This window comes from Lampetra fluviatilis, chromosome 2 (assembly GCF_964198595.1).
Source record: "Lampetra fluviatilis chromosome 2, kcLamFluv1.1, whole genome shotgun sequence".
Taxonomy (NCBI): Eukaryota; Metazoa; Chordata; class Hyperoartia; order Petromyzontiformes; family Petromyzontidae; genus Lampetra; species Lampetra fluviatilis.
Window position 1 is genome coordinate 11,883,727 of NC_136276.1, and position 133,743 is coordinate 12,017,469.

The 133,743-nt window shown below is 41.5% G+C and overlaps 2 protein-coding genes across 8 annotated transcripts; both read right to left on the bottom strand.

Moving 5' to 3' along the window:
- Nucleotides 1-6,086: 6,086 nt before the first annotated feature.
- Nucleotides 6,087-20,313, bottom strand: ARL6IP6 (ARF like GTPase 6 interacting protein 6). Its single transcript, XM_078869396.1, has 5 exons — nt 20,171-20,313; nt 17,864-18,104; nt 17,418-17,474; nt 16,707-16,839; nt 6,087-8,851 (listed from the first exon to the last, which is right to left on the bottom strand). The coding sequence occupies exons 2-5, from the start codon at nt 18,090-18,092 to the stop codon at nt 8,758-8,760; spliced, it is 513 nt and encodes a 170-aa protein (XP_078725522.1). The 5' UTR covers nt 18,093-18,104; nt 20,171-20,313; the 3' UTR covers nt 6,087-8,757.
- Nucleotides 20,314-22,641: 2,328 nt separating this feature from the next.
- Nucleotides 22,642-110,265, bottom strand: FMNL2 (formin like 2). 7 transcript variants are annotated; one of them, XM_078869413.1, is made up of 29 exons: nt 109,586-110,265; nt 69,346-69,429; nt 60,958-61,038; nt 58,370-58,482; nt 55,196-55,279; nt 54,151-54,309; nt 52,048-52,074; nt 50,234-50,342; nt 49,214-49,290; nt 48,496-48,589; nt 45,150-45,224; nt 44,925-45,035; nt 44,020-44,169; nt 42,772-42,873; nt 41,750-42,119; nt 41,279-41,416; nt 41,003-41,026; nt 40,313-40,437; nt 38,799-39,001; nt 37,899-38,133; nt 37,204-37,272; nt 36,821-36,901; nt 36,513-36,642; nt 35,077-35,240; nt 33,612-33,713; nt 33,129-33,224; nt 32,671-32,794; nt 31,659-31,790; nt 22,642-25,649 (listed from the first exon to the last, which is right to left on the bottom strand). In XM_078869413.1, exons 1-28 carry the CDS (start codon nt 109,754-109,756, stop codon nt 31,696-31,698), a joined length of 3,393 nt encoding a protein of 1,130 aa, XP_078725539.1. In that variant the 5' UTR covers nt 109,757-110,265; the 3' UTR covers nt 22,642-25,649; nt 31,659-31,695. The 7 variants fall into 7 exon arrangements, with proteins under 7 accessions (XP_078725539.1, XP_078725560.1, XP_078725556.1 ...); XM_078869434.1 differs by lacking the exon at nt 41,003-41,026 and having other exon boundaries at nt 58,370-58,446; XM_078869430.1 differs by lacking the exon at nt 31,659-31,790 and having other exon boundaries at nt 58,370-58,446.
- Nucleotides 110,266-133,743: the final 23,478 nt, after the last annotated feature.

A 133,743-nucleotide genomic window follows, 5' to 3' on the forward strand; every position in this document is an offset into this window, starting at 1 on the left:
CTGCCTACTTTGGTGAGGAGTTATAAAATATCACTTGGATGACACAGGAATGATAAAAATTTCAATTAGCTCATTTGAATCACTTTCATTCATATTTTGTGCCTATATATTTTAAGATAAAATCTCACTGTAGTACTCTCCTTTTAAAAATTCACAATTCATTACATTGTGTAGTACTTGTTATAAACTTCAATAGTTTTCCAGGTATTACAATAATGTTTTGTTTTTTAAACCAAGTGCATATGAAATTGTAAACATCTAAAATTACAAATTTCTGTGCTCATATAACAATTGCAACACAGGTGGCTGCGTACAGTGCAAAACAAGTTCAATATACACACATACAAACAATTGCATGATGTCCTAATGATGACTAATGTTTCGTGATTAATGTTCCAGCTAATGGAAATAGAATATCATTGTTCAAGGAAGCTCACAATTTTGCATGTCAAATTGTACCAGCAAATTCTAATTTATATTAATTATTCCTTTCCACTGTTGCAGCACAGATTTTGCAATTCCATGTGCTCCTAAATAAAACAGCGCCTATTACTCATCGCAGGAGAGAGGGTGGAGAGACCCGTAATTGTATCTTAACATTTAAATAGGAAAAAAAGCCGGGCAAAATGAGAGGTATATTAAATACGCGAGCGAGGTAACCTAAATGGCCTCGCTGTCAGCATGTATGCCCGCCTGTCACATGTGCACACAGAGATAAGCATTGCCAAAAGGTAAACCCGCCCACCTACACTGCCTGACCTTCATTCCAGCAGCCAGTAACCCCGCGCAAATACCCCCGTACGAGTCGTTTATAATTGGCACTTTCCAAAGCGTGAACTCGACTAGAGTGCAGTGCGGCTACCAACAAATTTCATCGTTTCGTAAAATATATATGCGTTACAGGTAGGCGAGTTGGTCCGTTACATTGGGAGTTATTTGAACTCTGATGCTTATTTTATGTTGGTCATGATCAAGGGTTGTCAAAATCGTTCTATTGTTTCATATCTGGTAACCGCATGAAAAACCGGTATAAGTGTGGGTATGCGCAGCCCTTCTTAGGCCTTCCGTCAGCGTGGAAGAGGCCAAATACCACCGATAGCTCTCGAGTGGAGGCCCTTTCTCCAGCAATGAGCAATCAATTGCAGGAATGCACCTTTACCTTTAAACTATCCACGTATTGTTTACCTTTATTGCCTACCGCCGTGCTGTTTGTTCGCGAGTGGCAATCACTGTATTCATTACTTATATTTCACTGGAATTAATCACCGGTTCCTCGTTTCGTAACTGTTAATCAATTCTTAAAAGTTACTGGTTATTATTTGACAACCCTATCAGGAACCCATGTGACTCTGAGCATGTTGTCCAAAGAAAATGTATGAAGCTTAATGAAATGGCTTTTCATTTGCAGAGGTGTGGACTCGAGTCATGTGACTTGGACTCGAGTCAGACTCGAGTCATGAATTTGATGACTTGCGACTCGACTTGGACTTGCATAACAATGACTTTGTCCCACCTCTGTTCATTTGTATCAATAACTCGCCTTTTGCCCGTCCAAGACGGGTGTATTGCAGTAAATCTGAAAATTGCAAGCAAAAAGCAGACCGCGACGTGATATTCATTGCATCAATGCGTGTGCAATTTTTAAGGCCGCGGTGACACAGACCTATTTCATTTAAAGGTTATAATCCCATGTTCATCATGACGTCCTTTTTACTTCTATGTCTCAACAGCGTTACGGAGATCGCGTGACGTGAGGGTTCTGCCTTTGTAGCGAGGGTTGTAAGTTGACGATGAGGAGGGGGGAGGAGGCGACTCGCCCCCCCCCCCCAACAATGTGGAGTGACGTCAGCCGCTAATTATTATCAATGGGGGGGGGGGGGGGGTCCATTTGGAGGACGTCACCTTATAATGATTATTAATGAGGGGGCTGGTCGATGTGGAGTGACGTCACGAGCGTTAAAGACAGACATTCTTGGGTGATTATCAATAATAATAAAGCAAACTTCACTGTATTTATTGTACAATTACATTGAAAATAGTTACCACATTTATTGCGTCAATTCAATCCATGTGTAGTGACATCGCTGGATGTCACCATGCTGTGGGTGCAGTACCGGCCCTAGAGGGCACGCTGTGTGTGTATGCCGACCTAAGGGGAAGGTCGTGTGAGGCCATGTCACTCTGGTTGACCCGGGAGGACACGTAACCGAGTTGAATGACGGGGGGGGGGCGAAGAGGGGGCTAGGAGGACCACGTGGGTAGAACCCAGGTTCTTCCTGACGGTTCTGGAAGGGGGGCGTGGCCAAGGGCGGAGCCGGCCCCGCCGTAGGGAATATAAGCCTAGTCCCGAGAGGGATCGGGGTTGTTCATCCTGGGAAAGAAACGCTTCGTCTACGATCCCCGTTCTACGAGTCTTCCAGCACGTGGACCCGGGCAATATGCTGTTGGTCCCGGGTCCGTAGTTAAAAGTTACGTGGTAACTAATGTAGTTAGCCGGGTGGTCACCACCCTAGGTTGTTATCGTGTTAAGGGGAAAGTTTACCCCGTGTGTTGGAAATAAATGCGCTTCCTCCAAGTTTAAGTGTGCGACTCAGTTGAACCCACTACACATGGAATAAAACTAGAAAAAAAAAATCCTGCCAGGAATACATTTTGTATTTGATCATCAGCCCTGATCTATCCACTGCTGGATAAAATCCTCCGCAAGCCGTCGCAGTCCCTCATGGCCTCACGATGCCACAATCCATTAAGCTTCTGCACGCGAGCCAATCTCATCCCGGCATCTCCATGGGGAAGTTGTTATCTCGAGATATTCTCTCGTTAGTCTCGGTCATTGGCTATCATCCCTTATTACAATATTTCCTGCCCAAGCCAACTTGCTTTTCTCTAATTTACAAGCGCTTTCATCCATGCGTTCCTTTTTGTCTCAGTGTAATTACAGGCATTGACCTCTCCATGCTCGTTTGCACACCGTTTGCAAAATGTTGTATATTCTTTGTTATTGTTCAGGTTTGATCGATAGGTTATAAACATAAATGTAAAAATAGTAACAATTCTAGTTTTTCCTATGACATAACCAATACAACTGAATGACAGATGATTAAACAATAAAAACGTTTGCATAGTTGGGCTTGACATGAATATGTGCAAAACAAGTAATATCTAAAACCGCCAAATGAAGATATTTGCTGGAGGGAAACAACATCAGAATATGCAAGCTCATGGAAATTACTGAGGGTGAACTTGGGACAAAATGTGGTGAAATATGGTGAGCAAGAGCAGGTTTGGAGTGCTTTTGAAACACTTAACTTGGAAATGAAGATCAACAAACCAATGTTACCTGTCATGGCATATTGGATATGGAAAACGATTTAAATAATGATACAACTATTACCCTAAAGTCTGGACATGTTTTGAGCACAGCAGAGAACAACCAAAATGGAAAGAATGAAATACATTTTTTTTAAATTTTACTAGGACGGGCCAACTGAGCTACATACTAATTTTTCAGAAGCGACCTGGCCACAAATGATAGCTCAACGAAGTGGCTGTGATGTGGAAATTTATAGCAGCCAAAACCCCGAAACGTGTATTTATAAATGTGGAGGGAAAAACCGGAGAACCTGGAGAAAAATCCACCCGACCACAAGGAGAACATGCAAACTCCAAAAATACAACAGGCGTCAGGGTCGGGATCGAACCCACGACCTTCTGTATACCAGACGAGGTCGTTAACATCTCGCCACCGTGGCCCTCGTAAAGTTTTAACAATATTTGATGGGGAAAAAACAATTCCATATTTGCAATTCAATTTTCTATTAAAAGCTAAGTATTGCTCGAGGACAAGGAGTGTGTGGAAAAAGGTTTACATATATTTATTATCGGACAGTGGTGACTGATTACTCGTGACCTTTTCTTTTCGTGAATTAAAAGCACAGCATGACACCACAGGGTTGGTTGCTTGCTTAAAATTGGCTATAATCCTGAATGGACAAGTCAGTGGAAAAAGATTGTGAGAGTTTGTGACAATATCGTAATAAACAGGGCACGTTTTAATTTAATGTAATTTTGAACTCAAAATAATCCACAAAATGTGTTGAAAATGTTGAATACAATTTGATAACGTAGTAGTCTCAATGCCGTGTCCACTACAGCAGATGTGATGCATGACAGGGTTAATGCAGCAAATTGCACATGCGTACCGGAAAAATGCAAACAAAAATATGTACAAATAAATCAAGTGAGGCTGTAAAGAAAAATATATATATTCAGCCCTCTGTCCATTTACTGCTGTAAAAAATAGATTATCCATGCGTGCTGCACATGGGGATTGTCCGACCATTCTTCATCACGCTGGTCAGTCTCCATGCCATGCTGGACATGGAGATTGTCCGACCATACTTCATCACGCTGGTCATTGTCGGTCGGTGAAGCCCAGGGTGTGAGGGGTGTTCCAGGACTGCTTCAGATATTGCTCTCATTGTGATGTTGGCATTAGCCAGCTCATGTGCACATGGATTGTGGCATCGCAGGACTGACGGGCATGGTGGTGACGCCTTCATGCAGCAGCAGGTAAATCATGGCTGATGATGACTAATATTCAAAGAAAAACCTCTGGAACATTATACTCTGGATATTAGAGATGCGCGGGATTAACATTGCATGCATATTTGGAAGATAACTACCAACAATGTGCAACACAACATGGTGATCAAGATTGAAATGTTATATATTACACAAAGTGAATGCATCATTTGCCTGTATGAGAAATATCATACACGTGCGACATCGGACGTGTATGATTCGGACCGAAGACAAGATCCAAAGCATAGGGGGTATTAAAATGTACAGTACATAGAATAAAAAAACATCAACCGTTGCAACAAAATGTATGCATTTAATACAGAAGACATGAAAAACAATTTTAAAAAATTCCCCGAATAAATAAGAGAGGGATACATGGGTTGACATTTGCCGCAAGCAAAAATGTATTGCACAAGAATGCATCTTGAAAAAATGCTGCCACGCCACCACACCTTACCAAAATGAACTCATGTCAGAATCACAATCTTCATTTATATTGCCGGAGGAATCCGATGAGCTATGAAGTTATTTTTTCACAAATGTCCAGTAGGGGCAGGTCAAATTCACAACGTAACACACATCAGCCCATGTGGGTGTGTGCAAACACGCAATACACAACTATGGAAGAAAATAGTACTGCATGACGAACCGCAATGGTATGGGTTACGAACAGCTAAAAACACATTCCTGCGGAGGGAGCTGGTAGGAACGTTGGGTTGCTCGGTCAATGGCCAGGGTCAACGACGGCGTGGTGTATTCCGCAAATTTGCCCGACTGTGAGGGCGGGCACAAGCCGGCGTGAGTAGGTTAAACGTTGCGTTTTATAAGGGCACCACGGGGTGAGCAGCCCCTCCCCACCCAGCCCACCCCTCCCACCCCCACCCAGCCCCTCCCATTTTTGGATGCACGACGGACACAATAATCCCGTGGGCTGGTGTAACCATGAGGTTCCTACCAGTATAACTTATCACAGCTGAGGCTATATAATTTTAGAACAAATCACACATGAAGAAATGTTATTAGATTAACATATAAAATAGTTAAAACCATGGAATCATGTAATGTATCTTTACATGCTTCTTTGCAATTTAAAGTATACACATTTTTTGTTGGTATTCTGCAAGACAGTACAAGCTAAAGCACTGTTTTCAATTCCATTTTGACTGTTTATTCCTATTGATGTAGCATTTTTAATTATTTACAATTTAACGTTAATATTTAAACATGTTTTACATATTTAGTGTGATTAAATACTTAATGTATGACTGCATGTTGTTTCTATGATTTGCACTATTTCCCTGTGCATAAAAATCAATGATATACGTCAAACAATCCGATGCAGAATTTGAATCCAGTTTTCATTCCCATCATTTGCCATTGCGGCAATGTTAAGCCAATCTCTCAAAGTGGCAGACTGGATCAGTCGGAAAAATGTACAATTATGATCAGATACGATGGCAACACCCCAAGTGGACATTAAGTTAGGAACAATGTACCATGAGTGTTCCGGGAAGAAGCGGTGGTAAAAAATATCACGAACGAGAGAGTAATCAGAGCGTATCGGTATTTAAAAAAACTTTTATTTGACGTTAACAATGTTAAGAATGATTTAGAATTCCAACGTACATTATATTACTGACCATTATAGCAAGTTTCTCAAAGGAGACCTGAGAAAAAGTATGCTTAAATGTGTCTTGAAAAACCTCTTAACACCTTTCAACTGTCTAATGTAAGTGTATGTCATGTATTGTGTATGAATATAAAATACATGGGGGACACAATGAAAAATACTTATTTAGTTTCACCCACACATTTTATTTACATAAAGTCCTTATATAAAATTGGGGGAACATACAAAAATATATCTTAAAAAGTAATAGAGGAACACAGGCAGTATTTCTTCCGAATGCATGATAAACTATACCAGTATGTATACCAGTACAGAAGAATTACGGGTTCATATAAAATTTCCAGAGTTATAACATTGCTGTTTTTCAAATTGACCTTGCATTGTGCTTCATACACTTTAAAAACCAGCCTTGTTTAATTTTACAAATCTATATAATTTAGGATGAGGGGATTGAAGAGGCTGACCATGAGAATTGAGATAATCGTAGAGGGATGAATGAAAGTCTCGGCAAGTGGCTGAGTTTAGAGTAAATTGGAGGTATTGAGCAGGTGGAGGAGGTATGACGACCTGCAGAGTTGATGTCGGTGACAAGCAAACGAGAGCTCGGATCAATGACAACGAACAGGTTTTGCAAATGAAAAACAACCGTTGTCGGGAAACCAAGACAGAGTGGCTCGATAGGTAAGAGTGGAAGTGTGAGTGATCTGTGGTGTCAAAAGCAGCAGAATTATCTAGAAGTGGTAGTTAACCAGTGAATCAAAATGTATTTATAGTTGCATTGCCAGAAAAGAAGAGAAACGCAGCGCTGGCCACGTGCAAATAATACACAGCGTGCCACAACAACACCCCGAAATGTAAAATACTGTATAAAAAATACAAGTCCCACTGCGTAGAATTAAATGTAATATGAGCGTAATACAATTATGGGATTGCATGGGTATTCACAAATAACACAATGAGGCCATCTTCTTGGTTCTTTCGGTAAAGTCACGTAGAAGGGAAATAATAAAAATAAAACATAATAAAATAAAAATTCTCACGTTTCGGCCATAACACAAGCAGCCGTCCTCAGGTGAAGAAACAGAACTGTCGGAAAGACAGCGTCCCAATGAACACTGTCAAGCTTGGCAGCGTATATTTAAGCTGGGTTGGGGGAGGAGAACGCCTTGACAAAGGAGTTTACATATCAACAGCGAAATTAAGCATATTGATGGAAAATGCAGATATGGGATTAGTCACTCCTTGTGTAATGTGTAGGTGGTGAGGCCATTTGCCAGCTATGGCTGCGACGTTTGGTCGTACATGTTGTGTATATCGTTTATTGTTAAATTTGAATCACAGTTCCTATGATCACTGTTACATTGTTTTTATAGCTTTATTTGGAGGATTTTGAAAACGTTTTGGTTTAGCCATGTTTGTTTGTTGTAGTACAGAGTTAGCCTGATAACTTTAATGTAAATTGTCTTATGGTTGTTATTGTTTGACTTGCATCCCACTGGGATTTTTGCACACAGCGTTGAAATACGGTGTTTTTTCTGGAAGACTTTGCTGTTTTTTCCTGGATTTTATTGTTGCGTGTAGTCACTTTAAGATGTTTCTTGTTCATGTTTTTGTTTGTTGCGGTTGCACCCGAGTCAAGAGCCGCATGGGCTCACAGGGCTATACCTAATACATGAAACTGAAACAATTAATGTGGGTCAATCATCAGCACAAATGACTCCTATGGAGTGCACATATGGAATTTGTGCTTTTAAACAGCACATTTCTCACCTCTGGATAATCACGTATGTAAAATGTTTTAAAAAGTGCATGCAATAACTGAACATCAAACATGGAATATGCATAAAAACTCAATCAGAATATGTATTTATACTGGAGGAATCTGATGAGATGTAAATATCTTTTTCATACAAACATTTTTGGAGAAATTATTATTCACCACCGGACTGCAACCAAGACAATATAAGATAATAGCATTCCTTTAAAAATTTGAATATTCTCAAATTGATTTAACAGAAATGTTGAAACAGACTAGAGTATTTTAGTCTCTGCAAAAAGTACAGTTAATCTGTAGAAGCCAATGAAACCATGGCATTTGTGCTTCAGGGATCTTACGGGCATTAAATCATTCATGCATATTCTTCTTATGCATTAATGTCACCATATAATTAACTTTAGCTGTGCCTTGACTTTTGAAGGTAATACGTTATTCCCATACAAGTGCAGCAAACAGGTCCACTGCGTAGGGTTTTCTCGGCCATGCCGTACAGCTCTCCCGATGTGCTGTTTGTGTTGATCCACGTGTGGTTTCCGCGTAACGTTCAACATTTCGCTCTATGTGCTGGGAGTTCAGTTCCTGAAATAAGTGGAGTGAAGCGTCAGACATCACAACCCGAACACGCATCAGAGAGCGAAAAGGGGATACTTTCCGAAAGCTGTAAAAAATCCCGGCAGTGGGATACAGAGGAAGACAAACACCGACACATTCTGCGCTCACTTCCCAGGGCATCAAGCGCCAAGACATTGGGAGTCGACTCGAGCTCCTAAATAAGCCACCATATAGTCATCAGGAACATGGCGACTCCATTGAGAATGGCCATGCTGTAGGCCATGTGAAATGAATGACCCGTCATCTTGCTGCAAGACAAGAAACACACGACACAGGTTAGGGCATGCTGAAATGTCACACGCCAATCAGGCAACTTTAAATTACAATTTTACATTGTCTACTAGGCACATATATATTCATTTATCAATTAAAATCGTTATTTGCACTCGTGTTACATGCATTCAATCATGTGTGTCAGAATAGATGATTTATGATTCATGTGTTGGATATGACTGGTTGTCGAAAATCGTGCAGCAGCTATAGATTATACGTGCACAACAGGGCAAAATAAAACATTCAACATCGAGCTTAAGCACAACCCTGAACAATGACAATTTACGGAGTTGTGGAAATGAAACATCACATTCCTAGCTGATGAGGTGTATTTTATTTTAACAAAAATAAATTTAGCTTAAAAAAATAATTATCATGCCCAGTATTCATGGGTGAGAACAAGTAGACACCAAGAACCCTATTCCTGTAACCCAGGTGATCCTGATGAGCACTGACGCACATCATGTTCGTAACACAGCAGAAAATACACACACACACATTCTCACTAACTACCACCTGCCACCGATCAGTGACTAAGCGGCCAGAATGTAATTGCTTTCAATGTTGCTGGGGCATATCATGAGCCAAGACTGAAACATGCAGGAAGGAAAAAAAAAAGCAATTCCCTGCCTGTGGGTTGCAAAAAATGAAATTTGTGGAAGGAGTGACAAAACTGCCACCAGTTTTAATAAAGCATTTCATTAAATTAATTAGATGGGTAGATTGGTTGTTCATTAACCCTCCAATTTTGCACCAAGCCAAATGAAATGTTATTAAAGTGCTTCTCTATAATTTAATTGGTTCCGCACATTGCTATGGCAATGTATTTTCAAAAGCAAGGGATGGTTAAATGACATCGCAATAGCAAACTCCCATTGCATCCCTTGTTGTCTATGGCAGCAATTTCCGACTAGAATCACCCAGAAATGTCTGTCCGTCTGGCGTGTGACGTCACTCCACATGAGGCCCACCCCCCTCATTTATATTCACGAGTAGGTGGATTTTTACACAAACGCAGAGGAAGGTCGAGCCGAACTAAATAATTTATTACGCAAAGTCGCTTCAAATATGACGTTTCTTTACAGAAAGTGACGGTGAAAAATAAATCTACGCAGCACAGTGCTACATCCGTGTGTGACGTCACTGCAAAAGAGGGCCCCCCCTTCATTAATATTCATGCCCGCGTGGAAATTTACACGAACGCACAAGGTTGCGTGCTCCACATGCTGCACCCCTCCCCTCATTAATAATCATGAGCAGGTGACGTCACTCCACATGCTGCACCCCTCCACAATAACCATGAGGGGGTGACGTCACTCCACATGCCGCACCCCTCCACAATAATCATGTGGGGGTGACGTCACTCCACATGCCGCACCCCTCCACAATAACCATGAGGGGGTGACGTCACTCCACATGCCGCACCCCTCCACAATAACCATGAGGGGGTGACGTCACTCCACATGGGGCAACCCCGCCCCCTCATTAATAATCATGAGCTGAACAATCTTTCTATTGAATATTTCAGATTTACTGCAATATACACCCGTCCTTGGACGGGCAAAAAAGCTAGTTGTTAGACAAGACCCAACCTTGGTTTAACATGGGTTACAAGGCCTCCCCTTTGGAATTCTTACACGACACGTTGCTAGAATGGTAAATATATTTCTTGATCGTTATCGTTACAACAGTTTAGCCCAGATATAACAACCTCTACAACAACACGCACGCATCTTGTCATGGAAAAAACCTGGAAGAGATAAGCTGGTAATTTGCCAATTTGCTTTTGTTTTGGAAATGAATCCATGACACAGCACACGTGTCTTAGAAGGTAATATAATTGCATCTTACAAAGCTACACATGCTCACAGACAGCTCAGTGTAATCAAGCGTTTGTACCCAGAGAGCAAGCCCACTGTCCTAGTCACCGATATCCCTTAAATTATTAATTTACGGAAATAAATTTGGCTGTCCACTATCTAATTTTAATTGCATCTACAGGCTAACACGCAATTTAAAGCGAGTTAGAATGTGTTAATTAAAAGAAACAATCAAACATTGTCACAAAATAATGACTTCCTGGAACTATAAATATTGTAGCCAATGGCAAGCTCATTCATCTAAAATTAATTAAAATAGTTATCCTATGAGCATGGCTATGATATAAATTGCTATGCAATGTTATGGTTTCTCCAAGGAGGGTTATGTCCCATACATCTTGCTTATTATTTGTGATTTCAAAAGTAAAGCGAAGATTTAAAAAAAAATTGATTGTTCCAGGCGCACTGGAAGTAATACACTTTTAAGTAGATGACTGTAATCAAAATAGGCAGGAAGAGAATAAATAATATCCACAGAAAAACACCATTCGTAGATGCCCATGCAAATAAATACACACCAATGTTAAACTACAAGACTAACTTAAAGATAAATTTTAGGTTCAACATACAGTATTACACTGTTACATTTTACAGCATACTCGATTAGAAAACGGCAAGTGCATGTATCCCGCACATGTGTTCGGCCAGTGCAATGCTATCTTATTACATTAGAAAAAGTTAAACCACGCTCGAATGCGACATGGGAGATGTGTGTACACCTTCCATGAATGGACGATCACAGAATAACCGTTCTGTGACTGAGGGGATGAAGCACGGATATTCCAAAAGACGTGTGGCCTGCTAGTCAAGTTGAAAATACCGTGCAGTGTACTATAGTTATGAAAGTGATGAGGTTTTTAACACGCATTTAAAAACATACTTTTGTTGATGTTACTAACCAACAGTGTCATTGCATTCATTCACTGGTAGCTTTAATAAAACAGGCCACATTTTATTCCGTTTCCTATCTCATAAACTAACAACTCATTGTGTACACATAAGGGCAAATCAAGCATCCGCAAGAGTGGCGTTAATTTTGTTGAACCTGATGGGAACTCCAGCAATGCAGATGGTCTCATTTGTTAGAGTGACCTGGGCCACCAAGATGACAAGAGCAATACAATAACAGACACCAATAGAGCAAATATAATATCAGAGAAAAGACAATCGAATTAAAGGAAAAATTGAAAATACTGCACAACCAGAAATGAGTATTAAAGGAAAATAAATGTCCTGTAATGTAAGGTGACTCGGTCAAATTACTTTTAAACTGTTTGCAGTGATTAAATAACAGAAATATAGAACAGCTTCAAGGCGATTATTGCACTAATATTCTTTGGTTCTTTCGGTAAAGTCACATAGGTAGGAAAATAATAATAAAATAATAAAAATAAATCACATTTCGATCGCAACACAAGCGGTCGTCCTCAGGCGGAAAAAAAATTATAATCCAGCAGTGGAACTGCTGAACCAGCGAGAGAGATGTTACAACAAGGAGGTTATTTATGTGGCGATGGGCAAGCAGCGGGGTCTGAGCTGGAAAGGAATTCCATCCCCGGACGCAAGCACGTCTGTTGTGTTAATGGGGGAGATTAGGGAGAAAAATTTGCATGAAATTAGCTTCCGTCGCCGCATAACAGTATCGTGCCCGCATATGCGCACAACAGCAGTGTTAATGGGAGGTTAGCACGATGTTGATGGGAGAGATTAGGCAGGGAGATTAGGGCAAGGATATCTGTCAAATAAAATCGTTAGTGTGCCTACAGTACAATACATATAGAACGTGGATGATTTGCGCTCAAATAATCTACAAATTCTAAAATTGTCAGTGACACTGCAGTTTGCAGATACTCTCGTCATCTATCGGGGGGGGGAAGGATGAATCCTGAAATCTGTTTTTCTCGCGGATGAACGGAGTCACGGGGATAAACACTCCGAAAATGTGTGACACACTGGGCTTGCGCGATTTTTACTTATTTATTTCTGCCGCGGTTTGTGAATTAACCACCGCGGGCATCCCGTGCATTACAGTAACAGAGTTTGACTGAATTGTAGGTGGCACCATCTAGGGGCTATCACCTGCAACGAGATAAACTCAGGGGATGAGCAAAGAGACTTTAGTTCCTAAAGACTAAACTTGATACAGTATATGAAAATAACAGCAAAAGTTGTAACCATAAGCTAATACTTCTTACTGATAAATACAATCTACACTGCATAAAAAGTACAAGGTCAGCCCTGTAATTGCTGGCTCGAGCCATTGCCTCAGCTAGAGGGATCCCCAGAGAACGCCTCGAGGAAATTTGGCCTACTCTTCCACGCTGGGCCAGACATCTTGGAAGGGGTGGGAGTACCCACAATTCACCCCACCATCTGCGACCTGCCGATACACGAACCGTGGTGTACCCACTTATAGTGCCGAGTGGACAGAGGCAGGCAAGCAGAGGGATGTATAAGAAATCATTGTTTCAATTTCCAAGCTGGGAGAGATCAACCATTTCATCACGTCAGCATTCTACACTGTATATGACATTCAACCATGTAATGAACTAAAGATTATTATAGGAAGAAAATGACATGGCTCAGTGGATAGACGCGATGGCTAAGGAGGTAGGAATTCTAACCAGGGCTTGGTGTTGAATTGGGCCGCCTCGTCGCTTCTTACCCTTTTCAGCGACAGCACCTCCACGATTTTTATATACACATAATTATTTTCCAAATTAACAACACCTAAGCCTTGCTCCCCACCCCTCTCCCCCTCGGTGCCTTACCAACCTGCTGCAATGCCAATTATCTGCTCCACTTGCAAAACAGTGGCGCCTCCCGTGTCTATATTAAAATATAAATCACCTTTGTGAGAGGTGCTCTTCTGTCAAACTAGGGGTCGATAAAATCCTTGACCCATGTGAGCTTAACGTGAGCTAATCTTCGTGTGGTTTGTTCCGCTGTGCGGTACTCATTTGTGTCCTGGCTACACAAGCAGCTTGGTGCACGTTTTAGGGAAAGTCAGTCACAGATGATTTGTTGCGAGTGGTTAATTTTCCTTTCACACCAAATCCTCATCTCTGGCAGCCTGTTCATTAAGCAAAAAAGTGGTTATGGGCTCCCAGACAAAATGGCCTAATTATGTTACAAAGCAGTTTCATTATCACGATCATTATGCAGGGCTCTATATAATAGCAGATTCATATTTAATTTCCATACCATGTTCTTTTTTCTGAGAGTTCAATGCCTACGTTGAAGCGGTATCAAAGCCAAGATTTTTTTTCTAAAAATACTTGCCGAAAATTACTTTAGATGCTGACATTTTAATCATAAGTCAAAAGTAAAACACATGTACTTTCTCATGTGCACATTTGAAGTAGATAACATTCTAAACAAGATCATCGTTTTATATACCAATCACATAATTTATATTATTGGACAGAGGTGTAATTTTAATCAAGCTGCATTGACATTCAGGTGTGTCTTTGACAAAATCACCATGCTGCAACCCGTTCCATTTAACCATATTTTCCTCTCAAGTGGCTTCACGCGTTCATATAAAATGCCTGGTCTCTATAATCAGCAAGGCAGATGTTGCACCTGTTTGCTGAAATCCGACTCAACGGGGTGATTGAGTAATTGCTTCCATATTGCAGTTATTAATAATTTAACATTGTTTTACCCTCTCGACACATGAGAATCCGACTGTCTTTGTGCCACAGATTCTCATAATTCAGTCCACGTGGCTCTCCATGATCTAGCTGGTCATTATAACCAAGTCAAATTGTTGCTACCGCCAGTTCACAAGGTAGCCTCATTCTCTAAATGAAGGCATCACCGCACTTACAATGGTTAATGGATAAAATAATTTATATTTTTATTAACTCAAACCAGCATCAGTGTTGTTTTACATATTATTACAGTATTATTAACAAATAATAATTTAGAGTGCTTTGTTAATCAACTGATGGGCAGAGGCCTTACCAGACCGTGTCAGTCGTGGGGGTTGTTTGACCAAGCTTCACAGCGCTGGTCAATGCAGTTTTGTAAAGTGGGGGTCCAGGGACTGGTTAAAAAAAAATCACTCGCCACTGATGTTCGCTCTGGAAGGCAATCTACCTTAACTACCACCAGTTGACACCATTATTATTGATAACACCAATTCTGTTAATTTACTCTTTTGATTAACATATAATTCCCACACTGCTTTTGCAGCCAATAATTACATTTAAAGACCATTAAAATACACGTTAATAAAGTAGCACATTCACGTTAAATACAGATTCATCATCAATAGACCACTAACAATACAAACATGAAACACTTATAATGTCGTGCCTCCTTACACTTTAATTTACAGTTGATGCACACAAAGTCTTTCCGAGAAAAAGTAGAAATACGCAAAGTTTTGGACCTAATGGCGCTCATTCATAGCACATGAAGATGGGCAATTTGCGTGGAATGTTGCCGATCATATATTTATCTTTTAAAACAGCGTTGTTAACAAATGTGTCAAGTATTTATTACTTGTGCACCAATGAGAATACAGCATCACTAAATAATTTAAGTCCTTTCATGGACGTTTAAGAAAAAAAAAATTGGTGACTGCAATCCACAAAGGCCCAAAGTAAGACCAGCCATCACGATAAGCACCTGTAATATGTCGATAGCCTCGATAACGTACCTCCCGCGGGGTTCAGTGCAGGTTCATGAATGCTATTTACAATGCACTTGATGTTAAGGTTTATATTCTGTAACCTTTGAAAATATCTATCAGCTGGAAACTCCAAAGATGTTCTGAGCACTTTCCTTATCACTGTTTTTCCTATTTAACTGATTGGAACCAAAGACCAGGAGTATACTTTACAAAGGAAGTGTTGCTACATCATTACTTAAGTGAAAAGGTGCCCTAGAAGATTGTTTTCAAGTAATTTCAAGACATGCAGTTAAAACAGGCCGCCGTTAACAGAATCATGAGTGTTTCGTGTAAAGAGAGCATTTATAGGACAGACTAATTGTTAATTTCCATCATTTCAATTAGGTGAGAGCACAGCGAAACTACTAGCCTCTGTTTGAACGGAGACTTTGGTTCCAAAAGCAAAAAAATAATTAAAAGGCACAACACTTAAAGTTAAACATAAAGTGTGAAACACAATTCACACTTGAAAACGTCAGAGGCGACGAAGTGAAGTGATAGCGCTTAATGAGATGCGGCATGCTCCACGGTGACGTGAGGCACATGGAACGTGGAACGTGCGAGAAATCGCAGGGGCCTTCAAGAACACTCAACATTATTCTACAGCGGTTTCTAATGATCTACCTACGAAACACGTACCCCAATATCCCAAATATAACAAAAAGCACTTGATAAAGAGTTTAGTCAAATAAACTGTACAACATATTATTGTTTTACGTAAAAAAATAATTGCACTTTAAGCATAATAAACTGAAAGAACATCTTGAATTTTAAGATCAAGCAGAAGCTACATCTTCCAGATTATTAAATGAAGGCCCACTGGTGAGGCTCTGCCACGAGGGGTATAATCACAGTCATGAAATGTATTTACCCCTAATTCCTCCTCACCCCGAGCTATTCAGATAAGTCTAAGATTCAATAGTTTCCTTTGGTTTTACTGCATGTTTTGTACTTCTCATTTTTCCGTCTCATATTGTACAGCTTTGTCCACTCAATTTGCCATCATGAAACATTTTACATGCAATGAAGAAAGGTCATTGCCCAAAACGTAACCAAATGTTTTTCTTTTATGGAAGTGTTGTTTGACAAGTGTGTTGAGGTTTTTAAATGTACCGTTAGTGTCTCAAATGCATTTTGTCAGCATAAATTGTAATTAATTCTTATAAATTACCATTTGCATAATTATTGGTTTTAATCAACAATTTTACGCACCAATACATGATCAATCAATAACAACTAAATCCGACATACTGCAGCAGGGGTCCTTACCGCAACCGAGCTGGGGATAGTGGTGTTGGAGGGAACATTCCTGGCTGAAAGGAGTCAAAGTAAGCCAGAGACCAGGAGAAACAGCAGCAGGACAATCCAGTCACCAGTGGCAGGAGGAAAGGACAACATAGACCTGTAACACAAAGTGTCATCAAATATAGGTGCAGGGCCAAAGGGCATCTGAGACCTCAAGACACTTCTCAGCTTTGTCACACTGAAAAACACCTGCTGCTTAAGTAGGTCTTATATACAATTAAATGCGGTGTTCTCACCCTGCTCTGCATGAGTTTTCTCCAGGATATCCAGTTTCCTCCCATAGCTAAAACACAATATAACTGATATTGCTGAAAACTCACCTGCAAATTACTCGATTGGAATGACAAAATGCAATATAGCTCCCTACTGAAAAAATACTTGGCAGGACCCTCCTGAAAGAGTCCTGAGACTCCAATGAAGCTTTACTGGGTAGACAACTGTGATAACAAGAAATAATTAATGCTCATACAACTGCAGTAAGACTCTTGAAGGGACCCATTTACCTTTGCCAACACACCTATACAAATGAGGTACATATGATTCCATCAATTAAATATTCAAAGGTAAAATTATTAATTATTAGCTGTACATTCACAAGAATAATATTATATGCTGTAGTGCAGAAGCAGGTGGTGAAACTATAATTGACACATTACAACCAAATAAAAAACTTACCCAAGATGCTTAGAATTACTGAAGAGCCCTTGTTGTCTGTGTCTCCCGGATCAGCATCTATAAATAGATATAACTTAGTACCTGGAAGCAATGCAATACACATTTACAAACAAATACCTAAGGCACTGAAGATGCTTTGGGAATCAAAATGATGAAATAAAGATAATACGAGCGGTATGAAGTGCCTTTGGAAAGTTGAACATGATCATGAAAAGGAACATAGCAGTGCGTCTGAAGAAAGCATTCAATCAGCATGTGACAGATGGATTAGAAACATGGATACTGACAAATAAAATGGAACAAAAACTTTAAAGTGAACAAAGATGAATTCCGTGATAAGAACACAGATCAGGGGGGTATATCGATAAGTGCCTAGAATAAATCATTACGATCGCTTATAAACGTCAAATTTACTCGCGATATTGAAGCTCACATCAGCATCTTACCTGCACTGGCAGAAACGAGCAATGCCCTGATCATGAGGGCGATGAGAGAGATGGTCACCAGGCAGGAGAAAATTGCGCTGTAGCGAGGAGCGCCGTACGAAGGATGTTGCTCCGGAGAAATCTCCGGTTGCTCCTCGCCTTGCCCAGAAGACTCGTCTGACACCTCCATCATCTCTCTCTCCAGCCTACGAGCGACCTTTTCCGAATCGATGCCTCCTGGGTTCTCCATCGCAATGAAAAACTGCACAATGCACAAACAGTCCATTCTCGATTACGTGAGGAAATGGGGGGGGGGGTGAAAATTGATTTATTTGGGAATATAAATGGCAACATTTCCCCCTTCTGTGAAGGCTTAGTAGGACCCTCACGAAAAGAGTCCTGAGACTCAGTGAGCCTTTTGCTGGGTACTGTAAAAGAAGCGTATTGTTTTACATGAGCCATTGACAGCTGTAGGTTCAAAAGAACATTATTCTAAGTTTACAATTTAGCTGTGAATAATTAAACATTCAATGCTCAAGGAGATTGATAATTGGCGACCTGAAATACATCAAGATCCATTTAAGACCACAATATTTTTAAGCTTTGACATAATAAATGTTGACTAGATTTAACAATACATTAATACAGTATGAAGTGAATAAGGCTAAGTAAAAAAAGTTAATTGCACTTAAAATAAAACTTCACGAAAGGAAAGTGATGACATTAAGTGGGGGTAACTGAGAAATAAGACGAAACATATTGCACTTTAGTAACAAATGGCTGTAATTAAGGTCTTTCATTGCCAGTGATCATTAAGTGTTTCAGTCTTAACTCACCTGACTATGTACTTTAATGTCTCATAATTAAGAAAAAATTGCGTAAACATTTTACAACTCTTAATGTGTTCATGGGATCATATGCAAGTGAACAAAAGCTAGAAATGCACAAAAAAGGTTGAAATTACACAACGCACAGATCGGAGCACAAATAGTAAGTTGGAAGGCGATGGGCTTGGAGGCTGATCACGTTGATGGACCACCTCACCGTATTGATAAGCATCGCCTACCATTTGGATCACAACAGGCAGAGGGGTGGTCTGCTTGAGAAGATGTGGGCCAATTAACTCTCACGCACGATTCTATTTCTTTCACGCGTTATTTTTGGAAATCGGGCCCTTTTGATCCGCACCAACACCTCGTACATTATAGCGGTTATGCAACCACTGCTCACAAAAGCTGTCAAAATTACAAATCAGCAGCACCACGTGCAACAACTCATTACAGTGCAGTGCTAATTGTGTAACAATTAGAACCCCCTGCGGATTGTTAACGGACGGTGGCAATTTGAGAATAGATGTTCGCACCCCGTGGTGATCTTCGCGACTCTCAGTGGCCGTCGGGGTCACCGTGAACCCATCAAATGCCACGCGTGTGCCAGATGACACTCAATCCACTGCTGGATGAGGGCCTCCCCGCGCATTGTGCCGTCTTTTCTTGGATTTTCTGTTTGCACTTAGTCACATATTCATTTAAGATGTTTTCTTGTTCATGTTTTTTGTTTGTTGCGGTTGCACCCGATTCAAGAGCCGAATGGCTCACAGGGATATACCTAATAAATTAACTTGTGCGTCTCTTCGGGGTTATTCGACCACACTTGCTGGTCCCCCCAACCACCCACCGCAACCTCCGATAAGCACGTGCGAAAGACATTCAACGTACATACTTCACCACATTGGTCAGTGGGGGGGGTGATAGAAGTACCGTACAACATTGAATTGCACTGCCCACAAAAGTTAGCCCCGCAGTCTGTCGTGCATGGTGATGGTAGCCCATCCAATCGATATCCAGGCATTCGGTTTGCTCGGCTTGTCCTGTGACATTGACGAGTCGACTATTCCACTGCTGGATGATGTCCGCCCACCACACCAAGTGTATACAGACAAAGATCCCCCGTGTAGCCTTAACAGACTGTAGGGGCAAGTGCTGTTAGCGAGCACCTATTAAAGCCGGAACGGCACACGAGTGGGTGGCCAACACCAGGCCCGGGCCGCCTTTGTCTCCCCAGTGGCGATGTTTACACCCAGTTAACCAAAGTTCGATTTCCGGACCCCGGTTAACATCAGTGGCAACCCCCCCCAACCCACCCCCCTCACGTCGTTGACCACCAACCCCCAGTGAAGCGACCAGCGTGGTGAAGTATGGTCAAACAAGCACCGCGTACGACGCAAGCTTCGCGAGGCCTTGTGGATTATCTCGCCAAAACCCTCGACGCAATCGACTACAATCCAACACAACACACTCCTCAAACGACGGCGACCACCAAGCACACCTGTTAAAGATGACTCGCGTTAACACACGACGAGTTGCGTGCGGGGTTATCGCAAACGTAGCGCGAGAGAAGAAGCCTCCCCAGGCACGCGAGGCCACAGGCGGAGATGGCGCCGCCTTTTTATACTCGCGGCACCGAGAACGTCCCCCACCACCACGTCACTACCCCCCACGTCACTACCCCCCCCCACGTCATCCACTACCCCACCCCCCACGTCACCCCCCCCACTACCCCACCACTACCCCACGTCACCCCCGCCCCACGACCCCACTCCCCCATCCACAACCGCCCCCACCCAATCACTCACCACTAATGCCCCCATTACCACCACAACTACTATACCCACCCCACCCCCACTACCCCAACACCGCCCCACCAATACCCACCCACCGTCTACCGCACCCACCCTCCACTACCCCACCCCACCCACCCACCCAACCCACCACCACCCCACCCCACCCACCCAACCCACCACCACCCCACCTCACCCACCCACCACTACCCCACCCAACCCACCACCACCCCACCTACCCCACTAACACTACCCCACCCACCACTACCGCCCCCACCCCACCCACCACTACCCCACCTCACCCATCCACCACTACCGCCCCCACCACACCCACCACGACCCCACCCACCACCACCCCTTCCCACCCACCACCGCCCTCACAGGACCAACCCACCACCCCACCCTGGAGTTTTGAAATTTCGCACAACTCCTCTAATCCGCGGTGAGATGCGGCGACCCAACATTGCGAATTTGTCATTTGGAGACTCCAGTTATCCATGAACAAAAATCGCTAGTGTTAGGAAGCACTATGGGCAAAATCGCGGCTAATGCACAATGTCGTGTTCTTGCTTTTGCTGATAAGCCATGGCAATCATCACTTCACGATGCAAGCCGTGTTGTCTGTTTCTTGGAGATTTGTTGACAGATGATGTTCAGAAAAGGTTTGCTGGAGGCACTGGGTTATTGTTCGCACGACAGTATAACCAATTTCGCACAAACATGGCCCATGCGTCATCTGCTGGGAGGCTTTTGTGTTTTTAAGGTGCATGTGGATTGGGTTATTGGATCGATTCATGCTAGAGTTTCTTTCTTTTGGAAAGCAGTGGGCAGTAAATGTGAGTCCTGGCGAAATTACTAAAGCAGCAATTTTCTTCACGTCTACCCAGAGTGTAGTCATGAAGATGTTCGAAAAGAAACACATTTGACCCGCAATGCACTCATACCTTCATTAAAATTGTAGTGATTTTTCATGCAGGCAAATTATGCACAAAGCAAAAAATGAAGACATTTTGCCAACTCACTACTCGATGAGGGCCTCCGCACACCACGTAGGTTATTTCGCCATGCAGTAACTTAATTTACGATGGTCAGTGTGGGTTTAAGGTGGGGAACGTAGCATAGAAGTACAGGACAACACGGGATTTCGCTGCACTGCCCTCTTGATGCCCATAATGTAGCCCCGCAGCTGCCCGACGACCACGTTTGTGCAATGGTGGGCACCAAACCAAACTCTCTAGCCTCAACCCTGCTCATCTTCGGATATCTGATGGGATAGGATGCATACTGGGTGATTTGATCTCAGGCATTATGTTAATTTAAAGGGAAGTCAAAATGTGACGTGAAAAACTTTCAAGAAAAATGTGATATTTCGTTATAACATTACTGTAGCTGGATACAGTAGTGTATTGGCAGAAGTAATAGTAGTTAAGCTAGTTAATCATGTACTATGAATAAGGGCCATTTGCCTGAAACGTCACCTACTATATATTTTTAAGGCAGTTTTATTGACAGACGTGTTTATAAAACAAAGGTACGCTTAGTGGACATCTGTCTAATTCTAAACTCGTGCTGCCATATTTAAGCAATCGTGGTAAAGGTCTAAACCAGGGGACCTGCGGCTTCGGAACCGCATGCGGCTCTTTAAATACTGTAGAGTATTTTTACTGAATTAGGATAACAAAAATGCTCTTGTTATTTTGTTTGCCGACCCCTGGTCTAAACCAGTGATTAATAATCCGGAGAATACAGTAGCTGCAGATTTTTTAACTACTCAAATGCAGAATATGAGAATAGGTTTTCCCCTTTTTTCATGCAAAAAAAACACAGCGTCCTCTGGTCTAACACCGTTAGAGATGAGGCTCCAAAGAAAGCTGTCTCTGGTGTAGACCAATCAGTTTCAAAGACAATGCATATATTATCAGAGTATGTTTTTTGTTTGAATTCTGACCACAAGTATTGTGGTTAATGCAGACATGATTCCTTGTAAAAGGTTTCAGTTTGGTGTTTTAACATCTTAGCACCTGTTTTGTTGCCAGAAAAAAGGGGAAACCCTATTCTCATATTTTGGTACTGGCAAAGGAGGTCCCATGATGATACTCAAATGTAATGTGGTTATAAAAGATGCAAGCACAACTGAAGAAAGTTATATCCAAACAAGACATAGCATGAAATAGGGCACAAAAGAGCTGTTTATTTCATGGCGACAGCAGAAACGCAAGGGGAACCCAGGCCAGCTCGTCACAAGTTTGAGTTACTGCATCACACATAACTTTCCAAACTGGTCAAAAACTACAGCAATTTTATGACTTTTTAGTTAGTTCCGCTAGAACGACGCGCTGCAATGGCCTGGGCACCGTAACTCAGGAGCAACCTTGAAAATAATAGTCATAAAATACACATGCAGATGTATCTGCGTTTTTGCCGTTTCACTAAAAGCTCCAACTAGAGAGAAAGATAGGTGTTGCAAAAGTGCAAGGACAAGCAGTCGTTCGGAATGGTACGCAAAGTGGCAAGTCCGTTTTTTTTTCTATCACTCACTGTTAGCGCTAGAATCTCCTGTGAGTTACACGCACAACTTCCCCGTGTACAGGAAAAAGCCAGCCTCACCTAATCGCACGAGTGACAAAAGGAAAAGGGATACAAATTTCCAAACTTAGCCTTCGTCACTCACCTACTGCATTTTTCATAAGTAAATAAGGTTTAGATATTTTTTACATTTAAAACATTAATTTTACGTATTTTTTGCCGCAACTGCGTTGATTTACAAATTCGCCATATTTTCAATAGCTGGCTTTTTACTGTAAATAAAATGGTACAGAGGCCAACGTCTATGACCACTACTGATGGGAGTGTCTGTACTTAAATAATTTTTAGAAGTTAAACATCAAACAGAATACTCAAAAATGTATGTAACAGTCTTAACTTTTTTGTTGTTGCTACACTTAAAAAACAAAATATGACGAAAGCAAAAAGTAAGAGCATTTACAAAGCCTTATTATACAGTTCATATTCGTAGTTTTTGTTTTACTTAAGAGAGGTTGTTGGCTATCACTTTAGCATCCTAACTACAGCGTGTAAGCCAACGTAGCGCAACACTGCCAATACAGTATTTACAGCAACGGCTGCTCTGCGAACAGAAAATGTTCACAACACGGTGCCAAATCGCGAGACGGGTACAGGGCGAGCCAAAGCAAAGCAATGGTCAAGTTGCGAAATGAGGGCCCCCCCCCCCCCCTTTAGCTCCACCCAGGCCCATGGTTCAATGATGTTGGGTCCTTTTATTAAGCACATCCTGACAAAGCGAACCCACTTGTGCGTGGACATGCTCTCCAAACACACTTTTACCCCTTGAGCTCTGTTGGGGATTACGGGCCGGAATATGAAACGAAGAAGAAAAGTTTTGTCGGTTAAAAATAGAGGAACTGAAATAAGCGATAACTTTGAAAATTTAATTAAATGCCAGAGCCAGTAACATGTGGCCTCGGAAAGGTTAATCACAGATGCCCTTAGCTTTAAATGGTAATATAAAAAGGCATTAACATTTGTATTACTTGCTTATCTTGTGCTCCAATAGTGATTAATGACCAGTAAACGTTAACCCTGTCAATTACTGGATTGACCAAATATTCATCTACACATTTTAAAGATCATTTTACATTTGTCGGGGGTTTAAAAAAAATTCCAGTACGTCAACGCAACAATGTTAGACATACTAATCCTAACAATGTTACAAAAGAAATGACCATTAAAAAAAAGTCATATATGATCATTACTGAGAAGGTGTGGTTGCATAAATAGCATCATATAAGCTACGTAACAATTAAGACAACAGCGGTCAAGACCAGCTAATGCGTACATAGTTACAAACATCTGCGTTGTGCACCGGCTTTTACATTTACTTTGTAAATATGTAATATTGCATTATTTTTAACACCTATGGTCGATATCTAAAAACGAGAAAGTTGATGGATAATGTATTTGAGTTCATCCTGTCCCTTTATGAAAAGTGTGTTGAAAGTGTGAATAGGCTGCAAATGTCTGGACTGGACTTTCTCTCGTGGCGTTGTTTGCGAGTTGGTGTAGTGCCCATTTCCTCCTGGTCCCATCGTGTGAATTCCCATTCCTATCCCATGCCATGTTTTGGTAGATCAGTTGACTCTTAATTTGGCTGCTGAGTACATCTTTGATTTAAACTGATTTTGTGATTCTGGGCTTTTAAGTGCACGATAATGTAAGACTCAATTCGTATGTGTCTCAAAAAATATTGTTTTGACCAATTCCTCTCGATAAAAGGAAACGGATTCAGCATTAACGTTCCTTGGTTTACTAGCACCTAGAATCATGTATATTTACAAAGTTTAAGTTGTTATTTTGAACATTCTGAATTTCCAACTTCACTGCAACGTGTCTGCACTCCCATCAGACAGTCTTACAACATGACAGATTCATTCACGTAGTATGCACATACCCAATGCTTAGAAGCATGCCATGATGCCCATTTCAATAGCACAATTTTTCAGTCACAACCCAGTTTAGACTTGACACAATTTCATCTTTGTTCTCCTTAAAATTTCTCCCCAAAAGGATAAGACTTCATATTAGGCACTTTATGTTCCTGTTATGGTAACAATGACAAGTACAGTACAAGTTACCTTATTCAATTATACACCAGAAAATACAGAAGTGATTTAAAAGTAAATCAAACGTCATTAAAGAAACCTCATTAGAGTACGAACATGAATTAAACCACTTAGGCCTCCAGTAAACTGCATCACTGTAATTTTCAATGATTAGGTCAGCGGTGTTTTTTTAAAAACAGTTCGAGAAAAAAACAAAGCTTGTGGCCATTAAGAATCTGGTTCAACATTATATTGTTTTAGTGCCGTCTCCCACCCAAATCTCGAGAGTGCAGGAAGTGATATCAGTCACCACTATAATGTACGGCAGCTGTTGTGTCTACAGCACATGCGGTGCTCAAAAGCAAAGCATCCTGCCACCGGGAGAGAGAGAAGGGGGGGGTGGTGCCTGTCGGCGGCGTCCAGGGCAGGACGTGAGCGGTGCAAGAGGCGCGTTCGGTTCACAGCGCGATCTCGCCGCTGTTGGCCCAGCGGCCGCTCTGCTCATCGTAGCGACGTCTCACGCTCCGGCGGACAGCGTCCGCGCGCCGGTACGGCTGGTTTCTCAGATCTGCGCACGCAGAGCGGGAGTGTGTGTCGTTGGGGCGTGGGGCGGCGGGGGTATGGGAAACACGGTTAAAGAACACACTGAATCAAACCGAGCGGCAAAGCAATACGCGTCTATACTGCATCCTGTAAGTTTGCTTACGGTATCCGAAGCAATCCTAGAAGTTTATACCTGGCGAGCCTATTTTACATTGCTATTATTCTGAGCATATGTTTTGTCTGCATGCCAGCATACTGGATTTCAAGACTGTATGCAGAAATACAATACTTTTTTCGAGAAATGCAATTTAACTTTACATGCACGATTTCATACTAGCAACGTATAGAATACAGAAATAATTAAAGGCAGAAAAAAAACAATGGTGCCAACATGTTGCCTTCTCAATCCTGCATGTATAGTTTAACTCCTGAGTTCCATTGACCCTCACATAAACAATCTATAAACACACGTGGTCAAGAAATGTTGCCAAACATTCTACTGTAAATAAAGCCAAGGAGCATGTAAGCAGGGCATCATTTCAAACGTGAATTAGAAGGTTCACTTTGTTTAAAAAAAACTGTACTAACAAATGGTCATCTGCCCTTTGCTAAGGCACGGACGAGGCAGATGTTTGCAGAAGCGGCAAGCAGGATTGAAAGCATTTGCTGTGGGGGTTCTTCACCAGCAGTATTTTTCTGCAACAAGCTTTGATCTTACCCTCAATCGTCTTTTACCGTAGGTACAATTATTCCTCAGAGCTAGCAAATAAAATGAGAAGGAAAAAAATACACGAACGCTTTTAAGAAGGATCTCCAGGACACCCAAAAAGAGATGATCGTTAGATGGGTACAGAGGAAACGCTCATTAACTGCCGATTGCGAAGATTTTGAAGAGTTGTTTGTATGTCATGCTCTGTTACATATCTTGTAAAATGTTGAGTAAAAAAACGACTTGATAGTAGACTGTAGAAACATACAGTTTCCAGTCTAGAAGGCATGTCCATTAGAGTCTAAGTTTGGCATGACACGAAGTCTATCTATTGCAGCTGTTTGCCCACTCACATAGACACACTTTTGTGGTAAATGTATTTGCTTTATGAGCAAAAAACAAAGCATAATGGCCACCTCTAGAGTTTGCTCGTGATTTACAGAAAGCAGTGTGAAAGGAATAGTTAATGGTCAAAATGGTGTGGATTTGCAGTCATGACCCGCCATGATCAATGCACTGCTGGATGAAGGCCTTCCCAGGCCGTTGCCATCTCCAAGTCCTGTGATATGACATGAGCTGGTTTCATCGCTCCATCTCCGCAGTGGACTTATTATGGAGGTTTGTTTCCTCCTTAATTTGGAGCTTTCGTGACTGCAGGAATTACTCTTTGCTTCTTTCGGTAAAGTCACGTAGATAGAGAAAATAATAAATTAAATACTAGCATACGACGTTTCGATTGCAACACAAGCAATCATCATCAGGTATAAATGAAACTAGAAACACAAATCTAGTATACTTAGAAATGTAATGTAATACAACAGAGAGTCGGATAACATAAGTCAACACCCTACCTGGTTGATTACGTTCTTCCTGAGAATGCTAAATTTGAGAGAGAGATAAAACACAGAACCAGAGACATATAGACAGACATATAAGTGGAGACAGATTTCTCTCTCTATATCTGTCTCCACTTATATGTCTGTCTATATACCTCTGGTTCTGTGTTTTATCTCTCTCTCACGTTTAGCATTCTCAGGAAAAAAGTAATCAACCAGGTAGGGTGTTAACTGTTTGTTTCCTCCTTTGGCTGCCACTTTATCATTCGTCTTGACCACTGGTCATTAGCACGTTTAGCAATGTTTTCAGCTCAAGGCCAATTACTTTTATGAACGATCAACACTGTCCTTTAATTCCATTTTCTAACTCTTTGGTTATTTCGGTAAAGTATGAATTCCTGCAGTCACGAAAGCTTCAAATCAAGATTGAACCGCCTCTACGGGGAGGATATTCATGCAACTCAGACATAACTTCAACCGAGAAGATGGATGCAAAATTTATAAATCTTTGGAAGGACGTGATCAACCAGGTAAAGTGTTAACTGTTGTGTTAGCCGACTCTCCGAGTTGAATTTCAATTCTAAATTTTGTTAAGTTTGATATCTAAGCTTCCTTTTCCTTTTTTCTCTCTCTCACCTAAGCCCTCTTTGAATTGTACCCCCACCCCCTCGCCCGTTACAGCCTCCCTCCCCTCCCTCCCCCCTCTCGGATCTATATAATGCCTCGTCACGACGGCATGCTTCTCTCTCTCACCTGAAGACGATTGCTTGTTGCAATCGAAACGTCGTGATCTATTATTTATTTTCCTATCTACGTGATTTTACCGAAATAACCAAAGAGTATGAATTCCTGCCGTCAAGAAAGCTTCAAATCAAGATTCCATTTTCTAAGTCATTGTCTATGTTTCTGATTCATTCCACCACAGCAGGTAATATTAACTCATTAAAGCATACTTCTGTAGGCACATAGTTCAACTTTCTAAACCTTTTCATGTCTGCCTCGTAATTTCATAATTTGATCAAAATACCTCCAGTTGTTTGCCAAACTTTTTGTATCGGACTTTTACTCAAATGTATCTTGACCCCAACTTTCCAGAATTCTTTATTAAGTTCTCCGAGCATTTTGTGTTGGTTTTTTCCCACATTATAAAGACGATGAACATCCCCAATGAGGCAGGGACCAGTTGTTGGAAATCAAGGGGCATTCCTATTCACTGAATGATTACTCAGAAATTAAATACCTCAATTCTGGAACACCTCGATCATTATAATAATTAAAGAGGGGAGACAAAAGTTGCTTGAAAAAGTATAGACCCATTTGCCATTTATCATGTTTATGAAGATCATTGCTAACAGAATAATAGAAAATTTAGAGGCCAACGAACCACACGATCAAGCATGGTTCAGGAAAGGTTTTCTGCAAAATATACCATACTGCAAATAATATTCTGGAAAATAAAAATTAATTTAACTTAGCACTGTGCCGAGCGTTTACAATGTAGCCGATACAAACAATTTTATTTAATGGATACTGATGCAGTCATCCAAGTTATAATAAAACCAAAGCTTGAAAAAAGACAAATGTTTATAAATAATTATGAAAATTGACGTGTAGAAAATACTAAAATACATATATCTGGCTTGCTATGCATGGCAATGTGCATTTATGTCACAACATGCTATGTTGCATAATAATTTAAAATGTATAGCAAACATTACTTTGTTTACTATATTACAGTATATAATGTATCTAATTTCAAATGAGAATAATGTAAATATATAATTTAATATAAAATCTGTTTGGATAGCGCAATATATTTTCAGATGGTGGCAGCTTTGGGAGGCCTTCAACCAGCTTTGAAAATGATCTCAAGCAATACTGCTTGAGGTCATTATGGTAAATGTATTGCTACTGAAAAATAACACAGATAACAGATTGCGTCTAGACAAGGCCTGCTATTACAGGGTTTGATATTCCTGCATAAACAGGTCCTTGCTTGGAACACTATAGGTGACTGTCAATGGCTGTCTGAGCTAGATCAGGAATGTGGCAATAGATGGCAGCAGATGCACACACACTGTGTATGGAAAATGCAATCCATGTAATATTTAGGACAAATACATTGAAGTCATAATAAGGCAAATATCTCAATTGGTGATATATTTAGGCCACAGGTATGAAATACATTTACCATTATGCACTCAAAAGTGTTGTGAAATGCTTGAACTCTTTAACAATTAATAATGCATTTATAATGCACGCAATATTTCACAGACATAAATGACCATGACCCTGAAGAGCGCGGAGCCAAGCTCAGTGTCACTCGACAGCCACGCGAGAAAGTTAGGGCCTTTAAGTAGCAGTGGGTGTGGATTGAATGCTGCTGGAAATGTGCAGCAGGATGGCGTACATTGTTTAAAGTATGTAATATAATCACGCCCTAAAATCCTTGATGAGTATGGAAAGTATTTCTAGGGTTTGTTTTTTTGCGTACATTTGTTGTTAAAAAGGTAACCTGCAAACATTCCTTGATATGTTTTACATGTAATATTTGGTACGCTTAAATAGCAAGTACTGGTAAATTAATCTGTATGTAAAAGTTATCTCTCTCTGTGTTAAGGAAACATGATGGAACAACAGCAAAAGCAAAAACAGTTAAGTTGGCATGGCTAAATACAATTCTTTTAAAGATGTATACTCTGAATATTCACGGAGACATTGTGTTGTTTTCATGAAGTGTGGTGTAAAGCAGGACAGAAAAAGTGCAGATGAAGATACATAAAAATAATAGTAGTTTAACACAGCCAGTGGAATTCGCTGCCACAACATTCAACATTATTTGTATGACTTTTATCCAAAACAGTGATGCAGTACATACAAACTGTAAAAGAGCATTAGAACTCCAGTCATGAGCGTAGAAATTGGGTGAGCATTGCGGCTAACCAAATTGGCAGGAAGTACAACGTCACATCTTGTGTGATGAGGCTTTCTATGTCATCCAAAATTTCCAGTATTGAGTGGAAAACCGGAGGAAATTATATTATACCCAGCTGTCCATACTGATTAAGTGTAGAACAAAGGTGCCATGTTATTCAGCAGATTCCCTCTGATTGGGAAAAATGCAATAAATAGTTACTCAGAACTATCCCTGCAACGATTTACTACAGATTCATTGAATTGCCACGATTCAGGATCATTTTATTTAAACATGTATTCTTAAAATATATATACTTTGTAGTGGCATATTATAGCGCCTCTAGTGGTTGCAGATTATCGAAAATAATTTAATCTCAAGCGCACAATTCAATGCATGCATCGTAAAAAAAAAATCTATTTTAACTGATGCATAATTTCACCCCTATTAATACCATTAATATATTCTCAAGAAAACGAACACTAAATTAAGAATCAGCATACAGCTCGGCTCAGCAATGCTGATATCACATTTTCATTAAAAGACCTTGCCAACAGTTGTTTTTAATCACATCGATATTTAAACATATCTCAGTGTTATATTGTATTTGGGTAGCAGTCACAATCGCTCTCTAGTCCCTAAGGTGTGATGCCAATATTAGACAAATTGCAGATCTATCTCCTGCCACTGTCACGTTTGTGAGGTTTAATAAAATATGGAGTCTTATCATCTGAATCATAATCTTTCTTTTTAAATTGCTGCGAGGCCAAATGTCTTTCAAATCTGTTTTTAATAATATCAGCGGCAGAATGGAAGTTAATGGTTGTGCAAGATATTGTAAATTATGTGGATAACCGGAGTTCTAATATCCATATACTGTTTATAGTGTGCGAGTTATTCGAAGGGTACAATCCATGCAAGCAATATCAAGTTAATGAAATGAAACAACATCACAAATCCTTCCACAGTGATGGGCACAGGAAAGCTTGCGTCAGACATATGCAATATGACCCTGTTCCAACGACAGTTATCAGGAGGTTAGTACTAAAGATGCAAAAAAAAGCCGATAGTTATTAAGCAAAATAGGAATCCAAACGTCGGAGGGCACACTCAGCGAGCAAAGAATACAGGGCGCACTGCGCGAGCAGGGAACACAGGGCACACCCAGCGTGCAGAACGACACCAGGAAGACATAGGCAGTCACAGCTTCTGGGTTGTTCGGCCCGATGTCCGACATTTCGCTCAACATGCTGGTTTGTCCATCGCAACTTCAGACATCGTGCCGAACAGCAACACACGGTGTTTACTGGTTGTACGTGTTGTTCGGCATGATGTTCGACGTTCCGCTCCATCGTGCCCAACAGCATGCGGTACAAGCCGAAAACGCATCGGAGAGCGATACAGCACAACTGCGAAAACCTATGCAGTTAGAATGTTGCATCTATCAGGCATTAGCAAGGAAGCAGAGCAGAGAGTTTGCGGTGTACAATGGAGGTGATGAGGAGGTGAAGGAGGGTGGCTGGGGGATGGGGGGAGGCGTGGGGGCAATGTGGGCGGGGGGGGGGGGTCTAAGACCTTGTTAAAAGCTGGGAAAGGGTGTCCTAAAGCAGTTTTAGGCGTGGGACTCCTCGCTCGCAGATGTGTTCTCGCAGAAGAGGCGCGAGCAGCGCTTAGCCGACCGGGCAGTAAAGGGGACGCTCTTCAGCACTGTGCGGTGGGGCATTCGGGGGAGGAAGGGAGGGAGGGGAGGGAGGGGATGGGGAGGGATGTGGGGAGGGATGGGGAGTGCACAAATACACGTTACCAACCAGGATAGGGAGGGGTTAGGGCGGGAGGGCGTGAGAGTGGGGTGAGTGGGAAGGAGGGCTTAAGATTTCGCTATGAGTTAATGCATTGCTGGCAAAACGTCTGCTCAATAATTCAGCGGGTTATTAAAGTTAATTGTAAGATATGTACATGACTAATAGTTAAAAAGAACAGCACAGATGGCATACGGTAAGTCTTGGTTTACATTTTCATCATTATGTATGTTCATTTCAACATTTAATTTGGCTATAGAATGACATTTCATTCAGTACGTGTTTTACAAACTAGATGATAATGTTCATTAGCATAGTGCTGGCTCAACAGGCCTCACTATAAAATGCTATTGCAGAATAGTGCAATAGAATAGAACCTGGGTGCCAAATAAGTTGCTGGATTCTAAGCAACAACATCACTATACACAAAGTTTTGTGTAGTATCCTACTCATCATTTTTTCTTTCATGAAGTTGTACCAATACGCGACACCTCGCATTAATAAAAATTGACACTTTGTCATGGCAAACCCAAGACATACCGCACGCATTGGTAATGGATTTACTGCATTTCGATGTTTTTTATTCTAACAGCGCTGCAGATAATATGTTAATAATTACACCACATGACAAATTATGCACACGCAGTAGAGATGGCAGGCAAACACTGCATGACACACATCTGTGACATTTATGACAGGCATCAATTTGGTCTGCACAATCACAGAGTAACTGGGCAACTCCACAGTGACCCTGGAGATGGAGAGGTAGGTGGCTGGAAAAACAATACCTGTGATGATGTCCTCAATGGCTCCATCTTTGCCCTCGTAAACCATTCGCTCCTTCACCTGCTTCTTCTTCAGCTCGGCTATCAGCTCCTGCTGTTGCCGCCGGTTACGGTGCGATGGAGACAGCTGCGGTGGTGATATTTGAAGGCAGATGGGTACACGTGCACGATCACGTGCAAACACACACAGAAAGACGCAAACACCATTTGTAAATGTAAACACTCGTACATGGGAACGTGGGGTCGTGTATGGAAACAAAATTGCACAATTTAACCAAACACTTTAATTGCCACTCAAATCACACTGCTGGTAAAACACCGACATTAAACGCAAAACTGCCACTTACAACTTCTTTTAACCCTGCCTTCCTGTGCTCTTTTTGAATACGTCTACTCAAAGAGGTTTAATTTAGGATACATCAAGCCCCCACCGAGTGCTTTATGTCAAATATTGAAAATACCTTTTGTGCCGCCAGCAACGCTGCGGCTTCCTCCTCCTGCTTTTCCTTGAGGGCCTCCTCCTGCCTTCGCTTCATCTCATTATCAAGCTCGGCTTGCTGCGGGAGAAGAGAAGCAAGCAACGGAGGCACTTGACACCCACTGTGCCTATTACCATCGCACCCCGGCTGGCTATGAGGCCCTGGCACAAAACTCACCACTTTACAACACAGTCGCTTTAGCCCCCCCACCCCCCACCACGCAATTGCTTCCATTTAATTTTTAACGGCGTTATGTTAAAAACATGCACATAATGCCCCCAATTCTAAGGATTACACAACTTTCTGTGAAACAAGCACTGCGAGAAAAGCACAGGAAAGAAATATGCAATGAAATGTCAAACATAGCGTGCGTGATGTCTGAGATTAAAAAAAAAATCATAATTCGGTTCGGAAGTTCTTCTTAAATAATGAATACAAATAAATAATGCGAAAAACACATCTCACCTTGTATGCCTTCACAAATCTCACTAAGAGTGGGAAGAACACAGACGGGGGAGTCGTCTTGGGGTTTTCCCCAAAATACTGCACCACGGTGTTGTACGCCTCCTGAATTAGTTAAAGAAATGAGCATAAAAAGAATAGTCACATAGTTCCCACGTTGCACTCTTAACCAATTCATTAATGAAACAACAATTTCCTGGCTTGTGTATGAATGTAGAAGATTGATAATTTAAATCTTGACTTAAAGCTTTCGTGACTGCAGGAATTCATATTCTTTGGGTCTTTTGGTAAAGTCAAGTAGATAGGTTCAAAGAAAATAACAAAAAAACTACGATGACGATCGTTTGAGTTGTGATTGAAACGTCGTAGTTTATTATTATTTTTTCTTTTCTTTTTTAACCTATCTTCGTGACTTTACCGAAAGACCCAAAGAATAAGATTGATTTCGATTTAAAGCTTTCGTGACTGCAGGGATTCATATTATTGGTTCTTTCGGTAAAGTCACGTAGAAGGGAAATAATAAAATAATATAAATAAGACAATAAAATTCTCACGTTTCGATTGCAACACAAGCAATCATCATCAGGTGTGGCGTTTTTTTCAAATGTTATTGTTTTATTTTTATTATTTTATTATTTCCCTTCTACGTGACTTTACCGAAAAAAACAAGAATATGAAACAACAATTTTTTAATGTTTGGGCCTTGTGACGCATTGCTCATTGACACTCAAATTATGATTTACAGACACACAAAATACAGCATTTATTTCTAGACGGGAATAACTAGTGTCCATTTGGCTCGTACGTGCGGCGTAATTTTAATATCTCTGGGGCTAACAAATCCTCGTATTCCAGGACTGGGTCTCAACATAAGGAGCAGCTGCTATGGCGTCCATCACGCCACACAAAGATCTGCGTTGCAAAAGGATCCAGAAGCTGCAAACAAAAAATCTGCCAGCAGGGGGCCACAGGCACCATCATTGCTGTCATATCCTGGCTGTGGTGACCATCGCTAATTTAGTGAGCATTTAGCCATAGTCTAATCGACAACAATCTGTGGCAGTTTATTCAAGTCTTGGTCTGTGAATTTCATCGAATCATTCTCTTAGTATCGTCAACTAAAGTAGACAAAACATTTAGTCCATTCACCGTAATTAAATATCGGGCACGGACTTTTTACCCCCCTAATATCATCCGGTCAGCCAATCGGTGAACTAGCTTAATCTTTTGATATACTGTACATATAGAGCGTCAATTACCATGTTTAGTCTTCTTCAGTCACTGTGGTCTCGAACATCGTTATTTCATGATCTGTGTCTTCATTTAGACTCGTTCAATTCATCTCGTCAATAGTCACGCTTTGGTCATTGTTAACAAAATAAACACTTTAGTTGACAAACATTTGAGTCACAAATTTCGTTTACACAATCAACACTGTTAGTGACGGGAGAAGCGGCGTCAGCAGCACCTGCGCGGTCTTGGTGTCGCTGAGCAGCCTTTCCAGCCGGGCCTCGCTGGGCGCCAGGAACTCGCGCAGAAGGGTGTTGCTCTCGTGCATGCTGAACTCGCGCTTGGTCAGGTCCATGCCGCGCTGCAGCTCCCGCACGTCCTGCAGCACGTTCTCCATCGACACTGCGCCAGAGCAAGGCGACAAGCAGTGCAACGTCTGCGTCAATCGCTCTCAAAAAATGACGTATGGCTCAATGTGCAATGTGCTTTCAATGCCGATTTAAATAACAAATAAATCGCCATCGCACCCCCTTGTCCATAATATTTTAAGAATACGTTTGCAGCAACACGACAATTGGCATTGGTTATTGATATCAGGATACATACATCGGTAACGCTCGATCTACAGGTCGCATACTGGCAAAGTGTGGGTTACTCCCACCTCTTCCGAGATGTTTGCCCAGTGTGGAAGAGTAGGCCAAATACCTTCCAGAGATGCTTTATAGAGCTGCCCCTACCACCCGCAGTGGCATTATTAAGCAGGGCTGCACCTTTGCATTGGTACTGCAATGAATGTGTTCGGTGCAAGGACAGTGCAATGTATTGTAGGGCTATTGAACGTACCAATCTGCTCAAATAGGTTAGGTGTTATAGGTCACTTGTCGTTCTAATGCCATATTTTTCATCTGGGATACACATCTCATTTGGAGGTCAACTGAATGTCCTGTTAGAGGGTATTTCTTTCTGTGAAGTCATATACACTACAGGACAACCCTTTGAAGGTCATTGTTACACAGTGTGTATTGCCCCAGGCCAATCCTTCAATTTGGGAAACAAATGAACGTGCCACAGTGCAAGGTTGAAGCGGTAAGATGGATTGCATAACTCCTCTGAGCTTAACAAATGTAGTGAGTGGACCATGGTACATTTTATGCTTCATATTTTTTTTTATTTTCCCCAATTCTACACCAATTGTGCTCCTGACGTCATCGGATGGAGTAACCGTTCGGAACTCTTAGAGACGAGTGCATCGCCACAGGTCTAAGAGAATGGCTGACGGAAGGAGATATCACAGAACTACTTCTGGGATCCCTTGAAGTGACATTTATAGCCACTAAGTCGGGGGGTGCACTCTCCAACATGTCCTGCTACGGAGAAATGCTTGTCACATGGCAGTCCAACAGATATTCGTTTTTAAATATAGCACTTGGATTTATGTAAATGAAGTGCAAAACGAAATAGATATGTTTTATGTGCAGTCATTGTTGACTGGTTTGAGACCATGCACTCGCCACACATGAGAACCGGGTTTAAGCATGGGTGGCTACCTGGATGCTAACCCATAACTTTCAGCGGCGCTGGCTTAGTGACTGCACCCAGCCATAACAATCGAGATAATTTTAAACGATCGTTTCTCTGGAGATTGTGTAGCACGCGTGGAAACAGAGCGCGCACCTGCGGCAGCTTTCTCGATGTAGCGCAGCTCATTGTAAAAAGTGATCAGGTCTGGGTACTTGTGCTGCACGATGTTGGAAATGTAGTGCAGCAAGGTCAGTTTCCTGTCAGTTGATTTCGTCTCCATCAGCTGCAAGAGAAGGAACGACAGGCATCCAAGAAAAAATACAACGTTGTGAATAATGCATGACACGTATTTAAAAAAATACATATATCAAGGTTTCTGAACACAGGCATGAAGGCCCAAAACACCAAGCAGCCAGCAACAAACAGCACTTATAGGATTTGTAAAAAGTGCACACTCTTACCAGATCCAAGCTCTGGAGCTTAAAGCCATACACAGCACCTCTCTTGCTGCTGTTCATGTAGTTTCCAAAGGCCAAGATGATCTGTGATTTCGCAGAGGATAACAGTGCAGTACCAATGACAAAAGGTTTCCGAACCAATATGCAGCTGGAAGCAAAACCAATGCAAGCTGTAATAAATCAGTGGTGCCTTACTACAAACGATGGCTAATTTGTTTTTACAATGAGACAATAAGGCTGAATAAACATGATTGAATTACATTGAACACGTTTTTTATGTTTAATGTTATTATATCTTGCAGCCTGTGTAAATAATAAGCATGTTAATGTCCCATGTTCAATACCTATTGACGGACCCTTGTAAATGTTGTACTTTGCACACATACCTCCAATATCTTTTTTATTTTGTGAGAAGACTTAATTGACATGGATGCTGCTATTATTGCATTGAGTTGCTGTAAAACAAAAGGACACAGAAATAAAGATGAGAGAAGACGTGACAATGACGGACCTCATTGATGGATAACTACTGAAAAATATAAACAGCTCCAAAACAAGGCAAGTTACAGCTGTCTGTAAAATGATTAAAACTTTGCGCAAGAAGTAACAATTAGAATCAGTGCTCCCTGATAAGCCACCACTAGGAAACAGGGAAAACTGTACAGCTCTATGACACAACTCCCGTCTACTTCCTAAAAAGTGGTACTCGTTTTATCGCTCCAGGTGGAATTATAGGCCGAGTCAAGCACCGACTGTGACGTGAACTCATAACTTGAGCACTCTGACCTTGGTGCCAACAATTGTTACGAGCACAATCAGCCTCGAGTAGCAATACAGTAAAGCGTTTCAGCACAAGCAATGGGATGGTTCTCATATTTTTCCAAATTTGACAAATTACTCGTAAATTACTTAATTGGTGAAGCAGCATAACAACATTGCCCCTATTGGCCAACTGATGCCCACTTTCTGGCCACTGCCAAGCTAGCAGGGACAGCAGCCACAGGGGGGGGGGGGGGCAGCGGGTACCTGGCTGCAAGGCGCCATACACAAGGTGCACTGTGTGTGGTGTGGTATAACTCACTGGAGTGAGCATCTGTACGTTCTCGGTGAAGTTTCCAATGAAGATCATGATGGTCATGCGCTGCGTGAGGCGCTCGATCTTGCTGAACTGTAGCATGAAGCGGTCCTCGTCTGCCAGCTCGTCCAACGGCTTGCGCTCTCGCTCGTACTGACGCAGCAGCTTCACCTCAGCCTCCGATGGGAGGAACCTTGTGAGGCACTCCACAAAGTCCAGCCGCAACGTCTGCAGGTCAAACCTGCCGCACCCGAACAAAAGAAAAACAGTGACCGCCCGACAACCGTAGAGCGGACATGTGGTGATCACACAGCTCTGGGGGGCGTATTGGAGACTCGATCGTAATAAGCACCTTTGTAAATGGTGTCGTATTAATATTTAGTGTTTGTTTTTTTAAAGGAAAGTTCGAAGTGAGTGGAAAGATTCTTTTTCCAGAAGGGCCTTGAACAGGATATTTGGTCACTTTCATATTGAACGTGTTTAGAATTGGGTAAAACAAATTGCTTGGATAAAACACACTTGTATGAGTGGGCAACATTCAAACACATACATATGGGCCAGCTACCACTTACTGATCTGGCATCTAATGGTCACTGTTTAGCCCTTCAGGTGGATACCTCACAAATACATTAGCTCCAACTTCCAAGTTGCTGCATTACAGGGCGTGCACCACCCTGCCCAGTGTTATTACTGGTAGTTCGGTATAACATCAATCTACACTTACATCTACTGTGGGAAAGACTGCCACTCACAGATTGGTCTTCACAGCCACGGTTACCCACACAAGTCATGACACTGTCAGCACTGTCATCTTTGGTCCAGAAATACAAAAATAACAATTATCGGTACTGTACATGTTAAGCTCGGCATGCTGGGACGTTAATGTGACTGCATCACACGACTTACATTTGTATGGCCCGGCAGATCTCTTCGGTGGTAAGGCCACCTTTCCGCAGAGTGATAGCCAGGTTCTTGGCACGGTTTGTCTCCAGCAGTGTGACCTTGTTCTGGGTCTTGTGCACCATCTTTATCTTGGAGAGGCACAGATCCACCGTGGCTCCCTGTGCCCGGGTCTTAAACATCTCCTCAAACTCATCCATGTCCAGGTCCTGGGGTAATACAAAGGGTAAGGCCGCTTAGGCTACCTGACAGGTTGAGAGGACCCCTCCTGTATCTGACGATGAGGCTGATAACGCAGGCAGCTGTAGAGGTTATTGTGAATTTACATGACATTAAAGTGCATTACACAATCGAGTTGTAGCTGTTAATTTTGTCCTTGCATACACTTTTATTGTTTCGTGATAAATATATAAATGCTTAACCTGTGTGTGGAAGTAGTTTATATCATTTGCGATGGCTAAAATATACTGTATATGCTATGTTCACTGAATTTTTAAATATACGAAATATTTCCTTCGTGTATATAACTGTAATTGATACAGGATAGATTTTTGCATCATTTGTTCATTTTCAAGATGTTCTATTCTATTCATTGCCATTGTATCTCATCAAATTTCCATAGGTCTCTCTTGTAGAAGACTGAATAGGCACTCTCATAGTTACATCAAGTGTTTAATCAATGACATTTATTTAAATATAGTTACTCTTAAGTCCTCTGCCCAATGGCAGGTCTTTGGATACATTGTTACGTACAATGTTAAACGTCATTTTAAAGACTGTCATTTGTAATTATTTAGTTTTGCCAACCAATCATGTTTGTCTTTGAAGCGGAAAGGACATTTACAATACTTCTAGATTTGAAGCTTTCGTGACTGCAAGGATTCATACTCGTAGGTTTTTTTCGGTAAAGTCACGTAAGTAAAAAATAATACAAGTAAAATAATAATAAATGCCACCCTTTAGTACCACCTTCACCTTCCTGGCTCCACGCACACCCCAACCCCCCCCCCATCCAGCACCCGTCCTCCTTGGCTCCTCCCCCTCTTCTTACCCTATACCAGGGGTCGGCAACCTACGGCTCCGGAGCCGCATGCGGCTCTTTACGGGCTGCTTCTGGACGATATGTACGTATGTACAGTATGTACTCAGATGCATTGCGGCTCTTGAAATACTGAATTTTGTACCGAATTGGAAAGAAATGGCTCTTCTTGTTATTTTGGTTGCCGACCCCTGCCCTATACAGTATAATAATGTCTCACCACAAATAACTCTCACTACAGTTATTTTGCTGTGCCTTTTTTACACCTGATGAAGGATGCTTGTGTTGCCTCCGAAACGTCGTGAGTTAATTTATTTATTTTCATTTATTATTATTTTATTTTTATTATTTTTTACCTACGTGACGTTACCGAATTTACAATACTGTTGAATTCAACATCATATTGTTCATGTATAATATAGCTTATAGCCAGCTGAGAACAATTACTCTGTCCCATTGAAAGCATGAGCAGGTCAGGTACCTCCAGAATTTTTTCGTCATCCAATTCATTGAAGACGGTGCCATTGATTTGGTTGGGTTTAAGAGCCACCCAATTGAACACAGGCATGCGAAACTTGGTTTTGATGGGCTTCTTAATTCGCACAGCTGTAGAGGAAGAGAATAGAGAACAATTTCATCGTTAGAAATGTCACAAGCTGAATTCGCCCTTGAAAAGACTGTAACAAATGACCGACCGTGTGCTGAATTAGACTGTACAGATGGTGATGGTGACATACAAAACTGTGATGCACACTGGCGAAAAAGTGAGCTGTGCTGTCAGCATTGACAGTCTAACCGTGAAGACACACAATGGCATGAAATCTCTGGGGGTTAGAATTGCACAAAAATAGACTACACAAATAAAAAAAACCATCCACATAGAAAACAGAAGCAAAACTTTATGAGGGAGCAACAAATAGTAAAAATATATAGCGAGACGTAAAATTCAACAATTAATTGCTAAATTCTTTGATTTGTTTCTATGAGTACACTTTGTTTTAAAATTAGGCCAATTCAGGGTCAGGTTGGGTTTCAGCTCTGTTTTGTCCGATGCAGGTGATTTTCTAAAACTGTGCAAACAGTTATATGGTTGTTGTTGTTAGTAAGACAGATACGACTTTGGAATGGGATAAACACTGCACAGCGAAAAAGCAACGCAAAGCAAACCTACAGAAAAGCTTGAGAAGTCCTTCATCTGGAAGCGGAGGAGCAAGCATAAAATGAAAACATAATCATTTAAACATTAAAAACATGAAAGTAACAGAGAAAAAAAAATCCTCCAGGAGTCACTGATACTGCCAAAACGCATGATACAATGATATGCAGTATTAGAATACTGTTACAATGGTGAGAATCAAAAAAACACAAGGCTTTGTTGGACAGACTCAGCAAAACAACATATCGGTGCAATTAAAAAGCTTACGCAAGGGTGGTTCCGTTACCTCACCTCCGATAGCAGCTGGGTTTATGAAGGCACCCAGTGGTGGGGCTCCGGGGGGAGGCGGGGGAGGAGGTGACGGCGGGGGCCTCCCTGAGGGGAGGGGCGGTGGTGGCGGTGGCGATGGTGGAGATGGCCCATTTGGAACTGCACCAGGGAAACATAAACCAGAGGCAAACCCATTACCGGGGCAACCAAGAGAAAACAACCAAATATATCTAACAAAAAACCCACAATAGACCGATGTGACTGATCTTTCACTGGAGACGGCTTATTGCACGCTTAATTTAGTTACAAATATAGTTGCAATTTCGGATCAACAGTCGTATGTGTATCTAAGAGGTCTTGCATGAAATGTTTTGCCCAATCATTACTGAGTATTTCCCATGTGGGAGGAAAACAAAGTGCTTGGACAAACCCCATGCACATTGAAGCGATAACAAGAAAAACAAAATGTAAGGGCTGCAAAAAAGTATTAACCGGCTCCATTCGGCAGCGGGGGCGGTGGTGGCGGAGGAGGCGGGGTCAGCGGTCCCATGTGTCCGATTAACGCCGCTCCTCCCGTAGCGCCGCACGACGCCGCTGCCACCCCCGCGACCCCAAAGGCGCCCCCAGCCAGGCCGTTCTCGAACGAGCCCCCACCGATTCCGCCCTCCATGGCCCCGAGGGGCGGCAACACGGGCAGAATCATGATGTCCCCGTCCGGGCGTCTGTGGATGCGCACGGTGCCCTGCCTCTCGAGCTCCTCGATTTTCTTCTCAAGGTCCGACTGCCGCAGCATGGCGTCCTCCTTCTCCTTGATCATCATCCGCAGCGTGTTCACCTGCGTGTTGGCATCACGGTAGATCACCTGCAACAAAAGGGGTAGAGAGCAAGATAATGCCAGTGGAATAGTAAGAGTGATCAGTGAGCATCTGTGCTTACTGCTTACTGTGTATTCGTTTATCATTTGAAGTAATCCAAACAGCAATCCAAACATAAGAGCACTCATCTCACAACTGAAAGATCATGCTCAAATCCTGGTTGTGGGTCAACTCAGACAAAATACCTTCAAGGATCATAAAATGTGTACCGTATTTTGGAAAATATACCGCAGTCATTTAATTGAAAAAATTACTCCTGGTATAGAAATTTGGCATTTCTATCACTAACTATTTTTTATTTTACCAGGTAAGGCCCACTAAGCTATATAGCTCTCTTTCATAAGCGACCTGGCCACAAATGATAGCTCAACGAAGTGACTTATTGTATGGAAACGTATAGCAGCCAAATACTAGTCCAGGGCCACCATGTGCAGTCCAATGCTCATTTGAGTATGCACATCATTTGAGTTAGACATTTATATTACCTATACATCCACATTTTAAAAAAATATTAACAAACAAATAATCCAGATCCTTTTGCTGACACTACATAAAGAAGAGGAAGACTTTTCAAAAGGAAAGTTGCATAAAAACTGAAAATGCATGACAATGCGCATTGCACTTTGCCAGGACTCGTACCTTGATCGACTCCAACTCCTTGTTAGCCTGCATCAGCTGCTTCTCCAGCTCCACAATCTTGGCCATGGCCTCATTCTCACAATCGATCAGCTTTTCTGTCAACTGGGAGAAAGATACAGCCATCACTTTTATTATGCTTCGAAGAAACTCTTTGTAAATATGCACAGTGGACAAACTACAGAAATATTTTAAACAAAAGCTATTAAATTCAAAGTTCATAACTGAGAACCTAAATCGTGTGTTTTCAGAAACGTAGCCTTTGCTAATATTCAGTAAAACAGCAGTGATAGGAGAAGTGCAGCCATGCTGTGGAAGTTTGGGGGTGTCCCACAAAATAATTATTCCCAGAGGCTATTGGTTAGATAACAGATACACTATGTGACGTTATCCCCCACCCCCACCACTTCATCATTAAATAGCAGTAGTTCTACTGCACTACAATTATATTACATCTTCACGACTCTCTCATGAACTAAACTAAACTATTTTTTATTTTTCCAAGTAAGGCCCGTTCAGCTATATAGCTCTTTTTCAGAAGTGACCTGGTCACAAATGATAGCTCAACAAAGTGACTTATCATGTGAAAATGTATAGCCATCAAATCCTCTGAACCTGGAGAAAAATCCACACGACCACCGGGAGAGAGAACAAGCAAACTCCAAATCAACTGGAGTCAGGGTCGGGAGTCAACTGTTCCTTGCGCTGATGTCAATTTTAAAAGATCGAACATCAGCATAACGCACATTCACGTCGCCTTGTTTAAAATAAGTGTGCATCTCTTAGTCACATGTAAACATGTTTGGGCTCCGCATACCCAGGACCTCCACAAGGCCGGATGAAGGTTCTTGTTGGCCTTCAGTGATAACTTTCTCCAGTTGGTACTGCCGCCCCATGTTACTACCCCCGCTGTCACTCGCTTGCTTCATGCGTACTTTGTCCAGTCGCTGGACAGATGTCGTTACTGATACGTTCATTATTTAGTATGTGCCCTAATTCGATGGGAGAGCACTGTGTGCCGCAGATAAGCAGATTTAATTTGAAACACTGCGACTATGCTTGGTATATAAATATATTTATTAAAGAAGATATCGTCGTTATATGTTTATCATACAAACAAAAAACATGCAAAATTTTATTTTTCGTCGGCCCTTTAGTTTTGTAGGCCCGAGACAGTGCCTACTGTGCACCTATTAGATAATACGGCTCTGCCCCCACAGCAGTTGCACCCGAGCGGCAGGGTAGACTCACGTGCGAGATGTGCTCCTCCAGCTCCTCAACCCGCTCCAGGGCAGCGTTCTTGGTCTCGGCGTCCTCCAGAAGGGCTCCCACATCAAACACATTGTCCAGATAAGCCTGGATCTGCACCTGCAGCTTGTCGCTCTCCGTGTGCTTTAGTTTCTGCGGGATCGGGACAGACGCACAAATGTCAACCTCGAGCCTAATGAGAATTGGGGCCAGGTTGGGAGTAGCGTTGTATTAACTGATGTGCCACCCATCTATCCAGTGTATTACTAACCCTCTCTCTTAGGCTTAATATCCTGAACAAGTGGCTTAAGCTGAGATATTGAGACGTTATGTTATATTCAGACAGAAAAAAAAGCATCTGCTTTTTATTTTAAGTAATCAAATATATACAGGATCAAACATATGAGGGTCGGCCAAAGTGATCAGCACAGATATGCAGCAGTGTTTGCTGATGGCTTCATTAGATCTTTAACATCTTTAACAAGAACTGTACAGGACATGTACAGCCCTTTTGTCAATTCACAGCTGAAGGAGAGTCTCCCCACACCACCAGTGTTATTTGATCACTCAATCACGCGAGTCAATGCGGGTTGGTGAATGTGAAAATTATAGACGTTGGAGCAAAGAAGTACAGTATAATATTAGATTTTTCTGCACTTCCCTCTGCTGCTCACCACGGAAGACCACCAGCCTATTATGTATGGTGGTTGAGCATCCAAGTCCTACCGAGGCTTCAACCTAAGCTTCTGAGATGTGAGATCAGGTGCATTTCAGGTGATATGGGCATAGGCAATGTTGTTTGTGTGACCAAGCAACAGTTGATTACCATGTGGACAGGAAGGCTCAGAATGTAAAGGTGCGGGATACATCTTCAGGATATCTGGGGCATCCTGTTCATGAACGCTCACCTCCAGGTAGCTGTCCAGAGCTAACTTTGTGAACTCGTACTGGAGATGGACCCGGAAATTCATATCATCCACGGAGTGCACCACAATGTTAATGAACTGCATACAGGCCACCTTTGCAAGAAAAGAAAAGAAAAAATATTAATGCGAAGTGTAAATACGCATTTTTTTGCGTATAGTCTTACATTTGAAAAAAAAATCTGTTTGTCTCGGCTTGTTTCCGTTTACCATGAAGTCGATGTTTGAGTCTTCATTTCTGAAATACTCCATCAACCTTTCAAACCGTTGTTTCTCGCCACACACCTGTGCACAATCGAAAGGTAAGAGTTAACTGGTGTTTGGGTGCCATGAAACAAGATCATCGTTCTGATACACCCATCCATCTAAATTGTTGAAGGCGTTAATATGTTTGCTCAATTGGTTTGGTCTGTCTATAACAGAGGATGCACGATAATGGTCGTGAAGATGATCCAATATCAATGACATGTTTGTGTAAACTTGTGTTGTTTTATATAAAACTGGTCAGATTGATCAAAGTATTGCCCAAATTTTGGCAACAAAACCTAGCATTAAATGTATTTGTCTTGACAACCAAGGCCATGATGCCACAATGAGTGTGTGCCCTGCCTCCCCCTTTGATGTTATTGCGTGTGATGTCACCTCGAGACCTCAAACATCACGTGCTATGTGACATCATCGCATTGTGTGGTTTAGAAAGTAACGTTATTATCTCTAACTAAATACACCCGAGGACAAATGCAAATTGGAAAGTATTACAGAAACCATACGTATTCATGACTTTGATTTTTAACAGCATCATGGATCTAAATCTGCCAAATATATAAAAGTCATCCATATTACAGCTTCATGCCAGGAAAATATGTTTTCCATTAATGTACTGTACATATTTTTTTACATTTGCTCGTGAGTAACAGACTTCGCCAATCAACAGACACTGGCACTGCATGGGTTATAATTGGCATTGGCAAGGCATTCCATAAAATTGAATGAGCTGCTGGTGGTAACTGCATGCCATACATTTACTGTGGAGCCGAGTGATGGATGAACCTTGGAGCACTCAATTCACAGTAGTAGCAAAGGCAAGGCATTCGGTTCAAGTAAACATGCGAAACGTGACAGCTTAACCCTAAGACGAGAAAAAAAGCTCATAGCAGACAGGAAACGCTATGTCTGGATTTTAGGATACTCCAAGGTTTCAATAAAGCATGTTGGAAAGTCACCAACTGTGTAGACTCAAAATCTTAAAGGAAATATACTTTTCATGCTTGCTTATATAACATACAGTATATTGAAACCATACAAAATTACTTCCATGCTATGTCAGTGGAAAATATTTCTTGAAGTTTCATACATTGGGGTGCATAACTCTGAAACACATCTGGCATGAAGTTCTTCTCGCATGCAGGTTTTAGAGGAAAGTGGAAATTCTCTACAGAGGTTCTTCTTGGCTAACAATCCCAAATCCCTGTGCAATGAAGGCTGCACTTCCGCAGCATCGCAAGTCTCATCACAGGAAAAAAACCGTGAATGGATCAGGACGGCTCAATGTTGCATATCTCGCTCGCTGGTGATGGGCCCAGCACGGGGATTGAAACTCGTGGATAGATTGATCTGCCACAGGGAGCCACTTGGCCAGCTGTTTAAATTATAGTTCAACGTACAGCCCTGAAATGTCTTTCTCATCCCACTCTGGCAGAAGGTCCTCTACTCGAGGGAGCTCTACAAGTCCCTATAGACGGTATCTATTTTGGCCTACTCTTCCACGCCACCAAGACATCTTTGAAGAGGTGGGAGCATCCACACTTTACCACACTTTACCACACCACGCGCGAGATGCCAAATGACCAACTGTAGTTAAGATTGTGTTAAAATTATTCTTTGGTCATATTAAGCCTTCACACAGAATGACACAAATTGCACCAGAAGAAATTAACAGGGGGTTATGGTGGCCTGTAAGATCATCTCTCATTTGCTTAAAATAATTATGCAAATATGGATATTAAAATACAAAAATACGTGTTTTGTATGTAGAAAGATATTCTATACTCTTTGGTTCTTTCGGTAAAGTCACGTAGATAGAAAATTAATAGATCACGACGTTTCGATCGCAACACAAGCAACCGCCATCAGGTGAAACAAACACAAACTGCCGACACACCAACTGCAACACGTGTTCTAACCACAAAGTATATTTTAGCTAGTAGAGTATACATTATATATCATACATGTAATGATGCATCAATTCACTAATTATAATCGACTATTATGCTTATGATGTTAATGATGCATGCATCATATTGATATTAGGAAGCCGGTGAAGCTATACACTTTTAAATATAGATTGAAAACCCATTTCTTTAGAACTTCTTTTTGTGTTTAGTTTGTTGTCCTTTCCCACACACCTCTGGAAGATTGATTGCTTGATTTGTATGCAAGTGGTTCATGTATATCCTGCAGACACTCTAAATGTATCACGATGATAACATTTTGATTCACTTATTGAATCAAATCACATCCCTGAGTTGCAATGTCATTGTAATGCATGGGGATGTGGAGGGGAAGGCAAATCATTGCATGCTTTTTTTATGATTTGCATTCAGGTAATGCCTTAACTGGTTGTTGTTGTTTCCATCCTACCTGCCGTTTACTAGTAAAATTTTTTCCCCGTGTCCCACACTCAGCTTGCGACTTCTAGCCCCGCCCACTTCCCCCCCTCCAGCCTCACGTCCTCTTCCCCTAGCGCTCACGCCTCCCCCTTCCCCTACTCCACCCCTCTCTCTCTCCCCCCTCTCTCTCCCCCTTTCTTACCTATATAACCTCTTGCCACGGCAGCTCTCTCGCCTACTTCAGCATTTTCTTGCTGTGGTTGTTCCACCTGATGAAGATTGCTTGTGTTGCGATCGAAACGTCGTGATTTGTTTTTATTTTATTTCTACCTACGTGACTTTACCGAAAGAACCAGTTATTGTTTTAAAGTGATTTAAACTTTTATCGATGGAAAACCATGTAAATAGCCAGCAACATTGGATATAACATTTCAATCAGACTGGAGCGGGGCGGCCGTTGACTTTGAATATACTACAATTTTTATTTTAGCAGGTAAGACCCACTGAGCTATATAGCTCATTTTCAGAAGCGAGCTGGCCACAAATGGTAGCTCAATGAAGTGGCTTATCATGTGGAAATTTAAAGCAGCCAAATACTCTTGTATGCATGTTTCTAAATGTGGAGGGAAAAACCGGAAGACCTGGAGAAAACTCCACATGACCACAGGGAGAGAGACACGCACACTAAATATACAGGCGTCAGGGTCAAGATCTCTTGCATACCAGGCGAGGTATGTGTCATACAATGTAAATGTCACATCTTAATACTTGTTTTATTGCTAGAAAGGGTAAAACCTATCTTTATATCACACTGCACTACTCATGATCAAATAGGTAACTGTAAAGGAAACTTTACGCTGCACATATGAGCACCTTGCATGGCACTTCATCTCAGCCATGCCAAACAAGTATCTCTCACTGGTCTGTCAACTCTGATGAAGACTCACCTCCTTGAAGTTGTCAAAGGCAGACAGGATGATTTCATGTCCTCCCCGCACCAAACACACAGCTGCCAAAAGCTCCAGCACCAGCGCTTTGGTCCTGACAGGCACATGACCCACAAAACAGCAGCATCACCCCCGTGTGAAGCGTAATACACCAGCAGTGTGAACAATAACACACTCCAATGTTATTAATCATTTACATGTGCAGCCTCAACACATGTTGTCAATGTTTTTCCATTGCTTGCCAACAGTGATACAAATTTAATGTAAATGTTTGTCCTGTTAATATGGGGGCTTCCCATACGATAGTCTTCGCACACTACCACAACATGCCTTTCAACAAATATCAATCTTATTCTTTGGGCCTTAAGGTAAAGTCACGAAGATAGGTTAAATCAGAAAAGAAAAAAATAATAATAAACTACGACGTTTCGATCACAACTCAAGCGATCGTCATCGTAGTTTTTTTGTTATTTTCTTTGAACATATCTACTTGACTTTACCAAAAGACCCAAAGAATATGAATTCCTGCAGTCACGAAAGCTTTAAGTCAAGATTTAAATGATCAATCTTCTACATTCATACACAAGCCAGGACACTACATAATGCACACATATGACAATTTGATAACAACATAAACCCGTGCTGAGCGAGTGTGTGGACTTGGGTTTGAAAAGCCCTGCTGTTTTAGTTGTACAATAAGCTAACGTATGTTTCATACCTTGGGTTTTTGTTGTTCAAGCTGAGAGCAATTTCATTAACGCACTGAGGGTGTGCCATCACCATGTTGAACCCATACTATGAAAGAGACAAGGAAACATCAAGAGGATGAGCAAACCACAATTCGATTATAGACACAATTGTGAATCTCATAAACAGCATAAACATTTAATTTCACTGTGATCATTTTCATTAAGTGCCCATTTATCTGGAGCTTAATGGACTCATACATCAACCAAGAGTCATCACTGTAGGTGAAAATTAAAAAGTCTCATGGCTTCAGTTATGATCATATCTTACTGAGTTTCAAAAACATAAGTGAACACTACTTTTAGATATCTTGCTACAGTATATGATGCAAATGACCTCAAAGTCACAAGTATTTTTAAAATTGTATATGTGATGGTCAAATGTTCATACTTATTTGCCTCTTTTTAAAGAAATACACTTTTGAGAAAGAAACACTCACAAAATATTGAACTTACATTAGGTTTACTTTTAGAAAATATATCTAAACTTTATAGATTTACTATAGGTCACAAAATAATAAAAAATCCGGAAGGCAGATAGATATATTGAGTACCCCTAATATAAACGTTATAGAAAACAGAACACTGTAGATTAACGGTGGAGATGTTACTGTTGTATTATGAATGTAAAAGGAGTGATTAACCCTTTCCCGTTCCAAGACATCTGAAAGGTGCAAGGTGGGTTCCATTCACCACTGAATCTCAGAACGCACAAGTGGTTCAGCGTTAATTTCATTTAGAGGCATAGCGCCGTTGTTTTTAAAAACATTGTACTCACTGCACAGAACTGTAGCGACACAACCACACTGTATGATAGATGGTGCCAAACAGTGCCACACGCCCTCTCGCATGGCCTTGTGAGAGCCTTGGTACCGATAAAGTTATTTTAATGTAGTTTTTCTCACCTGGTTCGTGTACATCATTGGAACGGTACATCATCGGAAATTGTAAAGGGTAAAATGTCAGGTTGTTGAGAGACGCTGCCTGCCCACCTGGTAGTTCATGATGGCCCGCAGGCACATGATGCACACGTGGACATCGTCCTTTTGGCTGACCAGTCGTGAGTTCTTGAGCGTCTTGCGACTGGGCAGGCTGTTATAACTGAGCCAATACACAACAGCACGGGTGTCAACGAAAAAAAGCACAGTAAAGACCTTAAAATCCTAACGTGCTAATGCAGTACAATTGTTTGACGTTTCGTTCATTTCTTCAACCTGTATTAAACGCCAGCGTTTGAAACATTCCATGGAGAATTTACAAGTAACGTTCAAGTAATAATGTGTTGTTCAATAAAAGACCATCACTGTAGCAGGTGCAAAATGTGAGGATATTTTAGGCTACAACAGTAACGACGAGAGGCCTGTATGCACAAAGAGGGCTGTGGGATCATTTGTGCGGCATAATTAAATGGACAACAGAATGGATGTTCGTTTAAGGGATACTGCTTCTTGGTGCCCTGTGTCACATATATAGAAGCAAACAACGCTGGGGACTGCAAATACATGTTATTGGACTCAGAGGCAAGTGCACTCACAAGACAACCTAGGATTAATACAATTACAGATTCCGCAAGTTAGCCACTACATATGCAGCCTTTTTTTCACGTACGTATTACAAGGAGGTATTTATTTCAAGTAACGGCACAGACATTATAATGTTTTGCTTTTGGTGCAAACGTGTAGACACACAATACAAAAACACAAATATCCCTGCATACAGCCTACAGAGACTGTTAGAGCAACTGCTGTCAGTGAGCACCTATGAAGGCCGCACACAGGGCACGATGGGGTGGTGTGACCAACACCACGCATGGCCGCCTGTCTCCCAAGCGCTGATGTTTTCACATGGTACAAGACATCATTTAAGTCTCAGGGAGGCCCAGGACAAGTTCTGATACCACTTGCCACTGATATTAGCCAGATGTGATTTTTTTTACTTAGGCTTCCAGGTGCATAACACAGTGTGCTAACCAGTGTACCACCGCTCCTCACATACAAACACTACATCTATTGGCATACACTTTCCCAAAGTGGCTGCCATCATTACATTTTACTAGATGTAGATTGGCACAAAAACAAATATAACGTTGAAGTGAATGTTTCGATGCTGTGATTGGATGTTACACTGAACATAATGCACCTGAAAGGATCTATTGTATCAACTGTCAGATGGGCTGCTCTTTTCAGTGTCAGACAATAAACACAGAGCAGTTGAGTCAACACTACATCACGCCCATCCAAAGCAACATGCATACGAATGCAGTTGAAGTTTGGGTGGCCACAGCAGCGAGCTGATTTCTTAATTCACATGCAAATGTGTTGAAACCCTCACGATAAAACCAGTGGCTATTAATGCCCATGGTGACGGCTAGAAGGGAAGTGTGGCATTCCAAATATACCACTGTATATTGAGGCTTGAGAGTCCCTGTGTTTTGTTAATCAGAGACGACATTTCTGATACGGATACCTCACAAAAGTGAAATGGACAAAGTCAAATGAATTTTTTTACAAGGGCCACAGCTTACAGAAATTAGTTGCTGGTGTCCATTTTTGGGAAAATATAATGCTGCCGAAATAATGAATAGGGATTATGACTAACTTTGGGCTGATGAACCTTCAAATGAGCTGATGGGTTCTATTGGGAAGCATTTTTTTCTCTGACATAGTGGGCAGTACAGATGGACATTGATTCATGTGATGCTTGCCGTGTATGGACAGCACATACCAATTTTACCACTTCCCTCCATAGATCGTAGTTCGAGAACATAGGGTCAAGTACGACATAATCGAGTTACAGATCAACATACCCATCACTCTCAGTGATGTTCCCCCGTCCACGCGCAGAAAGGGAAAAAAACCAGAATATTCATAGTCACATGGCAGAAAAACAGAAGAAGAAGAAATACACATGCAAAGATTTATCCATACAGTATTTTATAACATGATTTACAGGTGCAATATAGTGAAAGTTGCAGGTGGGTAATGCATATACAAGTTAAAGAGTTATTAAGTGGACATAGAATTAATTGGACCATATGTGCTGCACACCAACAAACTAAAGCCACAATTCTAACTGTATTAAATTAGGCTTCTTCATTAATATTTACAGCAACCAATATTGTGATTATAAATGTACCTTCCACTGAAAAGAAATACTGTACTAAGATGAACATGAACCCTCTCCAGCATAATGATACAACTGATGGCTTGAAAATGATAAATGCATTTAGCGCTCATTAATTTGCCTTGGGCCACCATCGTTTCAACTTGCAAACTATCAAAATATCACTGATATTTGATTGGTTCTGCTTTCCTTTGGATGAATGTTGGTACCATCATGACTCAGAGAGGAATACATATTTCGAAAACTGCTAATGAAGCTCCATAATGAAAAGGTCGCAGACCAATGCCAATACAACCGCTTGCACCATGCCAAAATGTCACTAAATGTCAGATTGCAGAATAAATTTGACAAGGAAAGAATAAAATACGCATAATAAGATTCCTCCCTCTTATTTCATGTGTAATGGATGCACCCACTCTGCATTCGTCAAAGCGACCACATTAATGGCCAGCAGGAATTGTCAATTGTGCAAACTGGGAGAGTGGTACGATTACTTTCTTTGGTCGATGGAGAAATGGCATATAAAAATTACGTTCCACTCAAATACATACTCTGTTCAAAGGCAAGTGCTTACGACAAATATTACGCCATTAATAATTTTGGATGAGAATTATGTCTGATAACTACAGTAGTTTAAAATAGCGCATGGCATTTGCTACTGTAATAAACAGCTCATGGACCTTCACTGTGTTATAATTTCAGTCAATTTAAAAAAAAAATCAGCGTTTGTTCTCCAAACACACTAATTTAATCAGAGCGTACAAATATTGACGTTTTGCACTTAAGATGTTCCTAAAAGACCTGTGGTGAGGCAAGCCACAAACTTAAGCAACCATTCGACTACGAATTAAGTTATTTAAAGGCAAAAATGCATTCGCTTGCGAGAAATAAAAAAGGTAATTATGCCAAATGTTTTAATATTTTGTGAGCATTATTATATATAAAAAAGTAACACATTAGAAGCTACAGAGCTGTGTGATGAGGTTACAATTTACTTGCATACATGATGCACACAACAGCTGTAATGCAAATCGTTATTTGTTTTTACCTAAATATAAACAAATGCAATATATGCCAATGAACATTTTATGAGGTCTGTTATTTAGATGTGGAAAAAGGCATTTGGAATACTCTTGCGTTAAGTGAGAAAATATTTCCTTTAAAAAATAAGTAAAACTAAACACCTATTTGGAAGAAATAAAATATCCCCATTTCATGGTTTTCCGGAAAGAAGTCACATCCATTGCAGAAATAAAATATCACAACAGTAAAGAAATTCCAATCTAATATACAGAAAAACTATATTTAAAAGTATAAGATATTTTGACAGCAACTTGAGTTACAATTGTCGTGTCAGTAAATTAATATCACTGTCAAGGCTTGCCATTCAAACTAAATTTGGCCCTACAACAGCAAGCCCATCACCGAGACTGCATAATCAAAATAGTGCAAAAGTCTTAATACCTATGTCCACTCTCACAGCAGGTATTCCAATTTAAGAAAGAGGAATGAATTTGGAGACCGATCGGAAGCTGCATATACGTGTGCATCCCTGGTGTAAACAATCCTATTTGTTAAATTTTCTCCAGGCACCCCCAATTTCCTTCCGAATGCAAAACAATACTGAAATAATAAACTGGTTAAATATCTCACAGACTGACCCTCCTGAAACCGAGTCTTGAGAGTCGAGTGTGGCTTTCCTGGCACGATTAGTAAATTAATAACGCGGTACATCGGTAAAAAACAAACTTGCTTATGTCATATTTTATTCCCGACGCACACTCACCGGAGGCTGAGGTGGTGGCGAGCCATCTTGGCCGTGGTGGTACACACAGCCGCATGCAGCCCGTTATTCTTGCCGGAGAGGTCCTCGATGGATCGATCCAGAGACTTGGACCGGCTGAGCGTGCCATTGCCAGCACCTTCTGCTCCTTCAATGTCAAACCTACAGTGAGGAGAACGGAGTAGGAAAGGATTATTGCCCACAGAATGCATATCAACAGGGACAAAACATGCACATAGCCCAGAGGTCGGCAACCAAAATAACAAGAGACATTTTTTTCGAATTTGGTAAGAAACTCAATATTTCAAGAGCCGCAATGCGTGTGAATACAATACGGTTCTAAATAAATAATGTCACGAATCAGTCCTTAAAGAGCCGCAGGTTGCTGACCCCTGACATAACCTGTAGCTAACCAGATACATTAAGTCCACTGGAATATTTGTAATATTTGGCATATTAAATTTTTATACTACTCATGAGGGAACCTGGGACTTACTATCTGTAAGTGCAGGCATACATAAACACGAGTATGGATAAAAGTTAAAATGTGCATTAGAGCTGGGTAAAGAAGTAATATTCACTTCCAATGATTACAACGTGGAAGAATCCTGCAAAATGTGTGATTCTTCCATGGGTAATACCCATGTTAATGTCTCCGTTCATTTTAATGGGATTTCAAAAGGGATTCTGCACATACGATTTGTGGATTTGAATGGGATTCTACTGCAAATATAGCATAGCTAAGCTTTAGCTATGCTTAAATCAGCTAAGCAACACCGATTCTACACATCCAGAATTACCATTGCCAACGACTAGTGCATAGTATTGGCCCGATTCTACCCAAAGTCTGGCGTCGTGTTCAGCCAACCTATGTTTAGAAAACTACACGGATATTTTACAAATTTACAAAAGTTATACACGTGCTCTTAAAATATTACTGTACTGTCCACCATTTTCACGTTTTAACATTAAACGTAAGAATGTTTATAGTTAAACATGAAGTGTGTCCAAAAAAAACCATCTGTGTAAATGTTGGTGAAATACTCACGTGACGGCGTATTGCGCAAATGACAAGTATTCTATCAGCACATCCAGCCCTTTGTTTTCTTCGTTCAAGAATTCCCGCACCCAGCTGCACAAATGAACATTGGCCCTATTATTGTTATCTCAAGTACTTAAGTGTGTTTTCACATATATGCATGTGCTTGCATTATATAATTACAGCACTGTGTTATGTGATGAATTATTAAAAAATTAAGGAAAGACTGGGTACCACTTAAAAAAAAACACATAAATGCCCAAATTCTGGAACTTTGAAACAAGTTTCAGATAAAATTAGTTTATCTCATTATCCAGGCCTGATTGCTTTTCACAGACCTTCATTTTATTGCACCATTATTTTTACAACGTTCTAAAAATAAGGCCCTTGAACAAAAACAGGTACGTAACAACATTGGGAGCATGGCAGAGAGTGGGCGCAGATTTAGCAACAACTAATTCCGACCACAACATCAACACCAAAACCAGCTGAAAATACTACACTCGCCCTGTCCCCTTATATCCTGCCTGTAATCGTGGGGCTGCATGAACATACGTCGAACCATTTTGTGGAGGATGGGGCGGAGGCCAACTGCTTCCTGCTGTGGTTGACAATGGGCAAGTTAATCAGCTGGGAGACCTTGAAGGGAGTGCTTGGAAGTTGGGACTGGTTTAATGCAAGCTGCTGTGAGAGGGGTGGGGTTGGGGGAGTGAGCGGAGGAAGTTAGGCCTCCCATCCGCTCCTTCTCTCGCCACTTCAGATTCAAACTTACGCCAGGCCAATTCCACAGGCACCCTCGAGGGTGGTGGTGGGGAGGGGGCTTTCAAAAGTTGGCAAGAAATGGTCAAAGTAGCAGAGCAAAACAAAAATCACCATGATGCATGTGTGTATACATTCGACAGCGAATTGGAAGGCCGCAAGCTTTCTTGGATAATTTCACGCAATGGGACCCGTATGTCTGCGACAAAGGCTGGAGGGGTATTGTCTTTCAAAAAGAAATGGGGGATGTTCCAAATTACGAAGAAAAACAGCACAACAGGAAACACAGCTGCATGCAGGAATGCAAAACAAAACTCTCTTCGTATTAAATGTGAGGCAACAGGATGACAAAAATAGGTTCGCAAAGACAAAACAATGTTGTAGAAACAAAAACAGAGTACTTTAATATGAATTGTACTTGTTTATGTACAGTGATGGAAAGCATACTCAAGCATACAAACTACACAATAACGATAAATACTTGTGTAAATGTTGGTTGATAAATACTTTGCACAAACATTCCAAAATGTAACCGACACAAGATGAGTAAACATAAAAAAACTACAACGTACTTAGGTTGTGTGCAAACAACTCAAATATGTTTAAATGTTTCGAGTAAGACTGACAACATTGATCACACACATACACACGCTCGCCTGAGAATGTGAGTGTACTTGCCAGGAATGGTATGTACTATGCAGAAACTTTCTGCTTCCCATAGTCCCTGACATCCTAACCCATGTCCAGCTGGCCCAAATTGCAATCTCGGTGCACCTCTCTTTGCCCATGAAGCAATGGACAACTGTAGTTCAGTGGGCAAAATGTAACCAAGAGTGGCCAACGAACAGATGCATAGATCTGTAAAAAGCCACCAGCTATTCGTGTAAACGAGCTGCTTGCACGTGAACACTTCAGAACGTGCAAGAAATGTGTGGCTGCCACACGATACGATCTATGTGATATCGATGCCTTAAATACGATATGGCATACCATCATTGATCAACTTAACAGTATAAAATGCATTGACAATGCAATAAACTCTACATTCTCTGCCATACAACTGCAGCATAACACGATAAAAAAAATCTACCACCACACAAAACATTAAAATGAAAGGACAATTCCAATTATGCCATAAGAAAATTGTGGTAACTTTTTAAAATTAATTTTGTAAGGTGACCTAAGCATAATGTTTAAAGTTAAAACTTTCACTGACGTACATTGGCCTCAAGTTGTTAAAGACAAATTTTTTCTCCATTTGTTCTGGACTATACAGATGCTGTAATAATAACCACATTACCATCCAATACATGTATTTGAAGGTCGCCTACACCAAAAAATATGCGAAGTTGTTAATTACATTGGCTTATATATAGTGCAATTGTCCTCATATTTCACCGATGAATATTCAAAAGAAGTAGAGAATGCATCCAAAAGAATGCCACCATGAAAATAGAGCAATGAGATTAGTTTCATTTAACATGTAGGCTTTCGCGACCAATATTGTCCATAATAGAGGGGTTTTTTTGTTTGTTAGATTGCGTAAATATAAATGTGTCGTTAAACCCGCCACAATTCTGGCTGTCGCCTGATGAGACTGGTTTTAATTACCGGTGAAACCTGATGCTCGAATTGTAACTGTTGTGGGTTTATTCTCCAACACACCGATGTGCTGAACGAGTAGCTAAAAGGCACATTTTGTTTACGTGACAAACCTTACTAATTGGCTGTGTCGGGTGGTGGCAGGTTTAACGACACATTTATATTGATGCGATCTAACCCAAAAATAAAAACCTCTATTATTAGATCAGTTCATGTGCTGGAGTGCAGTGGGATGGCAGCGGCACTGGACCATGGTGGCAACAGCGTGGGGAGCCCTTCATCCAGCAGTGGATAGATAATGGTTGATGATGATTCCAAACAAATTAGCCACATCACAAGAGAAGAATTTACAGGATGAATGAATGTTGCCATTTGCAAGCTAATGGGTCCCATTGCGTAGAAGTGAGGTTCTCCGCACATTTGAGCTTCCCAGTGGCAGGCGTGGCAGCGGAAAGCTTTTATGACTGTACTGGTGTGATGAATCCTAATAATGGCAAAACTGGTTTACAGTTATATCTTTGTCTTACTATTGCCTGAAAGTTGGTCACAATTAGATTAATCTATTGATGGTGACGTAAGATAAAATTACCACAATGCCGTTCTGTGGGAGCTGGTGGTTTTACATAACGCCTTTTTGAACACAAAGTTGTACATTTCAGTGTGTTGTCGAAACATCTCATCACCCTGTGCACTGCTTCATTTACCCAATTTTGGCAAGAGGCCCCACTTGCCCGTGCGTTCGAGGGCTATCCAAGAGCACGACTGTGCCACTTTCAAGCCGGGTTGGATCATCTCCTGCAGTGGAGGGTGGCCGGGACTTACCCGATGTGATTGGTGCGCAGAGAAATCTCCAGCTCTCGCAGCACTTGTGTGGACTCCTGCACGCGCCTCCTCAACTTCTGCAGGGGCAAGAACATGCATCCCAGCAAGGTACACTTCTCTATGTTGACACCAAGGTCTAAAACACCTTGACATGTTCACATACAATATGCATTCCTTAATTGCGTGCATTCGTTTACTTCTGAAGTAGAGTTAAGCATGTTCCCATGTTTAAAGAAGTTTGGAATTTTGTTGTTGTTCTAGAACCTTATTTGTACATGGCAGAACTGTCATTTTCTGAAGATGTTCACTCATCCAACCTTTTAAAATATCCTCCTATACCTCAGTACCCAGTGTGTCGGGTATGTGACGTTGTACTGTATTTTGTATTCTCTCATACTATATACAATGTACCTGTATGGGCCTTGTGTAAATCCACTGCTGAATAAGGGCCTCCCTACGCCGTGCAGGTTATTAATCGTTATTTGGCCATACTTCACCACAGTGGTCAGTGTGGGATGGTGAATGCAGGTGGCATAAATGTAAGAACATAAAAATACAGTTCAACACTGCCCACCACATAGCCCCATAAATCCTATGACAATCTGTTTGTGCATGAAGTTCACCCATAGGTGAAAGGGCCTGTTCAGAGATCACCCTCCACTAATGTTAGCACATGGCCAAGAATTTAACTCAGCTGACTGGGTTCATACAAAACGAAGCGCACTCACCAATGCCACATTGCTTATTTGAGAAACTCAATAACGCATTTTCAAAGTGTATGGTGTTTTACATAACAACTTATTTATTCTCTCATACCATGCCAATATGAAACAGCATCCTGATGACCAAAACTGATTCGCGTAAAGTGATTTCTTCCAGGGGTTGATGTGCTCGCATTTCCAGCCAGTTCAACTTGAATCGGTGAGCAGCCGTGGAGATTGACTGTATCTGGCTTTTGCACAGATCACAACAATAAGCCAGGGCAAGGCCTCTGTTTTGACAAGACTGCGTCCATTGTCTAAGGAGCTTGCTGCCAAGTGTGAGCTGCATTGAAGCTTTGTGCTTCCTTCCAGCTGTCATGGTACAGCATGGTATGAAGAGTCATGTGCCACCCAAAATGTACCAACTATCTCAGTTCATCACTGCAGTCATGTTTTCTTAGAAACCATACGGTAATTGTTGTAATGCCGAAATGATAAATGGCTTCCAGAATCCCAATGAGGTTGCACAATTTTTGGAACGGATGTAAAAAAATCGTGGAGTTATCAAAAGTCATTGATGCCAGTTGTTAGAAGCTTGAGGGAAACAATAATATAAAAATAACTAATAATTTGAAGTTGGATTCCTTTCTGTTCTAATTGTTATTTATTTTTGAGTGAGCCATTCTTACAGGTGTGAAAACTGGTACAATGTTATAATCATAAAACGTCAACATTTACGTCTGAATCAGAATATCTATTTATACTGGAGGAATCCGATGAGCTGCAAACCTCTTCTTCAGCACGTGCAAACAAGTGCTGTAAATAACAAACATTTATCTCACTCGGGGTGACGATGATATTATTCGTTTAACGACCTTACTTTTTAAAAGTATTCAAAGAAGCTATTACGTACTGTATTACAAAATCATCCAGGAATCATGCATTTATGAAATTAAAGCCTAAATGCAGATCACAGGACCGGCTGGCACATATTGGTTACATCTCTTTTGAGTTCTTTATTTGACGACAAAAGACGCTCAACGAGACAGAACAGAATAACCATTTGCCTGGGATGGAAACAATTAGGTTGCTGAAATAGAACTGGCTGCAGTCCGAGATAGGGGCAGCTGAAAGCAGTTAGCAACGGCGCACGATTCCCTTACAATCCCCAGCAAAAACAACAAATTTCCCCAGCTGCCCCTTCCAGCAGAGGTTGCTGTGGCAACATCTCACAGGGTTTCCCAAACCCACTGGCAGGGGTAGAAACAAAGGCCTTGGTTGTGGAGAGCCTCCTTTAACCAAAGGAAGGAATCTGATCTTAACCCAACAAACCTCTCTGGAGGCCTGCCCGGGCCCTGACACTAGGCAAACGTGGCCCAATCCACCACGGCTCCCATGGGTCCGCACCAAGGCTACCAATCAGTTGGAACCATGCACATCAAAATATTTCCTTCCAAAAAACCTTTTTTTCCCTTCCTGCTCCCTCCACATTCAATAAATACTTTTCTGCATATATGTTAGCCACTCAACAATGGTGAAAATGCAATATTATTTGAGTTTGTAGACGATTATATGTGCCTTATACAGCAATGGAGGCCAGACACCACCATAACATACTATAATTAAATTGAGACAGTGCCTACATAATTATTTGCCAGTCTAAGTGAATTGTAATAATGCAATTATGCGCAATGCTACCCCATCTGTGCACAATGCACGGCACTGGGGGTCATGAAATGTGATGTACCATGAAAACCAATGCTGAAAAATGTCAAATCAAAGATTAATTGATTGGTCTGAAATGTTAGGAATACTTTACTAACCACAAAATATAAATGTTATAATTAATCTGATGTGCACAGTAGCCTGTGTGTAATGTTTTGATACCTTTCTAGTCACGCCTGGGTCCAGGTAGCTCTTCAGCTTCTGTATGTACGTGTGTGGAGGGTTCTTTACTTGGAAACGCTCCTACAAACAACAGAACATACAACAGGCATTCAGTATTCATAGCAGATACCACGTGGCCGTCAGAGCACCCCCTCCCATTTAGTATTTGCGAATGTCTCGAATATAGGGCAGCAATATATAAAGAGATTTAATGTCTCGTGTATAATCGTTTGCACTGATCTATTTGCATAAACAACAGTGCTGTACCACTGCATAGCATTTTCCCAGCAAGCTCTCGTTTGTGTTACACAATCCAACGACCAAATGGTCATCACGTGCAACTTATCAAGGCGTGTGGATTTAATAGCTTTTCTGGCCGCAAAATGTGACCCACATTTTAGAGCACTGCCCTCTCTCTCTCTCTGCAAGATGGCAATTTCATCACGTTTGAGCCATGGCTCGTGTTCGCGCCCCCACCTATCTCTTCCCCGCTGCCAGTCGCAGGATGTCACGTACACATTGTCTGAGGCGACAGTTCTTCAAATGCAATACAGCAGAGTACTGCCGCGCGTTTACAGCAGGCGGGTCACAGAAGGGCAAGGGGTCCAGTGGGGGCAAGCATTAGGGGAGTTGTGAAAGGCAATTAAATGCAATTGCACCGGATCTGCTAAAGAAAAGATGATCTTGCATAGAGCTAGGCTTTCCGTTTATCGGTTTGATTACTCGACTAATCGGATAACACGACAAAGGTTGGGGAACAAAAGTGTCACCTCTATTCCCATGTGTGCCGCGGGATGGAAAATGATGGGCGAAGATTGGTGACTTCATCAGCATCATCAGCCGTGTCACCTGGGCGTGTACGATAGGGGATTCCTGTCTTCAGGAGGTAGAATGTGGGGGTACGGCTATTTTTTTATTGGCCAGAGTAATCAACCACAGAATAAGTAGTCGATAAATAATGGTTAGTTGACTAATCGACTTAATCAACTAATTGTCCCAGATATAATCGTATATATCCTTGATCAAGGCATCCAAGGTAAAATAGCCATCACAAGCATGACAATTACATTAACGGGTTTGCAGAGCTGCATTGGCCGAGTATGGATAAAAACCTTGTTCCTCCAGCCGAGAGGCTAGAGTTAATGCAGTGCAGTAGAATTCATTTTATTAGCAACTCTATTACCTACAATTTCTATTATCTGCAGGATCTATAGGACGGGTCCGCAAGACCTCCTATTGTCTGCGCCCATATCCTTCACATTATCTGCAATATGCACATTTTTTTCATGGATAAATGGGGTACAAAATCCAAATACGATCGCAGATTATAGGATCCGCAATGCTCGTCCACTACATCACCATGGTGAAGAAAAGTTCCACTGTATTGTTTCACGGCAAGCACCTCAGCACGTTGGAAACGAGAGCACCCCAAAGTGGGCTGCACAAGGCTCTTGAATCATATACTCTCTGATTGCTGCAGTAATTAGGGATGATGCAATATTTATCGTCCTTGAAAAAGACCAATGATGTATCTATACATTAGGTGTAAGGTTTTTATGCATTTTAACACGATGGTTCTGCGAGACAAATATTGTAGTTTAAAGGATGGCTGTCACCATTGGTACAACCCAACCAAAACATTCCAGGGAGGCAAAAAATATCAGTTGAATCGTTGCCATGTTTAACAACGTGCCAATTATTCTTATTATTACTATTGCTTCAGCTCACCATTTATTTGAAGAACAATCCTCACAACCAAATTGAGCCAAGGGGTACGACGTTTCAGGACAATATCCAAGGAAGTGATAATCATTGTCACCTGACACAGTTGCTTAAATAGCTGTCATAATATTCCAGGAACAAACCAGATATGAACCATTACAAATGAAGGTACTGTGTTCTAATTATATTATAATCTAACGGTGCAAATGATTCGAATTGCTTTTAGTTGTCCTTCCCCTGCAACTCCGATTCACACAGTTGGCTATGTACGGTGTGAAAGAAGTTCAACATACATTCCTTATAAGGAGCTTTATTATATGCATTATTCATTATAACTGCTCATGAATATACTACCCTGTAGCAGGATAACATTGCTATTTGACTGAAGTGTAACACTTTGTAACACATAGCTACTGGACATCTGTAATAAAGAGCTTCATAGCTCATCGGATTCCTCTAGTATAAATACATTCTTTTGAAGTGCGAGAGATGTTATAATTGTCTATTAATATCTTCTTGGTTCTTTCGGTAAAGTCACGTAGAAGGGAAGTAATAAAATAATAAAAATAAAACAATAAAATAATTCTCACGACGTTTCGGCTACAACGCAAGCAGCCGTCTTCAGGTGAAGAATGAGACACTACCAAGCTAGGAGCTTATATATACGCTGGGTTGGAGGTGCAAGAAGAGCGCCTTAACAAAAAAGAATGTGCATATGAAGAGGAATTTAGCATATTCATGGGAAATGCGTAGGAGGTGGGCGGGGGGGTTTCAAAGTCATATTATGCCCATGCATTATGCAGGATCAGCAGCACCAAGGGAGGGTGCAGGGAGTAGCATTAACAAAGGAAAGGAATGTTAATAGTATGTAGCTGCAGTTACTAAACAACCACGTAGAAAACTAAAGTATAAACTACATAAAAAAAACTAAAGTATGAACTGCATAGCACCATCAGTATACTTACTATACTCTACAATAAGCTGGGTTACTCACAGCAAGTAATACATTACAATTCTACGTCGTAAAAATTATATAATATGCTTCCATCTAAACTTTATTCTCTTACATCACACGAGCATACACCGTACTATATACTGCCATAGATAAACCCAACATTAAATTATATACTGTATTGCTATAAACCACCTTATACATTTTAATATAACACTATGTATTATTATACCCACCTTAATGTGTATCACACTGCTATATGTTTACTATACAGTTACGATACTATATATTACTTTGTACATTGTATTAAGCATATAAATGTTATACTATTTGTTATTATACACTGTACCATTGACCGTCGTGTCAATGGGTGAGTCGTGGGGGGAAAACTTGCAGCGGAGCAAAGAATCCATTCCCTGCGGAGAATACAATGCCAGTGAGTGGAAACGCGGTCTGAAAGTCACCGTAAACGTGAACACAATCAGTTAAGATCCGAAATGGTTTATTACGTCCTTCCAATGATTGCTAAGCCAGAATCCATCTTCTCGGTTAAAATTGTCTCTGTGTTTGTATATGTGGATCGCTTCATGAACGAATCTCTCATGATAGCCAGATGGCTTGCAGAGAACCTCTGTCTTGGAGAAGTCAATGTCATGTGAGCCCACTGAGTTGTAACAGTGATCTGCCACGGCTGAGGTGTTTGTCCTACCGTGTTTCAGGTCTGCTTTATATTCACGGATGCGGTCTGCAACCCTCAAAAACGCTAAGATGCCAGCTAGCAACATCAGCAAAGATGAGCGTTTTGAATTAGCTCAATTAAAAAAGAGGGATGACATTGTCATCCTCTCAGCCGACAATGCCACTGTCATCATGGACAAAATAGAATACAACAACAAAATTCAACAACTACTCAACGATGGCAGCTATACAAAAATAAAAAGAGACCCCACCAACAGCCTCGTCACTAAAACCAACAAAATCATTTCTGATTCAACCGCATTAATTGATCAGACCAAACAGTTCTCGTTAAAACCTTCTGCAGCCAGGCCACCAAGATTATACGGCTTGCCAAAGATACATGAAGAAGATACACCTCTTCGTCCCATTGTCTCTACTATCAACTCCCCCACCTATAAATTGGCTCGTTTTTTGTCTGAAATCCTACGGCCTTTCACTGGAAAAACCACCTCTGCGGTACTAAACTCTACTGACCTGGTATCGACAATCAAGGGGATTGCCCTGTCCCCAGACGACCTGCTTGTCAGTTTTGATGTGGTTTCCTTATTCACTAAGGTTCCTGTACCTGACACCATCGCAATCATTGAAGACTTGGTTCATCAAGGACTGAATGCTGGGGTACCCTCCCCTGGTGAGACACTGCTTAACCAATACATACTTCACCTGGAATGGAACTTTCTACAAGCAAACTGAGGGCACCCCAATGGGCTCCCCCCTATCTCCGGTTGTAGCCAACATCTTTATGGAGAAATTTGAGACGGACGCCACTCTACGCCCGACCTTATGGAAGAGGTACGTAGATGACACTTTTGTCATCTGGCCACATGGCCGGCCTGCTCTAGACCAATTTCTCGACCACATCAATTCCATACACCCAGCCATCAGATTCACCATGGAAGTCGAAAAAGATGGCAAGCTACCCTTTTTGGATGTCCTAATCAAAAGGAGACCTGATGGTTCAATGAGCCACTCTGTCTACAGGAAAGCCACCCATACAAATGCTTACCTAAAACCGGATTCCCACCACCATCCATCCCAGAAGAATTCCCTCATCAAGACTCTATATCATAGAGCCCAATGCATCTCCGACCAGGAACACATTTCCAGTGAACTCAAACACGTACGCCAAGCTCTTAAGGCTAATGGTTACTCCGACAACACAATCCGCAAAGCCATCACTCCAACCATCAAGAAGGATCCTGTTGAGGAGCCTTTCAAGACCATCACCTTACCCTACATTGCTGGGGTCACAAAAAAGATCTCCAAAATCCTGATTAAACACAAGATCCAGGTCCGATTCAACACAGTACATAAAATCCGTGATCTGGTACCGTCTGTAAAAGATGTGGTTCCAGACATACAGTACCCTGGCGTTTACAAACTAAGTTGCCTCTGTGGTAGCAGTTACATTGGGGAAACCAAACGACATGTCTCGGACCGCATCCGTGAACATAAAGCAGACCTGAAACACGGTAGGACAAACACCTCAGCCGTGGCAGATCACTGTTACAACTCAGTGGGCTCACATGACATTGACTTCTCCAAGACAGAGGTTCTCTGCAAGCCATCTGGCTATCATGAGAGATTCGTTCATGAAGCGATCCACATATACAAACACAGAGACAATTTTAACCGAGAAGATGGATTCTGGCTTAGCAATCATTGGAAGGACGTAATAAACCATTTCGGATCTTAACTGATTGTGTTCACGTTTACGGTGACTTTCAGACCACGTTTCCACTCACTGGCATTGTATTCTCCGCAGGGAATGGATTCTTTGCTCCGCTGCAAGTTTTCCCCCCACGACTCACCCATTGACACGACGGTCAATGGTACAGTGTATAATAACAAATAGTATAACATTTATATGCTTAATACAATGTACAAAGTAATATATAGTATCGTAATTGTATAGTAAACATATAGCAGTGTGATACACATTAAGGTGGGTAGAATAATACATAGTGTTATATTAAAATGTATAAGGTGGTTTATAGCAATACAGTATATAATTTAATGTTGGGTTTATCTATAGCAGTATATAGTACGGTGTATGCTCGTGTGATGTAAGAGAATAAAGTTTAGATGGAAGCATATTATATAATTTTTACGACGTAGAATTGTAATGTATTACTTGCTGTGAGTAACTCAGCTTATTGTAGAGTATAGTAAGTATACTGATGGTGCTATGCAGTTCATACTTTAGTTTTTTTTAATGTAGTTTATACTTTAGTTTTCTACGTGGTTGTTTAGTAACTGCAGCTACATACTATTAACATTCCTTTCCTTTGTTAATGCTACTCCCTGCACCCTCCCTTGGTGCTGCTGATCCTGCATAATGCATGGGCATAATATGACTTTGAAACCCCCCCGCCCACCTCCTACGCATTTCCCATGAATATGCTAAATTCCTCTTCATATGCACATTCTTTTTTGTTAAGGCGCTCTTCTTGCACCTCCAACCCAGCGTATATATAAGCTCCTAGCTTGGTAGTGTCTCATTCTTCACCTGAAGATGGCTGCTTGCGTTGTAGCCGAAACGTCGTGAGAATTATTTTATTATGTTTTATTTTTATTATTTTATTACTTCCCTTCTACGTGACTTTACCGAAAGAACCAAGAAGATGAATCCCTGCAGTCACGAAAGCTTTAAATGTCTATTAAGAATCAATTAAATTATGTTGATATTGCTGTGAATACATTTCAGTGATATAAAAAAAACACTGGTCATATTCAGGATGCACACAGTTTTGCATTACAATATTCGACCACGTGTAATGATCCACCCCAAGTATTGTCGAGATAATTATCGCAATTCAGGACAATGATTGCATTCATGAATTGATCATTCTATGGCCCATTTTTACCACATTTGATTTGACATTTTCATTTCGTTTGTAGTTTTTAAAACCCCATTACCATAAATTTTGTATATAATCCACATACATCGTAAACAATGTATTCCTAATACTGTACATACAACTCAATGCATGTACATTATATTGTGTAAGACATTCTTCTAATCAATGAATCAACGCATCGTTACCATAGAGTGTAATGTCTTCTAAATTCACAATCAAAACAGACGACTATACTGCATAATCTGCAGACATTGGGCTTGTGAGCACCAACAACAAGGTTCTGCGACTCATATCAAATCCTACAAATGCTACTTTTAAAACCTGCTTTTACAAACATCTTCACAGAAATATTACAAGACAATTCGGAAGGCCCATACACAAACGTATTCACGTTGAACTTCTTTCGCACCGTACGTAGCCAACCGTGCTAATAGGAAGTGTACTGTAATCTAAATAATGCATCAGCATTAGAGCTGCCTTCCCACCACCCTCTGAACCCACACACCCTGAACTGCACCCTTGCTCCTATCAAGGACCACACCAGTCACGTACATAATGGGGCACCACCCCCCACAACTCTCTTGCCATCTGCAGACCCAGTCACTATGACAACTACCTTGAGGCCACACCATCATTAAGTCCCCAGGCCCAACCACGTTTCCTGCTGGATCGGGTTTAATACAAACAGTTCTTCGGCTCCCAGTGAGCAGACACTTTCCCAAAGGCCTGTTTGTCCTTTGGCTGCTTTTACATGGAGCACTGGCTTTAAAAAAAATATATAAAGAAATATTTTCCCAATCCTTCAGTAAGGTTTTAAGAAAATAAATATGTAGGAGTGACGGATGAGAGTGTCTTTTGAAGGTCACCGGCTAATAGCACGTTTTAAAAATGTAAACGGCCTTCTTCAACCACTGAGCTCATTTTATCTTGTTACGGAATTATGCAATTGAATTAAACGATATTAAAGGCTATTTATTCTTCTCAGCACGCACGTTAATTGGAGCATTATTCTTTTTTGGGTCTCTTAAAATCTCCACTTGAGATTTTAATTAATCAAATTGATCTCAATGAACAAATATACAAAAAACCAGACACCATCCGTTTTTGGCCAAGCGCAATATTCCCTGGTTAGGTATCACAACGCTAATTTGTATGATAGAGGTCTCACCAACAAGAAGACCATGTGGTGATAATCCTGACTGATGTTTTCATGGATCTATCTAAGAAAATAATAAATGCAGTAAACAGAATCATAAAAGTACCATCATTAGCCAATTTCTATCCACCGCTGGGTGAACGGTCTCTCCCCCCCCCTCTTATTTGTCCTGCTATCTTCCCTTCTTCCCTTATCTGATGTATTCCTTTCTAGCATGTGTCCCTTCCCAAGTCCATCTACTTTTCCTAACAGCCAACGTGACGTCTGTAATTTCAGTTTCTTCTCCGATCCACGTGTTCACATTTATGTCACTAAGCATGGATACAATACTCTCCTTACCTAACTTCTCTGATGAAAAAATACAAAACAATAACTTACCATATACAACACAAGTAATGCATTCATATAATGATGAAAAACACAGCCCTTTTCAAGAACAACAGTACTGCACTGTGAGAACCAAATGGCCATAATTTGGTTATTGTATTTTACGTTAAATAAATTTTGTCCATATGGTATTAGGCTTTCTAAAAGCATGGGTACCACATTTATGTAATTATTGCAGCGTGAGTGAACACGTGCTTTCAATGAATTGCTGTATACACAGATAATAGTTACCACACCGATTTTCTTTTCCATTCAACGCCCCCGTATAAAGACGGAACAGTATTTAAGTGGAATTATACTGCAATAAAAGGACTGCACCGAATGATAAAGCAGTTTCGATTACCATTTTTAGCGTAACGTACTATGCTGTCCTGTAATTGACAATATGCGTTAATGTAATCACAAAGGTCTTTACTAAGACAGATGTAAGCACAAAGTGCTTAACGAATATAGATCCTCATACAATATGTATAGATCACTTTGTCTGCACACATCTATTCTGTAAACATTTCAGCAAGACTTTAATGACATTGAGGGATCATGTAAGGGGGTGACAGTGTTTAGTGACTTACCTGGTCACAAATTAGTTCCCATTTCTTTTCAGCATCATATTGTCGTAGCAATCTGGCTTTGTCGGGTGGTAGATTCATGGAATTCTGAAAGCAGAGAAGAATACACCACATTTAACCACAATAAGCTACACACAGTTTGTACAGCAATACGTAATCATCGTCGTCGTCATCACCTAGAACATATTACCACTTGAAACTCCATTGCGTCGAAGCGAGTACAGTAAAACAAAACTGAAAAAGCCAAAAAGACAAACCATTAAAATCAACACAGATTCCACAAGGATCAATCTTTTCCAGTAAAATGCAAGAACAAATAAAAAAAGAAGTTCAGTGTTACATATCACATTAATGTTACACATTAATTGCTGTAACACGAGCCATTCAATTATTCCACTGCCTGGTTATTGGGTGAATCGTCACGATTCGCAGTAGCAATTCTATGTAATAACGTTAGCTTTTCCAGTGCATGCAAAATGTACAGTTACTGTATGGTTAACGTGAAACAATAACATGTAAATTCAACAATTATGAATTGAAGGTAATCTTTTCTAAATGAATCATTCTATGCATGTCTTGCGAGTCAAATCATATTTCTCAGGCTTTTTTCATCTTCATTTCGACCATGTCATCAGGGACATGTCATGAGACAAAGTATCCATTTGGCACACTCACAGAGCAGTGTATTGCCCCGTGCATTAGAGAATGGTCCCCTTCAAGCCATTCAATTTTATTTGCACATTCGAGGGCACGTGTTCGCACGAGCCCTTCAGTCAAACTGATGTTTTGTTTAATTCTAATATTTTTATGCGATTTTTTTGTTGCGACTGGATTTAGACCATCAGCTTACTATTACAGTGCATACTTGAAAATATGATTTTATATTTTCACCCAAGCCAGCAGGTCACCAAAAAAAAACTGCAGATCAATAAATTATTGCAATGGCTAGACTGCATTTGAGTTGTTGAATTTGCTTCATTTATGAATTCACACACACAAACATTCAATACAGATGTCATTTCTGCACGAACTAAAATATACCAAAGGTTTCTAGCTCAGCGGTGGCCAGTGCCTGGAGGCATGCTATCGTCACGGATGATGGACGTGGGTATAGACATTGAAAGTAGGAAAAACAGCATTGTAGTTAAATAAAAGCCAGCATTACAATAATATACCTATGCACTTCATTTGAGTGAATGCACTTATAAGCAGAAGTCCTATCTGTGCATCCACATAAAAGTTAATAATACTCGAGTCCATCGTTCTGTAGGTTTAACAGACCAAAATTGATTGTCACTAAGCATTTGTTTATACAGTAGTACAAGCAAACGTTAGCCCAATTTAAACCTTCTGGGTCCCATCAACCGGCAATAATATTGGTCTGCAAAGCCTATAGACTGATGGACTACAAATATATTTGTATATGTGGAGACAGAACAGAGCCCTGTTTGTATATGATTTTACCCATAATGCTTCACAGCAACACATAATGAGTTAATTTAAGTTAATTATTGTGCACTCTCAAAGACAAAACACGAATGCATTTCCAAAACAAATCAATCCCAAAGGACAGTGCCTGAGTTTGAAAATAATGACATTTATACCCAAATTATGTGAGGTCAAATGTTCAACAACACAAGTGAATTACATGTTCACAACTGCACGGTATGACCTCTGTCATGAGCCAGAGGGCAACCTAACAAATAACCCACTGCTCTGAAGATGAAGAAGGGTGTCTATATGAACAATCAGTGTTCCACTTTTCTGTAAGTAAACAGGAAAATTAGGCATCATAAAACACCCCCCCAATATTACACAACAAATGATGATAAATGGTGCTGGCTCCTCTTTGTGGTATGCAATATGCAGCTAATGGAAGTGTGGCAATACAAAAGCCACCAGTCATCTGACAAAAGGGATCAACCACTCGAGCAAATAAAAGCATGCAGACGTTCGAATCATGTGCACAACGTTGAAGGAACGGTAACGTTGACAAAAAAATACTTGTCGGAAGAGAAAACATGGTAATCGAGTTAATCCCATTAAGTATAAGAGCTATATCTCTCAATGCAGGTGCATGAATTATGATATATTTTTCCCTGTCTGGAGGACACAAGAGTATACACAAACGCCTTTACCAGTAAGTTGGTAAATGGAGGAAAATCTAACATCCTTGTACTGCTACACCGAATTTACATTTTTTTCCAGTGCTGTCCAAATGTTTTATGGCAGGGCAGACAGTTCCCAATTAAAGGCCCGCAACTTTGGGGAATAGGATACATGGAGGGTGGGTTTTAAATTAACAAGAATCTTCCAGGCCCCTCAACCATCTGTTCCCTGTGCTACTGCACTGCTGGAGTGATACAGACGTTCGTTTTCGGGTCTCTTTCCACTGCAGCATAGGCACGGCACTCCACAACGCAGAGCGCTACGTCTTCTCATCGCACACTGAAAACATAACCAAGAAATAATGTAATCGTGCCTTACTGTGCTTTTTTGTTGTAAACTATTGGCAATGTTTTCTTTGAAACTGCTTTTTTAGTGAAATGTAAGAAAATGCAATTACAAATCTTATCCTTATCGTTTCAATAATAAATATATACCCGGTCAAATACGGCGAGTTAAATTACAATCATATAACGTAAGGCACCGTAATAAACTGTATTCATAACCTGGTGAAAAGCTTTTGTGAGACAAAATCCTGTTAAGCAAGGTAATCATACATAAAAGCTATGCTTCTCACATATTGTATATATATAAATATATTATACTGTAATAAAAAAGGTAAAGAAGCAACCATGAAATTAGTTGCGGGACTGGTGGTAGAAGAGCCTCCACTGGAGAGAGTGCCACAGTGGTGAGATGTTAACTACCTCGCCTGGTATACAGGAGGTCGTACGTGGTTTGGTCCTGACCCTGACGCCTGTATAATTGAAGTTTGCATGTTCTCCCTCTGGATTTTTGTCGGGGTCCTCTGCTTTTTTCCTCCACATTTACAATCAACATACGATTTGAGTATTTGGCTGCTATAAATTTGCACATAAGCCACTTCGTTGAGCTATCATTTGTGGCCGGGTCACTTCTGAAAAAAGCTATAAAGCTAAGTGGGGGCCTTACCTGGTCAAATAAAAAATAATTTTGTTTAAGTTTAAGCTAACCATACATCTTGGAGGAACACGGAGTTACCCACGCTTTACACCACGACACGTGATCTGCCGATTTGACGGATTGTGGTGCATCCATTTATACTGCCGGGTGGGTGGACAGAGGCAGGGGGCGATTTAGGAAACTTGCGTTGTTTCAACTGCCGGGCCGGGCCATCAAATCGGCGACCTCTGGATTGGAAGTCCCGCATGCTAACTCACCATTACACCTCGGCAGTGTCCCTGTTCAATTGTAATCAGTGCAGTAGAGCTCTCCTAAATGTTTATACATTGCAGACATAATTTAACCTAGAATTAATATGAAATATCTTCCATGTGCCACGCTGTACAACAATTTTTAATTAATTCACCATTAATGAGCTTATCTGACAATACCACACATTGTGCTGTACTTTTTCTCAAACACATTGGCACCGGTGGAAATCTGAAATGCAATGGTCATAAGAAAGCACATTGATTTGATAAATGTTTACTTTGGACTTGACATGCGAGGTTATATTGCTCTGCATCTTGGCAGGCAACAACAAAGGCTGCTGATTTTAAAATCAACATCGCATTAATATCCGACGCATTTACCCAAGACAACTGACTTCAATTTTATCGACTCAATTAAACAATTTACAGTAATTACCATTGAATGCAATGTACAGTAGTTTGAAATTAAATGTTCCTCATTGTAAAGTACTATACTGCACTCTACAGTACTGGAATACACGACACAATCAATTCTGGTGTACTACCTCATATTTACTACTTTACAATGGACATACAGTATATACGATACTAGCTTTACTACCCGGCTTCGCCCGGGACTTGGATTCACCAAGCTCGGCTGCCTTTGTCTCCCCAGTGGCGATGTTGACACACCACACCACTTACTCGTTTGAGGCTGAGTCGACCTAGGGGAGGCCCAGGGCCGGTTCAAATAATCGTCACTGGTGGTGGCCGCGAGCGGGAATCGAACTCGAGTCGCCGGGTTTGTAGCGCAGCGCGCTACCGTACGCTACACTACAATGCGTTACGCTTCCACGTGCGCGGGTGACATGACAGATGTGACGTCACAGCTCACTTGCCGTGCAAAAAATAGATGCATTATTGAGCTCCCCCCCACCCAAAAAAAACCCACAAAAGTGTATTTTAATAATTTTTGCATGGTGTACAGTCTGCAAAGTACCCACATGGCAAATTTCAAGTTTGTTGCATGTCGGGAAGTACGCTAAACATTTTGAGCAGACACACATATTCACAACTTTGCCTTTTATATATATGGAGATGTATACATTCAATATTTTGTGGCCGAGTTGCAATCACTTTTTTTTTAAACTGAATTTGGAAGGATGGATGTCTTTATATACGGTATACAGGAGAACTCCTCACATCCGCAATTATGTGGGGGATGTTATTTGAGCATCCGTGATACACCACGATAAATAAAGGAAACTCCTCGCATTCGTGAAAACAAATCATGGACGGAAGGAGTAATGAACCACGCTTATCTCATCTCCAATAAAAGAGCGGAATTTCGCAAGTCTGCACTCCTATGTCCAGCATTACCGTGCAATATCATTGGAGGAGAGACGTTTTTAGCTACTTGACAAAAATTTACTAAACAAAAATTGCATTTTTTGCCAATGCCACCGCAAAATATCAGAGTTCTCGCAGACTACAGATTTTTGGCGTCTCACTGTACCGTGTATAACATGTAATACTATCTACAGTATTTTGACCTTTTGGTTTATTACCATTTTCAGCTTCATACAGTATTTTGACCTTTTGGTTTATTACCATTTTCAGCTTCATACATGATCTATCCACTGCTGGATGAGGCCTCCCCAACCCATACACCATTTATCATGGTCTTTTGATTTAACAATTCATCTAGAACCTGCACATGCGCTAAATTCATCGGTCTGTGGACGTCCTCTCAGCTGTGTACCTTGGCTGCCATTCAGTAGTTAGTCTCGACCCCTCCGAGAGATGCAACCTGCCCAAGGCCACTTTTATTAACAGCTAATGTGACGTCTCTAACTTTACTATATTATTATAATCAGTGAGAAGTATTTATCTTTGTCTCAGTGCAATTCCAAAAATGCATCTCTCCATTCCTTTTGTCAGCCTTACATATGCTTTGTCATTCACCATGATTCTGATCCACGTGTCCCAGCAGGTAATATATCGCGGATTATAACTCATAAGTGATGCAATTATATAATGTAATTAGCATTACGCCATAAAAAGAAAATGTCAGGTAGTTACTGGATTAAATTAACCCAATGGATTATTTTTAATGAAAGGTTGATGCAAGCAACTAAAGTATCAAGCTTTGAGACCTTCAGCAGTCTCATTCACACGCAGGAAAGGAAGACAAATGGTCAATTGTCGCAAAGCCACTATAATGCATCTTGTTGACATGAGATCGATGTTTGATTGAGACTGCTTTTTCTCCTCCCATGACCTTTTACGCACAAATAACCATGGTAACGCAAGGCTCATCCTCTTGTGCACCCACTGCAGGTGTGCAAGCAGCAGATTCAACAATGATTTCCATTTAAAGCCCAACAAGCAACAAGATTTTCCATGAATTTGCTTCACAATATGTGAAATGGAATGAAGATACATAGAGGAAGTTATCTCCTGCAGCACCATGTGCAATACTCTACAATATTTTAATGAATTTGTGTTTAACATCGACAGTGCATATTCTGCACAATAATTTAGCTATATATGATAACTTGTCTTATCCGTTGTACTGTACTACAGACACATTTTTCATTATATTATCCACAAGGCCACCGGGTTCCTAACACAGTGTGTTAATAGCCAGCATCAATCCACTGCTGGATGAAGGTCTCCACCAAGTCACCCCCACCTCTCATGATCTTGCAATGCAACAATTCATCCTGGGCGTATCTGCGCCTTTGTGTGTCTCCGTGTCTCTGTGTTTGATCATGTGTGTCCTCATGCCATGTGTGCATCTCTCATTACTTGCGGATAACCTGCGAGTCATGGCAGTAATTTGCCGCACGATTCCTCTTGTCCACGAAAATATTGCGGGTAACTTGATGCCATTCCACGTAGAAGTATGGGAAACATCATGGATAAGGTAGATAATTGGAAGAAATAGGGCCCTGACTCAAAGTATTTTCGTGAAATCTTCACGAATGGCTAAGGACTGCCAAATCACAATGCTCATTTTGAAAAGAGTTCTTGCTGTTTTGTAATTAATATAACAGTACAGTACTATATAGGACAGCACTACATTACAGTGCTCATTTAAGATGTAGCCAGCTGAATCCAGCTAAGTACGAAAAAGAGCTCATTGCTTAAATCAATTGGCAAGCCATCTAATCAACATTAAGGTTGATTGCAATTTCACCAACGCCAAGATAAAGAGTTTTGGCTCGACCTTAACAGCACTACTAATGATGCACTGGATCTGGTTCCTTCAGGACAATGCACCTAAGCGGTTGGGAATGGAAGAATAAGCTCAGGCCTCACAGCATACAGTAACTGACGTATAGTACTACAGGAAAACTCTTCTTATCCGTAGTGATATGGTGAACCAATGTTAGGGCTCTATTATCTGCAATATTACTCCAATCTGCGGGGTAGAAAATTGTGCAAAACCTTACGGGTAATAGGATGCATTTGTCGTACGACCCCTGTTATTCGCAAAAAAACTGCGGAAAATAGAGGATACCTTTCAGCAAAGACTTATGGAAAAAGTCACAGATAATCAAGGAATCTATGAGGACAAGGGCCTAAGGATAATAGGCGTATCCGTGGACCACACAGTTGCCGCGAATAGTAGTTATTGATAATAGGGCCACAGATAAGAGTTCTGTAAAATCCAAAAATAGTTTTGAATACCTTTGCCACAATACACAAGCTTCTAACAACCACTCGCTCTTTTATAAGAGCAAAGAACTATGGTAAACTTAAAAAACAAATCTACAACCAGAACAACACACAAGTAATAGAAAAAATAGCAACAGGGTTTTAAATCAATGCTAAAATGTATGAACATGTACATGTTTTTTTTTTATCAAGAAGCATTTGCATGCCTGCGGACAGCAATGCATGCATTAGCAATGGGTATTCTTGAAAGAAAATCATTGAGGACTAATCCGAGATTATGCGAGCATAAAAAGAAATGCGTGCAAAGCACATTTTCTTAAACATATATAGAATTCTCAGTATAATTTGGGCTCAAGGACACGTAAATTGCACATAAAAAGAAATGCAATTGCAGTTTCAGCATATGAAGTGGGTACAGCATGCTTCACCTTCCCAGCGATTCAACAAATTGTCGCGATTTGGGGTCACAATTTCACTTAAGGATCGATTGTTTTTAGTTTTTTATCTATCTTTGATTGTCGTGTTTCTTGTTTTTTCTGTCTTGTTTGTACACTTCTATTTTGCTCCATAAACTACGACTGTAGACGGTAAAATCTTACCAAAAGCACCGAATTAAATCACTGAGGGTAAACTGTTACATGCCTAATATAATCATTCCATGTAGAGAAAAAAACTATAGGTTTAAAAGTCTGTACTATTTTACAATATTTGCAAATATGCAGCTTTGTTTCCATTGATAATTATTAATGCCACGCAAATATTTACTATTAACCAGGTCAAAAGCTATCATAGGAAACATGAATCAGGTAAGAAAACTGTTAAAATACAATATTTAAAGTAGACCGAAATCATCAAAACCCAGCAGAATTCATATTCAGCAAAATTGTCAAGTTACAAATGTGAAGTTGACATTTCACTAGAATCAAAGACAAAACACTTCCAGTATTCTCATCATAAGACAGTTCAACAGTTCAGTTATTTGAGACCAACTGAAGAATCTGAAGAGCTGTTGTGTGTTGCCAAGGATAACCCAGATTACACAATTAAGGAATTAAGGACTAAATGTCACATGGAGTAAAAGGGCATCTGATGTGTGCACGTATGTAATATGTTGAACTTCTCTCACACCGTACGTAGGACAACAAACTAAACACAAAAAGCAGATCTAAAGAAATTAGTTTTCAATGTAGATTTAAAAGTGCATAGCTCCAGTGGCTTCCTAATATCGGAAGGAAGAGCGTTACGGAGAGCTGCAGAAGAGCATGGTTAGCAACAAGCCGCTGCGGGGATGCCCGGTGTTTGCGTGATGGTTTATGCTCCTTGACGAGATCAGCAAAGTATTGTGGTTCATTTATGGCAAGCACTTTGTGTGTAATGAGTGCGACCTGATGATGTATTCCTTCAGCAACCGGAAGCCAATACAGCTCAGCGAGAACCGGACAGACATAGTTGGATATTGCAGTACTCGTCACGACACGTGCCCGAGAATTTTGTAAATTCTGCAGCTTGATAATGTTTTTGCCAGACGTCCCGTAGAGTAGTGAGTTGCAATAATCGAGCCTTGTCAATACTATGCTACACGCCACCATGTTGGCTATGTCACGACTCAACAGTGGCCAAATGTGTAGGAGAGCCCTGATATGAAAATTGTAGAACCTGACTCTAAATCTTGACTTAAAGCTCTCTGACTATATTTTGCACGTGGTGATCAAACCACACATTCTGGTCGAGTATGGTGTCGAGGCTCTTTACATGAGTAGAAAACTGAATCTCGGAGTCTATGACAGCCACACCTGTTCCTTCTACAAATGTTTTGCCTCAGCCCGAGTGCCAACCAGCAGAACCTCTGATTTTCTTGGATTAAGCAGCATTTCGTTTCGTGAAAATCACATGAGCAAATAATATATTTTTCTGAAATGAGCACCACATTACTGTATTGTAATGACATTGTGCACCTCTACATTTACAGGCCTTTGTCATTCCACTGCTGGATGAGGGCCTCCCATGCTGTGTAGGCCATGAGGATGATATGACCATACTTCACCATGCTAGTTGGGGGTTGGTGAAGGCAGGAAGCATAGACATGGGTGCACAGAAGTACAGTACAACAATTGATTTTTCAGCACTGGCCTTAGCTGCCCACCTCATACCACATAGCACCTGTTATGAATACTGTTCACCCCTCCGAGTACTGTACCGTGCAGGCCCAATTCTGCTTATCTTCCAGAATCTGAAATCGGGCACTTTTAAGGTGATTTGGTCAAAGTAATGATGTTAAGCACTATGTATTCAGGCGTATGCAATAGATTAACATTAGCTCTTAAAATAAATGGAGTACATCACCATCATCATTAGCCATTGCCTATCGATTACAAAACCAAGCCCCTCTCCTCACCATCCTGTCACCATCACTCACGTGGCCATAATGCTGCAATCCATCTCACGCCTGCACATAAACTCATCTTGTTGCTCCATCTGCATTATCTCCTCTGGCTGCCATTCCATCACTAGTCTTCTCAGCCATCATTACATAGAAATATCCATCCTACCCAAGCCCACATACTGTTTTTAAGTCTGTACGATGGTGAATTTGTACCTTTGCCTTGATCTGGACAATTTATGCCGAAATTGATGGGGTGTCTCAGGGTTCAGAGCACTGAACCAGAATTTCTGAGAGCGTGGGTTTGAATTCAAACTCCTACCCATGAATAAAACAAGGTCTCAAGTGTAATTGTTTGATGTTCTGTGAAAATTATACAATTTGGTAATTGACGACTTATATAAAGAGATTATCACATAAGTGGATTTATAGACAGGCTAAATGCGAACACACCTCAAGGAAGCAGTACAGAAAAAGTGGATCGATGTATATATTTATTTAAACACAGTAGTAGAGGAAAATAGAAATGTGCTGAGCTTGGACTTCTACAGGGGCAGAGAGTCAACAGCATGGATGACCGGGAGGGAGTTCAAGACTTTGGGGGGCAGTAGAGGACAAACAGGAACTTCCCACTGAGCCCCTAAAGTCGACAAAAGGGCAAAGTGAGAAGTGACTTCAGAGGTAAAGCGATATGTCATCGATCAAGGCTGTTTTCTGACAGGACATGATGGTGCTCGGCCACCTGCAAGGGTTCCAAACGGATCATTTACAGAGTTCAACTTTCCAATTGAGCCCCACCCTCTTGCTGGCCTCTTTATTAAATATGATTGAACCACAGCTGCCGATATTCATTGCACTACGTACAATATTCATGTTTACTTTTGAGTTGTGTAACTCAAATGTAAAAAAAAATATGTTAATGGTATAATGCTTCAGATACATTTTTAGAGTATGCAGTTAGAATTCACGTTAAGAGGTACAGCTGTAGTATCTACAAAGCAAAAATACCGAACTCCTATAATTGTCCCTTATTTCTGCAGACAACACAAGCTGCACCGATTCCAATTTCTGAATGTGACAAAACAATCCTATCATTGCAACCATTCCAGTTTCTCTTCTGTGTAATTCCATTGAAACCAGCTATAAAAAAAGTATAATGCCACCAAATGCCAATGAGGCATTTAAGTAACGTGCCACGTCTGCCAATTGGCAGTAGACTGCTTGCAAACACGTAAACGAATGAGCTTTGTCAATCTGGGTTAGTGTGCCTGCACAGATCGATATGAGGTTTGTAGAAACAGCCAGACAGGCCCACATGTGCTCATGAAGCCAATACGGGTCACTTGGTTCCCATTACTGCTGCCAGCGATCATGATGAAGGGGGCCGGGGGGGGATTGTGGGTAAGAGACAGCAGGGGGAGGGGGCACGGTAGGAACTGAAAATGACAACAAAAAGCACAGCTCAAAACACAAGCTTACGGCATTGTGAACAAATCATGGTTTGTAAGATCAAAGCTGGCAGGGACACTGTACACTATTTCAAAGGCTATGCAGCTCACCAGCCGCCAACGTTTAAACAAATCTTGAGCGTGTAAAACTACAGTACTTTGTATCATGAGCATATAGGCGAAAGCACCAATTGCATACATTTTATTGTTGTAAATTACTGCCAATTATGCCAGCCAGGTCGCATATTTAAAATATACTGTCTACGCGTTTGCTGGCTGTATATCACTGGCTTATCATAGCTAAATAAAGTATATGTAACGTATGTTTTATCCACACTTAGTCACACATCTCTCAAGGTCCTGCAATGCTTAGAAAATAACATCTCGCTTCTGCGCACAAGCCCTCTTTGACGTGTTTCCTCCTTTGTCGTCACCAGTCTCGTCCATCTGCTATCAATCCCTTCCGGCAATGTGTCCTGCACCATGCGCACTGACTTTTCTAACAGTCCAGTTGATGTTTTCAACCTGTGCATGTCCTCTACTCCATGTGTTCTTCGTCGTCTTCGTTCTGTCGGTCTCCTAGCACACCCCAGCACACACCGCATCTCCATCCTCCTTTATGCACTTTCCAGTTTTTGTTCCATTTTCCGCATTAATGTCAATGTTTCTGATCCGTGTCACAGCAGGTAATATGAATTTATTTATACGGTACTTCCGAGGACAAATGCATGTCGGAAAGTGTTATACAAAGCCATGCATCCGCATGATTTCTCTTTGTGTTTAACATTGTGGTGAAAGGGTCAAGTGATATCATTACAGTTATATACCACACAAAATTGATTCTTACTCGTGCAATTTGATGCATGTATCATGAGCTTAAGAATCAATGTTACTGTAATCGATGAATCAATATATAATTACGCCCCAAGTATACAATGAAGAAATGCAGTTTTCACGTGTAAAGCTACTGTTCAGATTGGCTGTTGTAATTTCACACAGATACCAGTGCAAGCGTGTGTGCTTCTCTCCATTCTCACAGACTGCATGGCCTTGAGACAAAGAGGCTCATCTGGAGATAATCCCACCATCCCAAGATTTTCCATCATAAACCTAGCAGATGGCCAGATGGCCAGGTAGCCCGGGTTCGGCGTGACCAGAGACAAACCGCTGCTCGCTAAGGGGTAAACTTATAATATCCTGTCGTACAACAGGATGTCATATCGGCAAGCTTATCCAGCTGGATTTAAGTCTTCCCTTGCTGATATGAAGCAGGAAAAACATACAAGGTCAAGGATATATATTGCTGACACCTATTTTTTTTATGTTGTTTTATTACAATACTTTATGAACACAGTACTGAATTGCATTCAGCTTTTTCGATTTAAAGCTTTCGTGACTGCAGGGATTCATCTTCTTGGTTCTTTCGGTAAAGTCACGTAGAAGGGAAGTAATAAAATAATAAAAATAAAACATAATAAAACAATTCTCACGACGTTTCGGCCACAACGCAAGCAGCCATCCTCAGGCGAAGAATGAAACACCCCAAGCTTGGAGCGTATATTTAAGCTGGGTTAGAGGGGGGGGAGGTGGGAAGAAGAGCGCCTAAACAAAATAATTTGCATATCAAGAGGAATTCAGCATATGGAAAATGCGTAGGAGGTGGGCGGGGGGGGTTCCAAATCAATACTATGCCCGTGCATTATGCAGGATTAGCAGCATCAAAGGGGGGGGGGGAAGGGGGGGAGCATTAACAAAGGAAAGGAATGTTAATAGTATGTAGCTGTAGTTACTAAACAACCACGTAAAAAACTACAGTATAAACTGCATGACAAACTAAAGTATAAACTACATAGCATCATCAGTAAACTTACTATACTCTACAATAAGCTGAGTTACTAACAGTAAGTAATACATGAAAAATTCTACGTTGTAAAAAATTATATAATATGCTTCCATCTAAACTTTATTCTCTTACATCACACGCGTCTATACCGTACTATATACTTCCATAGGCAAAACCAACATTAAATTACATACTGTATTGCTATAAACCACCCTATACCTTATACATTTTTAATATAACACTATGTATTATTCTACCCACCCTAATGTGTATCAAAATGGTTTATTACGTCCTTCCAGTGATTGCTAAGCCAGAATCCATCTTCTCGGTTAAAATTGTCTCTGTGTTTGTAAATGTGGATCGCCTCATGTACGAATCTCTCATGATAGCCAGATGGCTTGCAGAGAACCTCTGTCTTGGAGAAGTCAATGTCATGTGAGCCCACTGAGTTGTAACAGTGATCTGCCACGGCTGAGGTGTTTGTCCTACAGTGTTTCAGGTCAGCTTTATGTTCACGGATGCGGTCCGAGACATGTCGTTTGGTTTCCCCAATGTAACTGCTACCACAGAGGCAACTTAGTTTGTAGACACCAGGGTACTGTATGTCTGGAACCACATCTTTTACAGACGGTACCAGATCACGGATTTTATGTACTGTGTTGAATCGGACCTGGATCTTGTGTTTAATCAGGATTTTGGAGATCTTTTTTGTGACCCCAGCAATGTAGGGTAAGGTGATGGTCTTGAAAGGCTCCTCAACAGGATCCTTCTTGGTGGTTGGAGTGATGGCTTTGCGGATTGTGTAGTCGGAGTAACCATTAGCCTTAAGAGCTTGGCGTACGTGTTTGAGTTCACTGGAAATGTGTTCATGGTCGGAGATGCATTGGGCTCTATGATATAGAGTCTTGATGAGGGAATTCTTCTGGGATGGATGGTGGTGGGAATCCGGTTTTAGATAAGCATCCGTGTGGGTGGCTTTCCTGTAGACAGAGTGGCTCATTGAACCATCAGGTCTCCTTTTGATTAGGACATCCAAAAAGGGTAGCTTGCCATCATTTTCGACTTCCATGGTGAATCTGATGGCTGGGTGTATGGAATTGATATGGTCGAGAAATTGGTCTAGAGCAGGCCGGCCATGTGGCCAGATGACAAAAGTGTCGTCTACGTACCTCTTCCATAAGGTCGGGCGTAGAGTGGCAGTCTGGATGGCGTCCGTCTCAAATTTCTCCATGAAGATGTTGGCTACAAGGTTTGAAATCCGTTTTAGCTAAAGGACTAAACTTTGCAGTCACACCTAGACACATACCAGTTAATGATATAATTGCTCGAGTAGATGTAGCTCTCAAGGGCTTGAGTCACATCGCTGCAGACGTAGCAAGATCGGAAATCTCTGTAACCCTCAAAAACGCTAAGATGCCAGCTAGCAACATCAGCAAAGATGAGCGTTTTGAATTAGCTCAATTAAAAAAGAGGGATGACATTGTCATCCTCTCAGCCGACAAAGGCAATGCCACTGTCATCATGGACAAAATAGATTACAACAACAAAATTCAAGAACTACTCACCGATGGCAGCTATACAAAAATAAAAAGAGACCCCACCAACAGCCTCGTCTCCAAAACCAACAACATCATTTCTGCTTCAACCGCATTAATTGATCAGACCAAACAGTTCTCGTTGAAACCTTCTGCAGCCAGGCCACCAAGATTGTACGGCTTGCCAAAGATACATAAAGAAGATACACCTCTTCGTCCCATTGTCTCTACTATCAACTCCCCGACTTACAAACTGGCTCGTTTTTTGTCCGAAATCCTACGGCCTTTCACTGGAAAAACCACCTCTGCAGTACTAAACTCTACTGACCTGGTATCAACAATCAAGGGGATTGCCCTGTCCCCAGACGACCTGCTTGTCAGTTTTGATGTGGTTTCCTTGTTCACCAAGGTGCCTGTGCCTGACACCATCGCAATCATTGAAGACTTGGTTCATCAAGGACTGAATGCTGGGGTACCCCCCCTGGTGAGACACTGCTTAACCAATACATACTTCACCTGGAATGGAACCTTCTACAAGCAAATTGAGGGCACCCCAATGGGCTCCCCCTTATCTCCGGTTGTAGCCAACATCTTCATGGAGAAATTTGAGACGGACGCCATCCAGACTGCCACTCTACGCCCGACCTTATGGAAGAGGTACGTAGACGACACTTTTGTCATCTGGCCACATGGCCGGCCTGCTCTAGACCAATTTCTCGACCATATCAATTCCATACACCCAGCCATCAGATTCACCATGGAAGTCGAAAATGATGGCAAGCTACCCCTTTTTGGATGTCCTAATCAAAAGGAGACCTGATGGTTCAATGAGCCACTCTGTCTACAGGAAAGCCACCCACACGGATGCTTATCTAAAACCGGATTCCCACCACCATCCATCCCAGAAGAATTCCCTCATCAAGACTCTATATCATAGAGCCCAATGCATCTCCGACCATGAACACATTTCCAGTGAACTCAAACACGTACGCCAAGCTCTTAAGGCTAATGGTTACTCCGACTACACAATCCGCAAAGCCATCACTCCAACCACCAAGAAGGATCCTGTTGAGGAGCCTTTCAAGACCATCACCTTACCCTACATTGCTGGGGTCACAAAAAAGATCTCCAAAATCCTGATTAAACACAAGATCCAGGTCCGATTCAACACAGTACATAAAATCCGTGATCTGGTACCGTCTGTAAAAGATGTGGTTCCAGACATACAGTACCCTGGTGTCTACAAACTAAGTTGCCTCTGTGGTAGCAGTTACATTGGGGAAACCAAACGACATGTCTCGGACCGCATCCGTGAACATAAAGCTGACCTGAAACACTGTAGGACAAACACCTCAGCCGTGGCAGATCACTGTTACAACTCAGTGGGCTCACATGACATTGACTTCTCCAAGACAGAGGTTCTCTGCAAGCCATCTGGCTATCATGAGAGATTCGTACATGAGGCGATCCACATTTACAAACACAGAGACAATTTTAACCGAGAAGATGGATTCTGGCTTAGCAATCACTGGAAGGACGTAATAAACCATTTTGATACACATTAGGGTGGGTAGAATAATACATAGTGTTATATTAAAAATGTATAAGGTATAGGGTGGTTTATAGCAATACAGTATGTAATTTAATGTTGGTTTTGCCTATGGAAGTATATAGTACGGTATAGACGCGTGTGATGTAAGAGAATAAAGTTTAGATGGAAGCATATTATATAATTTTTACAACGTAGAATTTTTCATGTATTACTTACTGTTAGTAACTCAGCTTATTGTAGAGTATAGTAAGTTTACTGATGATGCTATGTAGTTTATACTTTAGTTTGTCATGCAGTTTATACTGTAGTTTTTTACGTGGTTGTTTGGTAACTACAGCTACATACTATTAACATTCCTTTCCTTTGTTAATGCTCCCCCCCTTCCCCCCCCCCCTTTGATGCTGCTAATCCTGCATAATGCACGGGCATAGTATTGATTTGGAACCCCCCCCGCCCACCTCCTACGCATTTTCCATATGCTGAATTCCTCTTGATATGCAAATTATTTTGTTTAGGCGCTCTTCTTCCCACCTCCCCCCCCTCTAACCCAGCTTAAATATACGCTCCAAGCTTGGGGTGTTTCATTCTTCGCCTGAGGATGGCTGCTTGCGTTGTGGCCGAAACGTCGTGAGAATTGTTTTATTATGTTTTATTTTTATTATTTTATTACTTCCCTTCTACGTGACTTTACCGAAAGAACCAAGAAGATGCATTCAGCTTATTTACCCCAGATACTGTGGTTTATTTGAGAAAGGACGGTGCAGTGCGAGAATGCTTCTTCTATGTACTACAGTGATGTATCGCTGTCACAAAACACAATTAGGCAATTCATGGGGACCATTTAAACTCGTGAACATATCCCACAAAATAACCATGCTTGATGCTGTATATGTTTCTTATTCACATTTCCTCTACCATACTTACTGAACTAAAGTAGCATAATGCAATACAGGAACGTTTCTCTGATCCACACTCATGTGTGGAGAAAACTTTACATGTCCTATCACAGTGCGAGCGATCCACATTTTTTACTCCATTTATCCACAAGGGGGGGGGGGGGGACGAACAACGTGGATAATTAATAGGATTAAGAAGCGTGCAGATGCAGTGTTTTTGCCGTGGGTAAATAGGGCCATGGACAAGTAGAGTTATACTGCAGCTCGGAATGGGAAGATTGCGGAGTTAAAATCCAGATTGGGGGGTTGACTCGTTCCCCATTGCCCCTCAAAAAGGTCAACACACCTGTCGGTAGGTCACTAGTGGTTGTCCTATGCAGAGACTCGCCCCTGCCATTGCACTATAGAACGTCTTACCCCTGGCCAAGGGCTGTAAACAGGAGACCAGCACCGTTTCAACACTCATGAGTAGAAAATAACTTCTGACCATATACAAAATGTGATGTAATTAGAATACAGAGCAGAGAGCAGATCACAACAATCTTGCAATGGAGCACAGTGTTCCCCTGTGGAAAACGTTCGTGTTTTCCTAGCAAAAGGACTATCCAGCGGCAGTGATATGCATCCCGATAGTAGTGTGGTAGGATATAGCGCCATTGTTATTTTCAAGTTTACTGCATAAGACAGGATGTATCGTGGATAAACACCACTGCAGAAACAAGAGGACACCACAGGAAGGAACTTTGACTTGTTTGCAGCCTTGAGATCGATTAAACATATCAATCTGCTGTGTTAAAGTTAAGTGCTCACGTTACCAAACAGTTATTATATTATTTCCACGTCTAACAAAACTCTGCTCTATATTCAAATGTTAATTACGATGCAGATAAATTGACTGCTAATCAGACGAATAGCCTTGGGAGAGCATGAGGACTGGGATTTGAGAACATCTGCATTTAATCCATACAGCAATAACACAAACAGTACACTTGGCCAGTTTCTGTTGTCAACAACACCCAACACTGGATTGCTGTATCTGCTATTCGCACTCAAAATAACGTCAATTAAAAATGTGATACGTCTACTTATCCTGCACCGTCCTGCGTTTTCATCAGTTTTCGTTTGTTATATACACATCGCATGTTTTCCATATTTCTTGCAGCATGATTTGAAGTTATGCTTTCCTTGTGATTTTTGTTCTCACTTTCACCCATCTCTCTCATCTCTTCACGCATAGAAATCCACAAATCTTGAAGCACTATCCACAAAAATAAGATGGCACATTTGCCGCATCACATTCATTCTTGCTTAATTGGGCTCGCATCAAGTTTAGTGTTGTACTGCAGTAAGGTACTGTACAACATACAACACGCACGTTTGCTTCATTGCGCATGATAGTTACCTGTACTCGGATTAATCACACTTCAAAAATACGGTGATGTTTTAAGGCACCAGGATAAATGTAATTAGTTACACGGGGTGGGGGGGGCATTGCTTAATGTGTCAGTTGCTTAACTGAATGCACGATATGCAAATAAGTGGTCAAGCTGTCATTTGCTAAAATTATCACAAGGGACCCAAAGTCATCCAGGAAAAACTCCAGCAGTCCTCATTGAACCATGTACGAGCAATGGAGTGCGGGCCACTTACATGTGGCAGTTAAAAGTAACGCTACATCGTGTGGTTTAGAAAACTTCTTACTGTGGTGCACTTACAATTAACACTAGTACTTATCGTAAAATGACGTACATTGCAGAAAATTTCACCAAATGCAGTATTGCGGGGCATTTACACAATTGTGCCATTAAATATGCAATAAATACAGTACTTTTCACTTCAAAATCTCAGTCAACCAGTCTACAAAATTGCCGCACCGTTTGTTGCACTGTGGGACTGAGCGACATCGGGGCCTGTGCCCCAGGCCAGCCTGGCGCCAGGTTTGTTTTTTTCCACTGTAGAAGCCCAAACCCTGCTGCTGATTTTACATGAAATATCATGACGCAATGATGCCGGGTCCTCAGTGTTACCGACCGATGTCATTAGCACCACCCCTGGCCCTGGTTTGGACCAGAGCCAGTATATCGTGGTTTGGTTCTGGTTCAGCAAAGAGCTAGTGGATATGAGATACAGCAAAGATCCTCTTGTCCGTCTTCACACGTGAATTCTAGTATCCGCGTGAAAAAACTGCAGATAATTGGAGTTATGACACAAGCAAGGTAAGGGCTGCACTATACCAGCGGATAACCTACGGGTAATCGGATGAATCTACTCTGTTAAACTCGCACATACCCATACAGGCACACGCATTCATACACACTCTCACAAAGACAAAGATCCCCCGTGCAGCCTACACATGCTGCTTGTGAGCACCTATTAAGGCCAGCACGGTGCACTTATGAGCGAGTAGTATGGCCAAAACCACCCCCGACCACCTTCCCCACCCCCAGTACTGATGTTTTCACACAGCACCAGGTAATCGTTTATGGCCAAGTCGACCTTTTGGAGGCACAGGACCGGTTCAGATAATCACAACTGACGTTATCCCTGACCGCGAATCGAGCTCATGCGGCCGAGTTCCCAACGCAGTGCGCTAACTACCATTATCAATCCACTGCTTATGTCCACCCAAAGCCACCACCACGGTGCCAACTCACAATATTGTGATACAGCAATGCATCCAGCAACTGCACATGGGCTCATTTAATTGCTCAATCTCCTCCGTGGTGGACTGCCTCTCAAACACTTTCCATACCTTGGCTGCCATTTATTATTCTTGACCATCATTCATCATCCCATATCCCTTCTAGCAATGTGTCCTGCTTAAGCCCAATTCTGGGAAAGGGTATCTCCGTGTCTCTATCTCGGTGTCTGTATGTGTCTCCATCTCTTTCTCTCCATGCCTGTGTGCCTAATGCCCATGTCTTTGTGTGCGTTTCCATGTCTGCCTCTGTATTGATGTCTGTCTCTGTAGTCTTTGTCTCCGTTTTTGTCTCCCTGATGGATACAAGGCGACACATAAATACACAGATCCCACTTATCCGCAATTGTGCAGACAAGTGGGATCCTGCAGCAATTTAATCCTATTACCCATCGGCTATCTGCAGGTATTGGGCGCCCCTTAGCTTACATCATTACTCCCATTATCCACTATCTTATCGCATATTGATGTAGTCCCAAAGCATGTTCATCCTATTACCCAAGGTTATCCGCATTTTCCCCCAGCGGATACGTGTCTTAATTTCACGGATAAACCAAGCATACATTGCAACAGGATCCAAAATATGGGCACCCGATATCAAACCGGATAAGAGAAGTCCTCCTGTACTCTCCGGTTTATATCCATGCTCTATGCAGTGCACATTTATGTATTTTTGAAACATGTGCACAGCTGATGGTAGCCTAGATGTTGAAACCGGCAGATGGGGAAGGCCCATGATCCTGTGCCCGGTGTAAATGCCATGTGGTCTGCCCCAGATATTGAAATCAGCAGATGGGGAGCACTTGAATGCGTGTCATTGTGTAAATGCCAGCGTGCACGCTGTGACATGCTGCCAAGCCGTTGCTCGACGTGTGAATCATAGGGCATTCAATGCAGACTGCAAATCCAGCAGTGGCTGCTGGAATGTATGTGTATGTTGAACTTCTTTCGCACCGTACGGAGCCAAACGTGCTAATCGGAGGTGCGGATGTCAGACACGTTCTTATTTAGAGTGGTTATTGCTTCCCTTCAAGCTGTCAATTTCCCTCGTGAGAATGCTCTAAATCTTACAGTGTCCTTAGAGTGCAAAATGTTTAATATACCATGTTTTAAAATGAACACACTATACTGTAACATTTGTACTTAATAGTACAATACTGTACGTTATAATATGTATACAACTATGCAATTTAAAGTTCAAGGGATTACTGTAAGTGTTGCTGTGCCACTATTACAAGATTAAGTGTATATTTTGAATGTAAAATTACGTACTGGACTAATAAACTTAATTTAAACTATCAAACAATAATTACCTCTTGACATATAGAAGAGATATTTCATATTGATGCTAAATAAAGTTACCTCTGCGCACTGTCAGGAGCAATTTTATTATATTTCAGAGTCAACATTGCATTTTCGTTTCCAGAAAAGCAACATTAAATTTGCCAATGCCAGTGTTAGTGAAAGTTTCTGTCCATGAAACGCATCATTGAAGTGGAGAAATTAGAACCAGATAATCAGAGGACACGAGGATGCCCGTGTGCATGACCACCCACGTGCCCGAGATTTGTTCTGGAGTGGTACAGCATCGTTGTTGAGGAAATGTCTCACTGGATTCCTCACCAAGTTGGGAGACCATGTGTGGATCAAGATGCCGTGCGTGTGTGTGTACTCTCCTTTCGGCAGCATCTCTCCAGTGCGAGCTGCTCGTGCATGTGTCCGAAGCCACGACTCGTACAGCATCTTAATGAGAAACTGAGATTTTTTTTTGAGTGTGGCTGGTTACCATGGCAATGCATCGTGATGTAAATGTAGGCTTGACGGGAGGAAATGTTATAACCGTTTGTCTATTTCAGCCCCGGGGGCATATTTTACGAGCCAAAAATTATACCAAAGCAGGCCAAAGGCAAATATTGATACAAAATGGTTGATGATGATAACAACCGCTTTTGCTGTTAACACTGCTGTACACTCTTCTCATTCATGGATCAAGATAGTAACGTGCAACAAGAAATTACCTACGCAGCGCCGTAATGTTATTCTTTATCACCATACAGTATTTCCCAAAAATATTCATGAACGTGACAAATTAGTGAGTCCAGACACAACCCAGGCTTTCTGTTGAAGCCCGCCTGTCAACTTTTGCTCAGTGGGTCGTCGCGAACTCTCCGCTGCTGCTCCAAAGCCCTGGGACTCCCTTCCCACCACGTCCATCCGTGCTGTTGACTCCCTGTCCCTGTTCAAGTCTGGGCTCAAAAAGTGTTTTTTCTGCCTCATTCTGCAAAATAAATATTCCTCCTGTTATTGTACAGCATCTTGAGATCTAGATGGTATGTAAACACAACGCTTAATTGTATTTCATACATCAAAGAACTGCATTGTATGAAAGCCACAAGATGAATATTGTATACTTTACCATTATAGAGGCATGTTCTAGTAATCAAATTGAAATGTTACACCACTCTTATGAATGACATCGTACCTGTGTAGTACTGTGATTGTGTTGTATGGCAGTATATCACAATAAGCATAGTAAACACCATACGCTATTGATTAGCGATATACTTTTGACCATTGAGCTCACAATGAAGAAACAACAAAAACATCAAACGCCACACACAGCGTTATTCTGTGGGTTGTAGAGTAACACTTTAAAGCTAACGGCTTCAATGTGTAAGGGTAATTCCCAAATCAGCCTTTGTTGTCATTAGCCTGCACCTTCCCAATATTGTATTGGGCAAAGGCATTTCCCATTTTATTCAATTCCTTCCTTTCCCAAGTCATCCTTGTCCATTAGTGGTATCTAAATTATCGTTGACTTTATCTCGCCATCTCTTCCGCTGTCTTCAAAGAACAGTGGGATATCGCAATCACATTCAGCAATGATGCGGTCTTCACTTAACAGTCCACTCCCATTCCCAGGTGATAGTGGCTCAGAAAATCTCAACTTCCTTTCACTCTCACAGCCTCACCCAGAACCATGATTACCGCACGTCCACACATTAACAAGCAAAGCACGTTCACGGCCTGACAGACTTTATTGCTTTGTGCTAAGTGTGGATTCTCCACATCAGAGAATGCGTTTTTATTGTCCAATAAACACTCCAGACTTAACAGTCAAAAGGCAAAAGGAGACCTCACACATGTCCCGGCATGCCCACACACACACACAAACGTATCGCTTTAAACCCACTCAGTACGTTCATATTATAATGCATACACACAAATGTGCAAGTAATATAACTAATTTATACTTTGTCTGTTATAGATGTGTTTTAGTCCGTACTGTAGGCAAGCGTGCTCATTTGTACTTTAATACTGTGAAAGAAAATGTTTTAGCAAATAACAATTACTAGAACTAAATGACTGCACATGGGTAAAAGACACACACACACAAAAACCATGATGCAGCCTTACTCATCTTGTCCTCAAATCTGCTAGCCACGTGAAAACATACCAAGTGCGGTAGAAAATATTCCCGGTGTGGAAAGTTACCATTCAGACATGCTGGTGACACTCACGGCTGGTCCTGATGAACTTTAAACCCCCACCAGCAGCATCACTTCCTCCCTGCCCCCGAAAGTGTGCCCAACCAGCATGCAAGCTCAACATGAGTGGAATTCTGACTCATCAAAAAGAGGTTCCTTCTACAAATTATCAACAGATGTCAACTTATTTTCAATCACCACCTTGAGTACCTTGTAAAAATGCGCTTTATAAATGTAACTTGTTATTGTGATTTACACCGAAATTCATGTCCAATTATACAAATAAATGTGTCGATTTGGATTCATAGATGCTATCTTGTGTGCTTTTACCTGGAGGCCGCATTTTAATCAATGAAATGACTTGACCTGTTCTTTGTGGTTACTTAGATACTACATTTTTAATGACCTGAATTTTTTGTTTGTTTTTGATTGACCTGAAAGTATGTCACAAGAAACAACATCACATACAGTTTTACGTCACTAATGCACCCTCCCGCTGAAAAGTGGGGTCACGTGGCATCAGGTGACATCACTTGTTAGCACAAAGCCCCGTTAAATGATTATTAGATCAATTTAATAATCTGAAAAATTAGGAAAAAAATAAAAAATTGTCCTTAAAAATCCAAGCATTTTAAAGCCGAAGCTCATCACTAGTAATTTTGTATCTGCAATACTAAAAGTGCAGCACAAATAAGGTAAATTTTTCCAGGTGATGCTAGCTGGTCATGCTACGAGACTTGTGATATGTGCAGAGGTTGCTGGCTTACTCGTGGGTGGACATACACAGTAATTACTCGTGACCTCCCCAACTCAGCTCTGAGTGAAGACTCGCAGACTCCTTTTATGGACCTCTTTTTGGGTTTCTCTACGTTGAGTAAGTTACTCCCGAGCGAGAGATTGGGTTTGTGCTGAGCGAATACTATACAGTATTGCACTACAGGATATCGCGGATGCGAAATGTAAAATGCAAGGAAACATAAAATGTGCATGTACAGCTTCACAATCCATTTGTTAGATGAGGGCCTTTCCACACCATGCGGGTCATGGGGGTGATCTGACTATACTCCACCATGCTGATTCGTGCGGGCTGATGTGGGCAGAGAGAATAGATGGGGAAGCATAGAAGTACAGGATGGTACAATTATATTTTTTCTGCACTGCCCTCTGATGCCCACCCACACGAAATTTCGTGCACTACAGTACTGTATTGACTTTTTGACCAACATGACAAAGACCATTCTTTGCAGTTTTGGAGCTGGTGGAATTTTCTGAAACATGTTCCTTGACAAAGGTAGAGCAATAAATACGGCTCCACATAAACATTGACATCTTTGATCCCCTGAACAAATAAGCTGTGTCCACCGGTTGGGTGCATGATTGGAAACATGCAGCAACAGCAGAAGCAGGATGTGGGAGGGGTTGGTAACCCCTCTGTGAAAAAAGGAAAGAGAAAAAAACTCTTGACGTCCACAGTAAAACGCAAGCACACATGCAGACGCACACGCACCTCGGTAATTAAAGTCAGATCGCTTGGCTGTGAACATGGAAGAGGCATGCAGATCGTTTTGAGTAAATTCAGTCTCGAGCAAGAAGCATCGTAACTGGAAAGAGAAAATGTCTGGCCACTTAGACAAGCTTGTCAAGGTTGTCACATTCCGAATGGAGGAATTTAACGACAGTACACGATAGTTTTAATTTCTGCAGTGTTTAGTCTTTTAAAGAAAAAAATTGGAATGAAAAAAAACCCCACAGAAATATATCCAAAACAAATCTTCCAATAGCCCACGTGCAAAAAGCACACAATACAATCCTTCCAGTCATTCTACGATCCCGAGTAGTAACTGACAACCAGCTCCCTCCCACACCATCCTGCCCGGATGAGGCAGGGGCCATGTAAGGGATGTACGGCACCAAACATTCCAGCACAATCGTACAACGGAGCCTCCCCCCTTATGCACTGCTCGGTGCATTCGTTCAACAGAGTCCATTGCGACCCTAAAAATAGCTATAAAAGTCCAAAGCAGTTGTACATTAAAGTACATTATAGTGGAAATATTTTATATAACATAACAAAGAGAATAACGATACTGTACTCTTTATTGTGTGCGATTTTAGTCACAAGCTATTTACATGCATTGCAGCACAATTTTGGTCAGTTTTTCTGTTCAAAGTAGTAAAACCAAATATTTGTGTTTATTTTATAAAGCACAGCCACTTGCTGCTCAAGAAAGCATGATGTTCTAAGTACTGCATCTAGCAAAACAAGGATGATGGATAAGTATTTATAAACGGACAAATGTGAAATTCTAAAATTATTGGGCGACAAGGCCTAGCAGGGAGGCCTTGGCAGGGACCGTTGTCTAAACACACTGGTCAGTTACTCTATTGGCTTCTGCATGAATACCTTCTTTCATCAAGGCTTATGCTGACCTGGCAGACAGCCAGCAACTAATATCCAAGGCAGTGTGACTTATGAACCAGTGTCAGATAACCTCACCTTTATTCACTGGGTCTATCACAATTCCCTTGGCACAACTAAACAAAAAAAACCTCTCCCAGCCTAAAGCACTTTATAATATCACATCCACTTGATGGTTCAATAGACCACTTTGAGCGATTTTAATTATGAGTTAAACCGTTGAAACAAAGCACTTGCAAAGTGAAACAATCACACTTACACCTTTGGACACAACTCCATCTTGTACTGTGGAAATGCATCCTCAACTCAGGTACTCGAAATTCATTATAGTCAGAATTTATTTCACTGTTTAATTTACTTTCCAATTAAGCCTTACATTCTTTCCACCTTCAAGAAAAAAACGTCCGCCCATGTGCCTATATCCTACTGTAGTTCATGTGACTTTTAACCTAAATATATGGAAGTTGGATCATTCTTGAACAATGGGACTCAAAATAAATGTGGTTATATGCCACGTAAAATGGCTCTCAAAAGAAATGCATAACTACATCTGGAATAGGATGTCATCGGTTTTAAGAACATCCTTGAACTTACACAACATTGTCTATGTTTGGCATATCCCTGTAAACGCGCAACGTTGGCATATGGTTGGCACTGTTGGACCAACATTGGTTCAAAATTGGTTACCACATTCAATGTTGACCAAGATCTTCACTCTACAATTATTGTACAGTATGTATAATATACAGATTGGTTTTGGTCAAACTGTGGACTGATATTTCCAAGTTGCTCAATACAATTTGGCGTTTGTCATATCCTGAATTGTTTTGTTTTACAAAGGCCAGGATGATTTATGCTAAGAAATATGCCCTCCTTGTCCCATTTGTTCTGCTGGTCCCCTCGTTTGTTCTGCTGGTCCCCTCTCGTTTGTCCGCCTCCCCAGTCCTCTCTCTGCCCCGGCCCCTCCCCCCTCTCTCCATTTAAGGCCTCGGCACAGATTCGTTGTCCTTCTGTTTGTCTTGGTGTGTGTCTCGCTCGGTGTATCTCTGCATGTGTGTCTGCCTATGTTGTTTCCGTGTCTGTGTTTTATCATTCATTCTTACCTGATGATGGCTGCTTGTGTTGCAACCAAAACGTCGTATTCTATTATTTGATTTTATTTTTTACGTGACTTTACCGAAAGAACCAAAGAGTAATTCCTGCAGTCACGGAAGCTTCGAATCTAGTTTGATTTATTTTCATTAAAATTGAATTTGTTTCCCTACAAAACAGTACTGTGCTGTATAATGAAAGGCAATAATTTGTGCCTAATACGGTGGAACAAAAAAAATGCACAGATCGTACGCTATCAAGATCAATGCACTATTTAAATGTATACTTAGTGCAACTATAATCATTTGGTTTAATGAACTGAAAAACATTCTTCATAATACTGTAACAAGCACACGTAAATCATTAGATGATACAATTCTTGCCTTATGACAATATCACCTAAAAAGTGGCCAATCCCTTGAAAGCTTATCTGAGTTTAGCCTGATTTGTACTTGGCTGGATGACTACCAGGGCTTGCCAGTGTTGTAGATATGGGGCTACAAAGGTGGCCAGGACATATCAATATTCAGTGTTACCCCCTCATCGTGTGGGTGAGGTTTCTCCTGATATTCCAGGATGCTCTCACTTGCCACTGATATTTGGTAATGACTAAATATATCCCAATGCAAGATCCTCGTGAAAAAAACCATTATAGTACTGTAGTCTTAAAACTCCGAGATAAATGATAACCTAACAATTATGAGGTTATAGAAATGATTGAATGGAATTTAACATGTTATTTTTATACATTATACTGTAATGCTAAGGTTAATAGAGTACTCTATATGCTGCAAGCATGACCCACTCGGAGGTGAACCTTATCGGCACTTTATTTTATGCAATGGGTAATTCTTCATGTTTCAGATCAGGTATCATATCCGGCATTTCAATATGCCAATATAATATTCGGTTTAGTACGGTATATCACGGTCTGAACCTGCAAAAAAGGGGGGAAAAATCTTCAATTTATGTCCAGGCCACAGTCTTATCGGTAAATATTTGGACGGGCTGGTCATAATCCTTTTGTCGAATTATTACACCATGTCTGCAGCAGGAGGTCTGAAAACACACAGGATTAGGGCTGAACGATTTGGGGAAAATATTTAATTGCGATTTTTCTGACAGATATTGCGATTGCGATTTGATTTGCGATTACATTTTTTAAAGTCAAGCTTCAGTTCAATATTCACAGTGTAATAGATTTAAAACATGTGATGGAGGATTACCACATGATACCATCAAAATATTAACTGCTCTATATATTCTAATGCAAGGATGAGAACTTAAAATATATGAATTGCTTCCAGCATGTATTTATTAAAATGTTTTAATTGAAATAGAACAATCAAACATAGAACAATTGTTAAGTTAAATAAATAAAGTTATAATAATAAAAAAGCAATTCCAATAAGAAAGAAATAGGACTTTTCAAATCGCACAAAATCGCAGCCTTTGCGATTTGCGAATTGCATTTTTCAAATTGCGATTTAGATTTGAAATAGATTAATCGTCAGTCCTACACAGGATGTATGGAATGGTAAACACTGCTGTATCCAGGGTATTTAACAGCATCAATGCTCGAATGTAACTTACAACAATAAAAACAGATATGCAACTAACTTAGAAAGCAGTCATCTGTATTATGCTCCCGTTAACAGTTAATTTTCCAACTGAAGGCTATATTTTCCTGAATAACCAACAGTTGAATAGAAATATTTTGAAAACAAACCCATTTTCAAAGATAGAAAAGCTACACTGAGATGACAATGTACCAAAATACAAGAGACAAACTTCACCGATTTTATTTAAGAAGTTTTCAGAAAATTGGATTGGAGAAATGAAGGCGTAAATACAATTGACAAAAATATTAACCATCTCAGATTTCGATTTAAAGCTTTCGTGACTGCAGGGATTCATCTTCTTGGTTCTTTCGGTAAAGTCACGTAGAAGGGAAGTAATAAAATAATAAAAATAAAACATTATGTTTTTTTTTATTATTTTATTATGTTTTATTTTTATTCTTTTATTACTTCCCTTCTACGTGACTTTACCGAAAGAACCAAGAAGAAGACATCTCAGATTTGCTGATGGCATAGCCAATAGTAATGAACTACAGGAAACAGATGAAGAACTTAAAGCAAGCTGTGCCAAAGATACAAAATGAGCAAGACAAAACTCACGCTACAATAATTTCTCTAAAAAACTGGAGATATCTGTCGGAGGGACGCGACTGGAAAAGACAAAAGATGATGCATACCTCGAAGAGTTAGTGATCAGAGATCAGGCTCAAAATGATAAAATCACGAGGCAGACAAGAGCAAGTTGAAGTGCTTTTGGGAAGCTGAACTTAAACATGAAAAGTAATATACCAATGTGTCTAAAGAAGTGCACATTACCTGCTATGATATTGTTCAGAAACATGGGCTTTGACAAAGAAAATGTAAAAACACCGTTAGTGTGTGCAAATAAGCGTGGAATGGTACGTGATTTAAATTACACCGAGAGGCAGAAAGAAAAGCACATGGCTTACAAACCATACGGGAGTTAAGACATGTAATTTTGACTGTTAAAAGTGAGTGCACTGATGCAGGGCATGGGGCTAGAAGGGATGGTGGCGGCTGATGCTTGAGACGTACGTATGTACGTTGAACTTCTATCGCACTGTATGTAGCCAACCTTGCTAATCGGAGGTTTGGAGGAAGGAAAACAATTTAAACACGCTGCTGGATGAAGGCCTCCGCAAAGCTGTCAAAATCTCTTGTGATCCTGCGATGTGATAATCCGCTGGGCACCTTGCGTAGAGGCCAATTTAATCGCTTCTTCGCATGTTGTCCTTGGTGGACGTCCTCTTGTATTTGTTTTTGATGCCTTGGCTGCCACTGTCTATTATTCTTCATGGTCCCTGCATTCATTGTCCACCGAGCAGCTGAGCAGAAGTCCCACTGCAAAATAATGTTAACTTTTCTGTCTCACAAATCACGTGCACTTCAGCACCATGACCTTGCCATCAAGGAAGACGTTGCAGGAAAACACTTTCAGGTGTCAAAGCAATTTCTCCGAATGCGTTATATATTTTTCAAGTTAACTTGGTTTGGTACGCAAGTGTTAACCATGTTACATGAAATCAATGAAAAAAGATAAACACTGTATTTACAAAAAGCACACAATTCGTTTTATAAACCCCATGAAGCTCTTTGCCAGAAATACTGTACAACGCACGCTCCCATTCTGTTTACCACATGGGAACTAAAGGCCAAACCTTGTTATATATGTCAACTATCATCATCATCAAACACCATGTGCCATCTTCTCATGGTTCTGCAAAGTAACAATCCGCTCAGTACTTGCACACGAGATGATTGTATTGCTCCATCTCCTCGGTGAACGTTCTGTCTAACAGCTCTCTCATTTAGCTGCCACCATCAAAGGTGACGATGATATTTCTTTTAGACAATCACATCTAATGTTACTCTGAATCACTTTGGCTTAAGCCGGTCTCCTTGTCCAATTCTCATTCTAAGAACGGAAAACGTAGAGGCCATACAACCACAGGAGCAAACTTTGTTCTATAGCATGTATCGACCACATATATACTTTCTGCCCTGACTCAATCAGATTCTGGAAAAAGATTATGAAAAAGCATTTAACTCAGTGCAAATTGATGTAGGTAATCATCCAAGCTCTGACAAACCACATTTGAATTAAAATATTGATTTTAAAAATACAAGGACGGAACAGCTACACACAAGAGACTACAAGAATGAACAAAAAATTATTTATTAGCATTTTAAATTCTTCTACGACAGTTTTTTCCCCCAGCATACTCTACTTATTGACATTTTATGTACTACTGATATACTATGAGAACTACAAGTAAAATTCACTATGAAAACACAGCAGAGTACAGAATAAGTAGGCCTATCACACAGTAGTTTCCCTTTTAAATCATGCATGTGACCATAAGAACATAAGTGGCCCATTGTGTGTGTGAACAGAGCTCCATTAAATCGTTACTTTCAAATATGTTTTATTTTACATTGCAGGACCATTGCAGGAAATTTCCAATTTCTTTTCAAGGCAACACAGATTACTGTCATTTGCAACTGATTCACAGTAAATAAATATTCACAACTAGTGTGTTATGCCATTTTTTTTTAATAAGCAAGATATATTCATGAAAATCAATGAATTAAAGCAGGCTTACTGCAAAGCTAGCCAAGCATGTCATTAAAATGTTATTAAAGGCTTTCGCTGAGAAACAGCTGGGCCATCATGACCTGAAAGAAAAATTACTTTTATAAAACTTAAAATAAAAAGATGCATCTAGTTACATGAAATATTTACGTGGATAACACAATCATACATTCCTAATTTGAAGCTCTAGATTTTAGTTTCAGAGGAAAACATTTTAACGGTGGACAAGATGACATTTCGAGTTCATAATAATGTGACCGCAGGTACTGTGTCTGGCTGCCCTTCTAATAAACACTCGCATCTTCTTTGACAATCCTTGTAACATCTGCAAAGTGTTCTATCTTCAGAGGCTCACGCATGTGCTGTTGACAATATTTAATCACTGTGCTTCAGGAATGGACTTCAATGTAATCAGGCGAGGAGGGTTCTGTATTATGAACTCGCTCTGCATCCAATAATTGTGCTCTGCCATCAGCGGCCGAGCATCGTGCCAAATAAAACTCAGCACGTTTGCCACTTAAAATCAATTCTCACTTCATCTGCAATCGTGCAACCAAAAGAGTTTTCACGTGGGTTATTTTGCCAACATAACGCTTAAATTACGCACGGACATGACACACGGCTCAATGAATACCAATATTGCACAGTAAATGGAACTACTGTACACTTACACAGACATATTGTAGGAACCGAAAGTAAATAAATAAAAGACAAAGGAGCACACTGTTTAGTGCAAAAACAGGCGCTTTTGGGGCCATTGTCCCAGCTAGCACAGGGGGAAACCAGGCTCTCCCTGAGAAAACAAGAGCATTTCTGAAAAAGCCATTTCATACCAAAGATCCCAGAAAGAGGGGGGGGGATCCTTGCGGACAGGTCTTATTCCAGCAGAGCTAATCAGTAATCAAGCGCAGTGTGGGAAAAGACCGCGCAGAAAAAATCTGTTCCTTCCGTCTTCATAGCCACGCTTATCCTCCACAGTGGAATTATTTCCCAAGGTTAATTGCATGTAAAAAAAGTGTTTCTGGTGCTGATGCAATATAGTGCCTGTAGTAAGCTTTAATAAGAGAGACTGCACGGCACGGCACCACACCTCCCCCCATTGCTATTTAAAGTACATGAAAACTAATCACAACATTTTAACAACAACACACAACAAGTCGATAGATGATCCACTGACATTTTTATAGGAATACTGAAAGTAATTTCCCACGTAAAAATTACGGTGCTCAGCACATTTCCATTCTGTACCCATCCCGGAAAAGAGACCCAATTGCACGTCTCTTGTGGAGGTCACGTTTGCAGGAAAATAAGAGCAGAAAAAATTGCACAGGGCAGCTGGCCAGACAGGAATTCCCATGAGTTGCAAGTGAGCCAACAGCATTTGTCTGCAGTTTCAGCTTTGGCCGGAAGTAACGGTTCCAGCTCAAACAAAAGGGCCACGAAATAAATGCCACAGATTCATAATTTAGGTACTTGACACAGAGGGCCTTATTATTATGCCCATGTTTAAATGCCAAAATACCTTAAACGATGATGACTTGTGAAATGCAATGGCCTAAGCATGAGATCAAAACTACCAGCCAGGGAACAATAAATATCCCTGGCAATGCGAAGAATTGTCGCAATTCAAGGTGAAACTCAATTCAGATATCAATTATTTTGTTGTTATTATTATTAGTTAGTGGTTTCAGTAATAACATAAACCTGTGACATATACAATACTGTATAAGAATCTCACACATGCAATTCTATGAGAATATCATGAGTTTAGGAATCGACATTTAACTATTAATCGACACATTTTTCTAATCCTACAAATTATGACACAACAAAGTATTGTACAGTATATCCAATTAGATTGCATGGAAAATGTGACCATTACCACGCGACTTCACACAGCCTTTATATCAACTTTGAAAAGATGCAACCTGTGTCCATATAATTTGGCATCACATACACAAATATAGACATTTTACGAAGTTTTCATAATGCAACCATTGTGGGTTTGTCATCCCAGTTATTATCAGCATGCTAGCTGCGGTGATATCTTCTGACAGAGGAGAAACACCTGTTGAAAGAATGTCAAGCCCAGGTGAAGATTGCAGACCAGATGCTGGCAATCAGAAAACAGAAGAATGTGTGAACTGGAGAAATGCAGAGAGCCCATAAACAAAATAGACATCAGGAGATAAAGTAGGTGTTGTATGTGATTTTATCACTTAAACCCTATTACCGTATTCAATTTGACCCTTCATTATCGATAACGCAACAAATTAGTTCAGGTACGCCAGTTACAGTTTTGTCATTCGTTTCCAATTAAGCTTGCTTCGCTATCCTTCCTCGTAGATTGCTTGTTGGCTATCGACTCAGGTACCTAATTTTCTGAAACCCTCAACATCATCTGGTGGGAAAGCATTCGAAATAACTCAAAACTAAGTTTGGGATATGGGCACATGTCAATAGCAATCCAGCCCATAGCCTGAGATAGGATCACAAAGCAACAAACGTACTGAAATAGAGTAGTTACAGTAGTTGTAATTACTGGCAAAACGTCGTACTCAGTTTGAAAATGTTGTGGCTTGGCTCTCCAACACACCGGTGTGCTGTACTAGTAACGATTAGCTAGTTCTCTTTATGTGAAAACCCTTACTAGTTGGCTATGTCGGGTGGTGGCGGGTTTTAACGACACATTTATATATTTACGCGATCTAACCCAAAAACCTCTATTATGTTATGAAATAGAGGAGCATATCTCTTGCTTTGGAATAGACTGGAAATTCTTAACAATTCAGCGTTAAACTAACGCAACATATCTCAACATGCATGATGTGCTGTAAACTGGGAAGTACACAATACAAAATTAAATGTTATAAACTACAATTAATAACGTTTTACGAGGTGAGAAACCTCTCAAAATGTAATTTATCTCAAGTGTTCTTTGAGAATATAATGCTGGCTGCTAGAGGACATGGCTTTCTTCCGTCATCATCTCTTTGAATGCCAAGTGGAGCATCAGTCTGTTTCGACACATCCTAGCGAAACAAGCAACGGATCACGTTTGATTTTCCTTCCAGCTGTTGACCCTGATCCAATGGCAAAATAGCCTAATTTTCCTGCCACATATCTGAGGTTACCAAATGATGTGACCCAAGGGCCATTTTGTCAATATTTGTATTACTTAAGTTTGACAAATATTGTTCAATGCATCACAATGTCTGTATCCCGAATGTTACATTCTACATAAGAAAATAATACTAATTTACAGTCAATTAACTGGATGAAAGCCTTTCAACACGACATGCGGTCATGGGGATTTTTTATTTACCTTAATTCACCACACTGGTTAGTACGGGTTGGTGAAGTTAGCAGCCAAGACCAGTTCAGATATCACGTTCCACTGATGTTAGCTGTGGCCAGGAATCAGATTTGGGTTGTCGGGTTCATAGTATCGAGCTGAACACTGCATCACCACTCCACCAATTCTGATATACTGCACCAGAAATAAAAAAAAATGTATGTACTTGCTGTAAAAATGTTTTTTTACTTTCATTAAAAAAATCCATATAATGGTTTACATGCCTGAAAATGGAAAACTAATTTTTATTACAGTTCTGTACTATATGTAATTTAATAACCGACTTAATACTCTTTGGTTCTTTCGGTAAAGTCACGTAGATAGAAGAAATAATAGATCACGACGTTTCGATCAGGCGGAGGGGGTGAAAAAAGATGACGATTGCTTTGCGTTGCGATCGAAACGTCGTGATCTATTCTTTTTTCTACCTAGGTGACTTTACTGAAAGAACCAAAGAGCATGGATTCCTGCAATCACGAAAGCTTCAAATCAACACCGACTTAGGTTTTAGCCGTCCATTGGTACGCATGTACGACATGTAACACAAACCGTTTGGTTCACTGGCACACTCTAGATAGCATGTCCAGCTGACAACATGACCTGATTTGTGAACTTAACACTTGTTAAACACGTTACAGTACTTTTTTTTCGCACACAGCATCGCTGCAAAGTTTCTCTGACATGTATTCGCAAATGTTCGTTAACCAGGAATAAATTATTATAATAAAAACGTTTGTACAGAACTTGATGAAGTGGCTGATCAACTGTTCATGAGCTACAGGAAAACCATTGTTTGGACCTAAAGTGGTTCAGACTTCACTTGTTCCCATACAGGTTTGAAATATCACACAATTTAGAAAGAAAATTTCACAGGACTGAGAGTTTTCTTGTGTTATAGGTATATTACAAATGCAAGTTGTTGTCCGTTGTTTTAATTAAAACAAAAGAAACCACACTGCTTATGAAGTAAAGTAAGAGTTGTCTACTCTTGAAGCGGCATTTAAAATAACCAGAATTAAGTTCAGGCTATAGTGTTCCATGGGGAGCTGTAGGATTCTCAGGAATGTGAGAGGTGCAGACTCAGAATGGCAGGCCAACCAACAGTTTCCCAGACACTGCGGTGAATGAACACATATTTATAGCCCTATGGGATCTCGGGAATGTTATGCTGCTAGCAAGCACTTATTTTTTTACCATCACACAAAGATGCAGAGTGGCTACAACTCTATAAGCATTTTCTCAGTTTTTGGCAAATGCAGTCAGTGTTCTTTGAATGAGGCTCTTGTTGAGTGCTGATATAAATGTTACTTGCAGTTGGATAGTATTAGACTCAGCCAAGATCATTATGAAGATGCTCTGGCCAAGAGGGTGCAAACAATTGGCTAGCTTGAAACTAAAAACGTCCATTGGAGCACCAAGCAAAATTAAGCTAATTTCAGACCAGTAGTTTTAATTAACAAAATTAAGAGGAGCACATTCCATGTTTCAATTACGCCTTTGTCAATAAAAGGCACAAACAATGGGAGCTCATAGGCTAACAGACACAAACGAACCCCTGGCATATTGAGCCTGAATCATAAAGCCTTACTGAATGTGATGACCACCAAGGACAGAGTTATGTTCAATGTACCATGCCTCAAGTGTCAGCTGGAACCAGTCAAACTTTAATTCCATATTGCAAAAAATGCGAGGACTCTTTCAGCAAGGTCATTTTCGAGTTACTGAAGATTACATGTCTTCTTCTTGGTTCTTTCGGTAAAGTCACGTAGAAGGGAAGTAATAAAATAATAATTCTCACGACGTTTCGGCCACAACGCAAGCAGCCGTCCTCAGGTGAAGACCAGGTCTGTCGGGGAGACACCGTTCTCAGACAGATCACTCTACATTCAGACACTGTCTCCCCGACAGACCTGGTCTTCACCTGAGGACGGCTGCTTGCGTTGTGGCCGAAACGTCGTGAGAATTATTTTATTATGTTTTATTTTTATTATTGTATTACTTCTCTTCTACGTGACTTTACCGAAAGAACCAAGAAGATGAATCCCTGCAGTCACGAAAGCTTTAAATCGAAAATTACATGTCTTATTTACACACAGAAAATGAACATGTACTGAAATAATTACATTCCCCATTTTAATGAAACTACATCCACGATGCAATACATACTGTGTGGAATATGTTGTATAAAAGAGCCTTTGATAAAATCACTCAATGCGCCCGATCTTGTCAGATTTCAGAAGACAATTATTGGATGGGTGACCACCATGTACAAACAGGTTGCTATAGGCTGTTGGGATACACGGTAGGCAGCAGAGGGCATTGGAAACAAGTCCAGTGTTGTACTGTACTTCTATGGTCGCACATCTATGCTCCCAGCTTTCATCAAGCTATACTGACCAGCATGGTAAAGTAGGTCAAATAGCCCCCACGACCTACATGGAGTGAGTTTGGCCATCATCCACCACTTGTTTAGTTAATAGTGTTATACATGTATAACATTACCATTGATGTGTGCTGCGATAAACGGTAAGCTTACTAACACACATTTGTACATATTCAGGATTGTATTTAAACAAAATAATTAAGGCTTTAAGGAGTACAGCTGTCTCTTGCTAAGAATAACGTGTATTTTCATATCTATCCCCTGTTCAAATCCAGGCTATGCCAACCTTCAGACCTCTCTGCTATTTACAACTGCGATGAGTGAGTGCTTATGCATAGCAAGTTGCCACCTCACCGCATTTAGGTCAGCCGAGGGAATTTCTGACACAATGACACTGTGCAGAGAAGGAAAACTGTACACGCCCTTCTCTTGTGGCAAAAAAAGAGCAAAAATCACAAAGGCACCCCCAAATTTAGACAACACTGCATGTCCGAGTAAAGCCTTTTTTTAATAACAAAGCAAGCGACAATCACCTGTCTGGCTGATATCTTCAAATTGTAAACGTTGGTATAAAGCGGTCTATATGAATGCTATTTGTTTGAAGGACTACAATATATACTGTATATACACGTGTGGTTACTGGCGATTGTGTCAGCACGTTGAAGCGTAAAGCCGAAAAGGGTGATATGCACCATGATGTGGTGATGGTGCATTGTGTATGTTCAAACACATTCCTGCGGAGGGAGCTGGTAGGAACGTTGGGTTGCTCGGTCAATGGCCAGGGTCAACGGCGGCGTGGTGTATTCCGCTAATATGCCCGACTGTGAGGGCGGGCACAAGCCGGCGTGAGTAGGTTAAACGTTGAGTTTTATAAGGGCACCACGGGGTGACCAGCACCTCCCCACCCAGCCCCACCCCTCCCACCCCCCACCCAGCCCCACCCTCCCCACCCAGCCCCACCCTCCCCACCCAGCCCCACCCTCCCCACCCTCCCCACCCAGCCCCACCCTCCCCACCCAGCCCCTCCCCACCCTCCCCTCTCAGCCCCACCCTCCAAACCCAGCCCCTCCCCACCCAACCCCTCCCTCCCCACCCACCCACCCCTCCCCACCCAACCCCTCCCTCCCCACCCAGCTCCTCCCTGCACGACGGACGGACACAATAATCCCCTGTGGGCTGGTGTAACCAGGAGGTTCCTACCAGTATAAACTTGCATGTATGTATGTTGTATGTTGAACTTCTTTCGCACCGTAAGTGGCCAACCGTGCTAATCGGAGGTGCAGGGGAAGGACAACAAACTAAGCACAAAAAGCACGTGCATATTGCCAGTATTAGCATATACTGTACATGTCTTTACATGTCCGAGTTGGCAAATATGACTTTTCACAATGTGTGAGCTTTGACATGTGCTTACTCCACCGTACCGTACATGTGTTGACGTGTGCATATATTTTGGTCTTATTTGCATTTTCTCACGATATGACAGCATGTTTGTGTATCATGTGTGTGCACAAGTACATGTGTACAAGAATCCACTCCCACCACTAAACCCACACCTACCACCGAACCCACAATCCACAACCAAACCCAAAAAACCACCACTGAACCCACGCCCACCACTGAACCCACCACTGAATCCACTCCCACCACTGAACCCACTCCCACCACTAAACCCACCATTGAACCCACACGCACCATTGAACCCACACCCACTAGGGAACCCGCACTCACCACTGAACCCACCACTGAATCCACTCCCACCACTGCACACACACCCACCCCTAAACCCACCACTGAACCCACCACTGAACCCACACCCACCACTGAACCCACCACTGAACCCACACCCACCACTGAACCCACCACTGAACCCACACCCACCACTGCACACACACCCACCTCTAAACCCACCACTGAACTCACACCCACCACTGAACCCACACCCACCACTGAACCCACCACTGAACCCACCCCCACCACTGAACCCACACCCACCACTGCACACACCACTGAACCCACACCCACCACTGCACACACCACTGAACCCACACCCACCACTGCACACACACCCACCACTGAACCCACCACTGAACCCACACCCACCACTGACAAAGCAGCTGAGCCCTTCATTGTTTTCCCTGTCACTCCCTTATCTCGTATGTGTTTGCACTTAATGCTTCAAGGCCCGGCGCTGTGAAGCCCCTCCGTATCTACCACCGTCGACACATTCAAGACGACGACACATCACAACAGCGTCCTCCATCGCGGACAGTCAGCCACACAACCGACAGCATAACAATAGAGCCGACAATGAAAACAATTGGGGTGGGAAAAAAGGGCCACCACGTGTGACAAGATGATTTGGTGATGCCGCTACAGTATCAAGCGCAACAAAAACCCAACGCATTGCCTTATAAGAAAAACAAATAGAAAATTGGTAGATTTTCGGGCAACGGCCCTCTTGCAGAGACACCCAAGAAAATTGGCACTGCGATATTATTTTGGCGCACTCAAGCACGCCCAAAGACACCACATTCAATGTTATACAACGCTACAGTAGCAAACACTGGAGGTTGTTTCACCGCTGAACATCCAAGAGAGCGATGCTGCTCGGCCATGCGTTGACGCACCGATTCATTCATTCATCATCATCAGACGCAATCGAGTCTTTTTTAAATGTTGCAAAATCTCAGCACGCAAGGCTTGACGGTCTGGCCGAAATAAAACTGCAACAAATGTCCACAACGACTTCAACAACAACACCACCACCAACACCACCACCAACAACACCATCAACAATCGCGGACACAAATCATTGGTAGCAAAACGCAGCAGCGAGCAATCAACACCAGAGGCCATCCCCGGCACCACCGATTTAATCACGGTCGGCAACGTACGGTGCGAAAGAAGATCAACACACACACACAGACCAAGGGTGGCACAGTCGGGTTTTTTTACAATCGGGGTTAATTGTCTTTTTATATTAAACCCGATCATCTGAGATTGTGAGAAATCCGGTTTAATTGGTTCTAATTGCAGAACCGCACTTCTCAACGATGGGCTTCATCCATTCCAAGCGAAGGAACTCACTGGCGCCCACGATTGTGGAGAAGAAGCTCGTGTTCATCAAGACCAACCTGATCACCCACCCACCGCATTCTACGATAGCAGCACCGACGAAGAAGCAGCCTAAGCCTTGGATCAGAGTTTCGTATTCATTAAACCAGGTTTTAATTCCCACGAAATCGGGTTTAATTGTATTAAAGAAAAACCCGATGACTGCCGCTGGAAACATCGGTTTTTTTCCACCCATGTCACAGACACAGAGACACAGACCCACGACACAGACACACGACACACAGAGACAGACAGACGACACACACACAGACACACACAGACACACACAGAGACACGGCACACAGAGACACACACAGACAGACACACGACACACAGACCCATGACACAGATACACAGACACATGACACAGAGACACACACACACAGACAGACACACACACACAGAGACACGGCACACAGAGACACACACAGACACACGACACACAGACCCATGACACAGACACACAGACCCATGACACAGACACACAGAGACACGACACAAGAGACACACATACCCATGACACAGACACACAGACACAGACCCATGACACAGACACACAGACAGACAGACACACGACAGAGACACACAGAGACACACACAGACACACGACACACAGACCCATGACACAGACACACAGACACAGACCCATGACACACAGACCCATGACACAGACACACAGAGACACAGACATACAGACACACGCCACAGAGACACAAACCCATGACACAGACACACACACACCCACGACACACAGACACACACAACACAGACCCACACACACAGAGAGACAAAGGCATCATCATCATCAGACGCCGTCTCACCAGCACGACGGTGAACCTCTCCTCGAGCTCCCCGGGGTCCGGCATGGGCAGCTTGAGCGGCATCCCGTGCGCCCGAGACTCGGCGGCCGCGGCGGCCGCCGGCGGCTCAGGCTCCATGCTGCCCGCGTTTCCCATCTTGGCCGAGCTTTTGCTTTTCCCCGATTTTCTCATAGATGCATGCGAAAGTTGGTGGTGTTGGTGGTGGTGTTTGTTGTTGTTGTTGCTGTAACTTCGCGTGTCCCGTGGCTGCCGCTTTGCGTGATTTGTGGAGTCGCACGCCGCTGACAAGTCTTTCGCTCCAAGAAAGGTTCTTCTTCGTTCGTTTATCTTTGTCCGCCTGGGTTGTTGTTGTTGTTGTTGATGCTGTTGCCGCCTGTGTGTGTGTTTGTGCTATTCCTGTTGTGATTTAAGAAACGGAACGACGCGTCCGCCCGCCCACGGATGAGCGCGGCTTATTCTGTGCGCTTGACGCACCCGGGAATGAAGATCTCTCACGAACTACCCGAGGATCGAGAGCGGGATTTTGTTGTTGTTAAAACGTCATTTTGTTGTTGTTGTTGTTGCTAAGGACGTCATTTTGTTGTTGTAAATCCCGTTACAACCTCGCCAACGCGAGCTTGGCCCGTCCGCCGCCTTTGTTCCCCTGTCGCGTTTCCTCCTCCACAGCGGCGTAACGGGGACCCGCGGAGAGGCGGCGGGGGTGGGGGGGAGTGGTGGGGGGAGGGGGGGGTGGGGAGTTGTGGGGGGGGAGGGTGGGGAGTGGGTGGTGGGGGGTGGTGGTGGTGGGGGAGAGGGTGGGGAGTGGTGGGGGGGTGGGGGTGTTGGTGGTGGGGGGGGGAGTGGTGGAGGGGAGGGTGGGGAGTGGTGGGGGGTGGGGAGTGGTGAGGGGGTGGGGGTGGTGGGGGGGGGGGTGGTGGGAGTGGTGGGGGGTGTTGGTGGTGGTGGTGGGGGGGGAGTGGTTGGGGGTGGGGGAGTGGTGGGGGGGTGGGGGTGGTGGTGGGGGGGGAGTGGTGGGTGGGGGGGGGGGTATGGTGGGGGGTGGTGGGGGGGAGGGTGGGGAGTGGTGGGGGGTGGGGGTGTTGGTGGTGGGGGGGTGGTGGGGGTGGTTGGTGGTGTGGGGGGGGGTTTGGTGGGGGTGGTTGGTGGTGGGGGGGGTGGTTGGTGGTGGGGGGGGTTGGTGGGGTGGTGGGGGTTGGTGGTGGGGGGTGGTGGTGGGGGGGTGGGGGTTGGTGGTGGTGGTGTGGTGGGGGTTGGTGGTGGTGGGGGGGTGGTGGTGAGTGGGAGGGGTGGTAGGTGGGGGGTGGTGGTGGGGGGTGGTGGTGGGGGGTGGTTGTGGTGGGGGGGGTTGTGGTAGGGTGGTGGGGGGGTTGTGGTAGGGTGGTGGTGGGGGTGTTGGTGATGGGGGTGGTGGTAGTGGGGGGTGTTGGTGGTAGTTAGTGGGGGGTGTTGGTGGTGGGGGGTGGGGTTGGTGGTGGGGGGGTTTATTCCGCTCCAGGGTCCATCCGGGCTGAGTACGGACGTAGGAACGGACGCGGGTGGCTGCCGCCTCTCTCCCTCCCCTGCACCCCCCCTCCTCCTCCACCACCACCCCCCCTCCTCCACCACCACCACCCTCTCACCTCCACCACCCCCCCTCCTCCTCCACCACCATCCCCCTCCTCCCACCACCACCACACCCCCCCTCCTGCTCCTCCTCCACCACCACCACCCCCATCCTCCACCACCACCACCCTCCACCACCACCACCGTCGCCTCCCCCTTCGCCGGCTTCCTCGGCGGATGCGGACGGGACGTGGCTACTGGGAGACTGAAATCCGTGTGACGTCACCCCCCCCTTCTACCCCCCCGTTTCAATGACTCTTGAATTTTCGCGTCTCTTCATTGTCTGCAGGCTTATGTGGGGGCTTGTGAAGAAGGGGCCCTTGCCCGAAACGTCGCCGATGATATAGGGGTTTTTTTTACAAACATGTAAGGCGGCGTTAGGATTTGCACGAGAGAATATCGTCACCGGTGTTCATGCCCGACGGCTTGATGATCGTAATGAAACGTGTAACGTCGATGTGTCATCTTCAAAAGCCTTTTCGTCATCACCTTCGTGAAAAAAAATGCGTTCTCGATGTTATCTACAAAATAAATCGAAACGTTCATCAGAAATCAGCTAGTGGGTTAGAAAATTGCAATCGGTGACCAATGAATTGATAAATCATTAAACAATATATATTGCATGATCATCAAGACTTATTTAAAATTATAAAATCTAAATTGGCACTATAACTGTTAGTATCAATTACTGGAATCGTTATCAAAGCAACGCAATCATAATTGTCAATATCAATCCTCAATGATCTACGGTATTAACAATATCATTTAAAACATCAAACTCACCGTCTCTAAAATGGTAACAATGAAAAATTTACTGTATACATATTTTCCAATTTAAAAACGATTAATAACAAAACATATCCCAAAATCAACATAAAATACTGCATCAATGCAATTATGTCATGAACCAATTACTAAAACTGCAACATCACAGTCATCTCCCTAAAATGTAACAATCAAAAAATACATCTCCATACCCCAACAAAAATTAAAAACCGAATTACCATTACAATGACCACTATCATATCTAAATGCGTTGCATGGTTTTTTGAAAATCCAAAAAGGTCTGGGAATTGTACAGTACAGTGTTTGAATACGGCGTATGTAACATTGGTTAGATGTCAATTTTGTTTTTCATAACGTTGGAAGATTGCTCTGTCATTCATCAGCATTGACTGTGAAACGGATCACTTGCTCACTCATTTTGCAATGCCAATTAACTGACATGTTTGAAGAAATCCATCTCAGGGTGTGTTTAGAAATCGACAATGCTTAACATAAAAAATACACACTTTTGTCTGGTGACAGAGGAGACTAAGGACCCAAGGAATATACGGGTACAGTACATCTGCTTTCACATAAATTGGCTTGATACTCCCTTTAACAGCTTGGTGTCTTCTGCCTGTCACAATGCAGTGGGGGTCGCTGCACTCACCAATCAAGAGGCGTGAATGCCTGCTGCTCGTGCTGCTGAGGTGTGCCATTGTCTGGCCTTGTGTCTGGAAATATTAATATGCAAGATGAAAGAGGGTAATTATTGTGGATCTCTACCAATGGTTTACATGCCAATATGAATGCAGCGATTAGTATCATGTATAACGTGGACAACATTCATTTTTGTTAAGCCACTGGTGGATGAGGGCCTTCCCATATCGTGCAGGCATACTTCACCACACTGGTCAGGGGATTTAGTTGCGCTGCCCTCTGCTGCCCACAGCACCTATTGCATCTGTCTTTTGCACAGTGCAAACCACAGTTTAGTTTAACCGCACGGGTGATCTGGGATTTTAGTCTGCCAGTAGGGGGCGATGATTGCTTTGTGTAATCCCAATTGAGTAAGTTGCGGGCAATGTTCTCATTTAGCAAAATTCGGACAACACAACGGTCTACTTCTGCTGAGTGATGTAAGGGGATATTTAACGTCCACTGTAAAGCAGACGGTGCGTATTATTGTGGTTCCTACAATCGCAGTAATAATCGTGGTGGCTGCTGGATTCGAACCATGAACCTCAGCAGCAAGCGACGAATGCACTACAGTATCTAATATATCCATTGAAAATGAAGTCACAAATAACACGAGTTTTTTTTTTATAACTAAGATACATATTCCTATCAGACATTTGCATACACCAGAAACCTCTTACGCAAATGTATAGAATAAATGTATGGCCAATTACAGCTTCACACTTTTCAGAAGGATGATGATGGTTGCAGAACTTTCAGTGTTATCCCCTCCTATTTTGTGAAATTTATCTTGGTATTTCAATTCCTCCCACACAACGACATCCTTCACAGATGGAATCAGATCACGGATTTTATGCACTGTACTGAATCGGACTTGGATCTTATGTTTGTTTAGAATTTTGGAGATCTTTTTGGTCACGCCTGCTATGTATGGTAACGTGATGGTTTTGGTCGGAGTTTCAAGTGGCTGTTTCTGTGTGGTGGGAGAGACAGCTTGGCGGATAGTACGGTCAGAGTATCCGTTCATCCTGAGGGCCCGATGTACATGTCTTAATTCACCGGTCAGGTGGTGTTTGTCAGAAATGCCATGGGCTCTGTGGTATAGCGTTTTGATGAGAGAATTCTTTTGAGATGGGTGGTGGTGGGAATCCGGTTTCAAGTAGGAATCTGTGTGGGTGGCTTTCCTGTAGACAGAATGTCCCAAGGATCCGTCAGGCCTCCTCTCAAACAGAATGTTTTACCTACGTGACTTTACCGAAAAAACCTAAGAATATGATTTCTTGCAGTCACGAAAGCTTCAAATCTAGAATGCATTGAATATAACAAAAAAATCGAACATGTATAATTTGCAAATTTATCACACTTTCGATTGTGAAAATTTGAGATTATAAACCATTTTGCTGGTGAAGAAACGTAACGTTTTAAGGAACGTAAGAGATATAGAGTTAACTTTTTATAGCCCAAAAATGCTATCTCTCTGCCACAAATCATGTGTTCTTAGCTGTCCATTCGCACAGAAGGGCACTTTGTTGCGGTGCCATTGTCTGATTTTTATTAAGCAGTGGGCTATGGGCTCTTGAAAGAGTGCCACTGTGATAAAAAAAACAAAAGTGGACCATTTCCCTTTGAACAACTGCGCAACTGGAGCGCCAGGCAGGCCCCCTTGCCTCGATCTCCTCCAGCGATTCTTGTGGATGCCTGCTGCACACATCGTTCACCACTTCCTCCTTTCCAGGCCAACGAGAAGAACAATGGCCTCATTTGGATGCTTTGTTGCAACTGGGGGCTTGTGTGGAAGATGGGGGTGGGAGTGTGAGGGATGGGGGGTTGGGAGCCCATCTCAAGAGGCTGCTGTCTGTGCCATAAGGCAGCCACTCACTCGGTAGCATGTAATGTGAGGCGATGGCTGGGACTGTATATGTCTGGAAGATCTTCACATTTTAAATTACCTTGATGTGTGGTGATTTTTTTTAGAAATGGTATGCATGATGTAATTAATTCGCAACGAGACAGACTGAACGAATGTGGTTTTGCCGTTTGGAACGTGGTGTAGGCAACAGTGTTGTCCAACGAATTATTTTCTGTGGAAGAATCATTTCATGCGGAGTTGCAGATGCATTTGCACTGTATTTACAAAAATAAAAAAATATTCACGCAACATTATTTTTAAAAAATATATAAGTCGATCTGAGAGCAAGTAATGAACAAAGGTTTATTTTATTTCATGTATCAGACGCTGGGTAACACATGTTTGGAAGTTTCACTCATTCTCATCCGTCTCTGAAAAGCAAGACTCAGCCAGCTGTTGCCTGATTTCCATTGCCCTCGTTTAAAACTTGCGGGAAATAATATACATCATTGTGTATGATGCCACCCAAACCACTTTTAATATTTTCCAGGAAAATATCCTCTTACCACTCCGCATAACAAACATTCATTTGCTAAGAATGCGTTATTTTATCAAGCTTCACCCATAAGTCCTTTCACACTTGCCTTACACATTGCATCGCGGTAATAAAGGAACTGTACACACACAATACACTCAGTTTAATATAGGCACTAAGTAATGTAATGCATAAGAGAAATGCATGTAAACATGCTAACAGTACAATACTCGCACTGTTGATTAAAGTAATTACTGATAAATACATTTTTGGTAGCAGCAGATGACATAAACCTCTGGCATCTGATGTTAAATCACTGCTTTTTTTCATATTGTTGAAGTATGCACTGTAGCTAATTGCAGAAAATATAGGCATACTATTAAGGACGTACTGTATGTGTTTTGGTCGAATTTTCATTGAAGCCAATTGCTAAATGAGGAACACAATGGGACATATATACTCTCCAGCATCAAAGTACGGCATTACGAATAAAACAATTTTTACACCAGAATATACATTTCAGGGATCATCATGTTTCATAAAAAAAAAATCAGAGTTAAATGTTGTAAAATGGGAGCAGAAAACCCTGGATTTCCTTGCCAATAAAACCCCTGAAAAGGCATACATCTTTCCCTGAGCCTTCCAGCTGGGCTCCCTTTTCAATCAGGCTTTTCAGCCACCGTGGTAACGCCATCTGTTCCCCTTCCTGGCTGGCAGATTCCCATCAGCTTACCACGTTTATCAGTATTACGGGATCACATACATGTAAATCCCAAACACAGCAATGAGGGAAATGCTGCGTATTGCCCCTGTACACACCGTGTTAATTTATGCTATTAAAATACTATTTTGTTACTGCAATAACTTACGGCACTTTTTTTCTTTTATCACAACTGCTTCATTGAAGGCATTTCCTCACGCTGTATTTCTTACTATGGGGTTGCTTGATTATTTTTCATCACACTGATTCAATGTGGGTTGCGAGGGTAGTGGGAAACCAGGTCAGTTCAAATGTCACTCCCCACTGATGTGAGCCCTGGAAAGAAAATTTGATTCAGGTCGCTGGCTTCAGATTGCAGTGTGCTAACCATTGCACCACGACGCCACCCCATAATTTACCTTGTCAATCCACTGTGGATGAGTGCCACGTAGAATGTCATGGTGGTTGTTTTGAGCATAATTCACCACACTGCCCAGTGCGCTGTGGTGGCGAGATGTTTACTGCCTCGCAAAGTATACAGGAGGTCGTGGGTTCGATCCCGACCCTGACATCTGTATATTTGGAATGTGCATGTCTCTCTCCCCTTGGTCGAGTGGATTTTTCCGTCCACATTTAGAAACATGTGTTTAAAGTATTTGGCTGCTATAAATGTTCACTTGAGCTATAATTTGTGGCCAGGTCGCTTCCTAAAAATAGCTATATAGCTCAGTGGGCCTTACCTGGTAAAATAAAAAATAGCTTAGTTTAATAGTTTAGTTTCAGTAGGTTGATTGGCAGGATCTGCGGCCAGAAATCAAACATAGGTCGTCGGGTTTGTAGCCTGCACCGCTGCTGCACCCCCCAAAGTAACTGTGCACATGTACAAGCCCTTTTGTCAATCCACTGCTGGCTGAGGACATCCCCGTGTCGTGTAGGGGTTGTTTGACCATACTTGACTATGCTGGTAAGTGCTAGTTGGTAAAGGCAAGGACCATAGGCGATGAAAGCATATACAGTGCAGTACAACAATGCATTTCACTGCACTGCCCTCTGCTGCCCCTCACATAGCCCAATGGCAACCGCTGGTACATGGTGGTGGTTAGTCTTCAAAGCACTATCCAAGCTAATCATTGCTTAGCTTCCCAGATCTGACGAGATCGAGCACATTCCAGCTGATTTGGTCATAGGATAAATAACCATACTTGTGGTTAATTTAAAATTCAGACAAAAAAAAATCTCCATACACTAGTAAGTACCAACACGGTGATATTTTTATGGAATTATTTAAATTTATATAACCATGAACACATGACTGATGTGCTCATCTTCTACACAAGTGGAAGATAAAATATACTTTTACCTGCGACTCCGGAGCGGAATAAACAATGGGGCACGGTCAAATTCTAACTCCCCATCAAGAACACTGAACGGTGGCACCAAAGCAATTCATCATCTCACGAACAATGCAGTCGAACGTCTAAAAACAGATACTGTACATCAATTTATAACATTTGTTGCCGTACAAAAAAATATTTTCTTATTTCTGCAACAAGCCATTTTCTTTCTCAAAGACGTCGGCGATGATGGCCTTCTTCCATTTAGTTATTTTCAAGATATTACTCACGAATTTTGCATGAGACACTCCCAATTGTATTCAATTGTTCAAATGACTTCGAGTATACAGTATTTCATTTGCTGTCTTCCCATCTTTTTGTACCTATAATTTCCCCAGTCAAAATATCCTCTGTCACTTGTTTTCTCATTACATGTCCAAGAAATCAAACTTGCCATTCTCTAGTTAATCTAATTAACATAAATTTTCGTCTTTGCAATCCTTAATAGATTTCTATTGTCTGTCCACAAAGTAAAAAAAAAATCAGGAAAAAAAATGAAGCTTTATATTTCTTGGCACAAAAAAAATCTAACTCCCTCCCCCCCAGTTCTGGCTTGTATATTATTTTTCAACAATAAAAAAAATATCTCGCCGTGAATTGTCTTTCTCCTACTTCACTGTCTCATGCTGTCAAACTGAAGTATTGTTTTGATTGCAGTCAAAACGTCAGTTGGCTCCAGAGGGGTGGCTGCATCGAGCCTGACGTATTCCTGGCACATTTGGCAGTTTTCCACAAGAGAAGTTCAATTCCTGTGACATTTTAAAGGTTGTTGAAATGCATGAACTACGATCGGTTTTTGCATTGGAACAGTTTGTTTGCATAATGGTACGAAACAATTTGCATGAATATTTAACAGCCAGAGAATGTTGAAGCAATGAAGCAAAATATGCACATCTTTTAAAAATTACTTAGACAAATAAAAAGCAAGATTTAGAAAATTCCTGCAAAATGGCAACAACATACCGTTTTATTAAGGCTCACCGATCCTTCATTCCTACTGCCTTAACTGCCTACGTGCGTACAACGAATGGGACGATACTTGTCACGAATCGTAAGTGATGCGGTGCTGTGTTGATCACAGGAGGCTGAGCGTACTCTGCTGGCCAATGTCTGTCTGTGCAGGCACCCATCTCAACTCACAGCATGCCCAGGCTAACGTCCAATTATATCAAAGCCGAAGAGAACAGGTGCCTGCGGGGTGGGCTGGTAGGAACGAACAAATACGATACGAAGGGAGAGTTTGAGGCCTAGTTCTAGGCTTTAGGCCTAGCTGTAGGCTTTAGGCCTCTGTGAGTTAATTTTTAATTTAAATGTTTTAATTATTAATGTAAAAGCTTTAAATGTAAATGTTTCTATTTAAAAACATCAGGGAATGTAACATCGTTAAACATTAACTCCCTTTCACACATGCGGGGGTACGATACGAAGGGAGAGTTTGAGGCCTAGTTCTAGGCTTTAGGCCTAGCTGTAGGCTTTAGGCCGCTGTGAGTTAATTTTTAATTTAAATGTTTTAATTAAAAACTATCTCAGGGAATGAGTTAATTTTTAATTTAAATGTTTTAATTAAAAACTATCTCAGGGAATTATAAAACTATCTCAGGGAATTATAAGGGAATGTTACACTTGTTGAGCCAGGAAAGCCTCACTGAGTCAAAAGGTTTTTGTAGGGTCCTGCCAAGTGTTTGCAGTAGGGGGCGATGTTGCTACACCTAATCGGACATCGGACGCACGGACGATATAATCTATTGTAGGCTGGTTCACTTCGTTCCTACCAGTATAAGAACGTATTCTAGAGTGCAATGCCATTCACTACAGTATGTGCAAACAACTCAAATTGCTTTTTATCGATTCGGCACTGTGATGCTTGGAAATATCGGTCACGTGTTGTGTTCCTGTGTGTGGAATGTTATACTTTCTGGATACCACTTAATAGCATTCTTATTCAATGACAATGTACAAACTTTTACCCATTCTAAACAACGCACAGGAAAATATTTGTAATTATTAGGTATGAAATTTAAAAAAATCGTCGATGACATACGTTTTGCTTAATGTTCTGGGGGAGGAAACACTGATAATGAGAATATAAGGATGCATAGATTAATCTCGATTAAATAATCATTCATAATGTATGTTGAACTTCTACGTAGGCTCAAAATACATGCATCAAATTGTCTGTGTAAGATTCAATGTTTATCGATGTATGCAATTACTGTATATGTAAGTGAAATGGCTAATACTGGAGTGTGAATGCAAAATAAAACGAAAAACATTGCAAAAACACGGTAAAAATATATGAAGTTTGAATCAAATAGCAGTTCAGAATCTTGAAACTGCATCAATTTAACTGTGGATTTAACTACTATAAATACATATTCTGATTCTGAGGGATTGTTACATCCCTAAACGGAGTCGAACCGATACATGTTTGGGTATGGCTCGGGCTTGCGTTAATAGACAATTAAACAAATCAATCAACATCGCACAGCGTGTGTCAAATGTGCCGCTACACGTATTTTTTACCGATTCTTTTCTGGATAACGCTCCACAGTTCACACTTTCAATTGTAATTTTAATGTGAAATATGGAAATAAATTTAGCTGTAATCGAATCAGAAACATATTCGCCTTCGAGCCGTGTCTCTGTCCGTGTTGTGTCCTGTGTCTCGATCTGAGTGTCCGTGTCTCAGTGAGGCCCCACGCTCTCTCACCTCGTCGTCTGGTGCCCGGTGCCCAGCTCGGTGCAGTTTTGTCTCTCTGCAGAACCGCACCGAGTGGGCCCCCTTCTGCGTAGTAATAACCGTGAACTTGGCCGAGGCATCACGACCATTCTCACTTTTAACGATATTCTGAACATTTTATATATGTAAACCGGTTAAAACCGAAAACTGGATCCATTATATTCTTTGCTTTCGTCCAGGAGCAACGAGTTGAATTTAGGTTCATTTTTCGGTTTCGGTTCATGAACATGAGTGATTAACTCTGGTTTCCATTTTTCGGCTCGGTTTTATTCGCTGCCTCGACTGAGCACACATCCCTGAAGGAAGCATGCTTTTTGGCATGGTATTCCATTTCTAAGGAAAAAGAAGTGGCGCTGGCTTAAATCACACAAACCGAGCTCAATGGGACCACCAGCTGTGCCTGCTCAGCGAGTGAGGGGCCATGAGTCCATGGAAACTTTGCACTTTGTTAACGATACCTTTTAAATGTTGCCAGGTCAGGGCTGTGACAGATGTTCCTGCCCACATGGTGGAATTCCTAATCACAGCTTGAGACTGTGGAATGTGTGCAGTCTGTTGAGCACTTTGGCCAATCATACCACCATGGAAACAGCTTCCACGTCTGCCAGATTAACTCATATCAACCTTTGCTTTGTAGTGTATTACACAGCGAGGCGATCATTCGCTTTATAAAAATCACTTTGTACTTTAGTTTGAACGTGGAGCTAGGCTGTAACTATGCGTTTGTGGGATATTGCTGTATATTACTGTAACTACTTAGTCAAACTACTATTTGTGACTATGCAGACAATGTTCTTAAAACTATATATCGCCTACCCTATCATGGGCCATCGAGGCGTTTTAACAAGTGATATTACCAGGGTCTCATGAGATTAGTGGCGCCTTCCACTCTCTCAAACGTCAGTGCTAAGTCTACTCTGAGGAATTAAAACATTTTCTAATTCTTTTGGCGCAAGGTCAGACTGTGAACATTTGTGGTAGTGTCTGGTCCCTCGGTTCTGCCTAAAATATATTTTGACGAGGCTCTCAGGATATCGTCTGTGAACAAGTCTCAATCAACACATTTGCGAATTTGCGTCGTAACACATGCTACTGCGTGCTTATTGAGGCCAGGGCAATGACCTAAAATAACTATTTAACTGATTTATTTTCTAACTAGAGGGTGCTGTACGATGAAAGTGTCGGAATCGCTGGTTTAATATAGTTATTTTGCTAAGCTTGTACCTACAACACATTTAGTTTCGTTTCTGGTAGCATTCAAATGGCTTTCTACTGCCCTCTGTCGATATATTCGTATAATTGATACTGTAGCATGCTCCCGTGGAACGCTGATTCGTTATAGCGCTCTTTTACATGGCGACATTTTTTCCGAAAAAAAATGAAGAGAATCCAAAAGTCGCTTTCAAGAACACGCTGCACCGGTCAAGAAAACGCACCCGCCACCATCCTAGTTTACATTCACTCCAGTCAGTGAGAGCGACCAGCACTGGCGATTTTATTATGACGATTCGTGGTCATGCACGGTCCCCAAATATGCAAGAGACATCACAGCGATACACTCCGCCTGCCTCTTACGCGGTTGTTTGGCACGACCACCTGACGATGGCATTGTAGTTGTTGCTCTGCATCTACGTCAGCCAAACGAACGAAGAAGAGACGTACGTCGACGCCTTGGTCTTACTGTCTGGGAAAAGGCCTGCAAGTGTTAGCGCTGTAAATGTGGCCAAAGTGTCAAGGAAAAGTATCACTTTGGATGCTAAAATTCAAGTGATAAGGTGGGTCGAGGTGGGTGAGGGTCATCTGGATGTATGTCATGAGCATTGGTTGGGTACGCTGGTGATTATAGTTAATAATATTGATGTAATATAGCATTTATATTTGTATAATAACGTTTACCATCTGTATTATTATCGCTGTTACCGATACCCCAATGAAGCCCCTCCTAAATTGCCCATACGTAAGAAATAATGCTGTCGGGAACACATCCCCGTACATACAATGGTATAATAGCCTATTTTAGTGCTGATTCAATTCGCACTCACTTCTCCAGGAACGAATCTTGAGAACTAAGCGAGGTCTGCCCATATTGCCAGTTTTACAGCAAATTCTAAATCTATGCTATTTACAACTATGGGTATTAAAATAGTTTTGCATCACCTTGACCTGCATGAAAGAAACCAGTAAAAAATGGTTACCGGTTTGCCGCACATATATACGTCTAGCAATAAACGGGACACGTTTTACTTTTTACTGAGAAACCAAGGAATCTGGCGTGGTGTAACGAATGGTCAATACACCGGACTTGCAATCCAGAGGAAGCCGGTCCATGCTATCTCCAGGAGCGGCAGTTGAAACAATGCGGCAGGTTTCTTAAATCCCCCGCACCCATCTCTTGTCAACCCGGCAGTATAAATTCGTACACCGCAGTTATCGACAAGTTGCGTGTGGTGGGGTAGAGTGTGGGTAACTCCTCCATCTCTTCCAAGAAGTCTGATCGGCGTGTAAAAGTTGATCTGGAGCTCCCTCTACTGGAGGCCCTGCCACCAGTCACCGAGATACGAACGTCCAACTTACGAACATCCGCACTTACGAACGAACTGCCATAATATGTCATTTAACCATCCGACTTGCGAATGTTCCATGATATTTGCGAACCGAACCGTGGAACTATTTTGTTCCGTGGAGCGATTCTGCATCCCGCGTGATGCACAGCGACATTGAACCGCTCGTTCCGACAAGCAAGTCAGCATCAGGTTTCAAGATAAATGAAATGAAAACAGATTTTTTTTCCCCTTTTAACGTTACTTTACTTTATCTTTTATTTATTACACAGTATTGATTACAGTATTACATGCAAATGTAAATTAGTTCTTATGTATGAGTTTAACAATGAATATTTTTTTGTGTTGAACCTTAACACATTCTATAACACTGACCGTATGCACAGTTATTGAGTTCTGAAATACGAACAAATCGACTTATACAAACGGGTCTCTGGAACGTAACACGTGCGTAAGTCAAGCACTGCCAGTAATGGTAAGTCTGCACCTTACCTCTTTAATGAGAAACGAGGACAACATGTGTCCTCATTTCTCGTTTCTGTAACAAAATACTGTGCCACGATGTGACTTAAGCCACCGTGCCATTTGAGCGTTCGCGCATGCCAATCCGTGTATTTGTTATTAAATTTCCCCTGTCAACGTTCTTAGATTCCTAAAAAGTCGGAACCGATAATCGATTCTGAGAACAGTTATCGATCAGTTATTGTTAAGCAACCATACTTGTAGCATCATTGTAATGAATGTGGAACACAAACAAGTCATTCTGTAACGTAAACACTTATGTTATTGTGTCACGATAATATGCGTTGACTGTATTAGCAGCTTGCATAGCTCAGTCATGAGTGGGTTCTCCTCTGAACTAATTTCGACAGTCATTGGTTAAATTCTCCACTGGTATTTTCTGTGGGGGAATCATATCACTTGTGTTTTCTGCAAGCTGTGTCGATGACATTAAAAACCCCAATGGCGACATTTGAAAGATGAGCTTATTCTGTATGATGGCAGCGGCATAGTGAGAGCATCATCCAGCAGTGGATTGACCATGTCTGCTGCTGATGATTCTGTGCTCGTTCTGTACCTCAAATGCCAGATTTAAAGTTTAAATTAAAAAAAACCCTGCAACTGAATAGAATGCAAATATATTTAATATATCCATTTATAAATACCTTCTGTCCAGTTCCCACGCCTTAAATAAACAAACAAATACAAATTCCCATGAGGCTACATGCGGTGCGAAAGAAGTTCAACATACATACATAGGCTCTCACCTGCTTAAAATTACATTTGTTTTAAATATGAACACGTGCTTTGGTTTGTATGACTGTACAAAAATATTCCATGAGAGGACGCTATGGATCTGTTTGGTGACGTGCAAGTCATTGTTCGTGTGGGTTGAGTGTCCACTTTCAATGCAAGTTGAGTAGTAAAGCTGTTTCCTGTTGTGAAGTGTTCATGACGAATGCCCATGGCACACATCATCCCTCTTCTCCAGTTTGCAGTATATGCCACACAAATACAACTAAGAAAAACGAGTAGACTGAGTTTTTTTAGAAAGTAAGGGAGTCTACAATTGTGTAGGTTTTCGAAGTTGTGCATTCATTGCACTCTGATATGTTTTTATATGCTGTCTAACGATTCTCTGCACGGGCAGGTCCTTCAGAAATTGAAGTGAAACGTCGGACAAAATGCCGAACAACACACAGCACAACCCGAAACCATAACGGAGAGACATATCTTTTGGCGTGCTGTGGTTAATGTACCAATACAGTTTGTCAAGCTCTAGTCCACACGCCCAACCTATGCTATACCACTCCACGTTCAAATGCATTCACCTTATCAACCCGTCCCGTAATGGGGTGGAACGGTTTAGAATATGATAAACTCTGTCTTAAGCAATGCTTGCTAAGCACTTGGCATCCAAAAATATGGCAGTTACTGTACAGTATTAAATTTGTTTTAATTTCATGTATGCAATATGTATGAAAGTCATACGTAAAATACTTTACCCATGTTAAGCAAACTGTATTATAACGTTTTTTTAAAGCTGCAATTCGTGATTGTATACTCAGCTTTTTTTGTAATAAGTTATGCAGAATTTGTGATGCATTGTACATCTGGATGGATGATTGCACACGCCAGCTCAAAATTACAGGAACCAGTAATTTTCTCCTTTTTTTCTTCTTATTTTCCCAAGAAAATGTAAGTGAACTAGGTCATGCCCACAACTGTAAGGTTGATGGAACATATGTTTTCCTTGTTTATTCTCCAGTACCACTCCGTAGCTGTCGCATTTGCCGTACTTGGCCCACAGGATGGAAAGTTTATAATTCGCTCTGCATGTTTGACGTGCATGATGACCACTCTATTCAAGCTGCCACCCAAAATAAAACAAAGCATTTTTACTTCTTCCAAATGTGCACTTTTTTATCGATGGCTGTATTCCTCTGGTTGGGACTAACGACTCAGTGGCAGCCAATGGAGGGAGCATTTCCAAGAGCTTTTCCATTGCGGACTAAGAGCAACGGTATTCATCTTATTGGTTCTTTCGGTAAAGTCACGTAGAAGGGAAATAATGAAATAATAGAAATACAATTATATAAATATAATATAATAAAATAATTCTCACGACGTTTCGGCCACAACGCAAGCAGCCGTCCTCAGGTGAAGAACAGGTCTGTCGGAAAGACAGCGTCTGAATGACGCTGTCTTTCCGACAGACCTGTTCTGTTATTTTATTATTTCCCTTTTACGTGACTTTACCGAAAGAACCAAGAAGATGAATCCCTGCAGTCACGAAAGCTTTAAATCAGAAAAGCAACGGTATTGTTTAGCGTGCAGCAACCATAAGGATTGTTACATTGCGAGACCTTGATAGATTGGTAATGGCTTGTGGAGGCCTTCATCCAGCAGTGGATTGATCATGTCTGGTGATGATTACTGGAGGTTCATCTGCCCTTGGTGAGGCTGTGATTTTCCAATATTCCACTTCCCAGTTGTGGGTGCCTTTGGCCTACTGGAGGCACATTTCGACGTTGCACTGTGCTTGGGTCCCACAACCCAAGACCAGATCCCCTTTAGCACCTCTTTCAAATTCTATTCGTGATGTTGCCAATCTCCCACAAGAAGGTTAGGGGTTGCATTTCATAAGACATTTACAGTGAAACGTAATGCTCTGTACACTACAAATGGTGAAATTAGTTTTAATCATGTATTTATGAGAAATATGACTCGTGTGGAATAAACAAATCTAAGTTTCATACTTGTTTTCCTGTAAGTCAACATTTCCCTGTTAGTTTAATTATAAACGTACTGCATGTTAAACGTTACTTCCCCACTTAGGTTTTCATCAGATACGCAATTACTGTATTTCATCCCCAATGAATGTAAGCCATTAGCCAGTCAGCTCCTCACTCCCAAAGGATGCAAACACCTTCACTCTTAAGAGCCCCTGAGTCCTGGTCAACAGCAGAGGATTGCACTGTAAAATAGCAGGAAACACTTTCTAATTTGCACTAATGGCTCCTTAAATCTCATTCCATATATGGCTTTTGCCCAAGCCCATCACTAGCTTTGAAAAACAAGGTTTAGGATGAGTTTTTACGGGTTTAACATCACTTAATTGCATGACAATTCTCTTACGTGAATGCCAAGGTCATTGACGGAATGGGGATCACATATTTAAAACGCCAAAGTTAACATGGTTGAGTGGTGACTTGGTGCTTTAAGACCATCATCGACCAGGTCTCATCCTTGACCTGTGCGTGGGGGGCTGTGGCCTCGGGTGTCAGTCTGAGAAGTTCAAGTACTTGGGTCTTTCAAACTGGTCACGTGTAATTTCTCATAATGCTATGTACGTATGTTGAACTTCTTTCGCATCATATGTAATCGGAGGTCCGCGGGAAGGACAACGGACTAAAAACAAAAAGCAGTTCTAAAGAAATGAGTTTTGAATCAAGAGATAATTTTCATAACATTTCTAAATATTGACTGGTTATATTCTTAGGGTCTTTCGGTAAAGTCACGTAGATAGGTTCAAAGGAAATAACAAAAAACTACGACGTTTCGATCGCAACACAAGCGATCGTCACCTTTTCCTGATGACGACCGCCTGTGAGAATCCAGCCTTGACACCGGCCTTGGTCTTGTGGCTCCTGGCCTCTACCTTGGCCTTGGCGTCGTGGGTCCCGGCCTGGATCCAAGACTGGCTGAGCGAAATTTCCACTGCCATGTTTGGATGTCTACAGTTGCAGCAGGTGAAATAATGCATCGCATGTGTTTGTCTTTTCGCACCATTTTGGAATCTCTATTCTGGTATACACGCACAGTCCCTTTTGGCAATCCACTGCTGGATGAGGGCCTCCTCACGCCATGCAGATTGTCGGGGGGTTATTTGACCATACTTCGGCATGCTGGTGAGAGAGGGTTGATGAAAGCGGGGAGCTTATATTTGTGAGCAAGTACAGTAATACATCATAACAATAGAGTTTGCTTCACTGCTCTCTCCTGCACATCACGTATTTTTGCAGCCTTGCGACAACCCGTTTGTGCATGGCACTCTCCAGGCTCATTCCAACTTAGTTTCCACTGAGCACATTCCAGGTGCTCTGGTCATGTCTTGGTGTAGCCATATTAAGCGAACTACTAAACTATAAACAATTTTATTTTAGCAGGTAGGGCCCACTGAGAAAAATATCTTTCTTTCAGATGCAGTTATATCAAGGACTTTACACAAATTACATCAATAGAGTACTCAAATGTACCTAGAATATTTTTCCCCTCTTCTGTGAAAATAAAGAAACTGCCACTTCAATGCTTGCAAGGACACTTTGACGTTTTTCAGCATAAATTTCATTTTTATATTTTGTTGAGTCATCCATGCATCATGCGTTTTTAAAAGGTGCAATATTTCTTATTTTTTATTATTATTATTACATAACATTCAAAGTGTTTCCAGTATTTTCTGTCATGTAAGATCAACATTTGTACTGCAAAACTTAATTAACATTTCTGGTTTTATATTTAAACGCAGAATCATTTTTTTTATAGTGGGAAGACCTGTAAAAATGTCTTCCCAAGCTCTCATATATAAATATATCCACGTTATATTTTGCTTTAAACGAAAATAATTTTCTCAAAGGCCAAAATAATTTCCCAATGTACCGATGGAACTAAATATCAACCAAGTCTAACTTAATTACAGCCCTGCTCACGCTAGAATAGCCAGGAACTGATCAATCACCAATCATGCACCATTAGGCAGTACGCAGTATTGAATTATGACTAGATTTTCAAGGTAGAAAGAGCCAATACAAATACAAGCGCTCTCAAGTATTATAAGGTCTGGGATGTGGTATTTAAAAATATACATGTTTGCTCCAATCATGTGTTGTAGAGAAACATGACATCACAAAATGTGACTCGTTGTAACATGAGATTAACAATCAGCTATGTGAACCATATGTGCAGTTGCGTTAGGTTGATGAATATACGAGGAAGCATTCGGTTTCAACACGTTCCCTCTTGATTGGAGGTATTCTGTCAATTTTAACACCAGGATGTTGACCACAAATTCGTGCCAAAAAGTTTTACCGTTCAAAGAATGAGAAACATTGTTACAGCCCCTCACATACACAATGCATCGATGCTGACCTTGTGATTCAAATTGGCATAAAAGGCTGAGGAAATATACCTCTCCTACTTTAAATGAATGAAACATCTCACGGACATTATATACAGATTACTCGTTAAAGTATTTTTTAAAAGTATATATATAATGTGAACAAAACGTACGTTAATATGTAATATCACAGGAAATATGCCTATACATTCTACACCCCTCGCTAAAGAACAGTAACATATCCTCGCCCCGTTTCAGGAAATCTTATTGCAGATTATAGAAAGCTGTAAATCTATTACAGTATTAAAATTCCTCATGATACATTTTATACAACATTTGTCTTACCATTGTTTAGCACTAAAGTGAGGAACAATAATGGTCTGTATGTACAGCCCTCTATCCATCCACCGCTGTGTCAGTCATGGAAGTTGTTTGACCAGAATTCACCAAGATCATCAGTGTAGGTTGGTGAAAGAAGGACACAGGACTGGTTCTGATATCATCACCCGTCACGGATGTTAACTATGGTTTGGAATTAAACTCTAAAAAGTAAACTTCTTCTTGGTTCTTTCGGTAAAGTCACGTAGAAGGGAAGTAATACAATAATACAAATAAAACATAATAAAATAATTCTCACGACGTTTCGGCCACAACGCAAGCAGCTGTCCTCAGGTGAAGACCAGGTCTGTCGGGGAGACAGCGTCTGAATGTAGAGTTATTATGTTTTATTTTTATTATTTTATTACTTCCCTTCTACGTGACTTTACCGAAAGAACCAAGAAGATGAATCCCTGCAGTCACGAAAGCTTTAAATCGAAAAGTCGTGAACTTGTGAACAAGTTGACTCTCTTGAGAAGAATTCCACTTACGTCCATTATGTCCAAGCACTCTAGCTCGTTTACAGAAAGGACTGAGTAAGTAAGGCCACAATGTAACTTGTATTACATATTTACAACGTTATATTCTACTACATTAAATGTTTTATTTCAGCTTTAAAAAATTGTAAACCTACAAATACAACCTCATGATTTCTCTCAGTCAACAGTATTGCCATCGGGTGATCATTATTGTAAACAACAATAATGTGAGTGTTGAATGTGGTATTACCATTTACATTTTGACGCAAAAATGTGAAACCACGTTGTTTGTCAGTGCATTCCCTGGTCGGTGTGATTTATTGACCCTGGTTCTGCACATCGCATGTAATGATTAAAGCTCCCACAACTCTGTGTGAATGCTGTTATAGTGATCTGTCTGAGAACTTTAACTTTCCCAAAAACATGTGTACTGTAACCTAATCACAAATCAGCTATTTCCTGCTATTAAAGAAATCCTGCATGGGAATTTGCTCTGTTGACTCCCATATGTATTGTGAGTACGTGTTTACCACTGCCCCCACACTGTCACCAAATGTTGAAGGGTCAAGTATTTGAAGAGCAAATTATATTATTATTCGTAAAAGATGGGCTTCACAATGTTATGATTTAACCTTACGGGACGCTGTTGAGAATGTGACATGCATGTCGTATATCAAAGTGACTTAGTGAATACTGACCTGCAGCCTGTAAGTCCTAAGAGCAATCAACATCATCGTCAGCTATTCTCTATCAACTTATTGGGTGAAGGCCTTCTCACACCAACGCCATCAAGCATGGTCTTGGGTGAGATCATTACAAGTTGAAGTTTACATTTTATTTTGCTTAACCTGATGAGAACTCAAGAGAGACAATTTTAAGAGTGACCTGGGACATTCATCTGCCAGTAGAGGGAGATGATTGTGGGTAATTTTCTAATTAGGTAAATTTGGACTGATTTCTGCACAAAGTGGCCAACTCTTGAAGCAGATGGCACGTGTTGTTATCGTTTTTACACCCGCAGTAATAATCAGGGTGGCCACTGGATTCGCACCGTGAACCTCTGAAACAAGCGGTGAACGTGCTACCGCTAGGCCATGTCACTGCCCAAGTAATAAATATTTGGATACACAGGGGCTTGCCTAGGTGGTACAGTTTGGAAAAACTGCTTTGTGGAAAGGCTCCCTTGCATTCATGCCATGAACACAAACACATGTGTGTTTACATTACCTAATTCAGAGGCCAACCATCCCATACGTCTGTCTTTAGTGGTCAACGCTGCCTAATAGCTTCTCATGCAGGCACTTTTGAGACTCTGTCATGCACAAGACGCGAGTTACAATGTGATAGGGCCCAGGGGGAAAATCGGTGCAATGGTTATAGCACAGTGCGCCATGAAGCGGATGGCCCGAGTTTGATTTTGAGCCATCAGAAGCAAGTGAAGTCTCAACGAGTCGTGCATGTGCTTCATATCACCAGCTGACAATGACCAGCGTGATTAAGTATGGTCAAACAACGTCCCTTACCGACATGGTGTTGGGAGGCCTTCATCGTGCAGTGGATTAACAAAGGAATGTATATTATTATTCGATCATTTTCGGGCCCACCTTTTGCTACGGTTGTAAAATATTATTGAGTGGGTATACATAATATAAAAGTTAGAGTTTTGCTGCTTTGATGGTTTTCGCTGCAAAAATGTCTCTTGAACCCCAGTAATGTTACATTTTGCCTCAACAAATTTTTTTTCACAACAGTAGCTGTTATAATGTAAGTGCGTTTGTGTGGATATGCAGTGCTGCATATGCATGCGCAGTTTATTTGTATTAAAATAATCACGAGTGCTTCCTTGGATCATACACAACAGTGTTAAACAATTATGAACAACACTGTATGCAGTATTCAGCAAGCGTGACTTCAACCTATATAAACAAAGAAATAATTGCTGTACTTAGTAAATAATGTAAACAAACACACATATATTGTAATGTGTCTACGTGATTGCAATCAACAATCTAAACCCAACATTCCTTTAAGCAGCATATTCTGGTCAAGCACATGAGACATTTGAACATTTTTTTGTTATCCTGATGCCAATATTCTAGAGTTTTATTTGCAGATTACAGACGAATCACTGCCGGAATCTAACTTGTTACTGGATTTTTTTTTGTCTCGCTTTAAAAAAAATCATGTTTATTCTTCCTTTAATGAGCTGTTCTGCGGTGTATTTTGTGACATGTAAACATTTCAATTGAGAGGCAGTGCAGGTGGTTCGCCGTTTCCTCTCCCAACGCGACGGCTAAAACAATGGTGCACGATTCGTTCATTGCCCCGCCTCTGTATGTACAGGGACTCCTCTACTTACGAGCGAGTTCGGTTCCAGAGGTCTGTTCGTAAGTCCTACTTTACTCCTGTCGATTCCAAACGCGTTCTACGGCATGTACACTAAACACGGGAATGGCTTTAAACATTTCATCATTTCTTGTAGATATAGATGGCACTGGTTCTTTATGTTCTGCAGATGTAGCTGCCACCACCACCATCTATTGGGCGGCAGTTTAACTTACGACTCTCGGACCGAAAAGTTAACTGGACATACGGACAGGTTTGTTTGTATCTCTGAAAGTTTGTAAGTCGAATGTTCCTAAGTAGAGGAGTCCCTGTATTTTGAACTTATTTCACACCGTACGTAGACAACCATGCTAATCGGTGGTACGGGGGAAGTACAACAAACTAACACAAAAAAAAAAATCAGTCCTAAAGAAATTCGTTTCAATATAGCTGATTTAAAAGTGCATCGCTCTAGTGGCTTCCTAATATCGGAGGAGCGTTCCAGACGGCCGCAGAAGTGCATCTGAAAGCGCGCGTTGCAGTGGCCGTCTACCCAGCAGTATAAATGGGTTACACCAGGGTTGGTATATGAAGCAGGTCGTATTTGGTTAGGTAAAGTGTGGGCACCCCCACCTATTCTCAAACGTCAGGCCACTGTGGGAGCGTAGACCAAAACTACCCTCTCGAGGGGTTCTCTTAAGCTCCCTCGAGTGGAGGTCCTTTCGACAGCATTGGCACGAGCAATCAATGGCAGGGTTGCGACTTCACCTCTTTCACCGTTCACAGGTGGCTCTGGAATGCACGTGGGTTGGTGTGGGATTCACAAAGCCAAGGCCAAAGACTTCAAAACTGTCCCTGAAGTCTGTTGTTGGTGGCCAAGGCCTGGCCTCCAGGATTACACGACTGCAATGACAACTGTTTTATTAAACGGATATCTTGCTTAATTCTTTACATTTACACTGTGGGAGATCTAAACCCCGCTATTATCTGTATACGACCACATAAATTTCTAACAAAGCTATTTTTGTACCAACAGAATTTACTCGTAGAGCATTGCTTAAAATACATTTTTACTTTGTTTACTGCTGTCATAAACATTTACAAAGCTAGCTCTGGTTGCTTTCATACGTTCTGTGCAGAACTTATTATATTATTTAATGATAAAATGGAGTGATACAAGTCGCAATGTAAGAGCAATATTGTATACATTGTTGATCTGTAAATGTGTAATGCATTGTGCCGCTGCAAGTGACATTGGGTTACATCTGTTGAGCATCAAGTACAGTGTCGAATGTAGGGTTTATGCCGATTCACGTTTATAGCAACGTTCTTGAATGCGGTTGTGTTTAAAGCGAATTGCACATCATCCCGTATCGTCTTAGACATACCATATACACCGTTTCATTCACAGTTTATGGTAACAAGACAGGCAAATAGCTTTAACACTTTGGGAAGGAATTTGGCTTTATACTCAGTTTATTTTTTCGGCGACTAAAGAATAATTTCATTTAGTGGTTCGAAATAGCATTTCTCCAAAATGTGTACGGTAGATTCCCTTTTAGGGAAATGTTTACTTTTATATACAAGACACGGGAATATTGTCCATGCATAAGACTATATTTAATTCAAACACAATGGACTAACCTACTTTGTTGAGACAGCAAAGCTCTGAAGCTTATATAATGAAAATGGTTGATCGACAGGTTTGTTACAGAAGGAAAAAACAACAGCATTCACAAAGTTAAATGCATTACTGATATGCTCATTTATTTATTCACTTACATAATGCAGGGGAAGAAAATCTCATATACGATACTTCGTGATCCATGCTAATTGAGAATAACAACTAAAGTGTGGGGGTCTACACAATAAAGGAATAAGTGAACTTTCATTTTCTTGCACGGCAGTTGCCAGAGGTGGGACAAAGTCATTGTTATGCAAGTCCAAGTCGAGTCGCAAGTCATCAAATTCATGACTCGAGTCTGACTCGAGTCCAAGTCACATGACTCGAGTCCACATCTCATAGGTGGGACAAAGTCATTGTTATGCAAGTCCAAGTCGAGTCGCAAGTCATCAAATTCATGACTCGAGTCTGACTCGAGTCCAAGTCACATGACTCGAGTCCACACCTCTGGCAGTTGCATTAAGACATGCCCAGTGCGTAATTCGAGCGTGCAGGCACTGTCTGGTGCTAGGAACTATTGCCCCTGGGGTATGGTGTGCCTGTATTTTGGGGTTGCTGTTTGGTAACGTGCACATGTTAATGCTAAGAGTGGCATACCTTGGTCGCATTTTCTGGGTGTTTGGGATATCGCAATACGAACCGCTGTGTATGGTGTACCTGGGTGTGCCAGGAGCAAAGATAATCCACTTGATACAATGCAAATCAGAAGTGTAACAACGTCAGTGTTTTAGCGTCACAAAATGCCTCAATGCTGCCCATTAATGACAGCTCCCTCCTTCAGGGATAAAGATGTTTATCTTATAACGATCTTAAATGTTTTAACGACCCAT

Bases quoted from the DNA above. Each gene is read 5' to 3' on its own strand.
- FMNL2 (XM_078869406.1), bottom strand. From the start codon at position 109,756: ATGAGAAAATCGGGGAAAAGCAAAAGCTCGGCCAAGATGGGAAACGCG. The intron at 54,310-55,195 runs GTGAGTATTTCA...TCCTCACTGTAG, and splicing joins TTTGCGCAATACGCCGTCAC to GTTTGACATTGAAGGAGCAG. The intron at 42,874-44,019 runs GTGAGTCTACCC...TCTTTCTCCCAG, and splicing joins TGGAGGAGCACATCTCGCAC to TTGACAGAAAAGCTGATCGA.
- ARL6IP6 (XM_078869396.1), bottom strand. From the start codon at position 18,092: ATGGAGAACCCAGGAGGCATCGATTCGGAAAAGGTCGCTCGTAGGCTG. The intron at 17,475-17,863 runs GTAAGATGCTGA...ATCTATTTATAG, and splicing joins GCTCGTTTCTGCCAGTGCAG to ATGCTGATCCGGGAGACACA. The intron at 16,840-17,417 runs GTAAGTTTTTTA...TTTGTGTTACAG, and splicing joins AGTAATTCTAAGCATCTTGG to GTCTATGTTGTCCTTTCCTC.